This window comes from Bos indicus, chromosome 18, assembly GCF_029378745.1.
Source record: "Bos indicus isolate NIAB-ARS_2022 breed Sahiwal x Tharparkar chromosome 18, NIAB-ARS_B.indTharparkar_mat_pri_1.0, whole genome shotgun sequence".
In the NCBI taxonomy this organism is placed as follows: domain Eukaryota; kingdom Metazoa; phylum Chordata; class Mammalia; order Artiodactyla; family Bovidae; genus Bos; species Bos indicus.
The window spans coordinates 17,090,807-17,195,641 of NC_091777.1; the positions used below are offsets into that span (position 1 = coordinate 17,090,807).

Consider the following 104,835-nt stretch of genomic DNA (forward strand, 5'->3'; position numbering starts at 1 on the left):
CTGTGTGATGGGCCAGGGGCTCTTTTGCCTCAGCATCCTCATCAGTAACATAAAGATCAGTACCTTCTCTACAGTGATCTGGTGAGGATTCAACAAACTAATCTGTGTTGTAAGGACTATAATCCACCTCACTTGATGGCTCTTTGCTTTGTTGCACTTTGTACATACTGAGTGTTTTACAAACCAAAGGTTTATGCCAACCCTGCATCGAGCAAGTCTATCGGTATCATTTATCCAACAGCATCTCCTCTCTTCTTGTATCTTTGTCACATTTTGGTAATTCTCACAATGTTTCAAATTTTCATTATTGTTGTATTTCTTATGGTGATCTGTGATCAGTGATCTTTAATGCTAATAAAAGAATAATGATGGTGCCAATAAAAAAATAACTCACTGAAGGCTCAGATAACAGTTACCATTTTTTAGCAATATTTTTTAATTAAGATATGTATGTTGCTTTTTAGACATAATACTCTTGCACACTTAGTGGACTACAATATAGTATAGCAAATATAAATTGAATGCACACTGGGAAACCCTCCCCAAAATTGTCTGACTCACCTGTTTGCAATATTTGCTTTATTGCTGTGATCTGGAACCAAACACTATCTCTGGGAGGTCTGCCTGTACTGGCTAAACATTGGTTATTATTATTCCATATACTTTCCTCCTGGCTGACATTTCGACAACAGTAGGGGTTGAGAGGCGAGGGCTCTCTGAGACTGTTCCATGTCGTTGCATATGCGAACAACAGTCTTCCCATTAGAAGTCAGTCTCTGCTGTGTGCTGTGCTGACAACCACCATTGTCCCTGCTCAGGACAAGGGGAAGGGACAGGAAGGGCTCTTGTGGAGAGATTACATGCAGGGTCCTAGAGTCAGACTGGCTAGGGTTCAAGTCCTGCCTCTGTTTTTCCCTTCTTACACATCTATAGCTCAGTTAGTAACCTGAATGAGCCTCAGTTTCCACCTCTGTAAAATGGGAATAATAAAAGTGTCCATTTCATGGACTGGAGTGAAGATTCAATGAAATTATTCACATAAAAATGCTTCCCACAGTGCCTGGCACATGGCAGGGGCTCACTAGGTGTCAGGCAGGTATTCTATTGTAGATGGTACCAGCCAAGGGAAGCGGGGGCAGAAGCAAGCGGCAGGAGGTGATTCATCTTTCAATGCACCTGAACAAGCCACAGGGATCTTTATCGCCTTGGCTCCCCTCTGCCTTCCTGAGATCATAGCCTGATTGTCTGGCTAGTGCTGAGTTGGTAGAAAACAAAGCATCCTCCCCACATCGCGCAGCTGGCATGGATCCCCATGACCAGCACAAACTGCCTGGTCTGCTTGCCACATGGGGGAGTCACTGGGCATCCATCAAGGTGGAGGCTACACTCAGCGTGAGGCAGCTGGCCAGTGCATGTGGGTTTAATGACCCCAGATCAAGGTCACATACCATGATGGAGGAAGAATGAGATTGGGGCAGTGGAGCATTCTAAGATGCACTGTGCCCTTTCACAGGGAGATCTGAACGGCATGGAGCTGCCCACGAAAGGAGCCCCCTCACTCCTGGACTTTTCAACCACATCCTTTTTGCTGTGTACCCTTTTGCTGTGGCAGAGTTGCTGCCCAGCTACCTTAGCCAGGACCCTGATGCTCACCAGATGGGGAGCTCTACCTGCGGCTGGTTGTACTTACTTCACCTCCTGTCCTGCAGATACCTGCCCAGGCCTGGTCAGAGAGCTGGAGAGTGCCTTGTTGAAGACACATCCCGCAAGCCTAGCCTTTGAAATGCTTGCCCATAGCCTGTCTGCCCTAAATCTCAGTCTCTCCAGGTTAAACCTGCAACATGCAAATATACCCAAGGAGTAGGGAGATGCGGGGTACCTGCCAGGATGAGCTTCCTCATGGTGTCAAGCACTCCTGTTACTCACTTTTGACCACCATGTGCCAGGCTTGTCTTCCTCATTGTTTGGAAGGGTAGGGTGAAGTACGGGACCAAGATTAAGAAGGGTTTGGGGTGGGGAGTTCATGGGCCACGGCTGCCCCATGCCACATCTAGAGCTCAGCCTGGGGACCGGGAGGAGAGTCCAAGAAACCTCACCGAAACACCGCCAGGGACTCCAGTCCTAAGGAAGAAGAAGCAGATAGACTATGGAAAATACTGCACAAGAGCCCTTTGGATTTCCTTTTTTTTTTTTCCTTATCAAATGTTATTATGAATTAGCAGCACTCACTCCTGAGCCACTGGGACTATGTCTTTACAGCCTCCGTCGTAGCAAACCTTAAGGCTGGAAAGAAAAGCCTTTTATTTGAGAAACACTGTGGGGGTTTATTACTGAGTCAATGGAGAAAGCAAAAGGAGTCTGTGAGAGGAAATAGTACAAAGACTAGAATATCTTCAGCAAAATAATTGCAAGGCAACATTTCAGGGTAGTTTAATTTCCTACTGCATTTTAATGACCAATATAGAAGATATAAAAATGTCGTTTACAGACAAACTCCAACATTTTGTTTCTCTGGTTGTTCTAATAGATCAAATGGGACGTACAATATGATTTTTTTTTTTAATTTTTTCACCAAACACTGTAATCAATCTTTCAAGCTACAGATCTGTGTAGTTACCTCTTGTCACACACTCAAAATAGATATGCCTAGGAAGTGGGAAGAAAAGTCTTCTTTTTCCTTCTGATAACCAGGCAGGAAACCTTTACAAAGTACATCCTTAGGCATTCTCCCATTCTGTTCGTAACCTTTTTTGGAAGTTACAATGTTTTCATTCCCAGGCTCTGAGGTGTACTGATGAGAACACAGGAGGGATGATGAGGGATTTAGGAACTGAGGGTCAGTTTTCTAATCCATGAGCTTCTTCTGCCTCTGCTCATCACTGAGAGCCAGACCCAAGCCCTCCAGGAGGCATGTGCTGGGCAAAGCAGGGAAGCAACCTTCACCCTGGCTCTTCCTGTGTTCCAGGCTCTGGGACAGGGCAGGGCAGGGCGGGGTAGGGGGTGGGATGGTGGACCAGATCTAACCCCTGAGATGACGGTCCCTGACCCCATAGGCGCATCTGACTTGTCTCACACAGCCTCCTCTTCGTCTAAAATCAGCTGACGGCATCCTTTGGAACTCTTATATTCGGACTTTGTTTTCTGCGGCTAGTAACATCGAAAAGGCAGAACCTGGCTTCTCAGCAAGGACTTCAGGCTTATCAAACTCGACTACCTGGAAGTCAGAGAAGAAGAGCTGAAATTGTCAGAAAAAACCTACCCACCATAGAGCCCAAACCACTAAAACCTCTGGAGAGGTGACACCAACTTTCTGTACCTTCCCGTTTTCCATGACCAGGACACGGTCACAGTTGAGGACTGTGTTGAGCCGGTGGGCAATGGTCAACACAGTGCAGTCTTTGAAGGCATCTTTGATGGTGTTCTGAACAAGAGTGTCAGTCTTAGAGTCCATGGAGGCAGTGGCTTCATCCAGGAGAATGATCTGTTGGGGAAGGAACGTTGTGAAAGTCACACCAAGCCAAAGCTGTACCTAGAGGGAAACTTACAGTCTTAGCTCAATTCATTAAAAAACAAAAGAAGAAGGGCTGAAAAGTAAGGAGCTACGTATCCATCTCAGAAAGTTAGAAAAAGAGCAAGAGAAAAAAAGTCATGTCACACAACCTTTATCTTTCTCAGAGGGAATTGACTTGCTGGAGTAACAAGACTGTACATTCTTTACTTACCTTTTTATAAATGGTTTATTCTAATCCCACAAACTAGTAGGAAGAAATGCCCCATGATCTTTATCTACTGCGCTTATGAGTCAGCATGAGGCATAATAACAGCTCTTGTATTCGTTTCCGGTTTCTGCTGTAACAGAGTCACACAAATCAGAGGCTCAAAACAACACACACTATCTTACACTTACTTTTAGAGGTCAGAAGTCCTAAAGCTAAGGTAGTGTCAGCACTGCATTCCTTCTGCAGGCTCAGAAGGAGAAACGTTTTTCTTGCCTTTTCCAGCTTCTAGAGGTTGTCTGCATTCCTTAGCTCGTGACCCCTTCCTGGTATCACTCTGACCTCTACTACTTCCATCGTCACTTTCTTTCTGACTCTCTTGCCTCTCTCTTACAAAGACTTGCGTAATTACACTGGGCCCACCAAGGTAACCCAGTGTAATCTCCCCATCTCAAGATCCTTGACCTAATCACATTTGCAAAGCCCTTTTCCCCAGATAAGGTAACACATTCACAGATTCTGAGTATCAGGACACGAGTATCTTTTGGAGGGGGGGCGGGGCATTATTATGCCTGCCATAGTTGCTGCTGTTGCTAAGTCACTTCAGTCGTGTCCGACCCTGTGCGACCCCATAGACGGCAGCCCACCAGGCCTCCCCGTCCCTGGGATTCTCCAGGCAAGAACAGTGGAGTGGGTTGCCATTTCCTTCTCCAATGCATGAAAGTGAAAAGTAAAAGTGAAGTCGCTCAGTCGTGTCCGATTCTTAGCGACCCCATGGACTGCAGCCTACCAGGCTCCTCCATCCATGGGATTTTCCAGGCAAGAGTATTGGAGTGGGGTGCCATTGCCTTCTCCAGCCTTCCACAGTGCTGGTTTGCAAATCAGAGGACTTGATCAGCTCAGCTCTAACTCTTCTTGACTTTGGCTAAATTGTATAACTTTCCCAAACCTCTATTTCATTGTCTGTAAAAGGACACCTTATTATGTATGTGAAATGCAAGGACAACCCATCAGCACCCTGTAGGGCCACAGTCAGCAGTGAACGTATATTGGCCCCCTTCTCTGCCGTTAGCATGCTAGAGAGCCCATGTGATGGGTTACGCTTTGATCAGGGTTCAGAGGGCATGATTTCTTTTTTTTTTCCACTTCAAATTATTGATTTTACTATAAAGTTAAAATTTTACCAAAATATTCTTTAATATAGTAAATAAAAGCCATGTCAATTACCATGTCTAAGGCTGTTCACCTCTACCTATCACAGTTTTGTAGGATATCATAAGATACAACTTGGTGGTGATGCTTTAGTCACTTAAGTCGTGTCTGACTCTTCCGACCTCATGGACTGCAGCCCACCAGGCTCCTCTGTCCACGGGATTTCCCAGGCAAGAATACTGGAATGAGTTGCCATTTCCTTCTTCAGAGGACCTTCCAGACCCAGGGATCGAACCCAGGTCTTCTGCATTGCAGGCGGATTCTTTACCACTGAGCCACCAGGGAAGCCCAAATACAACTTAACATTATGGAATAGCCTGAATTTCTTATGGCAGAATTTTCTCTGGGTCACTGAATTTAATTGGAAGATTGTAGCAAACTTACACTTAAACACACAGAACACGCTTACAATTATCTACCTAATGTTTAAATACCTTCTTAAGAGTGGACAAAATAGGCAACCACTTATTTGTTTTCATGGTATTTTTTAAAGTCTGGTTGATTGGAGAATGGGATTTCTAAAGCAGCAGCAATCCTTTCCTTGAAATCAGTAAGCAAAGATGAGTAAGTCACTAAGAAAAATGAGCATAATTTTATAGTCCTCATAGACTGGGATACTGAAGCCCTTTTTCAGTATCCTGGGTACTGTTTATCAGGCCTCAGACTTGTTCAGGGACAAAGGGGAAATGTTGAGAGGCTGATTTCTCAAACCCAAACCACTTAGGAGGACAGAAAGAATAGCTAAGCAAGCCCTCCGGGGAGAGGCCCAGGGGAGGCAGGTGTTATTGCTGTAAATAGCTGTTATTTTTCAATTTTTACCCTTCACAACTTTGTCTTAAGAAAAGTGATCGGTTTTTAAATGGACCAATTCCTCTCTCTTTGCTGAAAGACAAACACGTGGCTCTGTCCCCTGGATTGAGCGGCGCTGCAGGGAATATCAAAAATGTGACCGATCCATTTCCTGTGCTGCTTCCTTACTTTTGAATCACGGAGAAGCGCTCGGGCCATACAAAGCAGCTGACGTTCCCCTACTGAGAAGTTTTCTCCATTTTCTGTGACTTCTGCCTGTAATTTTTCCGGGAGTTTCATTATCTATAAAACACAGAGAATGCCATATCTGTACTGATGATCTATAAAATTGTCCTGCATCCGCTATATTGATGGCCCCCTTCTCTTGCATTTATCAGCTGGCTTTATTTTACTGCAGAAAAGAAAGCGCAAGACAACAATCATTTCAATATTGCGAACAGGCACCAGGGAGAGACCAAGGAGTAGGCAGACATTAATAATTTAAAATCACAGCGTGATTCATAGAACCCCGTAGACACCTTGCCAAAAGAGTACAAATGATGCACAGATGGCTCCAGAGAAACACAAACAACTGCAAATGGCTTTCAGCGTCCCTGTTTCCACGGATAAAACAGAGATGGGGTGGGTGTTTTCTGGTCATCAAGGAAAGGTAAGACAGGGTCTGACTTATTTAGCATTTTAAGTCAAAGCGGCTTTGGGAGATGCTCACCTTGGTCCCAAGTCCCAGGGAAAAATTCCCTCTGGGCTACAGAAGTGCCCATGCTCACCTGCTGACCCAGCCGCAGCTCATACAGGACAGGGCCACGTCTCACAGATGGTTCGTTCCATACCATACCCCTCACCTTCCCAGAGCTTATCTGTTTCAGTAAGCAAATGAGGCTACTGGCACTTCCTCTGCTCTGGAGTCAGATGGCCTTAAGTTCAAGTCTCCATTCTGCCACTCAGAGCTTACTACCCTGAGTCTTAAGGGCTGCATCTCTAAAAGTGAGGGTAGGAGTACCAACCTCAGAGGGTTGTGGTCAGGACCAACTGAGATACTGCAGGTAGAGCTCTTGACTCTATTTAGGCCATTGAACTGGCCTAATAAATAGTCTATTGCAACTCTTAACAAGGAGTGATAAGGATCAACATATGTGGTACCAGCAAACAACTAGCCAAATTTAAACCCGGACCAGGTATTTGGGGCACTGGGGCTAGGAAATGGATGTGTCCTGGACAGCCCCAGTGACCTACTGTGTCTCTCATGAATGTTCTCTCCAGAACCTGCCAGAGCATCTCATCACTGTGACTCTCAAACGGGTCCAAGTTGTACCTGCAGTGAAGGAAAGGAGAGGAAACTGAGTTTCTGAGGATGAGCGGATGGAAGAGCATATTTTCCACAGCACGAGGGGAAGAGCAGAGGAGGTAAGTGATGACGCCGTGGCAACAAGGGCAGTGCTTAGCCTGGGACAGTGGTCCATGAAACACAAACCTCAGGCCGAGAGACCACAGACCCATGACTCTGGGAGGGAGCAGAGACCACACCAAGGTGGGCAGACCACCGCCAAGCGAGGCACCAAGGAGACACATTCAGTCCTCTCGGTGGCTCTGTGCAGAACAGCAGGTCTGACCTCGTGCAGAGTCTTGGCAGAGAGAGGGAGCAAGCAATTCCACTCACTGGTGCATTCACTCTGCCTTGAGAGGCAAAGCTTTGTCAGCAGCTTCAGGGCCTCGCAGAGGGTGAGCGCCTCACGTGCAGGGTGTGAGTCTGGTGTTTCAAGATACGGAATGTCCTTCTTTTCACACAACTCTCAATATGGCCCCCTACTTCAGCTGGAACCCAGTCGGCAAAAGGTCCCTCTTGTTAGAAGGGCAACCGCTGCACTGGGCTAAATGAGAAACCGTGGTTTTCCCCCGTGCCTTGCCAACAGATCCTGAACCCTGTAGAGGTTGCGATGGCCCTACTTTTCTTGTACTTGAGCAGCTTCTGATTACTTCTCTCTCTCTTTTAATATTTATTTGTTCATTTGGCTGTGTCAGGTCTTCTCTCTAGTTGTGGCTCACAGGCCCCAGAGCAAGTGGGCTTAGTGGCTCTGCAGCCTGTGGGATCTTAGTTCCCCAACCGGGGATGTAACCTGAGTCCCCTGCATTGCAAGGCACAGTCTTAACCGCTGGACCACCAGGTGAGTACCTCTGTTCACTTCTTAGTGGGAGTGAATTGACGAGCTTCCAAAGGACGGCTACATATGTAGAATAACCGTTTATTGTATTGTGCAAACTGGGGTGATTTAGGCCATGGCTAAACCTGATACAATCCTGGACAGGCATCCCAGAGTCAACCGGGATGTCTGCTCGCCCTGCACACAGCATCTTGCTTATTTGTAATGCAGTTTATGAAACACAGGTTTCAGGGCCTTGGTCCTCAGCTCCCCCAAAGCTTGTGAACATCTCAGGACATGACTTCCCTCAGATAGAACAACCCCAGGCCAGCCACCGTGTGACAACTTCTCAAAGCTCTTGTTACTCTGATTTCACTATCCAAAAATAGGGATGCACAGCGATCAAAAACAGCTACCTTACTGTACCTACAAACAGGACAGGATCCTGGGGGATCACAGTCAGCTTGGTTCTGAGGTCTTCCAAATCAACAGTGCAGATATCCACGCCATCAATGAGGATCGTGCCACCAGCGGGCTCCACCAGACGAAACAAAGCCATTCCTAAGGATGACTTGCCTGGGAACAATAAATGTAGAAGCAGCAAATCTCACATAAGTTTGCATTGCATCATATCTGAGTATCTGTCTAATCAAGTGAATTTTTAATGCAGTGAAAATGGCTCTGTGCGGATGAGTGTACAGACAGAAGTCCCACTCTGCAGGGGTGATTGGCTGCCCTAACACTATTACCCTGCCCATCCCTGCAGGGCTGTTAGCGCGTGACTCATCCTCTGGGCCTCGTCTCACCAGAATGATTCTCACTTAATTAATTCAAAAACTGATGTGTGTTTACTTCCAACTGCATACACACCCATTCAACCTGAAATCTCAATTTACAATAAAGACATTTCAGGAAAAAAACAGCCAATCCGCCACACACACACATCACCCTCTGGTGTGATGTAACTAGCACACCCAGTGGAAATGCAAAGAAAACAACCTGCAAAAGACGCAATCAGAGCTGGTCCTCACCAGAACCTGTTCTTCCAACGATCCCAACTGTCTGCCCACTTTGGATGTTCAAGTTCAGCCCGTTGAGAACAAGGGGAGAATCGTCTCTGTATCTCATCTGATAGTCTCTGAATGTTATCTCCCCGTGGCTGGGCCAGTCGTGAGGACAGGTCCCCACCTTGAGGCGGTGAGTGCGTTCGGGAACACAGGTCTGAAAAGCAGAATGACAAACGGCAGGTTAGTAGTCATTTGCTTTCCCATCCATTTCACTCATTCGTTCATGCATTCATTCACACAGTTCTAGGTACTGGTATTCAAGATGGTGAACTAGACCAAAAAGGATTCTGCACTGCAGAAACTCACATTGCAATGGGGAACTCAGATAACAAAACAAGAAAAGAAGTGAGAAATGAAGACACTTAAAGAGACTATTGCTGTAGAATACAGAGTATGTGTGGTGAAAAGGGTAGAAGAAGTGAAAGTAACGGTGTTAAGGAAGGCGTCTGTGAGGATGTGACATTCAAGCCAAGACCTGGAATGCTGAGACAATGCCAACTATGAGAAGATTCATTCCAGACAGAGAGCTGCTAGTGCAAAGGCCCTGAGGCCAGAACAAGCTCGAGGACTTGGAGAAATAGAAAAGTTGTATGGCCAGGGCTTAGTGAATAGAGGGATGAATAAATATAAGGAGCAGTGCATACTGGTCCTTGTGAGCCTCAGCACGTGTCAGCATTATGAGCAATCCGGACCAAGCCTTGAGAGATTAGCAGAATTCAGTCAGACACAATTTCATTATCTGCTAGAGTCACTGCGGTGTTAGAAGTAGGAAGCACAGCATGTCAAGTTCAGAGTTACATGGAAAAGGAATTAAAGTTTCTTAAGAGCCCAAGAAATGCAAAGTCTAATTAAGCAGTGAAGTAACGTGACTGCATTACAAGACCAACCCCTCCTCTGAATTATAAAGTCCCTGTTAACCAGGGAGAAATAAGACTCCCATGATCCCCATTAGGGTGGCTGACCAGCTCAAATTGCTGGTCGATAGGCAACCACAATTAGCTGAGAAAATAATAGTATTCCTAGACAGTGAATATTTTTAACCCCTAGAAGATTTAGAATTAGTAATATTTAAGTATTTAAGAGAAGCAAAATTATAATGGTAATATTTTTAGTTTATGAACTCTGCATACTTGGTGTTTTAACTATTCATAATGTTAACAACATTCAGACTGTGATTCTAAATTAAAATGTATAATTGAATAACTTATTTTAACATGGTTTTAGGTTTAAAAACTTACTGTTTATATACTGCATTGGGATTGTTATGAGAACTTAAAGCTCTCCATATTTATAAGTTTAATTTATTAGATTTATATAACCTCAGGAAGGTTTGTTTGTTGAATCAGATTATCGAGGTACTTAAAAAGGAAACGGAATACATTAAATTTTAAAATGCAGTTTAAAATGTTTTAAAGTGTTTAATTAAGTTTGCAAATGGAGCCAAATGCTGTTCAAAGGCCCTTAAAAGTGATTGCTTGAATTGGTGAGACTGCTTTTCAAAGAACAGCAGGATTTGTAAGGGGAACAGAAAAAGCTTTTAAAGAAGTTAGACTAGATTTTTAAATTTAGTCAGCCAAATATTAATTTTTAGAAACTAAAGTAAGCCACTGAATTCTCTTTTCTGGGTACAGAAACCCCTTGAGGAAATATTTTTAAAAAGAACCTCTCCCTCAGCATTAAGGACTTTAGACTATATAAATACGGATTTTAAGAAAATCCACACGTGAAAAAGGAGCAAATGCCTAAATTCTGCCAGAGTTAACTGGCTCCTCCTCTGGCCCCAATTTCTTACCGAAATGTACTCCCTGAGCAGCTCCACGGAGGTGAACTTGGCCTGGGTCTCGGTCCCCGTTCGCACGCACACTTGGAGCAGCCCGCTTAGCTATGGAGGGGGAACAAGCGACCGCAGTCAGAGCCCTTTCCGCCTTCAGGGGCAGCTGTGAGTCACCCTCCGGTCTCACTCAGGACCACACAAAAATAGGCCTCCGCTCCCAGCCAAGGGTCCAGATGTAAAGACACTCCTGTTGGGGTGTTTTGCCTTAAACACTTCCTTTGTGTGTAGAAACAAATGGTAATTACATCCTCCCTGGCACTCCAGATGGTCAGAGTCAACCCACCACAGCATCGCTCCAGCACAGATCTCTTGATTGGAGCGGTGGGGAATTCCTGTAAGCAGAAGTTCTCCAGGGGGCCTCTGCACTGCTGGGTGCCCACCCGTTGAAGCCACTTTGTGGGGTCCTGCACCTCTGTGCCCTCCCCGATTACCCCGCCTGCAGCCGGAAAGCCCCAATCACCACAGATGGTAGAAAAGGAAGAAAACCATCAAGCCCTCAGCCTGCTTCAAACATGAGAGAATCTAGCCTTAGACCATGGCCTGCTAAGGACACCCGCCTTAGGCCAGGATCCCCCAGAAGCCAACCTGAGATTTGAGGACAGGCGTGTACTGGGCAGCTTGGATGGTGGTTCCCCCACAGATACGCCCTAGCCAAATCCCTGGTCCTTCAGCCTGAAACTCTCTTCCCTCTGTCTTCCCTTGGCTCCTTCTTTGTCAAGTTCAGATATCAGCCCGCAAGTCACCTCCTGGCAGAGACCTTCCTTGACTCTATGGGGTCTCATGCAGCTTCCTCACTGACAGCCAGTTACCCTGCTTCATTATCTTCATAACAGTTCAACAGTTTCTGAAGTCTTATTTCTTTACTTGCACACTTATTTATCCCATCCCACTAGAATGTAAGCTCATGAGTGCATGGACTTGCCCAGCTTGTTCACGGCTGAACCCACAGCAGCCGGCATGGTCCCAGCTCCTGGCAGGTGCTCAGTGGACATCTGGTGAGTGAGTGAACGAATCCTGCTCCTGAGAAAGGCACGTACATTTTTGTTGTTGTTGTTGTTAAATTTAAGGGTATCAGCAAATGAACTTAGGTACAACAGAAAGAGACGAGCTCATGGTTGCCGAGGGCGAAGGAAGTGGGGAAGGGATAGTTAGAGAGTTGGAATGGACATGTACATACTGCTATATTCAAAATGGACAGTCAACAAGGATCCACTGTATAGCACATGGAACTCTGCTCAATGTTACGTGGCAACCTCGATAGGAGGCGAGTTTGGGGAAGAATGGATGCATGCAAATATATGGCTAAGTCCCTTCGCTGTTCACCTGTAAAGATCTCAACATTGTTAATTGTCTATACTCCAATACAAAATAAAAAGTTAAAAAAAAAAATCAAGGGTATCAGCTCTTCAAGGCCCCAGGCAGCCCTCCACAGGGTAAGAATCCCCTTGTCAGCACAGTGCTGGCCCCAGGAAGGGTTTGTTCTCTCCATGATGTTATGTGATATTACTTTGCATTTGCTTTCTGCTCTGTGGGACTTCACAACAAATTCTCATTCATCTAGGAGTCGCCTCTGTTCTCAAGGGAAGCTCTGTAAGCTGGATTTTCTGTATTCTCCAAAGGGGGCTAATGCTCAAGAAAACCAGTTGCAAGAAACATATCCCCTAGATCTTTTTGTGGGCAAGTTCTCCAGCCTTACAGGCATGTTTGAAAACAGTCTCACAGAAAGCTGGTGATATCTCCCAAGAGCATGACCTCAGTTGAGGAAAGCTGAGACAAGTACAGGAATCTAGTCGACATCATCTGTTTAATACTTTACTAGGCAACAACAAATAAGATCAGCCATCAATGAGGGAAACTGCCTACCCAAGGAAAATCCATTTTCCTCGCTTAACATAGTGTCCTGAGCATATGTTTTTGTTCCTCCTCTTTTCCAAAGTATTATTAAAATGATGGTAGAGAGACTTCAAAAAAGGAATGGACCGTGAACAGCAGGGGCTTGGGAAGAGGTATTGAATGAGAGTTACAAGTTTCTGGAAGATGGAAAAAGGATGAAAGCCTTTTGATAGGATAGAGGCAGAGTGTGCTGCAGGGGCTTCCAGAGTGTTCTCTGTAGCAGAATTCAGAGAGGGTCCAGGTATGAGGGGCCCTCAAAGACTGACTGAGAGATGGTGCCTTGACAAAACTCCTGTTGGACCCGTTTCTTCCCCTTCCTCATCTTCCTCCCAGCTGGACACTACCCCTAGGCCAACATACACACACACACACACACACACACACACACACACACACACACAGAGGCTTCTTTAAAGAAACTGAATAAATTATTTTGGGATAAATGGGGCTCCTAGATAAAGCCCCTTTAAAACTAGATTTGTGTGCCTGGAGGCCTGCTCCCTGGCTGCTTTCCTGAAGTGAAGCAGCCTGTGGACAAGTCCAACTCACCTATCCACAGTCATAAAACCTCCTATCAGGAGAGACCTAGTGAAGCATACACAAAGACAGAGGAAACCCTGAAAACCCAACATAGATTCTCATACTTAAACACAAAAGGATGAAGGGACATATGAACAAAACCAATGCAGGGAAGAGCAAGAACCAGATAACAAACAGAACCAGATAGACAAACAAACAAAAAGCCTGACCCTGGAAAACAGCAGATATCAGTCAAAGAAGAGAGGAGAGTTTAAGAAAGGCAGAGTTTAATCTGATCAATATCCTCAGAGACCTATAAAATACATGTTTAAAGATGATTCTTTTAAAAACTCAGAGGCTAAGAAAGAGTATGTGAAAATTAAGTATGCAAAGAATGGCTGAATGACAAAGCAAAGGAAAATTCCCAGAATAAAAATAAAAAGGCAAGAACAGGGAGACTTTGAGATGAAAGAAAGGAAACACAGAGTGCTGATGCAAGATATCCAATATTCAAGCAATGTGAGTCACAGACGAGAAAACAAAGGGAAAGGAGACAAAGACAGTATCAACAGGAGGCAAAGAGTCAGGGAGGGAAAGGAGGAATTTTTCCACTTGAAGAGAGACTTGACTTTATTCTCTTCCCAGCCTGAACAGAATCAATGGAAACAGACCACCACTCAGATTCGTCGTCCTAGAATGCCAGAGCACTGGGGATAAGGACTGCATAGGAATGGCTTCCAAAGAGAGAAACGTGAAGCACGTAGCCTGCGTCTACTCTATGCAAACTCAGATGGGTATCAGACCCAGATGGGGGTTCAAATCCTGACTCTCACACATGCAGGTGTGTGATCCTGGCAAGTCTTCCTGGGCCTAGGTCTCCTCACCTGTAAAATGGGGATTATGGCATGCCTACCTCATGGATTATTGTGAAGATAAATGAGTTAATTTATGCAAAGGATTTAAAACAGTGCCGAAAATAGCGTATGTTTCCCTATTATCATTATCATTCCTTATTACTATTATTTCCATATTGTTGTTATTTTTCAAAAGAAAAACACCAAAGCAACTTAAAAGAGAAGTCAGTAATTATTTGTCATGGACATCATGGCTGCCTCTCCAATATTTCCTTCCCTCTTCCCATTGTGGGGCAGCTGTGTGACTTGGGGCAGGATGGAGTGTGACTCCCTCCCTTGGCCTAAGCCAATCATCTCAATCCCATCAGTTCACGAATTATCAGTAGTTCTGGGATGCCTAAATTAATCCAGTAAGAGTAAAGCAAGGGCTTTTGTTCAGTGGCTGGAGCAGGAAAGACTTTGCTCCCGCTTTCTTCCTGCTAGAGCCCCTAGAGGCTGCCAGCCACCATTGTACAACCATGAAGGAAGTCATTATGGGAGGATAAAGCCAGGGGCCATGACCCAACTGTGCCTGAAGCCCATACAGCGGCCAGACCTTTTAACCATGTGAGCTGCTGTGAGCCTTCTTTATTATTTAAGCCCATTCGAGTTAGGTTTTCTGTTATGTCCACCCTCCCTGATACACTCCATGCCAGAGCCTCCAGGCCAAGCCAGCCTTACATTAGGTGTTACCTGGATGATGTAAGACAATGACAAGCCTTTGGAAGAAGCACTGATTGAGGAGAAACTCAGGGTCACCAACAAGGCCACAATGAAGGTGACGATGTTCATGAGGACATCCATTCTTAGAGCAAACCACCTGAGAGCGCAGTTAAAGTACAGCAGATGGCTGCAGTTTTCATCATTCAGCATCTTGAACCTAACATTAAGAGATGAGACAAAGCAGGAGGTCGGGTTGTAATTCCATAGACTTAGGGTTAGGGCTACCAGAGAAGTAGGGCAAGAGGAATTTTTAATCAAAGGCCAACACATTAGTACATAGGAATCTCTTACAAAGATTAGTATAGATCCAGACTCTAAAATCTGCCACCGTAAGCATCTTTGATTTGCACGTATTTTGAGAAATCCCAGGTGGCAACAGAGTATGGTGCTGAGTGGGCTCTTCTGTCTTTCCCAGAACTGGCAGCTGGAACCCATAGCTGAGAACAAAAGGGGCTGAGAACCTCATGTTCAACCTTCAAAGGACCCTTGTCTTCAGGGTAGCCGTCCCCCAAAGGCCCAGTGGAAACGACTGTTGACCCCTTTGATCTATAAAGGGGGTGGGGGGAGGCAGAGGGAATCTCAGTGTTTGTGATGGTAGGGAAAGGAAGAGAGAGTGCTGGACTGGTTCTCCTCCCCATTTCAGGGAAAGAAGATTCGAGGCAATTGCTTATAAAGCTGGAGGGAAAAAGAGTAAGCTGACATCTTGCACTCCTGCTGCGTGTCTCCTGGGCCAAAGAGGAGAAGGGGCACCGGGCAGAGCGACAGAGCAATGACACAGCTAGGGGATGGGGAAGACCCATCCCTGGAGTTGCTCATTCCCCAGATGTGTGGAAGATGGTCCTGCCCATTCCTGCAGTACCTACAGTGGGGGTTCAGAGGGAAGGTGGCATGTGGGGCTACAATCTTGATGCCACACTAATTGACATGAAGCTAGAGGCCCCACATCAAAGGAAAGCAGTGAGGCTGCCAGGTGGAGCTCACAGAAGAACACAGTAGAGCCCATGGGCAGTGTCCAGCAGAGTGGCTGGGGACCTGGGTCCTGGCGGGGGCTCTCCCGTGCCACACCACATCTGCATGAGGAGCTGGATCAGCAGAAATGAGCAGCAGAAATAGACAGTGGTCACCTGAGAGTGTTCCTTCCCCTACTCCCCGACTCCATCTCCTTGCACCAGCCTCAGATAACCAGGCTCAGAGAAAAGGGAGGGGGTGTTTAATACAACAGACCAGGTGCTTCCTAACAGCTACCCTGCCCCCTTGTCCGAGACATATGGCAACACAGCACGACTGCTCCAATTCTCTGAGCAGATGCCCAGGGGGCGGGGGTGTGTGCTATGACTTGTGTACATTTAAGAGCGTAATTTTAACTGAACCAAGCTAAACAGACCAGAAGGGACATCAATCACAATTGCCACTAAAGGTTCCCCTGACCTCCTGGGAGAGGGGCTTCTTCAGAACAACTGGTAAAAGAAATTATTGGTAAAACTGAAAACCATTCGATGTTTAAACCCCTAAGAGTTGAGATTCCTCCACTGGCACAGTCATGACGTGCTCAGGCACTGCTGCTCCATCCTGTTCTAAACCTCCTCCAAGGATTCTGGCCTGAAACACCTCTGAGCACCCAGGCTGGCCCTCTCTGTTTCCACTCTAACTTACTTTCCTCAGTTAAAATATTCTTCCAAACACCATGATGTTTTTAACCATGTCGCTGTAAAGCCTACAAATTCAACTGACTGCTTGAGTGACTTAGGAGTCATCTGTGGTCTTCTCTGTGTGCTTGGTTAGGTTGTGCAGAAACAGAACCACTGGCTGGGGTCAAATTGGAATTTGACCTCAAACCTTTTTTTAGTGCTGCAGCATTTTTGTCTGGTTGCAAAAGCAACTCAGGTCAGAAGCCCAAGCCCTCTGGCAAGTCCATGACTGGAAAGAATGGATAAAGACGGCAGAGCCCATCAATACTGTGGGGGCTCAGCTCGCCTATAGGATCGTTCTGGAAACCTTGGAGGACAATCTGCTGGAAGACAAGGCTTGATTCTGTTGCTTGTTGAGAGTTGATGAATGGCCCATGACCAAGACACTGGAAGGAGGGTTGACAGATGATGTTCAGGTCAAACCAGTAGCAAGACTAGCTGCTGACTGAAGTAAAGACAAGCTGGACTGCCAGGTCTACACTGAGGTCGTGGGTGCAGGGAGAAAGAGACGCAACCTTTGAAGTGTACATTAAACTTTTGAGAAAGAAAAGGATGGGGGTGGAATAAGAACATCTGTGCGGCAGAGACACTATGCTGCTGCTGCTACTGCTGCTAAGTCGCTTCGGTTGTGTCCAACTCTGTGCGACTCCATAGACGGCAGCCCACCAGGCTCCCCCGTCCCTGGGATTCTCCAGGCAAGAACACTGGAGTGGGTTGCCGTTTCCTTCTCCAATGCAGGAAAGTGAAGAGTGAAAGTGAAGTTGCTCAGTCGTACCCGACTCTTAGCGACCCCATGGACTGCAGCCCACCAGGCTCCTCCGTCCATGGGATTTTCCAGGCGAGAGCACTGGAGTGGGGTGCCATTGCCTTCTCCAGAGACACTATGCCGCACCTATGTGACTGAAATCTGGCCAGTGAATATACATAAATGATAAGCATCTTCATTGGGGTCCTCCACTCACATCTCTGCTCTTACCTTCCAATTAGACCAGAGGAGCTGTGAGATGGAGAGAGACTGTGTGCTTGAGTACGGAGCAGAATCGCTGACCCCTGCCCCATGGACCCTTGTTCACTTACGACTTGAGGAAGAATAAACATGTGTTGGGTTAGTCCCTAAAATTTAGAGCTGTTTGTTACCACAGTGAGCCTACTGTGACTGATAACACAGTGATAACATATGATTATATGATGTTTTAGAAGTTTGGAGCTGGACGACTCCAGAGAAATGTATTAACCTAGCCCTGGCATCTTCAAAAGAAGAAAACTGGCCCATCTATTAAATGAAATGTAATGTGGCCTTGTGGGCTTCCCTGGTGGCTCAGCTGGTAAAGAATCCACCTGCAATGTGGGAGACCTGGGTTCGATCCCTGGGTTGGGAAGATCCCCTGGAGAAGGGAAAGGCTACCCACTCCAGTATTCTGGCCTGGAGAATTCCATGGACTGTACAGTCCACGGGGTTGCAAAGAGTCGGACACAACTGAGCGACTTTCACTTTCAGAATGACCTTTACAAGGAATATGTAATAACATGAAAAAACTGCTATTTAAAAATACAACAAGAAAAAATGACTCTAAATGCTTCAGAAATAGAAAAACAGAAAAGATTGGAAGGAAATACACAAAAATATGACTAGGATTTGGGTTGCAGGCCTATGGGTGATTCTTGTTGTCGTCATTATTTTCTCCTATTTTCCTGACCTAAAAACATTCTACTTTTAGAGAGGAAAAATAAAACATGTAAAGCACCATGGTAAGCTTGTCATTGGATGAAGTTGAGTGTTTGGGGGCCTCGGACACTGGGGGAAAAGGCTTAGTGCATGAGGGGCTCCCCCTCCATTCTACCGGCTCTCCATCTGGCCTGTCCACATCCCTCAGACTTCCCTCCTCAGAGCCGGGCCAGCGGGGAGCAGAAGCCCCGGGGCAGCCCAGCCCAGGACTCACTTGCTAACGCAGTCTTCCCTCCTGTTGTAGGCGTGGATGGTTCCCAGGCCCTTCATGGATGAGGTGATGTGGGAGAACCAGGGGGACCGGCTGATGTTCTCCACCTTCTTGAGCTCCTGGATTCCTCTGTGGAAGACGCTGCAGGGAGACCACGAGAGCCCCAGATAGGGTTTCCCAAGGCTCCCCTTGGCTCACTCAAACCCAACTGGGCGCTCAAGACAGATGTTCGGTGCCAGCGCCACTGAACGAGGGAGGAGGGGCTGGCCCGCCTTTCTCCTCTGGGAGCAGCCATCCCTGTGTGCCAGGGAGGGAGGGAGGGTCTCGGAAAATCGAGCCACTCCTTCCTGCATTCTCAGTTCTGAAGGCTTCCTGTAGCAAGAGGGTCTCACTGCACATGCTGTGACTCTAGTCTTTTCAAAGACTAGAGATTTTCACACACTGCAACTCCTAAATACAATCCAACCAAACAAAAAGGGCTTACCCAATGGCTCAGTGGGTAAAGAATTCTCCTGCAATGCAGGAGACACAAGAGACGAGACTCCTGGGTTGGGAAGATCCCTGGGAGAAGGGCATGGAAACCCACTCCAGTATTCTTGTCTGGGAAATCCCATGGACTGAGGAGCCTGGTCGGCTACAGTCCAAAGGGTCACAAAGAGTCGGACACGCCTGAGTGCCTATACACACAACCAAATAAAAAGGGATGTCTTCCAATTCTGAAGGAAAATCTGAATCTGGCATATCAACTGCCAGCGTGAGGTCTTCTAAAGGCAGTTTCAAAGGTAATTTTGAGCAATATACAAACATCATCTCCTTAGGAACTGACTTTAAAACCAGACTCTTCACAGTATGTAACTCCCTCTGGGCCCCAGTGAGTGCGAGACCACTGCCCTCAGCATGCACAATGGCAGCTGATCCATGACAGTGAATCTGACCCAGGGCAGAGGAAGGGAAACCTCATTTGTTCAGAGTTCAAGTGAGTTAGTTAGAAACATCAAATAATTCAGTCTGGATCAGCCTGATCTGGCCTGTCTTACAGCAAATAAGAATGCAGTGCAGAGAAAAACCTTTTGCAAAGTAAATAAAAAACAGAGAGGAGAACAGACAGGAACGACCATCAGACAAATACGTGGATTGTAAAAACTAACACTAGCCCAAGTAATCACTTTTCTTAATAAGACGTGGCACCCACGACGTGGGAGATTCTCCAGTGGCTCAGTGGTAAAGAAGCTGCCTGCCAATGTAGATGTGGGAGACATGGGTTTGATTCCTGGATTGGGAAGATCCCCTGGAGGAGGAAATGGCAATCCACTCCAGTACTCTTGCCTGGAATATCCCACAGACTGAGGAGCCTGGCAGGTTACAGTCCATGGGGTCACAGAGTCAGACACTGAGCGACTAAGCAGGCACGCACCGTTTATATTTGTAAAAAAGACCTGCAGACATCATTTTTATTAGATCATCACAATAAACCCTTGAGGCCAGACACGGAGGCCCACGTGTCCTCTCCTGGAGTCACCAAGGGGGCAGTGGGAGACGGAAGTGAGAGCCCAGCTCCCCCAACTCCCAGGGCGCACATGCTAGTTCCCACGGTGATGCCAGCTTCAGCCGAGGATGCAGAGACTGCGTCTCCCCCCATGCGTCCCTGCACTCATAGTTTCCACTGTCGGCTGGCTCATCCGTGGACTTGATCCACAGCCTTGAACTATCCAAAAACAAACCCATAATCTTGATCACCCTCAACTTCGTCTCCTCCTGTGTCACTCACATCTGTCTTCACATTGCTCCCCATCTTGGACGCATCCTTGGCCTCTCCCATCCCCTAACCTCAGTGAACTATCCTGGAAATGGCTTTAGGATCTACCTGTTTTCTGCCCAGACTGCTGCTGCCTATGTCTCATCTCTCAGTCAGACTCTGCCCTGCAAGAGTCTCCAATCCTATAGCCCTTCTCCCATCTTTCTGAAGCTTCATTCACCCTCCACACTGTGGTCAAAGCAATATTTTGCAAGCTCAGCTCTGAGTGTGGTGTCCCTGTTTACGGGTGGATGTGGGTCCAGGATTTGTGGGCTGAATCCTATGCAATCTGGGGGACCCTCTTCGAGATGCTGTGTGTCCAGTCCAAGGCAATTTTGTTGAGTTTTATTGAAACTCAAAGTTCGTATACCATTTAGGCAGCCTAGTCTCATCTGATCCTTGCGAGAACCCCTTTGGAAGAGGGCAGGTGCGTGTTTTGATGATTACCATTTTAGAGATGAGGAAACCGAGGCTTGCAGCATTCCTTTGACTTCTCCAAGTTCCTCCAGCTAGTTGTGAAGCAGAGCTGGGATTCTAGTGCAAATTTCATCTCATCTCCAATCCTTAGCCCTCACACAATGCCACCAGCTGCCGGCTGAGAACTCCAGCTCATCCAGGACAGGGCGGAGCTGGGTTTCCTGGAAAGCTGGGACAGATGCTACCCTCCCGCTTTTCCCCAGGGTGGGTGAGAAGGTGGGCACAGGGACCCCCCTCCCAGTGCCAAACAGATGACCACATCAGTGGTCAGGTGGGGCTATTTCTCAAAGCTCAGAGAGATTGAGTACTGGTCTCCTCTCTCCTGCAGCAGCAGAAACCGCAGAGCCCCATGGTTAAGAACATAACATCAGTCAGAGAGCAACCACGGTTGCTACTTTCCTGACCTGGGACCAGTGACTTAATCTCCCAACCCTACCCACCTCTCAGCATGGCTCTGAGGATCAAATGCCTGATGTTCGCCGAGCACTTAGCACAGCGCCCAAGTCAACATGCTCCGGCATTCAGAGAAGACAGCAAGGACTCAGCACCACCGGACACCACCCGGTCCCTGCTCAGGTTTTGCATGCTCTGCTTTAAACAGCGCATGGACCTACCGTAACAGAATGAAGAAGCCTACAGCCAGGATGGCCAGGACTAAAAGGACAGCAGGGAACACGGCGGCCAGTATCACGAGAATAAACAGCACCATAAAAAACTGCTGCAGGAAGTTCTCAGCGTGAAACGGCAGCCTCACGTCCAGCTCGTCCATATCCTTGGAGAAGCGGTTCATTAGCCTGCCAGTGGGCGTCCTGTCAAAGAAGCTCATGGGGCTCTCCAGGATCTGCGGGTGACCATGGAGAGTCAGCATCGAGGTGCACGTTTGGTGGCCCCGACCCCCCTGCCGCCGACACCCCGGGAGGCCTGCCCGGTGCCTGGGATCGCGAACCAGGCCTGAGTTTCCCTCTGGGGTCCGACATCCTGGGAAAGGGAGGCTGCGGCCACCGTGGAGGAGTGTGACAGGGGAGGGATTCAGCCTCCATGAAGGATGGGGGGATTTTGTGCCCCAGGGCAATAAAAAGTCAAATCCCACTGTCTCTATGCGGGCCTCCCTCGTGCGCTCCAGCCAGGGACCTCCCCGGCTGCCAGGGAATGAGGAGGGGATCCCAGGGACTCAAGAGATGCTCTCTGGGCCTGCGCTCACCAGCTCCATGGCAGTGTCCTCAGGAAGAAAACTTCCTGACCACCCTCACCTTCACCCCCAGCCCCGTCGGGCCCATGACACGCCTGCAGCTCCCCAGAGTTTACCTTTGTGGTTGATAATTAGATATGGGAGACTCAACGGTAAGCTCAGTGAACAACTGTGTCTACCCCAGAGCCCAGCACAGCGTCTGGCGCATCGCAGGTGATCTGTATAAACCCCACTGACTGATGTACCGGGATATGTATGCAGCCCCCAGGGCGAGGGGCAGGGGGACTGTACCTTGTCAAACACTCGGTCATGCAGGGAGGAGGAGGCCATCAGTGTGGTCTTGGTGAACATGAAGCCTTTGGTGATGCCAAACACCAGTATGGACACCATGCTCCCTGGGTACACCCACTGGTACACCCTCAGCCCGGAGTCTGCCAGCACCATGCCCACCTCGCACGTGCTCATGTTGCTGTGAGGCCCACACTTCATCTTGGGAGGAAAACAAGAAGCACCAAGAACTGATCAACTGTCAAAAGAATGGGAATTTTCCAGAGAATGTTCCCAGGGAAAAGAAACTAAACGGATGAGCATAAAAGTTAAGAATGAATCAGGCGGTAAAGTCAAGTCAGTTCCCTGCGGGGCTCTTGAACTTTGCATGGGTCCTCCTGCTGGGCTCTCTGGGATGCCAAGAGCCCCTGGCCGACGAGGCTCAGCACAGTCAGTGGAAAAGCACAACAGACAGACCAGACCTGTACAGGGCAGTAGTCTTGGAAACCAACAGTGCCTCAGGGGACCAGAGGTGATGCCGGGCCAGGAAAGTTACAGAAGCAACAACATATGGATTCCACAGGCTGGCTGTGCAACCCTCAGGCGGCCCCGACAGGGACCTGAAGGCAGAAGCCACCGGGCCTTTGGGGAGACTCAGGAGCATCTCTGTAGGACAGGTCAGCCCCAGGGCCCCCTTTCTTTCCTTTTCTGGGGGCGCACCTAGGAGGGCACTGGTTCACTGCCCTGGAGTCCCCAGGGGGTAGGAGGGAGTCTGATGAACCAAAGACTCTGGGAGGATCCAAAGTGACCCCACTTGGCTCCATCCTGCCCCAGGAGAACACGTTTTTGCCTCCATTTCTGGGGAGAGGCCATCTCCTCCTCCTGAGAAATTGGCAGTTTCATTCTTTTCTGGGCTGTGTGCTAAAAGTCAAGACTGCCTTTGGGGAGCAAACAAGCATCTTCCTTTTAAATGCCATTTTGCTGATTACAGCCCTAGAGGAAATGTAAACCAGAGGTGGTGGCTGATGGATGCACATCCATAAAAGCAAGAGCATCCCTGGGGAGCTAATCGACCAAAGGACCAGCTTGAAGAGGAGGCTTCACTGTGCTGTGGGCTGTGTCCACGGTGTCTGGGGGTGGAGCCAACACATGGGTAGGCCGTCATGGCTGCTGCCCAGCTAGCATAGCACAGACCTACTGGGGAGGCTTCAGTCTGGCTAACACCCTGGGTTCTCCAAGGAAAGGGCTCTTCAGGAGCAAGCAAGGATCTGGGGGAATGTTCCAGAGGTGCCTCTCTTTCTGCAAAGTGCAGGCCATCCCCCTGAGACTGGTCTCAGGGAGCTGTGCTGAACTCCAGGAGAGAAATCCCATCCTCTCCTCTGCCTGTGTCTTCCCAAGGCCTCCCCACTTTGGTTGTCATAGCAACAGAACTATACCAAAATGTAATCTTGGAGGATGGGGAGGCAACCTCACAGCATTTCCTGGGGGCTCCAGGAAAGCTTTGAAACCATGGGCCAAAAGCTGGGAGAGTTTCCAGCAGGCCTGAGGGAGAGTAGACTTATCAGTCCTCAAGAGGGGCCTGGCCTGGATCAAGTTTGGGAGGCAGGAAGAGGCCTGCAGGGGCCCTGCAGCAGATCCAGGTTGACTTTCTTTTTTTTTTTTTTTAATTTTATTTTATTTTTAAACTTTACATAATTGTATTAGTTTTGCCAAATATCAAAATGAATCCGCCACAGGTATACATGTGTTCCCCATCCTGAACCCTCCTCCCTCCTCCCTCCCCATACCATCCCTCTGGGTCGTCCCAGTGCACTAGCCCCAAGCATGTCCTCTTCCTTTAGAGGGACTTTGGGGAGCCAAGCCAAGTGGAACCCACTGACGTCAGACACTGTCCGTGATGAGATGTCAGCTTCTCTTCAGAGGCAAGAAGATGGAAATCTGCCTTAGGCTTTGCCAGTCCCTCCCAGACTCTCCTCGGAGGTCCCTTACAACAGAGGCTGCAAAAAACTGACCCTATCCTGCCTGTGTGTGACTCCAGACAGGCTGCATTTGCCTGGCACAAGCTTTTTAGCCAATCCTTTAAAATTCGAAAGTGGCACATACAAATTCAGATGCCCTGCTTGTCTTGAAAGATCAAAGGGGACTGCGGGAGTCAAGTTGCGTAGTTGTAAGCCGCTGACCTCGGTCTTGTGGCGGGGGCTGTGGGAGGCTCATTGTGTTCAGACTCTTAGCAACTGACTCAACATTTGCCAGAGCCAAAGGGGAACTCACCTGTGAGCCCTTGTCTAACCAGACACCCAGCCACCAGCTGCTGAAGGCAGAGCTGCCGATCATCAAGAGGAAGAAGGACACCACGAAGAGAGAGAGCAAGTACCCTGCAGGGGAAGAGAGAGGGCCTGGGGTTACAGAGGCCACGCGGCAGCGTGGGCTCCTCTTCCTTGGGGTCCAACCCTGGCGGGGAAAATCGAAGCCTACAGGGAAAGGGCTTCCACCCTGGGAGCCACTTTCTAGGCTGACGTGACAACTCTGAGCATTAGGTCCCAGAAACCCCAATGGGGACATCTATTCCACCTGGTTGGAAAACGGACCCAAATGTCAACATATTTAAAAACAAAAAAACACCACTATTCACTGTAATAGAAGTGACTCAATGTTTTCAAAACAAACAAATTTTAAAAACCCCAGTCTTGCTAGAGAGTGGCAAGAAGTGGAACTATAGGTATCTTTGGCACATGGCAGTGATTCTTGCCCTGAAGGCAGGCAACGAGCGGATGGCACGGCACTCAGAGATTAGAGTGCAAGGTTACACATGCACCACAGCCAGGTCACGTTGCTACTCATTCAGTTTCAATAAATAGTGTCTGGCAGCTTTAATGGAGATAAAGGATGATTCCATTTAAAAGGCTGCTTTATCAGACTTTGGATTATAAGGGGAAAAAAATAAAAGCACTGATAAACGACCCTAGCATAAACAGAGCAATTGTTAGAGAAATCATAAGACATGAACCCAACAGTTTAAGAAAGATTTTTAATGCAAATTAAACCAAGAAACCCGTTGTTTTCTACCAAACCTCCAGAAGCCTTAATGTACGTGTGATACGTTTTCCAGGTCACAGTTCCTTCCCGGGGGGACTCAGTCTGGATGAGCTGGTGTGGAGGAACTGTGGAGACAAACACAAGTCCTGTGACACCCCCAGTGGGGCGGCCCCCTCCCGCCCACCTCCCCACCCCCACCACCAAGGTGGGTTGTCATCCTTCCTTCCACTAGCCCTGTGCTTTGAAATTCCCAACACACTTTGCTCGTTTTATTCTGCTTGGTCCTCATGACAGCCTAGTAAGGCAGGGGGCTTTCAGTCTCCTGAGACATATTTATTAAGCAGCCACTATGTGCTCAGAGTGCTGCAGTCCATGAGGTCGAAAAGAGTCTGACACGACTGAGCGACTGAACTTGAACTGATGTGCTCAGCTCTGGGGAGACAAGGCTTGTCTTTGTCTAGCTCTACAGAAGCAGATCCTAAGATGTGAACACATGCAGTTTACTCTGGAGCTAAAGGGTACAGGGAAAGGAAGCCAACAGTAAAAGGTGTCTCATCAAGGCAGCGCTCCCTGCTCCCCCTCCCTACCCACTTCCATGGGCAATGGTAGCTTACCCCAGCACAGAGAACTCTCAGACTGGGGCACAACTACATCTCAGAGGTTTTTTGCATGATCAGTGAGGCCTGGGATGTTTCTACACCAACTCCCATTGGCATCGGGTGAGGGCTCCCCCCAGGGGGTTAATTCCCCCACACTCCAGGCTTGACCTGTGTCTGGCAGCTCCCAGAGAGCTCCAGGCAAAGAGCTGCAGGTGTGAAATGCCAGCTGGGAGTTGGGCTGGGTGGTGCAGAAGTGCTGAGGGTACCCATGCCATCTACTACAGGGCCAACAAGGTCTTCACCACGGAGACCACACCATGAGAAGAAACCAGGGCATCCTCCCAGGTGTGTTCCTGGATCCCGCCACGTGGCTCCCCCACGTCCTTTCCATTTTCTAAGGTGTAAGGGCAAAGGACCACAAGCTCCCACTGGAGCAACGTCCAGAGGTGCAGGCATGAGCTCCCAGCAGCCAGGAGTGAATGCACATCTCTCCCTCTCCAGCATGAGAGGTACGAGAATGTCGGCTCCGAAGCAGCATTCTATGCTTATACCTGGCTCTTGTAAACAGAGATGACTGCAGCCCCCTGCGCAGGGCTCTTGGTACCCTGCCCTGGCAAGGAGAGCTCGCATCTCAAAGGTGCCTTTGTGAACAGAGCTGCCATTATCCCCTCTGCCTGGGAACGCTCGCTCGAGCTTCTTTAAAATGTTCAGCCTGACTTTCGCTCATCATCGTGTCTCCCTCTGGGGCTGCAGCATGCAGGGGTCGCCTTGATGGGTCAGCAGAGCCTAATGAACAGCATCCTGGAACGTTAAAGGACCTGTCAGACCCCCTTGCAGTCCCAGCCCAGTCAGCTCTGCTGCTGACACTGCGGGCTGTACCATCTTCAACCCTTCCATTCCTACAGCTCTCGGAGAACTTAGCTTCACACCTTCCCTTTCCTCTCCAGAGAAGAGGGTGGGGTGAGGAGAAGAAGAGGAGCGGGGTTTACTCTCCCCATGAGACCCCAAATCCTTAGTAGCCTGGAGCTTCCCTAGGAAAGCACGGAAGAGACTACAAGGGCCCCACTTCAGCCTTGGCCGCCTCCAGAGCGATAAAAATATATTGTCCAAATGGGCATGCGTTTGTCACAAGCACCATTAATGGTGCCAACTTCCATCGATGTGAAGACTCACATTTTTTCCCACATTCTAACATCTCTGAAATCAGGATGTGCCCCGTTCGGTAGCATGCCATATCATTTAATTGGCAGAGACTTTTCTTAGTGGTACATAAAATGACGCTGCTCTTAAAATAGATGGCATCTTAAATGTGATGAAATATACTAAGGTTTTTTTTTTTCTCAGCCACATATTATTGAGGGGCCTCACTGTGGGCATTTTTAGGAAGGTGCATTTTGATTCCTGTCTTCTCAGTGCCCATGGAGGGGCAGGGCATACAGCAGGTGCTCAACAAATGCTGAATGGATGAAGGGATGAAAGGCAGCAGAGTCTAAGAAGGAGGAGGAGTTTGACCAGCCTGGTCCTTGCCAGGTTTCTCTCCCATATCTCTTCTCTCTGCATTCCTGGAATTACCTGTTACCCTCAACTCCCAAATCCCCCTGCTTTCCCCACCTTTTCACCAGAGTGTCCTGGGCAAACTCCTACATATGCTTAAAGGACCAATTCAAAGGTCGCCTCTTCTGTGACGCCCTTCCTGATTTCTTACTCCCACTTCAGCTCCTTATTACTCTTATCACAGCTGCCCATGATTATCCTTATACCTATGGCCACCACCAGACCAAAAGATTCTGAAGACAGGGGCAGTCTAGCTTAGTGACTGGCATATAGTAGAATGCTGAGTCCTTATTTGTGGGAAGAATAAATACCCTTATTCCACCTCGACCTCTTCTCTGCTGTACAATTCTTTCGCAACACTCAGCATAAAGAGTGGGAAGCATCTCATCTCCTGTGCGTGCACTGTTTTGATTATGCACATAATCTCTCTGCATTGTTTTGATCTTTCCAAATAACAATAACAACAACAATTAACAACAATAACAACTATATGTCAGACACTGTGCTAGTCATTCTATGTAGAGTTTCTCTTGCAATCTTTGCAAGAACCTATGAAGTTGGTACTCTTATTTCCCCCGTTTTTTGGATTAAGAAACTAAGGTTCAGCATGGCCAAGTATCTTGCTTCAAAGTCCTAAAACTAATAAGTGGTTGAGCCAGGATTCAAACTCAGGGAGTTGAACCCCAAGGCTCACAGTGCAGTAAACCACACAATTCCAGCTGCCCACAAAGGACAGCATGCCTGTACTTCTCTATCCCAAATGGTAGATGCCCAGCAAATACTTAAGAGTATGTAACTGAGGGAAGGAACAGTAAATACCTTTTATGTCTACAAATTCTGATTCTGTTTCAGATTCTTTTCCTTCACGTTTCTCATCTCCTGGAGCCAAAACTAGGGTGAGAAATAAAGAAAGATCTGTGTCCGCTCATGAGCCATGAGTGATAAGGGAGGTGTGATGGGAACTCTGATTGTACCAGCGTCTTCATTTCTCTCAAAAGGGCTCTCCTTAAGGGCTTCCACCGCTGCTGCATCGTACATGTGCTCAGGATCCTAGGGACAAAATGAAATTCCTCTGAAAACGAAATGACAGAACTTCTCCAGGCCAGAAATTATAAGGGAAGGCACCCAGTCTCTTGCACCCAAGTAGGGAGAGACTGACCTTGAATTGCAACCCACGGAGATTGTGAATCAGTTTTGCATAGCGTCCCCTCTCCTCCATTAACTCCTTGTGGGTTCCCTTTTCACAAATCTCCCCGTCTTCCAACAAGATGACTTCATCACAAGACTCTAAGAACTGCAGGGATAGTAAAGCAATACAGTGAGCTTCTATCTTGGAAGAGATGGACTCCTGTCCAGTAGCGTCCTGGGCTCATGTGATCCAGGGGTTCCCAATATTGGCAACACTGATATTGAGGGCCAGATAATTCTTAGTTGGGGGTGAGGTGGGGACTGACCTGTGCATTGCAGGATATTTTGCAGCCTCTCTGGCTTCTATCCACTAGATGTTAGGAACACCCCCAATCCCAGGTTGTGACAAGTAAAAGTGTTTCCAGACATTACCCGATGTCCCCTAGGAGATAAAGCGGCCCCCAGTTGAGAAACACTGACTCAGTGCCTATGTGTCTCATGAGAGCACATGAGGGGCCTTTGGTTGTTACTGTGAAGCACGCTGAAACTTCCTCTGCTACTGGTCCCTATATGAGCCTCCTTGCTAAGAAATCTGATCACCGGAACTTGGGAGTATGAAATTAACAAGGTCACTGAAGCCATGATTTGGTGGAGAAGGGAAGTATGATCTCAGCGATGGCTCCCCTCTGTTGTAACATTACAATCCCTCCTCACCATCCTTATCCAGCCCAGGAGATGCAGCCCATGGCACAGGCCCTGGCCTCCAGGCCACATTACCTGGCTTGAGGAGTTTACACCAGTCTTATCTGTACCTTTAATGATAGCATCCTACATTTTGTCCAAAGCACTTCTGTTTTTCTAATTTGAGTTCCTTTCATTTCTGTATCATGTCTGAGATCAAAGAGCTGCTAAGAGGACTTTCCTTTCATTTTGGAATGAGACTAAGCTCTCTCCATAGGATGAGCCCATCTAGAGGCAGGAAGACCCTCCTAGAGGTGGACAAGATGCTATGAGATCTAAGACAGTTCAGGCTGAACAGGGCTTTGCAATTCATGTGAGAGGTCTTCCCTTGTACTTTGGGGTTCACACAAGGGCTCACCTGATGCTCTTGATTGAAACCCTGAAAGAAGTAGCTGCACTTGGTAACTCTGCATCTTGGGTTTGTGGGGAAGAAGCCAAATGACAGCAGTTTCTCTTGGCCTTGGACAGCTCCAGCCTTTCTGGCTTCTTTGGACTAACTGCCTGGTTCCATGTCCACTTTCCCAGACGGCCCAAGGAGGAACAGCTGGGTCTTAATATCCAGTTGAGACACTTTCTGACAGAAAGTCTCTTCTCATCTTTGCACAGCATCTTCTAATTTTCAAAGCCTGATTTCATCTCCTCTCTGTCTCCCACAATCCAATCAAGAAAGCAAGCAGCATGATTATCAGCCCATTTCCCAGATGGGGAGACTAAGGCACAAGTGTGAGAGCACACATCCCAGCCCCTGACGCTCCTGGTGAAGCCCCTCTGGCCAGTGGGCTCCCAGTTCTCTCCAGTGAGACGGAGCGTGATCTGTGCAGCTTTGTTCTCCAAACACAAAATCTGGCCCTGGGTTGGATGTCAGCAGTCAGCCGCTGGCCTCATTTCATTTGTTTCCTCAAGTTTCAGAAGAGCAATTGTCCAGTCTGAGCACCCAAAAGCATCCAGATTGCCTGTGGACCCCCGAATGAAAGTAGCCGGAGAAACGTTCTGGAAAAGCCCAGGGGCTTCAGGTCCGCCTCTGAGCCCCTCCTTCCCATAATGGATGACCGGATTGAGACTCCAGCGCCATCTAGTGGCTGCCTGTATTTTCAACACGCAAAAAGTAAGATGAAATGACCTTGGTGAAAAATAGAGTCTCTGAGGAGGCTGAGCCTCCTGCGATCTAGTTTGAGGTCATTCTGCTGGTAAGCAAGGTTCAGAGACTGGGCCAGGGCCAAGGTCACGTTATGCCCCTTGAGGACTCCTGCAAAGACAGCTCTGATCCACATCCATCGGACCCTGCAGGAGGATAGCCCTTCCCACTGCCTGTGGTCTCCAGGGAGAGCTGGTCACCACATTTAGCTCCTGGGCTGGGCAAGAGCCTGTTCTGAGTCACCTCACGGGGGCCCAGAAGAAACCCAGCCTTGTCCACACCCTGCCCCTGCCTAGCAGAGGAACAAGGAGCTCTTATCTCACCCGCCCAGCTAAAATGCTTCCTGGAGGTGATGGACACCACTCGGGTAAACCTCATACGCTAAGTTCAGATGCTTGGTGCTTCTGAGACCTCTAACCCTCAGCACAGAGAGGCAGAGGTTGGGGCAACACCACAGGTATAGGAAGGCCTTGTTTTCCTGATCCTTGAAAACCCAGCCTTCTTTTAGCCACTGACAGAGGAGCCTAAAGATGCTGGGTACTGCATCCTGTAACCATGGCAACTTCACATGCTGACATCTTGGAGCCCTCCCCCAGCTTGTCTTACCCTTGCAAAGGCCAGGAGTCCCATCTCTTACTCCTAGTTTAACTTTTCCCACTGGGTGGCCGAAGAGTCAGAAGATAGGACTTCTGCTGCCGCTGCTCCAACTGACTTCTCATTACAGTCCAACGCAGGGGCTCTCTCCTCCGGCAACACACACACACACAGATGCACAGAACACACCTCTGGGGACTCACTCACTTACTCACTGTGGATAAGTCAGGACCAACCCAACTTATCTCGGGGTGGAGGGGGTCCTGAGCCCTTTCCATGGGGCTGACACAGGAAGCACTGTCACCACTTTGCCAAATCCCCAAGCTTATTCAGGGAGTTCAGTCAGTCCCTTTCCTGGGCGACATTCATGTTGCTAAGCCTGAGAGTGGCTCCGAGTGGGGAAAAGCTTCTTGCCTCAGCCCTGAAGTCCTAGTCTCCAGCCCCTTTCCCCTAGGGAGTAATACAGGGGCATCTGAACCCCGATCAAGCGTTCATCGTCTCCTGTCACCCCCTGCCCCTGGCCTCGGGCCTGCTCAGCCCCTGATGGAGAAGAAGTCTGTTCCTACCTGGCTTCCCACCTCCCCACCATCAGTGATCCAGAGCTGGAGGAGGTGCCCCGTGTCGACCCCACAGGTAGGAGTCAGGTGTTCCTGGAAAATTTCCCTCTGATGAATGGTCTTGGCTCCACTGAGCCCAAAGCTAGGGTAATGGAGGCCGAGCCCAGAGAGGACTGGGCAGGGCTCCATGCAAGCCTGGATGGCTGGGGACCATCACAGCGTCCTCTGCCCCTTCCCTGACCTGGCCCAGGTGAGGACTGCAGGTTTAGGCAGAAGAGGAGTCTTTGTGAGCATCAGATGCCACACCCATTACATGACCTCATGGGTCCTGCTGGTCCCAGTCACCTGCAGCTGGTGGGTCACCAGGACAACAGTCTTCCCCCTGAGCGCCTTCTTAATGCACTCCTCAAAGACGTGCTTCCCCACGTGGGCATCCACGGCCGACAGCGGGTCGTCCAGCAGGTAGATCTCATGATTCGAGTAGATGGCGCGGGCCAGGCTGATCCTCTGCCTCTGCCCCCCAGAGAGGTTGAGGCCCCGCTCCCCGATCTGTGGACAAGGGCAATGCTACGGTCCGTCATCAGGCCCCATCTCCCACCCCGCAGTGCTTGGGGACCAGGAGCTTCCTGGAGACTCTTCAGCAGACGGCTCACCACCATGATCCATTCCTCCACCCCCTTCCAGGAACGCCCTGGCCACACCAGGTACCCTGGGCAGTGGGAGGCTCCACTTCTGCAGGAAGCCTGGTGGGCAGTGGCGACTAGGGAAATGCTCCTTCCAGTGTTGAGTGAGGGGTACCTGGCTCACAATACCACCACCCCAGTGCAACCCCATAGGGAGGGCTTCATCTTGACCGGTAACACCAGAGGGCATTGTTGAGTAGGAATCTCTCATTGTGGAGCAGGAAAGCCAGTGGACAAGTGAACAGGGGGGAGAAGTGGCTGGGAGCAGAGGGTCAAGGAGGGGGTGTCTCTATTTGTCCACATGTGGATCAACTTTTCACTCCCACTAAGCAACTCTAAGCTCTATGAAGAAAAGAGACATGTTTGCTTTGTTCACCATCACATTCCTAAGGCCTGGCACCATGCCTGGACCAGAACAGGTGCTCAGCAAACATTTGTTGAAAAGGTGAAAAGCCTAGGTTGCCTGCTTGAGGTGATTCTATCCAACTGACCCCAACGTGAGCCTCCAGGACTTCAGCCAGGCGTTGACTGAGCACTAGGGCAGGACACATGAAGTCAGACAAGGAAAGTCCCCTCTCTACCAGGAGCTCACATCTTAGCAGGGGTGGGTAGTTTTAGTTTTACGCATAGTGATGGCACAAAGGAGATTTTAACAAGTGCCGACTGAGAAGCATAAACTAAGTACTTTGGGGCATATTACTTTAGACTCTGGGACTCAGGAAAGTCTTCCTCAAGGGGATGGATTTGGAGTGGGATCTCGAATGGTGGTAATTGGCAGAAGCAGAGGTCTAGACCCTGGAAAGCGAGGGCAGAGCTAGGTAAGCACGCAGGGGTGGGTGAACGCAGACACTGGCAGTGGCTAGGGCTTCAGCGGTTGTGGTGGCCATTCCCTTAATGCAGGCACATTGCGACACCAGCAGAGAATGACGGTGTGCTCTGAACTGGGCTTTCATCAGGATGCCTTCCTTCTCTGGGCTCCTGGCAGATTGGGAAGACTGAAGAGGGCCCACTGGGATGGGGAGACAGAAGGTGGCCTGGGGGCTCCCCTCAGCCACCTGAGTTGGCAGGCTCAGCCCCCGCCCTTTAAATGAACACCCTTCAGGGGAGATATTTGGAGATGACTCTTACACTCCTGGGCGGATAGGGCCAGCAAAGCACGAAGGGGCCCGTGAGCATCAGCCACAGTGCTGTACCCCCAACCTCTGTCTTTGGAGGACAAGCCAGCCTGGGAGGTGGGGAAGCAGCTTTTGCCCAAAACCATCCCTGAGATGGCAGACAAACTGGAAGCGACCCCAGGAGTGACCAGGCGGCGCCCAACCCAGGCGGAGCTGGTGTCACATCCATTGTGATATCTCCCAGGAAAGGACCCAGGTGGAGAATACAGGATGGTAGAGCCTGACTTTCCCCACAGTTCCTGGGACCCTTCGGTCTTCTGGGGCACCTGGATATGATGGAGCCAGAGCCTGCGGAGCTTCAGCCCAGTGGACCTGGCGTTTGGGCGGCTGTGTACTGCTATGGGGCTGAGCTCTGGGTTCTACTCACCTCGGTCAGGTCTCCATAAGGAAGGCTGCTCAGGTCCTCCTGGAGGGCACAGACGCGAACTGCGTGCTGATACCTGTGGGAGGAAAGCTTGAGGTCAGCACAGTTAGAAAGACCCCACGTCCATGCAGCCCAGGGTGGTTCAAAAGGCACACTGGTGTCATGGGCAGGCAAGGAGATGGCTGGTTGTTTGATCTTTGATGTCCAAGGGCAACTCCCTCTTACTTCTTCCCACCTATCTGATGCAGAGTTGACTTGGGAGGGTCCCTCCCCTTACAGGCTTCCCAACATTTGAGAAAGATGAAATCAGTGCACGCAAGACCTCTGAAGAGAAAATTACTCATGGGGGTCAGAGCAGGGAGTCACCAGTGAAGGCTGAGGTCGCTGGAGGAGATGTCCCAGAGGATGCAAGACCACTGATGGACAAGAAGATGCGTGTGGGTGGCACCAGCAGAGAGTGAGCAGGCAGATCACAGGTCTGCACCAGGTTCTGGAAGCACTTGATGCCCTGAGCATTGAGCCCATGTGTCAGCTTCAGGGCTGCTATGCCTGGTGGCTGAGACCATTAGCTTTGGAATCAGAACAACCTGGGTTTGAATCCAGCTGGGTAACCTTGAACAAATGACTATACCTCCCTGATCCTCACTCTCCACCCTGTACATTAGGTTAATAACTCATTGGGTTGGGAGAAGTGGGAACGCTGTCTGATGCTCAAATTCTCCATCAGCAGTAGTTACAACTAATGTTATCACCTTGGCCAATCTTTGACTATGAGACTCAGGCTGCTCGGGACATCTTCATCTTGCCACCTCCACTCCCATCTTAAACTTCCTCCCACCCTCCTGCTTCCCTTGGTCCTGAGAGTCTCAATATCCATCCCAAGAGCAAAACCTGTGCTAGAGATGCCACACACAAAAGGGTGCTCAGTCCATCCTTCAAGGCCCAATTCAAGTGCCACTCTCTCTTCCCTCTTGTGGCCTCTGCTGCCTCTGAACAGTCCGGCACAGTCTCCTGCCCTTGGCATATTCCTTCTTGGCCCATTGTCATCTCTGTGCATCTCCTACCATGCATTCCAGACTTGAGCACTTGAAGGCCAAAAATACATCTGAGCCACCCTGGTGGCCCCCATGGTCATACACAGTCCTGTGTCTTGCAGGTATTTGGTAAATACTTGCATTCTGATGCCCTAAGAGATACAGACAAGAATCCCTTCCTTTAGTCTGCCTCTGCAGAGAGAAGCCGTTCCAGACAGGGCTGGGAGGAGGCAGGTCAGCTCTCCTCTCTGGGCCTTAGTCTCTTCTTCTGTAAAATGGGGATATGATGCCAGAGTCCCCCTAAATGGTTGGTTATGGGACTCTAATAAGAGAATGTACATGGCAACAGATCAAACTTGGCAAAGAACCTTAAGAATGTGTTTCCAGAGCTTAAATATAATGGCCTTATATGTGGATTCAAAAATTATGAATTTTGTTTTCATTCCTTTCATGTTGAGGACATCAACAGCAACATATCCCGACAGCTCTGGTGTCAGTTCATAGTTTCAGGGTTGATTAATTGCATACCTGCTGCACACAGTTTCAAGGAAAGTTCCTGTTACTTGGCCTAAAGCAAAATTGTCAGATTCCTCTTGCTGCAGTCAGACACCATATGCACTGTTACAGAAAACCTCAGAACATATGCTACTCTGCATTGGGAAGGAGTGCTGATTCCATTCATTTCTGGGAGTGTGATCTCAGGTCTGCAGAAGGCACCTCTCCTGAACTCTGGGATCAGGAAGAGAAAAACCAACACCTTTCCATGTATGATGAATGTTTAATCAGAACTCATTAAAGAAACCCACTTAGCAATCATTACCAATGACATCAGCCTCTGTAGCAGAGTGTACCAAACACAGAAGTACTTCACACTTTTAAAATTAATATTACCTTTGGTGATCATACTTTTCTCCAAATAGTATGTTTTCTCTCACATTTCCATGAAAGATCCATGCTTGCTGGGAAACATAGGCCAGAGTCCCATTGACGGCCACGATCCCTTGTTGTAACTGCATCTGAAGCAACAACACCAGAGAACCCTCAGGAGCCAGGCCTCACTGTCTTCTCCTCCGGGCCCTGTTGCACTTCTGTGTGTGTGCATGAGTGTATGCTAAGTCGTTTCAGTCATGTCCGAGTCTTTGCAACCCTATGGACTGTAACCCACCAGGCTCCTCTGTCCATGGGATTCTCCAGGCCAGAATACTGGAATGGGTCACCATGCCCATCTCAATCCCTGGGTAGGATCTTCCCTACCCAGGGATCGAACCCACATCTCCTGTGGCTCCTGCGTTACAAGTGGATTCTTTACCACTGGGCCACCAGGGAAGCCCCGTTGGACCTTTGCCACATGCTTATACCATGAGCACAAATTCTGAAGGCATGGAGGGTGACATGATGTCTCGCTACACACAAAGCCCAGCTTTGCTGATCAAGGCACTCAAACACATTTGAGAGGCCAGGTGGAAATGTTCCAGAAGGGGCAGAGGTAGCCCTGCATGCTGGAGAACACAGGCTGTGGGGCTGCTGTGGACACCATGCACCTGTCACGCGGCAGCTGGATTCTGTTTTCTCTGGGACGTTCCAAAGGAGCAGGCCAAGAGTAGAAGTTAGAAGGAGGTAAATTTCACTCCCAATACACCTCAAAACTCCCCAAAGAGGGATCAGGGTGAGGTCATGAGTCCCCCATCACTGGAGGTATCTGAGTAGAGGCTGGCTCATCTCTTACAGGATTTCGTGGAAAGGATTCCAGGTGGAGAATTAGGTTGGGTCACCTGTCATGCACCTGCCGACTCCAGGGTTGTCACAGACACATGCCAAATCCCAGAGCACAAGGGGCTGAGCAGCTCACCTGCCTCAGTCCCCACCTCTGCCTTCAAGCAGGGAAGGAGCTGTCACTCTTCCTACAAACGAGCCAGCTGAGGCCAGCAGAAGTCACCCCGTTTGGAGAGGCTCTTTTGAGCCTGGCATTCCCCTGTCTCCACTGCAGGCAAAGGCAGTCACAGGTCTCAAGCTCTTTTGGAGCGCAGAGTGAGGGGGAAGGGGACTTAATATTTTTCCCTGAATGTTTCTCTTTCACTTGGGAAGTCTTGGTAACTGTGAACGGTTCATTGACTGTGGATACAGTGGACGGCTTGGCCATCTCCCTGGGGTCACGCAGCTAGAAATGGCAGGCAAGGGACAAGAGCCCCCCATTCCTACCACGAGGTGTGCTTTGGTTCGTGCATTCATTCAGCCCCTCCTCCAAGGACCAGCACCTCCTCTGGGCAGAAGCGGGGGAAATGGAGGTGGATCTAAAGTTCCCGTGATTTGCAGGTTCTCAGGTGCTTCCCTGCCAAGCCACCTGGCTGGCCTTTCTAATCGGCACAAGCCAAGCATGTCATGAGAAAACCGTGGGTTTAATGACCCGTCTCTCCCTTTGACCAAGATGGAGCTCCAGGCAAGAAAGCTCTCACTGCTTAACTCAGTGGGCAAAGCAGAGAGAGTGTGGAAGGTCCGGCCCCTCAGGCCTGGAGCTGCCAAACGCATGGACTGCCTGGGACTCACTGTTCACTCTGAGGACAGCATCCCGTGCGGCTGAGGCCAGGACCCTGGACAAGGCGGGCAGGGAACCACTGCACCGTCACCGCGCTGCGCACGCAGCTCACCTGTCCTAGCAGAGCTGCGATAAGGGAGCTCTTCCCACTCCCGACATTCCCGCAGATGCCCAAGATCTTCCCCTATCAGAAAAACAGAAAAAAGACCGTCAGTCTCCCAGCTCTTAGAGGGTCATCCGCAAATTGTGCTGGCCAGGCCAGGCAGGGGCCAATGGGTCACTGCTGGCCCTGTGAGGTGACAGCCGCAGCTTCACACCCCAACCCTGATACACAGCCTGGGAGGATGCTGGAACCTCAGCCCTAATTGGGTGCCTCCCCTGCACAGCCCAGCAGAGTGCCCAGAGGACTTCTAGAAATCACGTATAAGTACTGATGCAAAACAGCCTGTGCTGGTCTGGGACACACAGGCCCTGAATATGAGAGTTGTCCTGTGCCCAGACTCCAGGAAAGCAAATTCAATGGACGCTAAAGGCTGCACAGCCCAGAGCGACGGGGCAGCCTTGAAGTGCAGAGGCCTGGGAGCTTTCTAAAAGTCCTCTTAAAGCACCCTCCCACCATAACATCTCAGTCTGAAATTACTGAGCAGTTATGTTGTTCCAGCATGTTGGGTTCATGGATTTTTCTATGGCTGCAGATATATTAATTCAACTAGTAAATCATTGTTAAAGCCTGCTTTGTGCCAGGTGCTGTTCTGAATCCCAGCAACAGCACAGTACAGCAAAGAACACAACAGTCCAGTCTGGGTCTACCCTAATGGAGCTTATGCTTTAGCTGGGCAGACAGTAAATAAGATAATTAAATAAAATATGAAGTGTGACAGATGCATGCTGTGGAAACAAATAAAGCAGGCAGGAAATGGGGGTGGAGGCCTTACCGGGAAGGTGGACATCTTAGCTTGAGTTCTCCCAGAAAGAGGACCCAAAGCAAGGAGTTGAGTGACGGAAGCTTGATGGGGAGGTGCAGGAAACACCGACTGGGAGGAGGAGGATGGTACAGGAGAAGGAGGGTGACCCATCAAGGGTGTGCTGTTGGGTCAGCTCCCACAGGAGGCAAATGAAGCTCAGTGCTGCTGGGAAACTCAAGGAATCGCAGAAACTGAATCTTTCTCCTCCCAGTGGTTGAAGGAATCGGGATAAATATCCCACAGCCAGTGTCTGAGAGCTGCTCCCTCGACTGTTGATGTCTTGGCTCATTGAGCGTGGTGGAGAGGGCACCAGGCACACAAATGCTGATCTGGCCACTGGAAGGTGGCCAGGACACACGGATGGGTCAGTGGTAGTACCTGCTACTGGTGATGTCTGAGTAAGACCCAGGGGAGGTGAGGGGGTGAGCTGTGTAGCAATCAGCAGGGAGCCACCACTGGCAGAGGAGGAGTCCATGTGGAGACTCTGAGGTTGGCACAGACCCACTCGAGTTCAAGCAGCTATTGCAATGCTGTGGTTGCAACATCTGGAACATTCTCATTAAGACCTGCTCCCAGGGCTTCCCTGGTGGCTCAATGGTAAAGAATCTGCCTGCCAATGCAGGAGACACGGGTTCGACCCCTGATCTGGGAAGATCCCACATGCACAACAAAGCCCATGTGCCACAACTGTTGAGCTTGCGCTCGAGAGCCCAGGAACCGCAAGTACTGAGACACCATGCTGCAGCGACCAAAGCCTGCACAGCCCAACCCATGCTCTGCAACAAGACAAGCCACTGCAGTGAGAAGCCTTCACACACCAACGAAGAGTGGCCCCTGCTCTCCTGAACTAGAGAAAAGCCTGCACAGCATCAAAGACCCAGCACAGCCATAAAAATGAATAAATAAAAATTAAAAAAAAAAAAAAGACCTGCAGCAATCCCTCGGAGCAAAGATGCCCAGCATGGGACCAAATATGACTCCTTTTCCACCAGAGCTAGATCAGAAGGGCCTCGTGCTGGCCTGCTACCCCAGCACATGAGGTTTGCTGCCTGTCCTCACTCATCCCTTGGGTAAGTCTTCACGGAACACCAGGCACAGCAGTAGGCACTAGCGATAAAACAGTGATCAGGGCAGATGTTTTGTAGTCATCGGAGCTGCACATAAATAAAACTGATCATTTTAATTCCACTAAAAGAACTACAAGGAAAGGGGTCATTATGGAGACTTTGAGACAAAAAAACACAAGGATGGATCCAACCAGCCTAGTCATTTGGCTTTTCATTGAGTCCTGTCTGCTACTCGCAGCCAGGTCTGAGCCTTGTTTCAGCCTAGATTTATCCTTGTTTTCAGCAAGAAATCCATGAGGCCTCACCCCTGAGTTTCTGATCATTCATTTGTTCATTCAGAAAACATTACTGGGAATCTATTCTGTGCCAGGCACTGGGCCCAGTGTGAGGTCACAGCTGTGTAGAAGATATGGGCCCTGACCTTGAAGAAGTTACAGTCTAATAGAATCTTGGAACTAAATTTGGGAAAACATGGATGTCTTGAATTTAGGACACTTAAGGGCAGCACTTAAGCTGGATATGATTATTGGAGGAAAAAGGCAACAACCATAGCTCATGTCCACAGGGACTTAGCATTTGTGTGAGGTCTTTCTGTCCTCACACCCACCTTGGAAAGTCAGTACTATTGTTAAAATACCCATGGAGCAGGTAAAGAAGCTGACTTCAAGAGGTTAGAGAGTATATTCAGGTACACAGCTGACCAGTGGCAGGGACCGGAGCCCAGGTCCACTAGGCTGGAGAGGAAGAGCCCGAACCCCCAGGACAGTGTGCTGCCGCTTTGACTTCACCTTACTTCACAAAACATTGACCATGTTGTTGATGACAAGTCAGGAGCAACCAGTGTACTGAAAAGGAGGAAAGCAAGTGCAGAGATCAGAGGCAGCTTCTTTACAACCCAAGAGCAGTTCACTGAGGCCTCTTGGGAGCAACTCTGAAGGCATGGTTGAAGTAATCTGGGTGCTGCACGTCATAGGCGGGGTAAAGCGATGAGCAAGCAAGTGCACACAGCAGGACTTAACTGAGAACCAAGCTCGACTGCACTCAGCCAACCAAATAGCATTTCCAGTGAATGCGTGCAGACAGCCTTGTTAACTACAAGAAGTACCACTCTACACCAGCTATTGAGCTTAGCGTCACATAATACATAAGAACCTCTCCCTCTATAGTGCTCACATGGGGAAAAGGTGAGTCAACAAGATGGGAGATTAAAATATTAGGCACAAGATTAATGCTGAGCCCTTTGCAACAAAATCAACACTGCCATCCAGGGAGCACGGCTGCTGAGTTCCCAGGGCAAGAAAACCACACGCAGGAGAAGGTCAGACATTCCCCAAATGCAGAGCTTCTCTAAACACTCTACCCCACCCGCAATCCCGAGGGGGGCAGGCAGCAGACTCTGGCTGGCTTCTGTTGCTGGGCCGCTTATTGCTCTCATTTCATTTTTTCACAAGAGCAGCGTCTCATAATGGTTAAGTGCAGACTGTGGGGCCAGGCGCCCAGGGTGTGAAGCCCTCTTCTGTCACTTTCGAGCTGCGTGGGTTGAACAAGGTATTTAACCTGCTGTGCCTCTGGTTCCTCAGTCATCAAGTGGGGTGGCTATAGACCCATCTCATAGGGCCACTGGGGTGGTTAAATGAGTTCATTTAGTACCTGGTAAATAGAAATTGCTCGTAATTGTCAGCTATTACAATCTATCATAGTACTCCAATGTGAAATTAACAACAAATCCAAAAAGATTTATGAAGGCTAGTCAGTTTGAGTCTAGCCACCTGAAATGGAGTGTCCGTTCAACCCTGGAACTGGTTGCCAACTCCTCTGAAATTTGAAGATCAGCACAAAGAACCACTAAGACCACGGTATTCTCTCAGCTTGGAGCGATAACTCCATGGCTGATTTACTAGCTTTAAAATTTAGGGAGAAATGGAGACATCCCACCACCACCTCCTGCTCAAACTGAACCATATTCAGGCCACACCTTTGGAACACATACCCACCTTTCTCACCACAAAGCTTATATTGTGTAGAACTGATTTGGGGCTGTCATGTCGCTCCTCCTCGTCAGGGGCTCCCTGAGCTGATGGACTCAAGTTGTACGCCTCTGGCCTCTGTTTCTTGAGAAAATGCTTTTTCTGGTTCTGCATCTTCTTTAGGCCACTTTTCCTGCTGGTTTCTTGCTCCCATGTCAGGGTGGCATTTGCTAAAAGCAAGACAGTATCTGGGTCTTCTGGTTGGGTGATGTAAGATGGGGGGCTTTTAGCTATGAGAATTTTCTAAGATTAAAGAAACAAAATTAACTTGGCAGATGTCATCCATTTGCAAGAATCATCCCAATATATCTTCTAATGACCCCAAATCACAGTCTTGGCAATTCTACCTGGGACATCCAGGAAAGGTATTCTGAAGATATTCCCCCCAGGAAAAGCTGAAACAAAAATAGTCCACTAGCTCATACTATCCAGGACAGACAACTCTTTAACCACAAGGCCTATCTGGGTCACCCACATTGGAGAATGCTGATTCCAGCTACATTTTTACCCTCACGCCCACGAGGGCCAGTTTATGCCAATCTGGGCAGTGGGCTTTATTGCTTGGCACTGATGCTTATGAAACTAAGGTCACATGTTCAGCCTCTGCTGTGTCACCTTCCTAAGTCCCCACTCAGCTCAGTTCAACAAAACACCTGCCAAGTGCTTATTCTATGCTAGATTCTGGAGTAAGCAACAGAAATGCAAGTATCAATAAAGCACTCTTCCTGTCCTTGAAGAGACTGCAGTCTCGTAAGAGACAGGAACATGCATGGGTCATTTCAGTGAAATGTAATAGGGACTGCACCCTATAACTGTCAGAGGTGGGATCCTTGATCCCCATCCTGGAGACCCATGTAACTGATGCCCGAGCTGAGTCCTTACAGTGTTGTATAGGCCGTGATGAGGGAGGGGAGGGGAGGAGAGCTTTATCTTATAGTAGAGGGCACAGCGCGAGCAAATGCAAGGAAACATGCAATAGTGTGGTTTTCAGCAAGAAGGGTTATGAAGCAAGAAATTCAGGATCACCAGGCCCAGAGCCCAAGGTAGAAAGGAAATGAGGTGGAGAGATAACTGAGGACCCGCTGATCAAGGGCTCAGCCCTGGAGGGTGAAGGACAAGGATTTCAAGCAGGTTAATATCAGTGATCAGACAAATCATTTAACAGCTCAATTAACAGTGCAGCATGGATTTGAAAAGGACAACTGTGGAAAAAGATGATTGGTTCTTAAGTCACTGTGGTACTTCAGGTGAGAGACTATGAGGCCTTAAATGAAGGTGATCCCCATGCCTAGTGGGTGATTCCCACTAGGGACAGAGTGGAGGTTGAGGAGTCAAGACATAGAGTTTTTCCTCTAGCCTAAGACAAATAATGTGATGAGATCGACTTGGGTCTTATTCAAAAAGTAATAATGATGCAATCTTCCGATTGAGTCTTACAAATGGTACCTCTTAAACTTGAAGGAATTCAGTAATCACGAGGTGAGTCAGCAAGATTCATGACTGGTTGGATATGGATGGAACGGGAGAAGAGGGATGCAGGCACCCACGTGCACGCACTCAGTCGCGTCCGACTCTTTTCGACCCCACAGACTGTAGCCCACCAGGCTGCTCTGTCCATGGGATTTCCCAAGCAAGAATACTGGAGTGGGCTGCCAGGCCCTCCTCCAGGGGATCTTCCCGACCCAGGGATTGAACCCATGTGTCTTACATCTCCTGCATTGGTAGGCAGGTTCTTTACCCCTAGCGCCACCCTAAGACATTTAAAACAACATCTACATTTCAGGCTTGAGTGAATAAGATCTTTCCATCAATTCACAGACATCTGAACATGTTGCTCTCTTGACTGAAATTCTCTCCTTCTTTCCTTTTCTTGCTTCAACTTCAAAGCCACTTAATCTATCTTTCCTGCACATCACATCCTTACTGCATATAGCAGTTGCTGGGGTACCTGGTCCTATACTAGATTGGAGGCTTTTCAGAGTAAAAACCCTCTTCTTTGTATTTGCATTTTCCACAATGCTGTGTATATGGAAGCACACAGGAAATCTTTTTTTAAAATCAGAGTATAATTGATTTACAATATTATATTAGTCTCACATGTACAATATAGAGATTGCAAATTTTTATAGATTATATGCCATTTAAATTTATTATAAAATATTGGCTATATTCCCTGTTCCCTGTGCTGTATAATATACCTTTGTACCTTATCTATTTTATACACAGTAGTTTGTAGCTCTTAATTCCCTTACCCCTACCTTGCCCCTTCCCCCTTCCATCTTCCCACTGATGACCACTAATTTTTTCTCTGTATCTGTGAATCTGTTTCTTTTTTGTTATAGTCAGGGTTTTATGTGGTTTTCTTTAGATTCCACATATAAGTGATATTGTTCAGTATTTGTATTTCTTTGACTTATTTCACTTAGCATAATGCCCTCCAAATCCATCCATGTTGATGCAAATGTCAAAATTCCATTCTTTTTATGGCTGAGTGGTATTCCACTGTATATATGTACCACAATCTTATTTATTCATTCATCTATAAAGGGACACTTAGGTTCCTTCCATATCTTGGCTTTTATAAACAACACTGCTATGAACAGTGGGGTACACGTGCATGTATCTTTTCAAATTAATGTTTTTGTTTTCTTCACATATTTACTCCAGACTTCCTGGTCATATGGCAGTTCTGTTTTTAATTTTTTGAGAAAAAAAACTTCCTCTCTTCTTTTGTTCTCTTCCTTTGTGATTTGACAACTATCTTCAGTGTTATGTTTGGGTTCCTTTCTCTTGTGTGTGTATCTCTTATAGATGTTTGATTTGTGATTACTATGAGGTTTATATCTAGCAATCTATATATGAACACATGATTATTTTAATCATTTCATTTCAAATGCATTTTAAGAACCCTGTGTTTTTATTCTCCTCCCCTCATGAGTGCTGTTTTGTGTATTTTACATCTTTTTGTTTTGTTATCCCTTAACTGTTTATTGTGGATTTAGATTAGTTTAATACTTTTGTCTTTCAACCTTCCTCCTAACTTTGTACCTTGTTGACTTACTACCTTTACTGTATATTTGCCTTTATTGATGAGCTTGTTTTGTTTGTAATTTTCATGTTTCTAGTTGTAGCCTTTTCTTTCCAGCTTAGAAAAGTCCCTTTAACATTTCTTATAAAACGTTTTATGGTTCTGAACTCTTTTCGTTTTGCTTATCTGTAAAGCTTTTGATCTCTCCAACAAATCTGAATGAGAACCTTGCTGTGTAGATTATTCTTGGTTGTAGACTTTTCCCTTTCATCGCTTTAAATATACTGTGCCACTCCCTTCTGGCCTGCAGAGTTTCTGTGGAAGTCAGCTGTTAGCCTTATGGGAGTTCCCTTGTATATAACTTGTTGCTTTCCCCTTGCTGCTTTTAATGTGCATGCTGAGTCCCTCAGTTGTGTCTGACTCATTGTGACCCTGTGGACTGTAGTCCGCCAGGCTCCTCTCTCCATGTAAATTCTCCAAGCAAGAATACTAAAGTTGGTTGCCATTTCCTACTCCAGAGGATCTTCCCAACCCAGGGACTGAATCTGCATCTCTTGCATATCCTGCATTGGCAAGTGAATTCTCTACCACTGCTCCACTTCGGAAGTCCCTGCTGCCTTTTACCACTTTAACTGCAAAGTGTCTTGGTGCGGTCCTCTTTTGGTTTATCCTGTTTGGCACTCATAAATCTTTGGTGAATGGGTAAGTTAAAAAAAAACAGAGTGGCTAAATGGGTGTATAAATATGGTGCCCCCAGGCTATCATCACTCTGTCACCATCATAGGACAAACTAGATAGGCAAGGGGGGATGGCTCAGTGCAGACTGAACTCCACTCCTGGAACAACTCAAGATTTATAGCTTGGAAAAAGAGTAGAGGGTCAGGAACATCATCTCCCTGAGCGGAGACTCCATCTTACTTTTACTAAAAGAACAGGTCACCTATAATATTCTGCCTCTATCCTGCTTGATGCATATTTATGTATCCAATACTGAATGGAGGGTCTTCTCCCAGTATCCACCAAACCAATGACCCAGCCTTCCAAAGGGTTGACACATGCATGCATGCTAAGTTGCTCCAGTCATGTCCGACTCTTTGAGACCCCCTGGACTGTAGCCCACCAGAGTCCTCTGTCCATGGGATTCTCCAGGCAAGAATACTGGAGTAGGTTGCCATGTCCTCCTCCAGGGACTCTTCCTGACCCAAGGATCGAACCAGCCTCTCCTGTCTCTCCTGCATTGGCAGGCGGGTTCTTTACCACTAGCGCCACCTGGGAAGCCCCAGCCTCCCCTTCCCTGAGAATTTTCCCACCCAAAAATGAGATCTCTCTTCCCTACTCACCCAGTGTTAGTTATACCTTCATTCTCCTTAGAGAGACATTGGCTTCAGCCGCTGCTTTGACCGAGAAAGGTAAGATTGCAATTGAAAACTTCATTACGTTAAACATGGCAATCACACTAAATGCCTGAAGAACAAAAGAGAGGTATAGAGTTTAAGATGGGATGTTGCCTTGCCTTTGAACCATTAAGTCCATGGGGATTAAACTTGCTGGAATGAGAAACAGTAGCACAGTTGGGATTCTCAGAGGAACAATTTTCTCATTTCATGGCTCAGAAATCATGGGTTGGCAAATTAAAGATATCAACATCTTAATCTATTTTGGTTTTGGATTTTCATCAACATGGTGGGAAACTTATCCCCTTATCTCTGTCAGTCCAGAGGATAAAGTCCGAGAAGGGCCTCTAATTGAGTGCATTTGGAAAGCCCCATCCATCCCACATGCTTATTTGGCCTAGACAATTCACTGAAACCTTATGCAGATTTTCCTAAATCGTCCCCTTCTCTCAGAGACATCTGACCCTTCAGAGATAGAGCATCCTTTTATACACCACACAGGCCAGTGTTGAAGGTGGAAGCTCCCTGCAATGATGTGCTTGGCCTAGGCTGGTTGCTCGTTCTCCTGCCCTCAGGGGCTGGCCTCCATGTTCTACCTCCACACACTCATAAGGGACTGATTTGAGGGCCTTTGTTCCACCGCCATTTCCAAAAAAATCCTCCTCTTCACTAGGGCCTTCCCCACTGAGCCCTGCCTAGTGGGTGGCTAATATCATACGGCTTTAGTGAAGACAAGTTTCCTTGCTCTGTGAGTGCCCCAGGGGGGACATGATCTCATCTCTCAGATTTCATCTTCTCATCTGCCCGACTTGTAATTAGCAGCCTCTCCCTAACCACCCATCTAAGAAATTAAAAACACAACTTCCTTCAACAAATCTGGAGTAATCCTTCCTGCTGCTGAATGGGCCCTGTGGACAGGGCTCCCAGGTGTCAACTAATCCCACGTAGTTCATTAAGAGCATGATGAAGGATGCTCCCTTCATCACGAGCGAGTTCAGTCGCTTCAGTCATGTCGGACGTTTTGCGACCCCATGAACTATAGCCCACCAGGCTCCTCTGTCCATGGGATTCTCCAGGCAAGAATACTGGAGTGGGTTGCCATGCCCTCCTCTGGGGGATCTTCCCGACTCAGGGATCAAACATGCATCTCCTGTGGCTCCTGCCTTTCAGGCAGATTCTTTACCACTGAGCCCCTGGGGAAACCTGCCCTCCGCCACCTTCATCACATCTGATCCTAAATACATCCCCAAAGAGAACTCAGCTCTTCCAGGTTCCAAAGCACCTCTTGGCTCAGGAAACCCAGAGCCCCCAGGCTGCCTGATGTGACAGCACCTCAGGGCTGACCTCCTACTGATGTGACTCTGGCAGAGAAGCAGACTGCAAGGATTATTAGTCTAAAGAAATACAAGCCTAGCATTCAGGCAAATTGCTCTGGATCTAGATTTCTTCTAAATCATTGTTTTAGAAAATACTAACTACATGCACTCAATTTGGCTTCAAATTAATTTGCTTGGTGTGTTCTGGGGGGAAAAAAAGATTTTGGCTTGGGATCATAGACAGCAGTTACAAGAACCAGGTAGCATTCATTCAGGCTCCAGTACAATCATCATTGACATTCATACCGGCTTTGGGTTTGTGGCTAGGTTCAAGCTCCCAGAGTGTGTGTGTGTGTGTGTGTGTGTGTGTGTATGTGACAGAAAACTGTGCAAAAAAGTACCTTCTAAAGAAACATGGGCAGTAATGGGACTGACAGCCTTACAATGGATGCACCAGAAGAGATCCTGCTTTCTCAAATGTTCCCCCCACCTTCCCTCCAGATCCCTGATTTTGGTGCAATTCTTCCCCTGTGAGCATACTTCTCCTAGTTTATTTACTTTTCTCTCTCTCTTTTTCTTGCCTCTGTGTTTTTTCCTCCAACCACTTGCCCTTCAGACACTTGTTCAATATCTGTTTGTTTATTTCAGTTCGGAGCCATTCCCCCTCTAGCTCAGGTTTACCTTTGAATGCACAACCCCCTTGTAATTCAAGACCCCCCGCAACTTCAATCCAATTCTCCCTCTGAGGCTTTCAACTCAGTTATGCCTGGCCTGGGTGAGCATCAGGGTAATAAGAAGAGCAAACACTTCTGCAGAATTTGCTGCATTCCAGGCGCTGGCCCATGTGCTTTGTGTAAAAGAACTTCTGTCTTCACAGCCATAGAGAGTGTCATCACCCCATTTACAGATGATAAAGCTGAAGCAAGAGAGGCTCCATGAACTGCTGTAAGTCACAGCAAAGAGTGGAGCGGGGATTCAAACAAGGGGGACTCTGATCTAGACACCATACTGCTTCTTCCAACACCAACACCTCCTCCCACCCAGAGAACTTCCACAAACTCTGCTCCTGTCATATATATGTATACATATGAACAAAGGGCTCCTTTGGCTTCAGTTTTGTTTTCCAAATGTAAAACTGTGTTCCAACATTAACTACTATCCCTATCCTGTAGACTAAACAAGAATTGCTACTAAGCTCTCCTCTTCTCCCTGTTAGCCCAAGTACTGGTTTTAGAAGTTGGGATGGAATTCTGGTGTCACCTGGCTCACCATGATAAGGTGTTCTGGTGCCAGGGCTGGGCAAAGGTGGGGAGGAGCTACCCATCTGGCACTTGGCAGAGTTTGGTTCAGAAGAGGCCAGTTCTAGAGAGGCACTTACCACAGGGGCAGTGAGCTTGCGTCTCAGGAGGATGTGGCAGGTGAATGTCAGCACAATGGCAATGGTCGATGCAATGGGGGCCAATGCTGAGTTTCCACTCTGGACAAATCCAGCTTTTTCCAGTAACTTCCTTTCCTTCTTCCTTATACCTAGTAAATAGAAATGGTCCATAGTGGTCTTAACTTGCATGTCAAGCACCAGCATTAAGAAACATATTACTCAATGGAATATTGAAAGTGTTAATCACTCAGTAGTGTCCAACTTTTGGCAGTCCCATAGACTGTTGCCTGCCAGGCTCCTCTGTCCATTGAATTCTCCAGGCAAGCATACTGGAGAGGGTAACCACTCCCTTCTCTGAGGGATCTCCCTAACCCAGGGATCAAACCCGGTCTACTGCATTGCAGGCAGATTCTTTATCATCTGAGCCACCAGGGAAATCCAATGGAATATTACTCAGTCATAAAAAAGAATGAAACATTGCCATTTCCAACAACATGGATGATTATCATAATATAAAATTTTAAGTAAAGTCAGAAAAGACAAATATATGACATCACTTATATGTGGAATCTTAAAAAATAATACAAATGAATTTATTTATGAAGTAGAAACAGACTTACAGACATATAAAACAAAGTTACGGTTACCAAAGAGGAAGAGGTAGGGAGATGGATAAATTGTGAGTTTGGTCTTAACAGATACTTGGGCTTCCCAGGTGGCTCACTGGCAAAGGATCCACCCAGTTCCTTTAGGTGATGGTTGGATCCCTGAGTTGGGAAGATCCCCTGGAGAAAGGCACAGGAACCCACTTCAGTATTCTTATCTGGGAAATCAGACACGACTTGGTCAGACATGACTCGGTCGGACACGACTTAGCAACTAAACACAAGAGTTGGACATGACTTAGCCACTAAACTACCATAAACCATACTGGAAAAGAAGCTGAAAAATATCAGATTCTTTTCCATGTCATCCACACATGAATATATACATATACATGTGTGCTGAGTCACTTCAGTCATGTCCGACTCTTTGTCACCCTGTGGACCGTAGTAGCCCACTTAGGCTCCTCTTTCCATGGAATTCTCCAAGCGTGAATACTGGAGTGGATTGCCATGCCCTCCTCCAGGGGATCTTCCCAACTCAGGGATCGAACCCACATCTCTTGTGTCCTGCATTGGCAGGTAGGTTCTTTACCACTGAGCCCCCTGGGAAACCTATATGTATATATATACATAACTGAATCACTTTGCTGTATACCCCAAACTAACACACCACTGTAAATCAAATCAACTGTGTGTGAGCATGCTGAGTCACTTCAGTCATGCCCGACTCTTTGCAACCCTAGGGACTGTAGCCCACCAGGCTTCTCTGTCCATGAGATTCCCCAGGCAAGAATACTGGAATGGGTTGCCGTGCCCTTCTCCCAACCCAGTGATTCAACTTGCATCTCTTACAGCTCTTGTCTTGGCAGGCATGTTCTTTACCACTAGCGCCACCTGCTTCAATTTAAAAAAAAAAAAAAAGGCATAACTTCTGCTGGATCCTCCTGCAAATTAGTGTTAAGGGCTCCTGCTGAGAACTTTAAATGAGAGGAAACACAGACAGCCCTGAGTACAATGCCGGCATGCACTGGGGCTCAGTGCTTGTCAGCTGCCATTGCTGGATGGCTTCCAAGGTCCTTTCCGATCTGATTCCCTGTGTGTTAGGAATCGTACGCTCAGATGCCTACAGGTAAGCAATGTAAATGAAGGGAGTGGGCAGAGAGCAAGACCAGAGCGAGGGTGTCCCAGGCTCGCTAGACTGTTCTGAAGTCTGAGATCTGGAATTTTGTGAGACATGGCCCTACATTTAAATCTTGGGAACTAATAGAAAAAGTTAAAGTACTGTAGGAGCCAAACAAAACACATATGCCAGCCTGAAGACTGCCAGATTGAGGCCCCTGCCCTGTGTCTCAGGAACAGCTACAAAACCCAAAGAACGTGTCTGCCTTCCGTAGTCCAGATGATACCAAGACTCTGTACTGCTTTCGGATAGAATTCAAGCGCTCCTCCCCTGGTGTTTAAAGTCCTCAACAGCAACACTAGCCTCCTCCACAAAAACCCTTCCACGTTAGCAGCATGCTGCCACAGCCCTGCTCGGGCAGTGTGGCCTATGGACCATGTGCTGGGCTGAGCCCTGCACAGGCAGGCTTTCATTAACCCGCTCTCCCCACCACGTGACACAGGGGAAGCCATCACTATGCCCCCCTGACAGTAGAGGAAAGTCTTCCTGGGCTAAGTGACTTGCTCTTTAAGAGGTCAGGGCAGAATTAGAATCCAGTTCTCCTGGGATTCAACACTTACTGTCCACACACCCTTCCCCTCGAGAACAGCAGCCACCTCCTCTCCAAGCACAGCCTCTAGGCCTTTGCTCCTGCCCAGTGGGGCTTCCCCAGCTCCTGCGGTGTCCACATCCGTCCTGTCCTTCAGGGCCTCTGCCAGGAGGCTTTTCCTCATCTCTCATGCCCATGGATCTCCTCTCAGTTTCTTTTGTGGCCTTTTACTCATTTCATTCTATAATTAATTCATGTTTGCCTATTATTTTTAATAAATTTTAATCTGATGTCTACTATATGCCAGGGGCTGTGCCTGGTTCCAGGGAATACAGGGGTAAAGAGGGTCTAAGCTTTTCCAGGAGGAGCAATAGACAAGAAACAAACAAGTAAATAAGATCATTACAAACTGTGTTGCTGCTGCTGCTGCTGCTAAGTCACTTCAGTCATGTCTGACTCTGTGTGACCCCATAGACGGCAGCCCACCAGGCTTCCCCGTCCCTGGGATTCTCCAGGCAAGAACACTGGAGTGGGTTTCCATTTCCTTCTCCAGTGCATGAAAGTGAAAAGTGAAAGTGAAGTCACTCAGTCGTGTCTGACCCTCAGCAACCCCATGGATTGCAGCCTACCAGGCTCCTCCGTCCATGGGATTTTCCAGGCAGGAGTACTGGAGTGGGGTGCCATTGCCTTCTCCGACAAACTGTGTTGGGTGATATGAAAGAAATGAACAGGGTGACAAGACCAAGAGTTAAAGACGGAGTGGACCTGCTTGGGACTGTGGTGAGGAAGGCCTCGTGCGTCACTGTCATTACTTTAGGAGACCCACAGTTAAGATAAAGTCAGCACGAACATCTAGCAGAAGACATTCGAGGCAGAGGGAACAGCAACTGCAGAGCTCCGGAGCCATGAATGGATGTGGATGCTGTTTTAAAAACAGAAGATTCGAGTGGCTCGTGCAGAGTTATCAAGGCCTGGGATAAGATGTGATGAGGTCAGGAGGTCAGCAGGGGTCAGATGGTGCTGGATCCAACAGGCAGTTGGAAGGAATCTGGACTTCATTCAGAAGTCCTAAATTTGAAAACATTTAAGTGTGAAAAGAAGTCACTAAAGATTTTTCAGCAGGGGAGAGACAGGATCTGACTGACATTTTTAAAAGGTCATTCTGGCTGTTGAGTGCATCGTGGATTTTACGGGGCAGGCAGAAAGCAGAGGTTGCATCTAGAAGTTCTTTCCATAAATGGGAAGGGAGAGGATATTGGCTTGGACTGCGGTGGCTGTGGAATGAAGAGAAGTAGACAGATTCTGGATATATTCTAGAAGTAGAGCCAACAACCTGATAGCTATTTTTGAACTTAGCTCATCCTTCCTCCATTTTAAAAACAGAGATCCTTTCTAATTATTTTGTGTGACTCCCATGGCCTTGTACATAGTAGAAACTTGGTACATATTTATTGAATTAAATTGAGTTACACTGAATTACATAAAATGGAATCAAATATAATCACATCAAATAAACTGTATTAAAGTGAGTTCAATGTGCACGGAAGTATTTCTGGCTCTTGAAAGATGGTACATAAGGCTGCCAGTGTCCCAACCTGGGACACTTCCTTCGGCAAGCTCAAAAGCAGATTTTCTAAAGCCACTTTCAAAACTGTGGATACACAACTTTGGGTCCAATTACAGGCTGGTCTACAAGTGTAATTGTAGATCCAGAGAGTCGGCTGTAACAGTGGTTCGGATCATTAACCGGTCAACCACCTGAGTCTATGTCAGCAATTATGTAAATGTTCCTGCAATTAGATTTGCATTTTTATTTGATTGAGAGTTTTAAATATCATCTTTAAAACAAAACAGCTATATATGCATTCTCCTATCTGCCTAAAGCATGTCAAGTCAGTGGGACATCCAATCCTGATGAGGCTGCTGCCAGCAAGGAGGGGACACGTGTATAAGTGTGAGTGCGTACATGTGCCCATATGGATAGCTTCCAAGTCAACGAAGTAGCCTGAGCCAGCTCTTCTACTCATAACGCTTTAGTGGATTATTTTTGTGAAGGGTAGCTGGCCAGTATAAGCACTCACCAGCCTCAGTATGGCTAAACCATATGCCACTCACCTACTAAGCTTTGGTTTCCCTAGAAGAGATGCCTGGGTCTATTCCAAAATCTCTATACTCTTTTGAAAAGCCTGCAGACCAGCTTGGAGGTCCCCTCAGTCCATTTCCAGAATTCCCAAACCCAGAATCTTAAGAATCCATTGGAAAAGCACACTCTACGGGTTAAGCGGTTCTTTCAGCAGTTGCTCATCCTACCTCGGATGGTGTTGGTAAAAGATTTCTCCCAGGCATACATTTTAATCAGCTTGATGCAGGTCAGAAACTCATTCATTGTCTGAACTCGCTTGTCTGTCACTGAAATTGCTGATCGTCGGAAAGCTGAATTGAGCTTAGCCAGAAACATCTGAAATCAAGGTACAGTGTTCAGAGAGAATTGTTGAGTTGCTGTTGGCCTAAAAATCCAGGGATCGGAGTGTAAGTGCCAGGAAAAGTTCTAAGGGAGAGATTCTCAGCTGAATCCTTCCACTGAGTTGTGGTCAATGTTCTCTGGGGACACAACCTGAGTCTGGCCAGGTGATACAAATGCAGGAATCACCAGGATACGAGGGAAGCACTGGGGATTTTGACAAATTGAAGAAGCATGCCCCCTTCCTCAGGGCATTCAAATTCAAGTTCTTTAAATTCAAGTTCTTTAAAAACTATGCTGTCCATGAGCCCAAAGTAAGGGCTCAGGTTTCAGGGCCAGGCCCTGGAAGCAAAGCCTTCTACCCACTTAAGTGAGAGTGTGCGTGAAATACAACTGCAAAGACTTGCTATTACCTGGATGGGGATGAATAGCAAATACACGGATATCCCGATGAGAGCTGTGGGCCCCAGAATGAAAAAGGCGTACACTGCACAGACAGCCATTAGGATAGGGATGGTGGCTGGCAAGGGACAAAACAAGGCAGCTTCAAACAAGGAATAACTATCACTCGATAGTATATTGAGCACCTGGAAAGAAAGCACACAGGTTCAGGCTTTGGAAGGGCCACCCGAGCATTTCCCCAACTGACGACTTTTGGAAGGGCTGGGGCATCTGCGGAAGGAAAGGGAAAACTGCCTTAAAGGGGCTGGAGGTCATCAGAGAACCAACACAGTGAGTCTTGTGAGTTTCATTCTATGACTCTGGAGAAGCCAGTCTTTTAGGACTGAGAATCCCAGTGAAGAAAGGCGTAAATACCACCTGGGAGTACATCGGCAAAGCCCACTGTCTACCTGACAGCTCTCTCTCCTTCCTTGTTAGCACAACCCTGCTGAATCAGGGCATCCGTGGGCCCAGGAAAAAGACCACATTTCCAAGCCTGTTTTGTGGAAGTGTTGTGACCATACAGCTATGCTCAGGGCAATGAGACACAAGCCAAGGTATCCAGTGGAGCTTTGGGGGTGCATTCTGACAGGGAGCCAACTCAACCTGGAAGACATATCCCTTTCTCTTCTCTGCTTCCTCCTACCAGTTCTCTGAAACATGACCAGGATGTCTGGACCTGCAGTTTCCATCCTGAACAATTATGGAAACCATGTACTAAGGTAGTGATAAAGAAAGATAGAAGAGCCTGGAAGCCCCCATTCCAGCCCTCCATCACCCTCTTTCAGACTCAGGTAGACTGAAATAAATTCATCCCATTTAACCCACTGTTATTTGGGGGTTTTGGTTTTACACAAGTGAATCTAATCATAATTGATACCGGATGCTTTAAACAAAGTGAAAGAGCAACTGAAAGAAACAGTCTCTTCCCTTACCTCCCTTACCTGGGGTTCCCTTGGCCAGGGAAATATTCTCAAGTAAAAGGTGAAGATTTTATTGCTAAGGATTAAGGGCTTAAGGAAATGTCAACTCTAAAGTCCAACAGGCATGGTCTTTGTTGTGACTTGACATCCAAAATATTACACGGTTGGAATCATCAGATCCGTTAGTCAGTCGATTTTATTAAATGCCATAGCATGCTCTGTATTGCTTCGATGTCCTCCCTGACAATCAGAGGGATTGAATGAGGTCACCCCTAAGCCCTGTTCCAACTGGAACAGGGAAGCCTTTCCAAATTCTCTAGCTCGAATGGAGTCCTCCTTTCTCTGAATTCTTCTGGTGTTTTGAGTGTCCACCACTTCACTTAGCAGGAAGAAGGGAAATGATGGACAGGACACAGACAACCAAAAGAGGGGGCAGATATTCCATCCAGGAAGCACAGCTCACACATATTCAGAAAACTCAGAATGCAGTTTCCTAAAGTTAGACTCCTTCTGGACCAGCTTACCTCACCAACAGAGATGTGTGTCAGCATCTTGAAGGACACCAGGTTTTCGAAAACCAAGGTGGAGACGGCCACCTTCAACCGGATTGCCGTGCGGTAATTTATGGCCCAGGCGAGGGCCCAAAAGAGGACTTTGGTAAACTCCGTGGTGAAAAGGGCTGCGCACAGGCCAACGCCAATCCAGACCTTCCTGGAGACGCTTTCGGTCTGCTGCAGGATTTGGTGAATGATAACTGTCTGTAAAACAGTGCGGTGGGGAGAGGAGAGTGCCGCTGGGGTTCGAGGGAGGTACAGAAGGCTTCAGATAATGTCAGCAAGCAGACTTTATGAGGCAAACCTTTTAATTAACTTCAGTGGTAGCTGCCGTGCTTGACAAGGATTAGCTTTATGAAAATTCTCCCCCAAGGAGTGCAACAATGTACTAAACCCACCAGCTCGTAGAGAAAGTAACTAATAACATTCTTTGCCAGTCTGGGGACCTGGGAGACAAGGCCAGAGAAGGGCCACTGCACTCACCGGCCCTATGGCTGCCATGATAATGCACAGAATGTTGACCACGATATCCATCAAAACACGCGTCCTCTGGAATTTCCAGACCACTCGGCCCAGAGAGGCTTTCTCGGGACCCATCCTTTCTACCTCTTCATCCCAAAGGATTCGAAATCTGTGACAAAAGAACAGGAAGAAGGAAAGGGACTTATACTCCCACTTGCTGTTGAAAGCTATGCTGATGGATAAAACATTGCAAGAATCCACAACCCACATCCCTGGCAGTGGCAGCTTCAGAACAGCATTAGTTCTCTCTTCTTTTACAGCAGGGGTCCCCAACCCCTGGGCCATGAACTGATAACAGTCTGTGGCCCGCTAGGAACTGGGCTGCAGAGCAGGAGGTGAGCAGCAGGTTTCATCTGTATTTACAACTGTTCCCCATCACTCATGTTACTGCCTGAACTTTGCCTCCTGTCACATCAGTGATAGCAGTGGATTCTCATAGGAGCATGAACCCTACTGCGAACTGGGCATGCAAGGGATCTAGGCTACACGCTCCTTATGAGAACCTAATGCCTGATGATCTGAGGTGGAGCTGAGGTGGCGATGCTAGCGCTGGGGAGTGCCTACAAACACAGATTATCATTAGCAGAGAGATTTGACTGCAGAGACCACAATAAATCAATTGCTTCCAGACTCATATCAAAACCCTATCAGTGAGTGGCAAGGGACAATTAAGCTGCATCTGGTGGGCTCCTGGGGTCGCAAAGAGTTGGACACAACTGAGAGACTGAACTGAACTGAACTGGTGGGCTCCTACTGATTCTGCATTAAGGTGAGTTCTATAAGTATCTAATTATATACCACAATGTAATAATAATACAAATAAAGTTCACAATAAATGTGACATGCTTATTATATGTAATATGAAACCAATCCCTCACCCCTGATCCGTGGAAAAACTGTCTTCCACAAAACTGGTCCTTGATGCCAAAATAACTGGGGACCATTGTTTTACAGGGTGGATGGGACATGGGAGTGGCAGGGGCCAGAGCCCTGACACAGAACAAGCTGGGATCTGGCATTTGGGCTCTTTCCAGGCCCTAATTTCCTCCTCCTGCCTGTCCCTGGCACAATACCAGTTGTGACAGAAACACGGAGGTGACAGAGAAATCAAGAAGAAAATATCCAGGGCAAGAAGGAGTTTGTCCATGTCAAAAATCAGAACGGAGGCCAGTGTGCCAGGCATGTAGGGGCACAGGGAGGCAAAGCAGGGCCAGATCTCATGGGACCTCATAGTCCTCAGGAAGGAGATTAGATTTCATTCCAAGTGCAAAGGAAGGCATTGCAGGTTTTTAAGCTGATGTGACAAGATCACTTTACATATCTAAAAGAACATCTGGCTGCTGTGAGAATAGTGGGTTATGAGGGTCGGGAGCAGGGAGACCACCGTGGAAGACCATGGGCATCCAGGTGGGAGGTGGCTGAGAATTTACAGAAAGGTAGACAGTGGAGACATTAGGACTTACAGATGAATTAGATACGGGAGAAAAGGAGAACTGTGGGAATGGAGTTAACAGAGATGGATATCATCAGGTAGGGCTGAGGATCAAGAACTTGGCTTTTGATGTAGGATACTTGTGAATCACCCAAGTCCTGTTGGATGGTGGGTGTATGAACTCAGAGTCTGAAAGAGAGGCATCGACTGAAGATCACATGTTATTAAGGTTGTTAAGCATGTGTTTGGAAAAGGATCTGAGCTGATGTTGGGTAGATGGAAGGCAATGTTAAAAACAGAGAGAGAGGTAGAAGGAAAACCTGGTACTCCACAGACACTGGTCCAGCCCATTTCTCTCTGTGTCCCTGGACTGTAGGAAACCACCACTGACTGAGATTCCTTCAGGACATGGATAAGGGGACGCGAAGGCACAATTGCAGGAGCACGATTGGAACTCACAGCCCTTCAAGCATATAGACCAAAAAGAAGGAGAATTCCAGAAGAAACAAATGCAGAGAGACGACTTTGAGAGCTTCCCCACTGCTTAAAACAATGCAGCCATTAGAAACATGAAGGAGCTGGGCTACACAGCAGGAGGTTTTTGTGCTGTGGAAAAATATAAACTCTTAACTGAAAATAGCGAAATGGCTAACCATGAAATACTATGCTTCATTTTTCCTTCAAAGGAAAAAAGATGACCTGTGAGTAGGAAAGAAGAAGAGGTATTGATCTGCAGAAGATGGTAGCACCGGGTATGTTTAATCAGAGTAGAAAACATTCCAGACGGATGCAAACCAGCATTTAACAGTGTTGACCTCTGGGGAGTGGGGTGGGCGTATGGTGGGGGTACTTCCACTGCTTAAACTTCTGTTGCTTTAACATTTCTGTAATGAATCTGAATTAGGTTGAACCACTGAAATGTATGTTTTGGCAAGTCAAAATTATCAAATATTTCATTCGGTTCAACCGAAACATATTTTGTAATATGAAAGTCCACAATGTTCTGTAATAACCTAAATGGGAAAAGAATTTGGAAAACAATGATACATGTGTGTGTATATCTGAATCACTTTGCTGTAACACCTGGAACTAATACAACATTGTTAACCAAGTGTGCTGCTGCTGCTAAGTCACTTCAGTCATGTCTGACTCTGTGCAACCCCACAGACGGCAGCCCACCAGGCTCGCCCGTCCCTGGGATTCTCCAGGCAAGAACACTGGAGTGGGTTGTCATTTCCTTCTCCAATGCATGAAAGTGAAAGGTGAAAGTGAAGTCGCTCAGTCGTGTCGGACCCTCAGCGACCCCATGGACTGCAGCCTACCAGGCTCCTCCGTCCATGGGATTTTCCAGGGAAGAGTACTGCAGTGGGGTGCCATTACCTTCTCTGTAACCAAGTATACTCCAATATAAAATAAAAAACTTTCTAACACCATACACAAAAATAAACTCAAAATGGATTAAAGATCTAAACGTAAGACCAGAAACTATAAAACTTTTAGAGAACATAGGCAAAACACTCTCCGACATACATCACAGCAGGATCCTCTATGACCCACCTCCTAGAATATTGGAAACAAAAGCAAAAGTAAACAAGTGGGACCTAATTAAACTTAAAAGCTTCTGCAAAACAAAAGAAACTATAAGCAAGGTGAAAAGACAACCTTCAGAATGGGAGAAAATAATAGCAAATGAAGCAACTGACAAACAACTAATCTCAAAAATATACAAGCAACTCCTGCAGCTCAATTCCAGAAAAATAAACGACCCAATCAATAAATGGGCCAAAGAACTAAATAGACATTTCTCCAAAGAAGACATACAGATGGCTAACAAACCCATGAAAAGATGCTCGACATCACTCATTATCAGAGAAATGCAAATCAAAACCACAATGAGGTACCATCTCACGCCAGTCAGAATGGCTGTGATCCAAAAGTCTACAAGCAATAAATGCTGGAGAGGGTGTGGAGAAAAGGGAATCCTCTTACACTGTTGGTGGGAATGGAAACTAGTACAGCCACTATGGAGAACAGTGTGGAGATTCCTTAAAAAACTGGAAATAAAACTGCCATACGACCCAGCAATCCCACTGCTGGGCATACATACCGAGGAAACCAGAATTGAAAGAGACACGTGTACCCCAATGTTCATCGCAGCACTGTTTGTAATAGCCAGGACATGGAAGCAAACTAGATATCCATCAACAGACGAATGGATAAGAAAGCTGTGGTACATATACACAATGGAGTATTACTCAGCCATTAAAAAGAATACATCTGAATCAGTTCTAATGAGGTGGACGAAACTGGAGCCAATTATACAGAGTGAAGTAAGCCAGAAAGAAAAACACCAATACAGTATACTAACGCATATATATGGAATTTAAAAAGATGGTAATGATAACCCTGTATGCGAGACAGCAAAAGAGACACAGATGTATAGAACAGTCTTTTGGATTCTGTGGGAGAGGCGGGGGGGATGATTTGGGAGAATGGCATTGAAACATGTATAATATCATATAAGAAACAAATCGCCAGTCCAGATTTGATACAGGATACAGGATGCTTGGGGCTGGTGCACTGGGATGACCCAGAGGGATGGTATGGGGAGGGAGGTGGGAGGGGGGTTCAGGATTGGGAACACGTGTACACCCGTGGCGGATTCATGTTGATGTATGGCAAAACCAGTACAATATTGTAAAGTAATTAGCCTCTAATTAAAATACATAAATTTTTAAAAAATAAATAAAATAAAAAAACTTTTAAGTCCAATGACAACTTTTAAAGTGAAATAAAACACCATGCCTGGCATAGCAGACAGCAGCCCAGGTGGAGTCCAGCCAGCACAGAGCAAAGTGAGATTCCAGCCACTCCTGTCCTGATGCGGTGATCCTACCAACCAGCTGACAGCTGTGCCCGAGTGGTCCTGAATCCTCAAGCTCTCAAGAAGCTCTTTCTCCCCACCAACTCTCCCCAGTATTCACCTCCCCAGCAACTAGGCCAGGAACCAATGAGAAGTATGATTTTGCCAGTCAAAACTGTGAAATATTAGCCCAGTCAGCCCAGCCCACATCTCAGAGAGGAGCCGGGGAGAGTGGCCACCGAGACCGGTGGGTGTAGATTTCCCAGTGGGGAAATGGGAGCATGTAAAAAGGCCCGCAGGTCCCTTCCCAAGGTGGGCTCCTCTCTAGATGAAACAGACCAAACAGACCCTCATACCTTTTGGCATTGGTGTCGGATGAGTCGTACAGCGACAGCGGGGGCAGGGTGTCCACAGTCAGCGTGTGCTGGTAGCCTCGCACCATCACGGGTGTGAGCCAGGAGAATGTAGCAAACGAGAGGAGCCCTGCGTCATCCACAGGGTTGGGCGCCAACCTGAAAGGGCAAAACGCTCGGTGTCCCAGGGTGTTGGGGTCCTTGCCTTGAGTCCCTGGCTAGAATTCTTAACTACAGGGATAACCATAGCCTCTCTCAGTGGTGACTCACATCACAGCCCTGTGAGCAGTGGTGTGCTGGGCCAGCTCCTTCTAGCTTGTAAGAGCTGATTGTTCAATTTTTAGGAATTCTGCAAGTCAGTTCTTAAACATAGCCAGTATTAAAAATTAAATTACATAAATGTAAGTAAATTATCTTAGAGACAAATGCAATCAATATGCAAAACTCATAGCTTCCTAGATTATTTTACTGGATTTTACTCATATCTGTTCTTTCAATTATGTAAGTCTATGACCTCTGTGGTGGAAATAGCGCAGATAATAGGACTCTATTACCATGCACCCCTTCTCAACTTTGCTATCAGTGACAACATGTTGAAATCAGCCATGGTGGGAGAATTTACACCATAAAAAACGAGAAGTGCTACAAACAAGGGAATTCTTTTAGTGAGCCAGTTGTTAAACATTTAGCAATGACCACCCCATGGGAAAGAAGGTACCTGCTTCATTTGGCATGAAGAAATGGAGACCAGGTAGCTGATCATCAGAGGAGTTGGGCGCCTGGCTTTTGCTCTTGGGAGGACGGGGAGGGTCAGAGCAGGGTGTGGGGGTGAGCCTGCCCAAGGAGGCAAGAGCTAAAGTCAAACTCATGGTTTATCGTGTGGATGGAATGGATTAATGTATGTAAGCTACTACACAATACTGGGCTACCCTGGTGGCGCTAGTGGCAAAGAACATGCCTGCCAGTGCAGGAGATGTCGAGAAGATCCCTGGAGGAGGAAATGGCAATCCACTCCAGCATTCTTGCCTGGGAAATCCCATGGACAGAGGAGCCTACAGAGCCTACAGAGGTGGGCTATGGTCCATGAGTCGCAAGAGCTGGACACAACTTAGCTACTAAACAACTATGATATAAATATTAGCTAGCAGAAAAAGGAGGACAGGGGAGGTAGAGGAAGTGGAAAAGAAAAGCAATAAGGGAGGAGGAAGAGATGTGTTTCTGCCCTTGAGGAATTAACCATATAAGATGGAATAAGAGTCTACTTGCTGAATGTTCGCTATATTCCAGGCCCTGGAAGAGCTTTGTACTTGTAGCAGATGCTGTCAAGATGCTCTGAGTCACAGACTTTGTGTAGACTTTGTCACATTTACCTCCAATCTCAGCCGTGGAGGACAACGCTGTGCAGCTTGGGGTCTGCTGACAGTGTCCCATCTCACAGGTGTGTTGTGCCTCTTTTCACTACCTTCGGGGTCTTCTCAGAGCATAAGTGTAGCCCAGAATTGCAGGGGGCTAATGATGGCTCAGACGGTAAAGCGTCTGCCTACAATGCGGGAGACCCAGGTTCAATCCCTGGGTCGGGAAGATCCTCTGGAGAAGGAAATGGCAACCCACTCCAGTACTCTTGCCTGGAAAACCCCATGGATGGAGGAGCGTGATAGGCTACAGTCCATGGGTTGCAGAGTCAGTCACGACTTCACTTTCACTTTCCATGCCCCCAAAAAGAAAACCTAACTAATGGAATATAAGAGCCCACAGACAAATGCCCCCACCTCCCATCCTATGGGTAGAAAATTGTATACTTCTGGAGAGGGCCTAGTAGAATCCAGTCCCCATGTCTACAAGCAGTGACACTGACAACACACACGTTCTCCTTCCCTGCCTCACTCTCCCTAAATCTTTCCTCTTGCTCCTTGATGTCACCTCCCAAATGAGCTACCTGCATCCAAGTTTTTGACTCATGCTCTGCTTTTGGGAGAACCCAAGCTAAAATAATACTAATAAGGTATTAATGCTATGTGCCTGGTACATAGTAAACATTTCCTAAAGGGTAACTTTAATGCATTATATCATATAATCCTAACAACAGCCCAAGTATTTGGGTGACATTATGATCCCATTTCATAGACAAGAACATCAAGGCAAAAAGAGGTTATAGTACTTACCCAAGTCTTATAGCTAGTGAGTGGTGAAGCAGGAAATCAAGACCAACACTTGCTGACTCCCATCTTTCTCTTAAGCACTATATCACACTGCCTTTCCACAAAATTGTGAACAGAGCCAAAACAGTGGGTACTTAGAGCTCTCCTGCCTGGAACTAAAGATGGTAGCCCATGCCATGACCCTTCAATCTTCACCTCTCACCTTAGAGGGCTCACAGGTTTATCTTTGGTCTACGTATTCTGGAAGGACAGCAGGGCTATATCATCTCACCATGGAGATGTTACTTGGCTTTCTGCTGCTCAGAGGACAGGTTATAGGGCACTTCTCATGTAGAAAAGGTGTGTGTGTTTGCATGCATGTGCGTTCAGCTGCCCAGTCATGTCCGACTCTTTGTGACCCCATAGACTTTAGCCCCCTGGGCTCCTCTGTCCATGGGATTCAAACTCTCATCTCCTGTGCTCCTGCATTGGCAGGCAGATTCTTTACCACTGAGAAAAAGCAGCTTTTTAAAATATTATAGTTAATGTAATGTTAAGAATACACATATAGTAATATAATATCACACTATAGTTAAGCATGTGAGCTTGGAAATCAGACTTCCCGAGTTCCTATTCTGCAGTTCAACCCAATTCTCTCTCTCCATCTGTGTTCCAGACCCTTGCAGCTTCTTCCTTCAAGACGTCAGATCTGTTTCTCCACACCTTGAATCTGGGCTTACATGTGACTTGATTTGGCCAAGAGAAGGCAGTGAAAGAAATGGTGAACCTAATGCAGGCTAGCCTGCTGGAAGTTCATAGTCCATGGGGCCCGCCTTCCCCCAGCCCATCACCCCCAGAAGCACAGCCATCTTGCTGACCAGCAATGCATAAGAAAATCTGGTCATGCCTAAAACAATCACCGTTTATTTAGCTCAAGTTGCTGAACCACTTATAAAATTTCAAGCTAAAGAAATGGTAATTGTTTTAGGCTACTAAGCACAGAGGCAGTTTGTTACCAAGTAATATCTATGTGATTAACTTTGTGCACGTTATTTATTTATTTGTGCCTCACTTATTCACACATCAGATAAATATAATCACAACACCTCCAGGGTGGTTGTGAGGAGTGAATGAGAAGATATTTGTAAAGCACCCAAACAGGTCCTGGCACATGGCAAGCTCTCCTTAAACATTGGCTGTTGCCTCCTTTCCACCAAAGGAAAGGAGGATTCTTGAAGTGAATGGTCAATAAATTTTAAAAATGGATGGGTGGATGGAAGGCCAAAACTACAAGCATACAGAGCAGCAATGTGGGAAGCAGGGGCAGTGTTCACTGTCCTGATGGGCTGGAAATGATTCCTGGACGTTCTGCCCAGACCTCCCTTCAATCCTCCTCCTGACTTACCTTGCATAGGGTCTCACGGGGATCATGGTCTTCAGGCTGGGGTCATATCTCTCTGTGAATGATCTCCGCTGGCCTCGCCGGTCCAGGTCAGAGATAAGGTAGGGGCCATCACCCACCATCTTGATGGCAGTCTAGAGCCCTGGGCTCTTGGTCTAGCGACCTTCACTCTGCAGCAGAAAGATGAGGAGATGAGGACACTCTGAAATGGGGTTAGGCAGCCCCTACTCCACCCAGATCAGTGCCAATATGGTTTCACCAATTAACCTTTCACACCATGGGTGAGAGTGGTCAGACGCCCCATAATTCCCTCAACTCCCCTAAGAGCCTTCCTTATTAGCAGACATTCTGTCCCTCTTTTTTCCCATTTTGGGCTGACCAGGAGAAAAGCCTATTGCAGGTTTTCTACCAGGAGCCAGCCGATAACAAAGCCTAAGTACCAGCCCAGCAAAAGAACCCAAGAAGATGTGTCTGCTGCCTTAATGTGACCCAGATTGAAGTTTGTTACACATACAAACCCCCTTTTCTCCCTAATTCTTTCAGATACACACATTCCTATGCCTCCATACTTAAGGATCAGAGAACTTCAAAGAGACCACCTCTCAGGACCAGGCACATCTGATCAAGTCTGCATCCTTCCCCCCACTTCTGTGACAACTGTCCCAAAGAGAAATCAAAAATTTAGGTTGAGAGGACACTTTTGGGAGTGCCTGTCCAGTCCACAAACCAACCACACCATTCACCAATCACCTAATCCTAAGTAATAGAGAACAATTCCTGAAGGTTTTCTATGCCTAGTTCAAACTCTTTCCTGGTACATAGCTCTATTCTGGCCCTAAAGTTCCATGACATTCTGCTCCTCATATTCTATCAATAAACTCTCTTTTTTAACCTAAACTATCCCAAGTTAGTTTCTGTCACTAGCAACCAGAAGCCTCGCCATTATAAATACACAAATCCTATGAGTTCACTATGGAATTTTTCACGACTAGAAACATAAAATTAATCAATCCCTATTGAGGTTTTAACGGCTGATTAACCTATGGCATTTCAGAGTTGGAAGTAACTTCAAATACGATCTTCACAAGCTCCTCATTGTTCAGAAAAGAAAACAGAGGTCCAGAGAAGAGAAAGGATTTACTCAAGAGTATATGTAGTTGTGACATCAGATTCATGGCTAATATATACCTCATTTATGCTTCTCTGCCTCCTGTCCAACAAAAGCAATTTGTAGGTGAATCCACAGAACATCTGAGAAAACCTCAGAGTCCCTAGAAGGACTAACAGAAGGTGTTTCTCTCTCAAAGGCAGTTAGTAAAGACTAGAAGACATGACTAGTACTTTAAATGCAAATGAGAAATTTATCAAAGAGATGGAATCATTAAAAAGAACCAAAAAAAGCATGCTGGATCTGAAAAGTGCAACAAATAAAATGAAAATTGTAATAAAGAGTATCAACAGCAAGAAAAACATAAAAGTTGGAAGATAGGAACTTCGAAATTATCCAGACAGAGAACAACAAAGGAAAAAAAAATGAAGAAAGCCTACATTATCTATGGAACACAACCAAAGGAAACAATGTGCAAATTATTAGAGTTTCAGAAAAAGAGAGGAAGAAGGGGATAGAAATCTAATTTAAAGGAATAATGACTGAGAACTTCTCAAATTTGGGTAGAGATTTTCATATCCCATTTCATGAAGTTAATAGGTCACCAAAAAAACTGAACTTAATGAGATCCTCTCCAAGACACATTTTAATAAAACTGTCAAAAATCAAACTAAACCAGAATCTAAAAAGCAGCAAGAGAGAAGAAGCTCATTACTTACAAAGGAATCCCCGTAAAGGTATTGATAGATTTCTCAGCAGAAATCTCACAGGTCAGGAGAGAGTGGGCTGGTATATTCAAAAGAAAAAACTGCCAACCAAGAATGCTGTATCTGACAAAGATACTATTCAGAAATAATGGAGAGATAAATATTTTCCAGATAAAAGCGGAAGGCTTCATTACCTCTAAACCTACATGAAAGAAATGCTAAAATGAGTTATTCAGGCTGAAATTTAGATCTGTGATCTGAAAACATATGAAAATATACAGCATATTGGTAAAGTAAGTACATAATCAAATTCAGAATGCCCTACTACTATAATATGTAGTGTGTTAGCCATGATGGGTGAAGCTGTGTTCCCTCCCTGCTGTTTACCTGGGACCAAACTATGGTGGAGGTAATGAAGATAATGGCCACCTCCTTCAAAAGGTCCCCTTGCATGTATTGCTACACTCAGTGCCCCCAACCCCGCAGCAGGCCACCATGGACCCACGCCTCCGCTGGAGACTCCTGGACACCCACAGGCAAGTCTGGGTCAGTCTCTTGCGGGTTCACTGCTCCTTTCTCCTAGGTCCTGGTGCACAAGGTTCTGCTTCTGCCCTCCAAGAGTCTGTTTCCCAGTCCTGTGTAAGTTCTGGCAGCTCTATTGTAGGGTTAATGGTGACCTCCTCAAAGAAGGCTTATGCCATACCCAAGTCTGCTGCATCCAGAGACCCTGTCCCTGGGGCAGTCCACTGCTGACCTGTACCTCCACAGGAGACACTCAAACGCAGTTCTGCCTCAGTCTCTGAGAGGTACTTGGGTCCTGGTACACACAAGTTTGTTTGAGCCCCCTGAGCATCTCTGGTGGGAATGGGGTTTGATTCTAAATGTGAATTAACCCCTCCTACCATCTTGCTGGGGCTTCTTCTTTGCCCTTGGATGTGGGGTATCTCCTCACAGCCACTCCAGCGCCTACCCTCTTACTGGGGTTTCTCTGACCTTGGACATGGGGTATCTCTTCACGGCTGCTCCAGCAAAGCACAGAATCCCTTAGAAGAAATGGAATAACCATCATAGTCAACAAAAGAGTCTGAAATGCAGTACTTGGATGCAATCTCAAAAATGACAGAATAATCTCTGTTTGTTTCCAAGGCAAATCATTCAACATCATGGTAATCCAAGTCTATGCCCCGACCAGTAACGCTGAAGAAGTTGAAGCTGAATGGTTCTATGAAGACCTACAAGACCTTCTAGAACTAACACCCAAAAAAGATGTCGTTTTCATTATAGGGGACTGTAATGCAAAAGTAGGAAGTCAAGAAACACCTGGAGTAACAGGCAAATTTGATCTTTGAGTATAGAATGAAGTGGGGCAAAGGCTAATAGAGTTTTGCTAAGAGAACACACTGGTCATAGCAAACACCCTCTTCCAACAACACAAAAGAAGACTCTACACATGGACATCACCAGATGGTCAACACTGAAATCAGATTGATTATATTCTTTGCAGCCAAAGATGGAGAAGCTCTATACAGTCAGCAAAAACAAGACCAGGAGCTGACTCTGGCTCAGATCATGAACTCCTTATTGCCAAATTCAGACTTAAATTGAAGAAAGTAGGGAAAACCACTAGACCACTCAGGTATGACCTAAATCAAATCCCTTATGATTATACAGTAGAAGTGAGAAATAGATTTAAGGGACTAGCTCTGATAGATAGAGTGCCTGATGAACTATGGACAGAGGTTTGTGACATTGTACAGGAGAGAGAGATCAAGATCATCTCCAGGAAAAAGAAATGCAAAAAGGCAAAATGACTATCTGAGGAGGCCTTACAAATAGCAGTGAAAATGAAGAGAAGTGAAAAGCATAGGAGAAAAGGAAAGATATACCCATTTGAATGCAGAGTTCCAAAGAATAGCAAGGAGAGATAAGAAAGCCTACCTCAGTGATCAGTGCAAAGGAATAGAGGAAAGCTCTATTCCTGTATCTATTACATTTAACCTTTCTGTGCCTCACTTATTCACACATCCAATAAATATAATCACACCCAGGGTGGTTGTGAGGAGTGAATGAGAAGATGTCTGTAAAGCACCCAAACAGGTCCTCGCACATGGCAAATTCTCCTTAAACATTTGCTGTTACCTCACCATTTGGCCCCAAGTAAACAGCAGGGAGGGAACACAGCTTCACCAATCATGGCTAACACACTACATATTATAGTAGTAGGGCATTCTGAATTTGATTATATACTTACTTTACCAATATGCTGTATATTTTCATATGTTTTCAGATCAGAGATCTAAATTTCAGCCCAAAGAACTCATTTTAGCATTTCTTTAATGTATGTTTAGAGGTAATGAAGCCTTCTGCTTTTATCTGGAAAATATTTATCTCTCCATTATTTCTGAATAGTATCTTTGTCAGATACAGGAAAGAATGGGAAAGACTAGAGATCGCTTCAAGAAAATTAGAGATACCAAGGGAACATTTCATGCAAAGATGGGCTTGATAAAGGACAGAAATTGTATGGACCTAACAGAAGCAGAAGATATTAAGAGGTGGCAAGAATACACAGAAGAACTGTACAAAAAAGATCTTCACAACCCAGGTAATCATGATGGTATGATCACTCACCTAGAGCCAGACATCCTGGAATGTGACGTCTAATGAGCCTTAGAGAGCATCACTATGAACAAAGCTAGTGGAGGTGATGGAATTCCAATTGAACTATTTCAAATCCTGAAAGATGATGCTGTGGAAGTGCTGCACTCAATATGCCAGCAAATTTGGAAAACTCAGCAGTGGCCACAGGACTGGAAAAGGTCAGTTTTCATTCCAATCCCAAAGAAAGGCAATGCCAAAGAATGCTCAAACTACTGCAATTTGCACTCATCTCACACGCTAGTAAAGTGATACTCAAAATTCTCCAAGCCAGGCTTCAGCAATCCGTGAACTGTGAACTTCCAGATGTTCAAGCTGGTTTTAGAAAAAGCAGAGGAACCAGAGATCAAATTTCCAACAGCCACTGGATCATGGAAAAAGCAAGAGAGTTCCAGAAAAACATCTATTTCTGCTTTATTGACTATGCCAAAGCCTTTGACTGTATGGATCACAATAACCTGTGGAAAATTCTGAAAGAATTGGGAATACCAGACCACCTGACCTGCCTCTTGAGAAACTATACAGAAACTACGCAGGTCAGAAAACAACAGTTAGAACTGGACATGGAACAACAGACTGGTTTCAGATAGGAAAAGGAATACGTCAAGGCTGTATATTGTCACCATGCTTATTTAATTTATATGCAGAGTACATCCTGAGAAATGCTGGGCTGGATGCACAAGCTGGAATCAAGACTGCTGGGAGAAATATCAATAACCTCAGATGTGAAGATGACACCACCCTTATGGCAGAAAGTGAAGAAGAACTAAAGAGCCTCTTGATGAAAGTGAAAGAAGAGAGTGAAAAAGTTGGCTTAAACCTCAACATTCAGAAAACTAAGATCATGGCATCCAGTCCCATCACTTCATGTCAAATAGATGGGGAAACAGTGGAAACAGTGGCAGATTTTACTTTTTTTGGCTCCAAAATCACTGCAGATGGTGATTGCTGCCATGAAATAAAAAGATGCTTACTCCTTGGAAGGAAAGTTATAACCAACCTAGACAGCATATAAAAAGCAGAGACATTACTTTGCCAACAAAGGTCCATCTAGTCAAGTCTATGGTTTTTCTAGTGGTCATGTATGGATGTGAGAGTTGGACTGTGAAGAAAGCTGAGCACCGAAGAATTGATGCTTTTGAACTGTGGTGTTGGAGAAGACTCTTGAGAGTCCCTTGGACATCAAGGAGATCCAACCAGTCCATCCTAAAGGAAATCAGTCCTGAGTGTTCATTCAGAGGACTGATATTGAAGCTGAACCTCCAATACTTTGGCCACCTGATGCGAAGAGCTGACTCATTGGAAAAGACCCTGATGCTGGGAAAGATTGAAGACAGGAGGAGAAGGGGATGACAGAGGATGAGACGGTTGGATGGCATCACTGACTCAATGGACATGAGTTTGAGTAAACTCCGGGAGTTGGTGATGGACAGGGAGGCCTGGCATGTTGCAATCCATGGGCTCACAAAGAGTCACACATGACTCAGCAACTGAACTGAACTGAACTGATATCTATAAAATGTTTTGTGTAAGCTCACGGTAACCACAAAGCAAAATTCTACAAAAGATTTGCAAAAGATAAAGAAAAGGGAATCAAATCATAATACTACAGAGAATCATCAATTCACAAAGGAAGGCAGAAAGAGAGGAAAAAAGAAACAAGGGAACTACAAAACAGTCAGAAGACAATAAGATGGCACTAGAAAGTCCATATGTATTAGCAACTACTCGTGTAAATGCATTAAGTTCTCCAATCAAAAAGCATAGAGTGTCTGAATGGATTTGAAAAAACAAGACACAACTCTATGTACCTAAAAGAGATTCATTTCAGCTCTAAGAATATACAAAGGTTCAAAGTGAAGGGATGTAAAATGATATTCCATGACAGTGGAGACCAAAAGAGCAGGGTAGTTACACTTATATCAGAGAAAACATCAGTTCAGTTCAGTTCAGTCGCTCAGTCGTATCTGACTCTTTGCGACCCTATCGCAGCATGCCAGTCCTCCTTGTCCATCACCAACTCACAGAGTTCACTGAGACTCACATCCATCGAGTCAGTGATGCCATCCAGCCATCTCATCCTCTGTCGTCCCCTTCTCCTCTTGCCCCCAATCCCTCCCAGCATCAGAGTCTTTTCCAATGAGTCAACTCTTTCCATGAGGTAGCCAAAGTACTGGAGTTTCAGCTTTAGCATCAGTCCTTCCAAAGAACACCCAGGACTGATATCCTTTAGGATGGACTGGTTGGATCTCCTTGCAGTCCAAGGGACTCTCAAGAGTCTTCTCCAACACCACAGTTCAAAAGCATCAATTCTTTGGCACTCAGCTTTCTTCACAGTCCAATTCTCACATCCATACATGACCACAGGAAAAACCATAGCCTTGACTAGACGGACCTTTGTTGGCAAAGTAATGTCTCTGCTTTTCAATATGCTATCTAGGTTGGTCATAATTTTCCTTCTAAGGAGTAAGCATCTTTTAATTTCATGGCTGCAGTCACCATCTGCAGTGATTTTGGAGCCCCAAAAAATAAAGTCTGACACTGTTTTCACTGTTTCCCCATTTATTTCCCATGAAGTGATGGGACCAGATGCCATGATCTTCGTTTTCTGAATGTTGAGCTTTAAGCCAACTTTTTCACTCTCCTCTTTCACTTGCATCAAGAGGCTTTTGAGTTCCTCTTCACTTTCTGCCATAAGGGTGGTGTCATCTGCATATCTGAGGTTATTGATATTTCTCCCAGCAATCTTGATTCCAGCTTGTGCTTCTTCAGGCCCAGAGAAAACATACCTTTAGCCAAAAACTGTATGAAGAGACAAAAGTTATTACATAATAGTAAAGGTGTCATTTTATTAAGAAGATATGATAATTTTATTGGTGATATATATATATATATATCCCTAATATTAGAGCATCTAAATATATTAAGTTAATACTAACAGATTAGGAAGAGAGAAATAGATAATAATATAATATTATAAGGAACTTCAGTACTTCACTTTCAACATTAAATAGATCATCCAGATAAATAGATCATACAGATCATCAATAAGGAAACATTGGGCTTGAAATATCCTTTAGATCAAATGGACCTAACAAACATATATAGAACATTCCATCCAACTGAATAGAATACACATTCTTCTCAAGTGCACATGGAATACTCTCCAGGATAGAGGATATGTCACAAAACAAGACTTAGCAATCTGAGAAGGTTAACATAATATCAAGTATCTTTTCTTACCACGATGGTATGAAACTAGAAATCAATAGCAGAAGGAAAGCTGAAAAAAATCACAAGTATGTGGAAATAAACAGCACACTTCTGAGCAACCAAGGGGTCAAAGAAAAAATCAAAAGGGAAATAAAATAATCTTGAAACAAATGAAAACAAAACATACCCACACCTATGGGATGCAGCAAAAATAGTTCCAAGATAAAAGTTTATAGTGATAAATGCTCATTAAGAAAAAAGAGAGATCTCAAGCAATAACTTTATACTTCAAGGAACAAACTAAGTCTACCAAAGCAGAATGAAGGAAATAAGTATCAGAGAAGAAATATGTGAAATACAATATTTAAAAACAATTCAAAGGACCAATGAAACAAAAAGCTGGGAGGGGGATGTTATAGATAAAATTGACAAGCATTTAACTAGTCTAAGGGAAAAAAAAGAAATGAAAGAAAGAGTAGGCAGAAATTCAAAAAATCTTAAGAGACTATGAACAATTATATACCAACAAATTCTGTAACAGGGAACATGGAGAAATTCATTGAAATATACAGTTTATTAAGATTGAATTATGAAGGAACAGAAAATCTTAACAAACCAGTTATGAGTAAGGAGATTTAATCATTAATTGGAAATCTCTTAACAAAGAAAAGCCCAGAACCAGATGGTTTCAGTAGTAAATTCTAGCAAATAAGTAAAGAAGAGTTAAATGACAGTCTTTCTGAAACTCTTCCAAAAAATTAAAGAGTAGGAAATATTCCCAAATTCATTTTATGAGGCCAGCATTACCTGATACCAATGCCAGATAAGGATTCTATAAGGAAAACAAAGAGAAAACTACAGGCCAATTTCCCTAATAAATATCAATGTAATAATATTAACAAAATATTAGCAAGTTTAATTCACTGACACATTAAAAGGATCATATGCCATGATCAAGTGGGACTTATCCCTGGGATGCAAGGATGGTTCAACAACACTAAATAAATACTCCATACTTACAGAATAAAAGACAAAATCATGCAATCATCTCAACAGATGCAGAAAAACATTTTTTTAAAAAATACAACATCCATTCATGATAATGAAAAATCTTAGGTATAGAAGAAAAGTACCTGAAAATAATAAAGGCCATATTTGACAAACCCATACATAATATCACACTCAGTGGTGAAAGGTTGAAAGCTTTTCATCTAAGATCAGAAAGACAATGATGCCTACTCTCACTGCTTCTATTCAACACAGTATTGGAAGTCAAAACCATAACAATTGACAAGAAAAGGAAATAAAAGGCATCCAGATTGGAAAGAAATAAGTAAAATTGTCTGTATAGATGATATGACCTTATATATAGAAAATATTTAAGGCTCCACCAAAAGAACCATTATCACTAATCAACGAATTTAATAATGTTGTAGGATAAAATATCAGCTCGTATAAACCAGTTGTATTTCCATACACTAAAATAAAATATCTGAAAAAGAAATAAATAATCCCACTCACAGTAGCATCAAAAACAAATACTTGTGAATAAATTTAACCAAGGAAGTAAAAGATCTGTACACTGAAAACTACAAGGCTTGGAGGAAAGAAATTGAAGAGATGCAAACAAATGGAAAGATATCTTGTGTTCATGGATCAGAAAAATCAATACTGTTAAAATGCCCATGCTACCCAAAACTACCTATAGATTCAATGCAATGCTTATCAAAATTCCAATGGCATTTTTCACAGAAATAGAAAAAACAATCCTAAAATTTGTATGTAACTGCAGAAGACCCTGAATAGCCAAAGCGATCCTGAGAAAGAATAAGAAAATTAGAGGCATAATACTTCCTAATTTCAAAGTATGCTGCAAAGCTTTATTAATCTAAACAGTATGATATTGGCATAAGAAAAGATTCATAGACCAATAAAACATAGTTAAGAGCCAGAACTAAACCCTCACATACACAGTCACCCAATATTTGACAATAGAGTCAAGAACACTCAATGAAGAAAGGATAAACTCTTCCATAAAAGGTATTGGGAAAAACCATATAATCACGTACAGAATAAAATTGCACTCCTATCACACACAACCCACACTTTTAAATCAAAGACTTAAAACATGGGACATGAAACCATAAAAATCCTAGAAGAAAACATAGGGAAATAGTCTCAGCAGGTATTTTTTTAATATGATGTCAAAAGCACAAGCAAAATAAAAAGTAAAAACAAGTAGGGCTACATCAAACTAAAAAACATCTACACAGCAAATAAACAATCAATAAAATGAAAAGGTAACCTACGGAAGAGGAGAAAAAATTGAAAATTGTGTGTCTGATAGGTGGTTAATATCCAAAATATATAAGGAACTCAGTAACAAAACAAAAAAAAATTCAATTTAAAAATGGGTAGAGGAACTGAATACAAGACACAGAAATAGTCATAAAGTACATGAAAAGGTGCTTACCATAAAAATTAAAATCAAAATCATAAGGACATAACACCTCTCACCTATGAGAACGGCGATCATCAAAAAGAGAAGACATAACCAAGTGTTGAAAGTGAAGTGAAAGTGTTAGTCACTCAGTCAAGTCCATTTCTTCGCGACCTCATGAACTGTAGCCCACCAGGCTCCCCTGTCCATGGGATTCTCCAGGGAAGAATACTGGAGTGGATAGCCATTCCCATCTCCAGGGGATCTTTCTGACCCAAGGGTCAAACCCAGGTCTCCTGCATTGCAGGCAGATTCTTTACCATCTGATTCACCGGGAACCAAGTGTTGACAAAGATACATAAAACATGGTTAGTAGAAATATAAAGTGGTACAGCCACTATAGAAACAGTCTAAAGGTTCCTCAATAAATTAAAACAGAACTACCATATGATCCAACCATCCCATTTCTGGGTATATGTCCTAGGGAAATGAAATCAGTATCTCAAAGAACTATCTGCACCCCCATGTACATGGCAGCTTTATTTACAATAACCAAGAACGGAAGAGCTTCCCTTGTGGCTGAAAGTGGTGAAAGAAAAAGATCCAAGAATTCTTTGTTCAGTAAAATTATCCTTTGAGAATGAAAGTAAAATACAGCATGATAAAGCAATCTTGGGTTTCCCAGGTGGCGCTAGTGGTAAAGAACCTGCCTGCCAATGCAGGAGACCTAAGAGATGCAGATTCAATCCCTGGGTCAGGAAGATCCCCTGGAGAAGGAAAAGGCTATCCACTCCAGTATTCTTGCCTGGAGAATCCCATGGACAGAGGAGCCTAGTGGGCCACAGTCCATAGGGTCACAAAGACTCAGACACGACTGAGTGATTATCACTGTCAAGATATGGAAACAATCTAAGTAATGGATAAAGAAGATGAAGTGTATATATAATTTACCATTGAATAAAACCAGTTTGAACTGTGTGGGTCTATTTATATACAGTTCTTTTCAATAACTGCAGTACTATATGATCCAGGGTTGTTGAATCCATTGATGCAGAACCACAAATGCAGAAGGCTGACCATGGGACTTGGGCATCTTCAGATTTGAATATCTGTGCCAGGTCCTGGAACCAGCTCTCCTTGGATCCCATTGGTATCCAAGTTTACAGTTGTCCATTGGTATCTGTACATGAGTTTACACTGCACTGGGGGGTCAGCAGAAATAACCTCTGCTTTGTTCAAGGGTCAGTTGTATAGACAGTAGAATATTATCCAACCATGAGAAAGAAGGAAACCCTGCCATTTGTGATAACATGGGCAGACCTTGGGGACATTATGCCAAGTGAAACAAGTCAGACAGAGAAAGACAAATACTGTATGATATCACTTATGTGTGAAAGCTAAAAATACCTAACTCGGGACTTCCATAGCGGTCCAATGGTTAAGAATCCACCTTGCAATGCAGAGGATAGAGGTTCTATCCCTGGTCAGGGAACTAAGACCTACATGCTGTGAAGCAACAGAGCCTGTGCACAGCAACAACTGAATGTGCGTATTCCAGAGCCCACGTGCCACAACTGCTGACGCCGGTGCCCTTGGCGCCTTCGCACCACGACTATAAAGTCCAATGCACCGCAACGGAAGACCTCGCATGATGTGATACAGATCCCGCGGGCTGCAGCTAAGACCTGATGCAGCCAAGTAAATATATATGTTTAATGCCCAACTCACAGAAACTCATAGGAACAGAGAGTACGATAGCGATCATCAGGGGTTAGGGTTTTGATGTCAGGAGAAATAGGGAGCTATTGGTCAAAATATGAAAAACCTCCAGTGATAAGAGGAATAAGTTTTGGGGATCTAATGTACATTATGGCGATTATAGTTTACAATACTGTATTATACACTTGAAAGTTGCTAACAGTGGACTTGTTAAGTGTTCTCACCATAAAAAAGAACTGGTAATTATGTGAAAAATAGAGGACTTAACTAATGCTACTGTGGTAATCACTTTGTAATATATACATGTGTCAAACTGACACATTGCTTGATGCTCTCTGACAACCTAGAGGGGTGGGATGGAGGGGAGGTGGAAGGGGGGTTGAAGAGGGAAGGGACATATGCATACCTTGGCTGATTTACATTGATGTATGGCAGAAACTAACACAATATTGCAAAGCAATTATCGTCCAATTAAAAATAAATTAAAAAAAACAGAAAAATAACACATTGTACACCTAAAAATTACACAATGTTATAGAGCGATTATATCCCAATAAAGCTGGGCAGGGGAAGAATATATGTAAAATGAGGAGCGCTTTCTCATCTGAGGCAATCTAGGTGTAGGTAAACGGATGCACGCTCTCTTCTGCAATAACCTTGGAAAATCCCTTGCTTATGTTATGTTACAGAAAGCACTCCTCTGGAATAATATATTCTTCTTTTATAATAGGATTTGAAAATCAAAATGTCTTCACCTCCAAAAGACAAATCTCCCAAAGTGAAAACAGGCGTTATAGACAACTGGATGAGGCACATGGTTTATAGGCAACAATTCTGTGCAAAATCTCTTCAGTCATTCAATTAGTGAACATTAATAACATGAATATCATGGATATAGCTCTAGATTCCTGAAAAAATTAAAAGTTATCATAGGGACTCCTTAAACTTCTTGCCAACCTATTCCATACTCCACATTCCACCCCATTTGCTCCGTCTAACACTGTGCTCCAGCCATGCTGCATGTCTTACCACTCCCTGAGCAAATTACCAGTTGCTCCTGTTTCTGGGTCTTTGAAATCACTATTGCCACAACCTGAAACAATCTAATATTATTCCCTTCACTTGAAGAAAATTGAACTTCACCGTTGAGGCTTCAAGGCTTAGTTCAGATGTTTCCTCCTTTGGGCAAACTTTCCTACTTACTTATCTATTTCCAAGCAGACTGTTGGCTTCATATCTGTGTGGATCACAATTGTATTTCTAACACTTAGAAGTCCTTGGTACACAAGGATTGTTTGATAACAATATGTTGAATGAATAAATGAATTGAATGAATGAATAATGATGATATGAGAGAAGTCTAAGACAAAATCCCTTTCCTTAAAAAGGGAAAAATGATCACACAATGACACACATGAAAATATAAAACCATAGCGTAGTCTCGTGTGTGCTTAGTCGCTCAGTTGTGTCCGACTCTTTACAACTCCATGGACTATAGCCTACCAGGCTCCTCTATCCATGGGGATCCTCGAGGGAAGATTACTGGAATGGGTTGCCATTTCCTTCTCCAGGGGATCTTCCTGACCCAGGAATCAAACCCAGGTCTCCCACACTGCAGGCGGATTCTTTACTTTCTGAGCTGCCAGGGAAGCATAGTGTTAGCCCTAGAAAACACACACACACACACACACACACACATGCACACACAAATAAGGGCTTAGAGCTAAGAAGTCAATCAAGGAAATAAAATGGAGCACTAAGTTGCAGATTAACCCCAAAAAAAATACAGGCAAGGAGGAACAGAGGAAAAGCAAATAGAAGATAATATCAAGCTGACAGACACAAAGCTAAATCAATAATTACATTAAATATAAATGGAGTTAATACTTCAATTAAAAAGCAGAGATTGTCAGATTGCATATAAAAGTAATACCCAGTGATATGCTGCTTATGAGAGATCCATTCAATATAAAGACACAAATGGGCTGAAAAATAAAAGGATGCAAAAAACCATGCTAACAGTATCAGAATTGTCAACCCAAAAGCACTGTGATAAACAGCTTAATCAAGTGGAATAAAGTGCTTTCAAGAGTACAGTAAATATGAAAAGGGAAAATATGTCATTAATCAAAAGATACTTTTTTAAAAATGTAAATTAAAATAAATTAAGATTCCAGCTAGGCCCACCCAAGCCCCACTCCTGTCACCCTAGGATCTTTCTAACCAACCAGCAGGCCAGCACCAGCCTTGGGACCTTTTGGGCCCCACCCATCAGTGGGCCAGCACCAGCCTTAGGACCTTCTGGGACCCACAGCCAGCTGCTTTGAGACCTGAATGTGCCCACAATGAGATCACATATGAGGCAGAGCCTAGGAACCAACAGGGCTGGAGGCATGCCCAACCACCAACACACCCACAGTAGTTGGCCCTACCACAACGGGAGCATGCAGTCTGCGTAGGGTGTACCCTTAGAACACACAGATGTGGTGGCCAGAAGACAGTGTCCTGCTGGCCCCGCAGGACATCTCCTATACAAGCCTACTTCTTCAAGATCAAAAAACTAACCCGTCTACCTAATATATAAAAATAAAAACAAAATCAGACAAAAAAAAGCGACAGAGGAATATGTTTCAAATGAAGGAACAAGATAAATCCCCCGAAAAAGACAAAATGAAGTGGAGGTAATTTACCCCAATAAAGAGTTCAAAGTAATGATTATAGATATGAACTCAGGAGAAGAATGGATGAACACAGTGGTAAGTTTAACAAACAGAATATAGAAATAAGAACCAAACAGAGCTGAAGAGCACAATAACTGAAATTAAAGAGTCTAGAAAAATCAACAGTAGATTAGAAGATAGGAATATATCAATGAAGTGGCTGCTGCTGCTGCTAAGTCGCTTCAGTCGTGTCCGACCCTGTGCGACCCCATCAGGCTCTCCCGTCCCTGGGATTCTCCAGGCAAGAACACTGGAGTGGGTTGCCATTTCCTTCTCCAATGCATGAAAGTGAAAAGTGAAAGTGAAGTCGCTCAGCCGTGTCCGACTCTTCACAACCCCATGGACTGCAGCCCACCAGGCTCCTCCGTCCATGGGATTTTCCAGGCAAGAGTGCTGGAGTGGGGTGCCATTGCCTTCTCCAAGTGAAGTGGCAGAGTAGTGAAAACACCTAAACTGAATCAAAAAAAAGAGAGAGAGAGAATTTTTTAAAAACAAGGACAATTTTCAAGACTTCTGGAATGACATAAAAAATATTAGCATTCACATTATAGAGGTCCCAGAAGGAGAGCAAGAGAAATTGCAAAGAACATATCTAAAGACCTCCTAGCTGAAACTTCCCTAACCTGGGAAAGGAAACAGACATCCAGGTCTAGGTACCACAGAGTCCTAAACAAGATCAAACCAAAGAGATCCACCATGTAATTAAAATGGCACACACACAAAAAATATGATAAAGAGACAGTCTTAATAGCAGCATGGAAAAAGTAACCAGTTACATTCAAGAGAGCTTCCATAAGACTGTCAGATTACTTTTTAGCAAAAGCTTTGCAGGCTCAAGTCACAATATATTTAGAGCAATGGAAGGAAAAAGCCCAAAGCCAAGAATATTCTACTAAACAGAGCTATTATTCAGGTTATATGTAGAGGTAGAGTTTTATAGACAAACAAAAGCTAAAAGAGTTCAGCACCACTAAACTAGCATTACAAGAAATGTTAAAGGGACTTTTCTAAATGGAGAAAAAGACTATAACTAGAAATATAAGAATTACTAAAAAAAATTATTGGTAAAGCAAATATACAGTAAAGGTAATATTTTAGTCACAAGGATAAAAGGAAGATTAAAAGACAAAAATGGTCAAATCATCTATATCCACAATAAGCAGTTAAGAGACAAGCAAAAAAAAAAAAGATGTAAAATGTAATATCAAAAGCATTAAACAGGAGAGATGGGGGCAGTAAAAGATGCAGGGTCAAAATGTGATCAAACTTAAGAGATCATCAACTTAAAATAATTCCCTATATACACAGGCTATCCCTGGAGGCTCATTCAGTAAAGATTCCACCTGTAATGTAGGAGACCTGGGTCCAAGCCCTAGGTCAGGAAGATCCTCTAGAGAAGGAAAGAGCAACACACTCCAGTATTCTTGGCTTGGAAATCTCATGGACAGAGGAATCTGGCAGGCTACAGTCCATGGGGTTCCCAGAATTGGGCACAGCTTAGTGACTAAACCACCAGCCAACCATATACAGCCTGTTAATATGTAAACCTTATGGGAACACAGACCAAAAGCTTGTGATAGATATACACACAAAAAAGAGAAAGGAATTCAAAGATAATGCTAAAATAGACATCAAGTCACAAGAAAGAGCAAAGAAAAAAGGTACAAAAATGAACTACAAAATAACCTCCAAACAGTTAACAAAATGGCAGTAAGTACATCAGTTCCGTTCAGTTCAGTTCAGTCGCTCAGTCGTGTCTGACTCTTTGCGACCCCATGAATTGCAGCACGCCAGGCCTCTCTGTCCATCACAAACTCCCAGAGTTCACTCAAACTCATGTCCATCGAGTCGGTGATACCATCCAGCCATCTCATCCTCTGCTGTCCCCTTCTCCTCCTGCCCCTAATCCCTCCCAGTATCAGAGTCTTTTCCAATGAGTCAACTCTTCGCATGAGGTGGCCAAACTATTGGAGTTTCAAGTTCAGCATCATTCCTTCCAATGAACAACCAGGGCTGATCTCCTTTAGAATGGACTGGTTGGATCTCCTTGCAGTCCAAGGGACTCTCAAGAGTCTTCTCCAACACCACAGTTCAAAAGCATCAATTCTTCCCCACTTAGCTTTCTTCACAGTCCAACTCTCACATCCATACGTGACCACTGGAAAAACCATAGCCTTGACTAGATGGACCTTTATTGGCAAAGTAATATCTCTGCCTTTCAATGTACTATCTACCTTGGTCATAACTTTCCTTCCAAGGAGTAAGCATCTTTTAATTTCATGGCTGCAGTCACCATCTGCAGTGATTTTGGAGCCCCCAAAAATAAAGTCATCAACTGTTTCCACTGTTTCCCCATCTATTTCCCATGAAGTGATGGGACCAGATGCCATGATCTTCGTTTTCTGAATGTTGAGCTTTAAGCCAACTTTTTCACTCTCCACTTTCACTTTCATCAAGAAGCTTTTTAGTTCCTCTTCACTTTCTGCCATAAGGGTGGTGTCATCTGCATATCTGAGGTTATTGATATTTCTCCCAGGAATCTTGATTCCAGCTTATGCTTCCTCCAGCCCAGTGTTTCTCATAATGTACTCTGTATATAAGTTAAATAAGCAGGGTGACAATATACAGGCTTGATGTACTCCTTTTTCCATTTGGAACCAGTCTGTTGTTCCATGTCCAGTTCTAACTGTTGCTTCCTGACCTGCATACAGGTTGCTCAAGAGGCAGGTCAGGCAGTCTGGTATTCCCATTCTTTCAGAATTTTCCAGTTTGTTGTGATCCACACAATTAAAGGCTTTGGCATAATTAATAAAGCAGAAAGAGATGTTTTTCTGGAACTCTCTTGCTTTTTCCATGATCCAGTGGCTGCTGGCAATTTGATCTCTGGTTCCTCTGCCTTTTCTAAAACCAGCTTGAACATCTGGAAGTTCACGGATCACATATTGCTGAAGCCTGGCTTGGAGAATTTTAAGCATCACTTTACTAGTGTGTGAGATGAGTGCAATTGTGCAGTAGTTTGAGCATTCTTTGGCATTGCTTTTCTTTGGGATTGGAATGAAAACTGACCTTTTCCAGTCCTGTGGCCACTGCTGAGTTTTCCAAATTTGCTGGCATATTGAGTGCAGCACTTCCACAGCATCATCTTTCAGGATTTGAAATAGCTCAACTGGAATTCCATCACCTCCACTAGCTTTGTTCATAGTGATGCTTTCTAAGGCCCACTTGACTTCATATTCCAGGATGTCTGGCTCTAGGTGAGTGATCACACCATCATGATTATCTGGGTTGTGAAGATGTTTTTTGTACAGTTCTTCTGTGTATTCTTGCCACCTCTTCTTAATATCTTCTGCTTCTGTTAGGTCCATACCATTTCTGTCCTTTATCAAGCCCATCTTTGCATAAAATGTTCCCTTGGTATCTCCAATTTTCCTGAAGAGATCTCTGCTGCTGCTGCTGCTAAGTCTCTTCAGTCGTGTCCGACTCTGTGCGACCCCATAGACGGCAGCCCGTCAGGCTCCCCCGTCCCTGGGATTCTCCAGGCAAGAACACTGGAGTGGGTTGCCATTTCCTTCTCCAATGCAGGAAAGTGAAAAGTGAAAATGAAGTCACTCAGTCGTGTCCGACTCTTAGCGACCCCATGGACTGCAGCCTTCCAGGCTCCTCCGTCCATGGGATTTTCCAGGCAAGAGTACTGGAGTGGGGTGCCATTGCCTTCTCTGGAAGAGATCTCTAGTCTTTCCCATTCTGTAGTTTTCCTCTATTTCTTTGCATTGATAGCTGAGGAAGGCTTTCTTATCTCTCCTTGCTATTCTTTGGAACTACCTATCCATAATTACATGACATATAAATGGGCTAAAGTTTCCAGTCAAAAGATATAGAGTGTGGATACATAAATAAGACCTATGTAGATACTGCCTACAAGAGATTTACTTCAGATCTGAACACAAGAGAGAGACCAAAGGTAAGTGGGAGAAATGTATTCCACATAGCTGGAAATTAAAAAAAAAAAAAAAAACTGGAGTAGCAATCAGTTCAGTTCAGTTCAGTTCAGTCAGTCGTGTCCGACTCTTTGTGACCCCATGAACCACAGCACACCAGGCCTCCCAGTCCATCACCAACCCCCGGAGTTTACCCAAACCCATGTCCATTGAGTCAGTGATGCCATCCAACAATCTCATCCTCTGTCATCCCCTTCTCCTCCTGCCCTCAATCCTTTCCAGCATCAGGGTGTTTTCCAGTGAGTCAGCTCTTTGCATCAGGTGGCCAAAGTATTGGAGTTTCAGCTTCAACATCAGTCCTTCCAATGAACACCCAGGACTGATCTCCTTCAGAAAGGACTGGTTGGATCTCCTTGCAGTCCAAGGAACTCTCAAGAGTCTTCTCCAACACCACAGTTCAAAAGCATCAATTCTTCTGTGCTCAGCTTTCTTCACAGTCCAACTCTCACATCCATACATGACCACTGGAAAAACCATAGCCTTGACGAGATGGACCTTTGTTGGCTAAGTAATGTTTCTGCTTTTGAATATGCTATCTGCTGCTGCTGCTAAGTCACTTCAGTCGTGTCTGACTCTGTGTGACCCCATAGACGGCAGCCACCAGACTCCCCCGTCCCTGGGATTCTCCAGGCAAGAACACTGGAGTGGGTTGCCATTTCCTTCTCCAATGCAGGAAAGTGAGAAGTGAAAGTGAAGTCACTCAGTCGTGTCCGACTCTTAGCGACCCTATGGACTGCAGCCTACCAGGCTTCTCCATCCATGGGATTTTCCAGGCAAAGTACTGGAGTGGGGTGCCATTGCCTTCTCCGATGCTATCTAGGTTGGTCATAACCTTCCTTCCAAGAAGTAAGTGCCTTTTAATTTCATGGCTGAAATCACCATCTGCAGTGATTTTGGAGCCTAGAAAAATAAAGTCAGCCACTGTTTCCACTGTTTCCCCATCTATTTCCCATGAAGTGATGGGACCAGATGCCATGATCTTCATTTTCTGAATGTTGAGCTTTAAGCCAACTTTTTCACTCTCCTCTTTCACTTTCATCAAAAGGCTCTTTAGTTCTTCTTCACTTTCTGCCATAAGGGTGATTTATCTGCATATCTGAGGTTATTGATATTTCTCCCAGCAATCTTGATTCCAGCTTGTGCTTCCTCCAGCCCAACATTTCTCATGATGTACTCTGCATATAAGTTAAATAAGCAGGGTGACAATATAAAGGCTTGACGTACTCCTTTTCCCATTTGGAACCAGTCTGTTGTTCCATGTCCAGTTCTAACTGTTGCTTCCTGACCTGCATACAGGTTTCTCAAGAGGTGGGTCAGGCGGTCTGGTATTCCCATCTCTTTCAGAATTTTCCACAGTTTATCGTGATCCACACAGTCAAAGGCTTTGGCATAGTCAATAAAGCAGAAAGAGATGTTTTTCTGGAACTCTCTTGCTTTTTCCATGATCCAGCGGCTGTTGGCAATTTGATCTCTGGTTCCTCTGTCTTTTCTAAAACCAGCTTGAACATCTAGAAGTTCATAGTTAATTTACTGCTGAAGCCTGGCTTGGAGAATTTTAAGCATCACTTTACTAGCATGTGAGATGAGTGCAATTGTGCGGTAGTTTGAGCATTCTTTGGCATTGCCTTTCTTTGGGATTGGAGTGAAAACTGACCTTTTCTGGTCCTGTGGCCACTGCTGAGTTTTCCAAATTTGCTGGCATATTGAGTGCAGCACTTTCACAGCATCATCTTTCAGGATTTGAAATAGCTCAACTGGAATAGCAATACACACATCAGAAAAATAGACTTTAAAACAAAGACTGTAACAAGATATAAAGACATTACGTGAGATCAAAAGATCAATCCAACAAGGATATATAAAAATTGAAGATATATATGCACACAACATGAGAGCAGCTAAATACGAAATGCAAATATTAACAAACATAAAGGGGAAAATTGACAATATTAGAGGACTTTAACACTCCACCTAAAACAATGGACAGATCATACATAAAATCAACAAGGAAACACAAGGCTTAAACAATACATTACAGCAGAGGGACTTAATAGGTATATATACAGAACATTTCATTCAAAAGCAGCAGAATACACATTCTTCAGGCTTCTCTAGTAGTTCAGCTAGTAAAGAATCTGCCTGGAAAACAGGAGACCCCAGTTCGATTCCTAGGTCAGGAAGATGTGCTGGAGAAGGGATAGGCTACTCATTCCTCTATTCTTGGGCTTCCCTGGTGGCTCAGCTGGTAAAGAATCCACCTGCAGTGAAGGAGACCTGGGTTCAATCCCTCAGTTGGGAAGATCCCCTGGAGAAGGGAACGACTACCCACTCCAGTATTCTGACCTGAAAATTTTTCAAGTTCATGTAGAAAATTCTCTGAGTGAATGCTAAGTCACTTCAGTCATGTCCAACTTTTTGCACGCCTAGGGACTGTAGTCCGCCAGGCTCCTCTGTCCATGAGATTCTCCAGGCAAGAATACTGTAGTGGGTTGCCATGCCCTCCTTCAGGGGATTTTCCCAACCCAGGGATTGACCCCTCATCTCCTGGGGCTCTTGCATTACAGGAAAATTTTTTACCACTGAGCCACCAGGGAAACCCAGAACATTCTCTAGGATAGACCAAATGCTAGGCCTCAAAACAAGTCCAAATAAATTTAGTAGATTGAAGTCATATCAAGCACCTCTTCTGACCACAAATGTATGAGGCTAGATACCAGATACAAGAAAAAAAGATCACAAAAAAACACAAACCCTTGGAGGCTAAACAATATGCTACTAAACAACCAACAGATCACTGACTAAATCAAAGAGGAAATTTAAAAATATCTGGAAACAAATGAAACCAAAATGATCCAAAATGTATGGTACACAGCAAGAGTTCTAAAAAGGAATTTTATAACAGTAAAATCCCACATCAGGAAATAAGAAAAATCACAAATAAACAAGCTTATTTAACTTATATGCAGAGTACATCATCAGAAACGCTGGGCTGGAAGAAACACAAGCTGGAATCAAGATTGCTGGGAGAAATATCAATAACCTCAGATATGCAGATGACACCACCCTTATGGCAGAAAGTGAAGAGGAACTAAAAAGCTTCTTGATGAAAGTGAAAGTGGAGAGTGAAAAAGTTGGCTTAAAGCTCAACATTCAGAAAACGAAGATCATGGCATCCAGTCCCATCACTTCATGGGAAATAGATGGGGAAACAGTGGAAACAGTGGCTGACTTTATTTTTGGGGTTTCAAAATCACTGCCGATGGTGATTGCAGCCATGAAATTAAAAGACGCTTACTCCTTGGTAGGAAAGTTATGACCAACCTAGACTGCATATTGAAAAGCAGAGACATTACTTTGCCAACAAAGGTCCATCTAGTCAAGGCTATGGCTTTTCCAGTGGTCATGTATGGATGTGAGAGTTGGACTGTGAAGAAGGCTGAGCGCCAAAGAATTGATGCTTTTGAACTGTGGTGTTGGAGAAGACTCTTGAGAGTCCCTTGGACTGCAAGGAGATCCAACAGTCTATTCTGAAGGAGATCAGCCCTGGGATTTCTTTGGAAGAAATTATGCTAAAGCTGAAACTCCAGTACTTTGGCCACCTCATGCGAAGAGTTGACTCATTGGAAAAGACTCTGATGCTGGGAGGGATTGGGGGCAGGAGGAGAAGGGGACCAGAGAGGATGAGATGGCTGGATGGCATCACTGACTCAATGGACGTGAGTCTGAGTGAACTCTGGGTGTTGGTGATGGACAGGGAGGCCTCAGTTCAGTTCAGTTCAGTCACTCAATCGTGTCCGACTCTTTGTGACCCCATGAATCGCAGCACGCCAGGCCTCCCTGTCCATCACCAACTCCCGGAGTTCACTCAGACTCACGTCCATCAAGTCAGTGATGCCATCCAGCCATCTCATCCTCTGTCATCCCCTTCTCCTCCTGCCCCCAATCCCTCCCAGCATCAGAGTCTTTTCCAATGAGTCAACTCTTCACATGAGGTGGCCAAAGTACTGGCGTGCTACAATTCATGGGGTTGCAAAGAGTCGGACACAACTGAGCGGCTGAACTGAACTGAACCTTACACTAAAGGGACTAGAAAATGAAGAACAAATGAACCCAAAGTTAGTAAAGGGAAAGAAATAATGAAGATCAGAACAGATCCTCACAAATAAATGAAATAGAGATTAAAAACAATAGAAAAGATCAATGAAAGTAAGAGTTGTTTCTTTGAAAAGATAAAATTGATAAACCTTGAGCCAAATTCATCAAGAAAAAAAGAAAAGGGGGCCAAATAAATAAATTCAGAATTAAAAGGAGAAGTTACAATGGACACCACAGAAATAAAAAAGATCATGAGACTACTACAAGACCATGAAATTTTTGCACCTTGTTTTATGTCCCTGTATATGTTCCAGTATCTCCTAGTTTATAGTCTATGGGAACTTGAATAGAATTTGTATCCTACTATTGTGTGAAAATTGCATAAATATGTTGAATTGGTTCATAGTGCTTTTTAGGTCTACTATATCCTACTTTTCTGTATATTCATTCTATTGATTTTTGAGAGTTTGATATTGAAACTCCAACTAAAAATCTTAATTTTGTTGTGGTTGTTCAGTAACTAAATCATGTCCAACTCTGCAATGCCAGACTCCCCTCCACTATCTCCCAGAGTTTCTCAAACTCATGTCCATTGAGCTGGTGATGCATTCCAACCACCTCATCCTCTGCCTCCCTCCTTCTTCTTTGGCCTTCAAACTTTCCCAGCATCAGGGTCTTTTCCAATGAGTTGCCTGTTCTCATTAGGTGGCCAAAGTATTGGAGCTTCAGCTTTAGCATCAGTCCTTCCAGTGGATATTCGGGGTTAACTTCCTTTAGGATTGACTGGTTTGATCTCCTTGCAGTTCAAGGGACTCTCAAGAGTCACAGTTCAAAAGCAAAAAATCTTAATTTATCTACTTAAAAAATAATTGGAATATATAGTGGAATTATATGTAACTTTATTCTGTATTTTCTGTCTCCTATAACTGTGTTATCATACTTTCATAATTAAAAAAAAGAAATTAGAAAGGAAGTAAAACTGTCAGTTTGCAGATAATATAATACTATGTACACAGTCCTCAAGATGCCACTAAAAACTATTAGAACTCATCAATGAATTTAGTAAAGTTGCAGAATACAAAATTAATATAGAGAAATCTGTTGCACTTCTATAAACTAACAATGAACTATCAGAAAGTGAAATTAAGAAAGCAATCCCATTCACAATTGCCTCCAAAAGAATAAAATACCTAGGAATAAATCAAAGCAGGGGTTAAAAGACCTGTACTCAGAAAATTTCAAGGTTAATGAAAGAAATGAAAGATGACACAAATGGAAAGATATACTATGCTCATGGATTGGAAGAATTAGCATTATTAAAATGATCATACTATCCAAGGCAATCTATAATTCAACAGAACCCATATCAAAATACCAATGGCGTTTTTCACTGTATTAGAATAAAGAATTCTGAAATTTGCATGGAAATACAAAAGACCCCAAGTGGGCAAAACAATCTCAAGAAAGAACAAAGCCCGATTTCATACTATACTACAAAAGTGACAGGAATCAAAATAGTATGATACTGGCACAAAGACAGACATATAGGTCAGTGGAAAAGAATCAAGAGACGAGAAATAAACCCACTCTGGTATAGTCAGTTAATCCACACAAAGGAGGCAAGAATATGCAATGGGGGAAAGACAGACTTTTCAGTAGTGTTGGGAAAACTGGTCTGCAACATGCAAATGAATCAAACAGGACTATTTTCTCACACCATATAAAAAAATAAACTCAGAATGTATTAAAGACTTAAAGACCTAAAACCATAAAACTAGATGAAAACAAAGGCAGTGTACACTCTTTGACATTGCCCTTAGAAATATTTTTTGGTTATGTCTTCTCAAGCAAGAGAAATAAAATAAAAAATAAACAAGTGGGACTACATCAAACTAAAGCTTTTTCACAGCAAAAGAAGCTATCAACAAAATGAAAAGGCCACCTACTGAATGGCTGAAGATATTTGCAAGTGATACATCGGATAAGGGGTTTATGTCCAAAATAAACATAGAAGTCTTAAAATTCAACATCAAAAATTCCAACAACCCAATTAAAAAATGGGCAGAGAACCTGATAGACATTTTTCCAAAGAAGACCTACAGAAGGCCAACAGGCACATGAAAAGATGTTCGGTATCACCGATCATTAGGGAAATGCAAATCAAAATCACAATGAGATATCACCTCACACCTGACAGAACGGCTACCATCAAAAGGCAACAAATAACAAGTGTTGAGGAGGATATGGAGGAAAGGGAACCCTCATGCAGTGTTGGGAAGAATGTACATTGGTTCAACCACTATAAAAAAACTGTAGAGAGGTTCCTCAAAAAATTAAACATAGAACTGCCATACAATCCAGTGATTACACTTCATGAAATCTTGGCATTTGTGACAACATGGGTGGATCCAGAGGGTATTATGTTAAGTGAAATAAGTTGACAGAGAAAGACAAATACCAATGATTTCACTTATATGTGGGATCTAAAAAGACAAATGAACAAACATAACAAATCAGAAACAGACTCACAGATAAAGAACACAAACAGGTAGTTGCCAGAGGGAGGCAAGGGTGAGTGAAATAGTGAGGGAGATTAAGAGGTTAAAAACACTCTTCAGTTCAGTTCAGTCGCTCAGTTGTGTCCAACTCTGCGACCCCATGAATCATAGCACGCCAGGCCTCCCTGTCCATCACCAACTCCTGGAGTTCACTCAAACTCTTGTCCATCGAGTCGGTGATGCCATCCAGCCATCTCATCCTCTGTTGACCCCTTCTCCTCCTGCCCCCAATCCCTCCCAGCATCAGAGTCTTCCAATGAGTCAACTCTTCCCATGAGGTGGCCAAAGTACTGGAGTTTCAGCTTTAGCATCATTCCTTCCAAAGAACACCCAGGGCTAATCTCCTTCAGAATGGGCTGGTTGGATCTCCTTGCAGTCCAAGGGACTCTCAAGAGTCTTCTCCAACACAGTTCAAAAGCATCAATTCTTCAGTGCTTGGCTTTCTTCACAGTCCAACTCTCACATCCATACATGACCACTGGAAAAACCATAGCCTTGACTAGACGGACTTTTGTTGGCAAAGTAATGTCTCTGCTTTTCAATATGCTATCTAGGTTGGTCATAACTTTTCTTCCAAGGAGTAAGTGTCTTTTAATTTCATGGCTGCAGTCACCACCTGCAGTGATTTTGGAGCCCCAAAAAATAAAGTCATCCACTGTTTCCACTGTTTCCCCATCTATTTCCCATGAAGTGATGGGACCAGATGCCATGATCTTCGTTTTCTGAGTGTTAAGCTTTAAGCCAACTTTTTCACTCTCCTCTTTCACTTTCATCAAGAGGCTCTTTAGTTCTTCTTCACTTTCTGCCATAAGGGTGGTGTCATCTGCATATCTGAGGTTATTGATATTTCTCCCAGCAATCTTGATTCCAGCTTGTGCTTCTTCCAGCCCAGCGTTTCTCATGATGTACTCTGCATATAAGTTAAATTATCAGGGTGACAATACACAGCCTTGATGGACTCCTTTTCCTATTTGGAACCCGTCTGTTGTTCCATGTCCAGTTCTAACTGTTGCTTCCTGACCTGCATACAAATTTCTCAATAGGCAGATCAGGTGGTCTGGTATTCCCATCTCTTTCAGAATTTTCCACAGTTTATTGCGATCCACAAAGTCAAAGGCTTTGGCAAAGTCAATAAAGCAGAAATAGATGTTTTTCTGGAACTCTCTTGCTTTTTCCATGATCCAGCGGCTGTTGGCAATTTGATCTCTGGTTCCTCTGCCTTTTCTAAAACCAGCTTGAACATCTGGAAGTTCATGGTTCATGTATTGCTGAAGCCTGGCTTGGAGAATTTTGAGCATTACTTTACTAGCATGTGAAATGAGTGCAATTGTGTGGTAGTTTGAGCATTCTTTGGCATTGCCTTTCTTTGGGATTGGAATGAAAACTGACCTTTTCCAGTCCTGTGGCCACTGCTGAGTTTTCCAAATTTGCTGGCATATTGAATGCAGCACTTTCACAGCATCATCTTTAAGGATTTGAAATAGCTCAACTGGAATTCCATCACCTCTACTAGCTTTGTTCATAGTGATGCTTTCTAAGGCCCACTTGACTTCACATTCCAGGATGGTTGGCTCTAGGTCAGTGATTACACCATTGTGATTATCTTGGTCGTGAAGATCTTCTTTGTACAGTTCTTCTGTGTATTCTTGCCACCTCTTATGAATATCTTCTGCTTCTGTTAGGTCCACACCATTTCTGTCCTTTATTGAGCCCATCTTTGCACGAAATGTTCCCTTGGTATCTCTAATTTTCTTAGTCACAAAATAAATGAGTTATGGAGTAACATTCTATATCCATATTACACAATCCATCCATTTTCCTGTTGACGAGTGTTTAAAATTGTTAGAGTTGCTACAAGTGTTCCTGTAGAGAGCCACAAGGATATTTTGTGCATGAATCTAATTTCTGTGCATTTTTTTGCTTGCTTTTTTGTTTTGTTTTGTTTTTATTTGAATTTATTTATTTGAATTGGAGGCTAATTACTTTACAATATTGTATTGGTTTTGCCATACATCTGAACTTGCGTTGCCATCAGTGAGTATGAGAGGGGAGAGGCTTGCAGAGCTAACTGCCCTTGCTCCTCCCCAGCAGCATACTGGACACCTTCCAAACTAGGCGCTCATCTTTTGGTATCATATTTTTTTGCCTTTAGCCCTGGGATTTCTTTGGAAGGAATGATGCTGAAGCTGAAACTCCAGTACTTTGGCCATCTCATGCGAAGAGTTGACTCATTGGAAAAGACTCTGATGCTGGGAGGGATTGGGGGCAGAAGGAGAAGGGAACGAGAGAGGATGAGATGGCTGGATGGCATCACTGACTGGATGGACGTGAGTCTGAGTGAACTCCGGGAGTTGGTGATGGACAGGGAGGCCTGGCGTGCTGCGATTCATGGGGTCACAAAGAGTCGGACACGACTGAGTGACTGAACTGAACTGATACTGTTCGTGGGGTTCTTGGGGCAAGATTACTGGAGTGGTTTGCCATTCTGTCCTCCCATGGACCATGTTTTGTTAGAACTCTCCAGTATGACTGATGCTGAAGCTCCAATACTTTGGCCACCTGATGTGAACAGCCAATTCATTGGAAAAGACCCTGATGCTGGGAAAGATTGAAGGCAAGAGGAGAAGAGAGCAGCAGAGGATGAGCTGGTTGGATGGCATCACCGATTCAATGGACATGAACTTGGGCAAACTCCGGGAGATAATGAGAGACAGGGAGGCCTGGCGTGCTGCAGTTCATGGGGTCGCAAAGAGTCAGACATGACTGAGCGACTGAACCACAACAACAAGTCTAGCAGAGGTGGGGGGAATTTGTGAGGACAGTGGGAGGAAGCATACAAAGTTGGTGGCCACTCTGCAGGTGACTCCTTCAGCAAGCAGAATCTGTTCGGAGCACGTAAATGCCTAAGGGCGAGGATTGCACGCAATGTAGTAAGATACCCTTCGACTTGACCAGATAGCACCAAATTGCTTTGGACAAATTTTACTCCCATGAGCAGGGCTTAAGAGCTGCTCTGCTCCATGTATATACCAAGACTTAACAATTTCCAGGCTTTTTAATACTGATAATATGAAGAATGATAAATAGCTCTTTTGTGATTGTGGCTTTAATTCAAACTTCCCTGATACTCAGAGGTTAAGCATTTTTATATGTGTTAATTTGGTTCACCTGTGAATTAATTATCAATACAATTGATAATTAATTGTATTTGTTATTATTTATTGCACATTCTTTATAAGTTCTGTATATTAATTCTTTATAGTTAAATGAATCACGTTTATACCAGTATGTCACTTCTCTTCTTAATCTTAATTTTTTTGAGTTTCTACAATTTATTCAGAAGTGAGAAAAGCAAGATGTATATATCCCAGCAACAAATAACATGCCCAGTGCCAAATCCTGGTTTCTAACACCATTCCCCAATAAAAGGAATCCAAGCTACTTGGAGAAATGGAATTTTACTGCAAACATGTTTATCAGTAGATGAATATATTAGTGTTTTAGTATGTGAACTTTCACATATGGTTATCACAGTGAATAAATTTTCCTACAACCTGATTTTTTTCCTCTCTTGATTTACAATATTCACACAGGTTGATGTGTGGCTTTATTTCATTAATTTTTATTGTTGAATAGTAATATATATGGAATCATAGCACATACGCCATACTAATCTGTTAATAAGAGGGGAAATCCTCTGTACTATTCCTCAATTTTTCTGTAAACATAATACTGGTTTTTTTTAATGTATTTTTTAAAAATGAATTTGAAAAGATATACACCAATTTCAAGATGATGGTTATTACCTTCAAGGTGGAGAAATGGAGGTCATACAGGGTTTGACCTATGACATTGAAATATTTAACCACGTATTTAAGAATGCAAACCTGGGAGTGAGCTGACTGTGCTGAGCATCACAGAGGAATGCAGGCCCCCTGTGCTACCCAAGTTCTGTGGAAGGACAAGTCAGGATGGTCTGGGAAGAGGATGGCTTTCAGGAGGATTTCTAATAGGAAGTGAGGCTAGAGGTAGGTGGCTAGAAGCAGAGAGAGGAGAGGAGAGTTTGAGGGGAAGCCCAGGTGGGACGTTCGCTGAGATTGGGTGTGTAGTGTCTGTGTAGTGAGGCTCTTAAGGGAACCACATGCATGAGGTTAGGCAAGAGTCAAGAGCAACAAGACTGGAAACACCAGTGAGGGCTTTAGATCTGCTCCTGCTTCTGTGGACAGCAGACCGCGGGCCCTGCATAGGTCTGACCCTGAGCCTCTCCCACAAGACTTCCATTGTCTGTTTACCGGAAAGCTCTTCACAGCTTCCTCTACCCAAAACACCCTGCCCTCCTGGCTTCTCGGGCTTTGCTGCAGGAATATGCAGGGGAGAAGTGTGTGTGAGGGGGCGCTGATAGCTACTGTAGGGATGCTCAGACTGAGAAAAGCAAAGAAACTGGACTGTCACCCTTGGATGGGTCATTGGCTCCCCGAATATATGCAATCCAGCTCTGGGCAGAGAGGCAAGAGGAAGGAAATCTGGTCAGAGGCACAGCCTTGTACACGGAGTTTCCTGACAGCCTCCCCATCCTCCCTGTTACTGCCGTGTGTTATGAACAGCCATGCTGTGGTCCCTGACCAGGTGCCCAAGCCTCCCGTGGCCTCTGGGCCACGTCCCTGCCTGTGGTGCCCTAAGGGCTGCCTGGAAGTTCCAAGTGAGCACAGCAGAGGTAGGAAAGCGGTTTAGCTGATGAAAGAGCTCAGTACAAGTTCTGAAACTCAACTGAAACTATTTTGAGGAGTGAGAATCACAGAAGCCAAGAATTAAAAGAATCCAAGAAGACATCAGACATGGCAAACTCAGTGTCTTGAGTAAGAATTTCCTTCTGGTCAACCACACTGTGGCGCAACAAGCTTGGCAACAGACCCCAGTCATTCTTTTCAAGATAGCCCTCATGCAATATTTCTGCAAATAATGGATAACCTGGATCTAGTCACGAGGAAATATCAGACAAACCTAAAGAAACATTCTGCAAAACCACTGGCTGTGCTTTTCAAAACTGTTAGTATAATATAAGACACAGAAAGGCAAGGAGACGTTCTAGGTTAAAGACAGCTAAACAGACATGCTAGCTAAAAGCAATAGGGGTGTGTGCATTCTAAGTCGCTTCAGTCATGCCCAACTCTCTCTGACCCCATGGACTGTAGCCTGCCAGGCTCCTCTGTCCATGGGATTCTCCAGGAAAGAATACTGGAGTGGGTTGCCATGCCCTCTTCCAGGGGATCTTCCCAAACCAGGGATCGAACCCATGTATCTTTCATCTCACACATTGGCAGGTTGGTTCTTTACCACTAGCGCCATCTGGGAGACCCATACAACCCTGTATTAAATCCTGGATCAGGAGAAAAATAAGGATGCTACTGGGACAATTGAAATTTGAATGTGGACTGTAGGTTACGTAAGATTATTATTAATATATCAAAGTATATCCTGATTTTGATAATTGTGCAATTTGATAATTGATCATTTTGATAATTATGACTATGTAAGAGAACATCCTTACCCTTAGGAAATACATACTGAAGTATTTAGAAGTAATGGAGCAAAATGTCTGCAATTTACTCTCAAACTTGTCAGAAAAATAATAATTATGCATAGAGAGAAAATGTTAAAGCAAGTGTGGCAAAATGTTAATTTGCAAATCAGAGTGAAGAGTAGTTAGAATTTCATAGCATCATTCGTGTTACTTTTCATAAGTTTGAAGTCATTTCAAAATAAAAAACTAAACTTCTTTTTAAAGAAGTAGCCCTACAGGGAACAAATCGTATTCCTTCAGTGGAACTGAAAGCGATTTGCCTGCCACAGTCGCTCTGCTCACCGGGGCCATGCAGGTCACATTTAAGCCCTCTTTATGCACCCTCACACACTTGAAGACAATTGCTGTGTCCCTCAGCTCACCCCAGCAACCCATTTGCTATTCTTCTCTCGTCCAGGTTGAACGTCCCCAGTGCCTCCGATCCTGACTGTCCTTCTGAGAGCTTGCGCCTCCCCATCTGTGGAGAAGCCTCCTATGATCTCTATTATTTTCCTCACTTCTCTGATAGCAAAGAGTCCTGGCAGGGAGCTGTCATCAGCTTGTCATAAGGGGTCTGGACTCCAAGATGCCAAACACAGGACAGCAGGCCTCCCTGGTTAGGTTCAGGTAATCAGAGTGCATAGGAAATTGGGGCTGGGAGGTAATTTCCTTGAGCACTCCACAGGGAGTGCAGAGTTGTGATTACCTAAGACCACTTGGAAGCATTGCAGCTGGAATGGTACTTTGCAGAATTTGGCAGCCCCAGGGGGAAATGAGGCTTTTTAAATCAGGAAGTCTGCTTTGGCTAACGTCTCTACCCCGTCTGTCGTGCCATCCTCTGCCAGGAGTGAGGAGCTGCCTGGAGTGAGAAATCTGCTTGCTGGCAGTCATGGGGTGGGGCCTGCTGATGAGAGCTGGAAAAGGCAAGGACCCAACAGGCCAGGGCCCCTGCAACCGTCATGACTCTCTTCCCACCTTGCTGATTTCCACTCAGAGTATCTGAGGGATGATACGAGATGGAGGAAGGTCCCTGGTGCATCCCTCTGCTTGCTGGCAGGGTGTTCCCTAAGCTGACCTCAATAGACTAGAAAAGGCAGAAGCAGGAAGGTCTCATTTTAGAGCAGAGGACACAAACTCACAGATCATAGACCACATTATACGTGCAAGTCCATTTTATTTAGCCTGTATAGTTTTTCAAATTTTCTGAACCTATAGAAAACATTTAAAAATCAGAAGATAATCTTGTTAAAAAGAAAAAAGACTTCTGCCTTTTGTCAAGATGTCAGGAATTCTGTATGCTCATTATCAGGAGCTCTGTATCAACTCATGAAGAGCTGCATCAACCCTTTTTAGGTAGGGCACAAGGGCTTTAGTTTGCCACAGTCCCCACCACTCCTTAATGTCTCTTTGACTGTGGGGTCTGGGTGACTTAGCATTTATCATTGCATTTGCTATTTTCCTTACAGTGGGTTCATTTTTCTCTAACCTTGTCTCCCTCCAAAGATGGAAAACAAAAAATGCCTTGAGAGCATTTCAAGAAGAAACATTTTCCACACCTACCCACTTTGTTCCATTGTGATCTATTTCTGCCTCTCTAACCCAGAAAATTAACAATTAACAATGTCTTGTTTGAGAATTGGATTCTCAGATTCCCCTGGTGCCCATATTGGAAATCCTTCCTTAGGACTCTCTTGCATCAGTCAAATGGATAAAAATAAAATCCTTCCCAGATAAGAGATTATGGCCACCATTCCTCTCCTAACAAATCTTTTCTTAATTTAAAATCATCAAAATTACCAATATCTGATGATCTCATGCGCTTCCCTGCAAATCCTGCAGCCCCTTCCTTGAGAGTCTAACCAGGCTCCAGCTCGGGGGGAAGCTCTGGGAAGCTTCCCTCAGCCCCTTCCCCTCCCCTCTGCTGTCGGTCCAGTCTAGCGGTGCCCAGCATCCAGGTGGACAGCCAGTCCTTGGACTGGTGTTGGAGCAAGGAAGGAAGGGGAGAGAGGGCAGAAGGGATCATGGGCAGGTGAGAGCACATGCGGACTAGAGTGCAGAAAGGCGACAGAGGTTTGCTTAAGTCCTCTTGTCCCCAGAGAGCCCCAGATGGCGATCTGTGAAGGGGTTTCCAGGTGAGGCAGTCTCTCAGCTACAGAGATGCTCTCACAAGATTGAAGAAAGATGAAGACTTCCATTTACACCAAAACCGTATAGGAGAGTACCACAAAGTAGCATTTCTTTTTAATAAATCCTTTGATTAAATGCTGAACGTGTGTGTGTGTGTGTGAGAGAGAGAGAGAGAGAGAGAAAGAAGGACTTCTATTCATGTAGGCTTTTGTATGTCAGATTTGGAAATCCTGCCTTGGCATTCCTGCTTCGTTTTAACAACACTGGGAGGCTCCTAATGGCAGTGCTTGGGTGCCCCTTGTGCTCTGGGGGCCCCAGGTTGCTGCCTCCTCCCACACAGGCTGCCCGTCACAGCCTGTCCTGGGAGAGAGAGACAAGGGCCTCAGAGACCAACTGGGGGCTGAGTGCTACAGAGAGGAGCTTTACCTGGGCAGGAAACGCTCTGGTCCTGAGGATGGGCGGGAGAGGAGGCAGGGTCAGAAGTCATGGGGCTCCGAGAGCAGTGCCTGCCGTTGCTGCCAGGTCACCTTCGCTCCTCGAACCTCGGATTCAGCTTCCTTGCCCCTCCTGCCTGGAGCCCTCCTCTCCAACTGCCCCATTCAACTGCCGCTCCCACCACACCTGTGAAGGGAACCCTGGGGGGCCAACATTCCCTCTGCCCACATTAAAGGGCACTGCCCCCTCGCAGGATGGACCTGGGGCAGGGTCCTGCTCCTTTGGTGACAGTCCAAGCTCGTGTCATGGGCTTACCCAGCCAGCCTGCCACATCATCACCTTGTATAAGAGGAGAAATTCCTCCCCCAGCTGGTCTTCCCTACAGCCAGGAGACCAAAGAACAGAGGGCTTTTCATGACTGATTCGGGGCAAGGCTCAGACGTAGCCAAGTCTCCCCACTCTCAGGAGATAAGCGTTTCTCCCTCTGTGTTCCTGCAAAGGTGAAGCAACTCTGAGGTGGGATGGGGAAATCCAATCTTCAAAACAGAAAGCTTCATTCATTCATTCCCCATTCATTTAACCAAAAATAAAAAGCAACTTGAGCTTAATTCTGCTTTCTTGAATTAAATGAAAAGTAAGTCCGGGACTGGCTCTCTTGCATATAAAAGTTTTCTGTTTATCTCACTTCAAGCTTGCTAACTCTGTAACACAAGTAACTACAGGTCTTTCCCATTTTCTTGGGTCCCTGTGAGTGGCCGGCCTCAGTACCTTCCTCAGAAGACATGCCCAGCTCAGTGGTGGCTGGAGGATTCCACAGTTGCCAGTGAATGGTTGGGAAGGAGTGACATCTATAAATCCAGAAATAGCAAATCTTGATTCATTCTTAAGAACTATTTACCACTTTAGAAGGCCTTCTTCATCTGATTCACATGGATTTTACGACAAATATTTCTGTATCATTTCAAGCCTGCTGAGGCCTCTTCCTACTCTTCTCCGGATCAATTTCTCCCCCTGCTGGCTGTTTCTGACTCCTTCATATCCTAGGGGTGTAATTCAGAGGAGACAGAGAGTGGACCTGTGGTTGCCAAGGGGTTGAGGATAGGGGATGGAGTGGGAGGTTGGAGTTAGCAGAGGCAAACTACCATATATAGGGTGGATAAACAACAAGATCCTACTGTATAGGACAGGGAACTGTATTTGACATCCTGTCATAAACCATACTGGAAAAGAATATGAAAAAGGATATTGGGCTTCCCAGGTGGCTCAGGGGTAAAGAATCCGTAAAGACACATGGGTTCGATCCCTGCTTTGGGAAGATTCCCCTGGAGAAGGAAATAGCAACCACTCCAGTATTCCTGCCTGGAAAATCTCATGGACAGAGGACCCTGGCAGGCTACAATCCATTAAGTCACAAGGTCATGACTTAGTGACTAAACAGCAACAAACAACAATAAATATATGTATCAACATATAGATATAGATAAAACTGAATCACTTTTCTGTACAGCAGAAATTAACACAACATTGTAAATCAACTGTACTTCAATAAAATAAATTTTTTAAAATTCACAGACGAGGCCACCCTCTCTTTGTGCCTGAAAGGGAGGTGGGAAATGGAGAAGGTCTGCAGACAGCTGAAGCTGAAACTCCAACACTTTGGCCACCTGATGTGAAGAAAGGACTCATTGGAAAAGACCCCCATGCTGGAAAAGATTGAAGGCAGGAGGAGAAGGGAACAACAGAGGATGAGATGGTTGGATGGCCTCACTGACTCGAGGGACATGAGTTTGAGCAAGCTCTGGGAGTTGGTGATGGACAGGAAGGCCTGGCGTGCTGCAGTCCATGGGGTCCCAAAGTGTCAGACACGATTGAGCGACCAAACTGAACTGAACTGCAGACAATATAGGAAAACCTTCCCAGGAGGAAGTTTCCCTGAACTCAGGGGGGTGCTGGGCCTGCAGAGGCTCTCTCTCAGCAAGTCTAAGCAGTCTCGTTTTATTTGCCTTCACTCCTACCTCCATAAAAGCACATCACAGCTAATAATATAACTTGACTTTTGTAGGGCCTTTGTGTATCACAAAGTCCTGCCTCCTTTCATCACTTGATCTTCACAACAACCCCAGGAGGTCTCAAAACCCAGCACAGACTGACTTTCACAATTTCCAAACAGATTCAAATGCTGCCGCGTTTATGGAAGGAGAAGAACAGGCAATTTTCCTCCATGTCTATAGAAGCCCTATAGAAACTGGTTCTACCACGATACAGTTTGAGGTGCCACATCCAGAAGATCATTTGGCTGATCACGCAGCAGGCTGGGGCATGAATCACGGAGAGGGCCCATGCAGTCGCCACCCCAGGGAGTCCTTAGGAGAAGCACAGACAAGCTCCTGTCCAGGTGGCGAGAACACTCACAGAAGCTCTGGGCACCGAGGCCCAGGCAGGGAGTACACACCCCCATGGAGGGGGTTGCAGAGGCAGAGAATCCACTGGAGTATAAGAAGAAAATAAAAATTTTAGAAATCCTTTCTAAATTGTCCTCATCCTTATAAAAATTCTATTTTTTGTGTGTACAAATATGTTTGTGCATATATGCAGTACATCATAGTAAATAAGTGTCCATGCCTGTATCAGGACTCTGATGCTGCACTCAGTGCAAAGTTTCAGGACCGCTCCTCTGGAGGATTTTCCAGCTCTGAAGTTCTATGAGGCCTTTATTCCAAAGTCACTCTCTGTCTGAAATCCTCCCTCTTCCTGCCTTCACCAACAAAGCATAAAAGGCATGAACTCAACCAACCTCAAAAAATTGCTTAATATTTTAAAAAATGTATGTGTATGAAGCAGAGAGGTGAAGGAAGGAAGGAAGAGAAGGTCGGAGGGAGGAAGCTGGGAGGTGGGGAGGTAAGGAAGGAAGAAAAAAAGGGGAGGGGGGAGAAATAATAAAGGGAGAAAGAGACAGACAGGGAGACGGGGCTCGACTACCCCAGGAAGCACACAGAGATGGGCATATGGAGTCGTACAGAATCAGCAACGTGTGGCAGTTAGGAATAGGAACTCTGGAATTAGATCTGAGCTCAAAGTATCTAAATTTCAATTTCTCCAGCTACAAAATGAGAATACTAACTTCCAAGCATTGCAAATTAACTGGGGATTAGATAATGTAAGTGTTTAACACAGTGTCTTAGACATAGTAAACACTCAGTAAATGGTAGCTATTATTTGTGAATAATAATTTTTTAATTAGCAAGCTCTCACAGGAAATAGGAATTCTACCTTCCCAGCTGCTGTTGGAAGGACACAAAGTATCTGCTAAAGGAAGAAGTTTGGGGTTTTCATTTTTGCTTGTTTGCCTGTGAAATCAGGAGAGAGATACAAGGGGAAGATCAAACAAAGCTGATGTCAAATGATTTTGCAAAGTAACTTGGAATTCAAATGGACTTTTAGAACAGGAAGCGGAGGAAACATAAATGAGTGAACCAGACATGTGTGCATACAGCGTTCAGAAAGCAAGCCTCTTGGAAAACACAAAACATGTTCTTGGGCAGAAAACTTGTGTTCTGGCTCAGCTCTGCCACTTATAAAGACCTGAGCACATCTTTGGAAGACAATGCTCTTTTGTTTATTTTAATTGGAGGATAATTGTCTACCACATCGTGTTGGTTTCCGTCATGCAACAACATGAATCAGCCGTAGGCCCACACGTTCCCTCCCTCCTGAACCTCCCTCGCACCACCCACACCATCCCAGCCCTCTACGTTGCCACCGAATGCTGGATTTGAGCTCCCTGCCTCATACAGCAAATTCCCACTGGCTGTCTATTTCACATGTAGTAATGTGTGTTTCCATGCTGCTCTCCCAGTTCATCCCATCCTCTCCTCCCTTCACTGTGTCCACAAGTCTGTTTCTCCACGTCTGCATTTCCATTGCTGCCGATTTTTCTAGATTCCATATATATGTGTTAATATATAACATTTGTTTTTCTCTTTCTGACTTACTTCACTCTGTAAAATAGGCTCTAGGTTCATCCACCTCATTAGAATGGACTCAAATGTGTTTTTTACGGCTGAGCAATATTCCACACGTGGGAAAGATGACCCTCCTTTCTCAGGACCAGGAAAACTATGCTCATTGTCAACAACTATATTTTTTTTAAATGATTGGTTCGTGAAGTTCTTGTAACACATCTTTCTTCTTTCTTCATGCTAACTGTTAAGGAACTCAGAGTGAAGACTCTTAACCCTCTCTAGCTAATGTGCACAATCTTATGGTAAGTATTTTGTGTGGTCGTTCTCTGTAAGCTCTAAATCATGAATCAGGCACAAGCCCAGAACTGTGAAGTGTATTGATGAGTGTGGGGAAGGGGGTGAGGAGCATCCCAGTAAATGCCGAGTGGGACTGGGACTGTCCTATTGGAACAGAAGGTTCTGAATCAGTCAGTTGTTGCTAGAGCGCAGCTCAAACAACAAAGCATTTGGGAACCAAGGACTGGCCAGGAAGCATCATTATTAAGTGGGAAAATTATACTCCTCTTTGCTGTAATGAGAAATGGTTTTGCCCTGTTACTGCTTAGAGCTCCTGCAATGGCCGCAGGAACTAGGGAAGGATCAGCCAGGCAGCAACACTGGAGTTTGTGTGAGGGGATCACTCCCTGCTCTGAGCAAACCATGCCCGAGCACAGTATTGGGCGAGACCTTTCTCCCCAGCCTTGCTACCCTCTTGTCCTTTCTTTTTTTCACAATCTAATTTTATTTTGTTTGTTTTGTTTTTAATTTTTGGCCACACCGCATAGCATGCAGGATCTTAGTTCTCTTACCACGGATCAAAACCACTCCCCTTGCATTGAGAGCTCAGAGTCTTAACCACTAGACTACCAGGGAAGTCCCCTCTCCTGCCCCTTCTATTCCTCTGTTTTAGAGTCAAGTCCCAAGCCAGCCAGTGGTATAGTTGTGGGCAAGAAGCCTCTGTCTGGGACTCAGCTTCCCTCTGTAAAATCAAGAATGCAAATAAATGACGGTTCTTAACCCTTTTTGTGCCATGGATCTCTTTGACATTCAGAATAGAGTTTCTAATGCATAAGATAAACTACACAGGAGTGGGAAGAAAACCAATTACACTGATACATAGTTAGCTAAACAGTATGTAAAAAGTAAAATCAGACATTGTCATATGTGTGCTTCTCTACTGATACAGTAAATAACTACTATAATTTCAAAGCAGTGATGCATATAAATGATATTTTGTGAGACGTCTCTGGTGGTCCAGAGACTCCCAGTGCAGGGGCCTGGGTTCAATCCCTGGTCAGGGAACAAGATCCTATGTGCTGCAACTAAGATCCCATATGCCTCAACTAAGACCCAGCACAGCTAAATAAATACATAATAAAATAAAATAAATGGTATTTTGAGACATCTGAAACAGCTGAAGTAAGATTTGAGAAAACTGATGATTTCTATTGAGGACAAAGTCACAGGCTGTGTTGATACCATTATAGCTTGTTGTCTCATTCATAATCCATGGAAATTTCTGTCAGTAAAAACAAAACAGTTTTTCCCATTCAAATCGATGGCTCCCCTGAATCTAGCTAAGGAGTCCATGGACTACAGGTTAAGAACATCTGAACTGACAGTGTCTGAAGTTGCTTCTGACTTTGACATAGCTGGATTCCACAGAGCTGGATAGACTACCACATTTAGGTTAATGAGGGTGAGATGGTACTATCTTAACAGCTGGCACCTATCATAGGGTGGAAACTGGTTTTTGTTTGTTTAAAGAACTGCCTTGACCAGTCTCTTGAGGTAAACTATACGACCCTGAAGACTTGCCCAGCAGGAAAAGTCATCAACAGAGAGAAATGAACAGTTCTGAGTAGCACAGGTCAGGGCTTGGGAAGTGGAAGCAGAGAGAACTCAGAGGGTGCGATGAGCAGTATGAAGCAGACTAGCACAGAAACTCCCCCTTGGCCCAGAGTCCACTGAAGTCTACATCACTGAGCGACTATCACTTTCACACATACAAAGGGAATAAGGAAATTAAGAGAAAGTGCTAAGCTCTCCTTCTGAGTCAATGTAATGGAGGAAACAAGTGTCTGTATGGTCCAAGGGGGTCGCTCTGGAGTGTGAACCAAAAGAGGTCATAGAAATAAACGTGCCCCAGAAATGGACTTTGGGGAAACTTTGGAGAACATATTAGAACCAAGGTTTAAACCTTTGCGGTCTAGCCCCTACAGGATAGAGTCATCTTGCTAACCCCTGGGTTCTGAGAGTATGGTGCTGGGTCCGGCATCAGCAACATCTGGGAACTTGTTAGAAAGGCAAATTCTCGAGCCCCACTCCAGACTTCCTGAATCAGAAAGTGTGTTGGGGTGCGGGCCCTGGCAAGGTTTGCTTTAGCCCTCCAGGCTAAAGAACTCCTGCCATTGGCATTATTATGTTCACCATTGCATCCTGGAGTCATATATGCCCTAGAAGTTATCCAGTCTGATTTCCCACACACAGAGAATCCCTTCCAGGACTCAGTCTTGTGGGAATCCTCGGAGCCTGGAAATACCAGCTGTGCCCCTTGCCCTACACCGGGGAGAACTGTCTGATTCAGAAAAGGCTTCCAGCCAGGGGCAGCTCCTAGCCCGACCTTTCCAGATGAAGAGTGTTTGTTCCTGGGGATCTGGGGCTGCCCTCTGGAGCTGTTCCTAGAGGAAGCCCTTAGGGAAAGTGAAGACTCCCTCTACCTTCCTGGTCCTTCTCCTCACAACATAGCTCAGGCCACCTAGTGGTCGCCCTTGGAAGAGTCTCCATGTACTTGTGTTTCTCTTAAAATAGTGCCCAGAGCTAGAGGCAGAGGGCAGGGCAGGGCCAGGTGGACCGCTGTCTCCTTCGATCTACACATCTGCTTGTTGTCTCTGTGACCACATCCACACCACACAGTTTGTGTTGAAGTTTGTCCACAGCACTCAACCAGGAGGGGGACTGGGCCCTGGCGGCCGATGGAGGCCTTTAGATCCCTGAACACTAAAAATACTCTCCCATCCCCGTAGGGATGTAATTGAAAATACAAATAATGGCAAACCACTAAGCAAATATGGGCTTCCCTAGTGACTCAGACAGTAAAGAACCCTCCTGCAATGCAGGAGACCTGGGTTAGATCCCTGGGTTGGGAAGATCCCCTGGAGGAGGGCATGGCAACCCACTCCAGTACTCTTGCCTGGAGAATCCCACGGACTGAGGAGCCTGGAGGGCTACAGTCCATGGAGTCGCAAAGAGTCGGACTCGACTGAGTGACTAAGCACAGCACTAAGTAAATATAAGGAAGTGGAGCTGCGTTCTCTCATTATAAATATTTTTAGGTTATTTTTGAAATATCAGTTTTTGGGGGGACTTCCCTGGTGGTCCAATGATTAAGAATTCACCTTTCAATGCAGAGAATGTGGCTTTGATCCCTGGCCTTTGATCCCTGGTCAGGGAACTAAAATCCCACATCCCATGGGCAGCTAAGTCCATGCATTGCAACTAAAGAATTCTGTGTGCTGCAACGAAGACCCAGTGCAGCTAAAATTAAAAAAAAAAAAAAAAATCAATTTTTAAAACTGTATTACAATATAGTTCAGATAGCCCCCAAATATATAAAGAATTAAAGAA

General features: G+C 45.3%; 1 protein-coding gene across 7 annotated transcripts; it reads right to left on the reverse strand.

Annotated features, from left to right (window-relative positions):
- Positions 1-2,056: 2,056 nt before the first annotated feature.
- On the reverse strand, positions 2,057-97,370 carry ABCC12 (ATP binding cassette subfamily C member 12). Of its 7 annotated transcripts, XM_070770512.1 has the most exons (30): positions 97,199-97,370; positions 63,873-64,039; positions 60,333-60,488; positions 55,643-55,790; positions 55,130-55,363; positions 53,655-53,828; positions 53,091-53,238; positions 48,467-48,615; positions 45,735-45,842; positions 41,318-41,593; positions 37,404-37,475; positions 35,650-35,774; positions 33,728-33,800; positions 31,848-32,051; positions 28,507-28,641; positions 28,322-28,397; positions 28,167-28,238; positions 25,230-25,319; positions 24,430-24,533; positions 22,183-22,380; positions 21,317-21,543; positions 18,434-18,571; positions 14,776-14,962; positions 10,736-10,825; positions 8,908-9,097; positions 8,293-8,452; positions 6,972-7,050; positions 5,907-6,020; positions 3,317-3,481; positions 2,073-3,214 (listed from the first exon to the last, which is right to left on the reverse strand). In XM_070770512.1, the coding sequence occupies exons 2-30, from the start codon at positions 63,989-63,991 to the stop codon at positions 3,122-3,124; spliced, it is 4,104 nt and encodes a 1,367-aa protein (XP_070626613.1). In that variant the 5' UTR covers positions 63,992-64,039; positions 97,199-97,370; the 3' UTR covers positions 2,073-3,121. The 7 variants fall into 7 exon arrangements, with proteins under 7 accessions (XP_070626618.1, XP_070626619.1, XP_070626620.1 ...); XM_070770513.1 differs by lacking the exons at positions 2,073-3,214; positions 3,317-3,481 and having other exon boundaries at positions 8,303-8,452; XM_070770515.1 differs by lacking the exons at positions 48,467-48,615; positions 53,091-53,238; positions 53,655-53,828; ... (3 more) ...; positions 63,873-64,039; positions 97,199-97,370 and having other exon boundaries at positions 2,066-3,214; positions 41,318-41,520; positions 45,735-45,835.
- Between the last annotated feature and the right edge of the window lie 7,465 nt (positions 97,371-104,835).

What these genes read in the sequence shown, in the direction of transcription:
- ABCC12 (XM_070770512.1), bottom strand. Translation starts at nt 63,991, where the DNA reads ATGGTGGGTGATGGCCCCTACCTTATCTCTGACCTGGACCGGCGAGGC. An exon ending in CTTATGGAGACCTGACCGAG is followed by an intron (nt 32,052 to 33,727) that starts GTGAGTAGAACC and finishes CCTTGTCCACAG; the next exon opens with ATCGGGGAGCGGGGCCTCAA. An exon ending in CGTTGGAAGAACAGGTTCTG is followed by an intron (nt 8,453 to 8,907) that starts GTGAGGACCAGC and finishes TATTGTTCCCAG; the next exon opens with GCAAGTCATCCTTAGGAATG.